The 130909-nt window shown below is 33.3% G+C and overlaps 5 protein-coding genes and 2 long non-coding RNA genes across 19 annotated transcripts; 3 read left to right on the top strand and 4 right to left on the bottom strand.

Moving 5' to 3' along the window:
* Positions 1 to 9798: 9798 nt before the first annotated feature.
* LOC18427534 ((DL)-glycerol-3-phosphatase 2) lies at positions 9799 to 36699 on the bottom strand. Of its 10 annotated transcripts, none has more exons than XM_020663230.2 (10): positions 36303 to 36699; positions 36053 to 36105; positions 35226 to 35307; positions 18620 to 18730; positions 16686 to 16910; positions 12871 to 12969; positions 12674 to 12734; positions 11035 to 11182; positions 10818 to 10897; positions 9799 to 10176 (listed from the first exon to the last, which is right to left on the bottom strand). In XM_020663230.2, the coding sequence occupies exons 3-10, from the start codon at positions 35281 to 35283 to the stop codon at positions 10035 to 10037; spliced, it is 924 nt and encodes a 307-aa protein (XP_020518889.1). In that variant the 5' UTR covers positions 35284 to 35307; positions 36053 to 36105; positions 36303 to 36699; the 3' UTR covers positions 9799 to 10034. The 10 variants fall into 10 exon arrangements, with proteins under 10 accessions (XP_020518889.1, XP_020518890.1, XP_088706070.1 ...); XM_020663231.2 differs by having other exon boundaries at positions 36244 to 36327; XM_088849944.1 differs by lacking the exon at positions 18620 to 18730 and having other exon boundaries at positions 36303 to 36696.
* Positions 36700 to 39574: 2875 nt separating this feature from the next.
* On the top strand, positions 39575 to 45010 carry LOC110006709 (uncharacterized). 3 transcript variants are annotated; one of them, XR_016042980.1, is made up of 3 exons: positions 39575 to 41675; positions 41834 to 44463; positions 44565 to 45010. It is a non-coding gene; the product is annotated as an uncharacterized LOC110006709 (long non-coding RNA). The 3 variants fall into 3 exon arrangements; XR_016042981.1 differs by having other exon boundaries at positions 39575 to 44463; positions 44565 to 44643; positions 44747 to 45010; XR_002279877.2 differs by having other exon boundaries at positions 39575 to 44463.
* Positions 45011 to 46456: 1446 nt separating this feature from the next.
* Positions 46457 to 47446, bottom strand: LOC18427536 (uncharacterized). The gene is made up of 2 exons (XM_011622639.3): positions 46729 to 47446; positions 46457 to 46635 (listed from the first exon to the last, which is right to left on the bottom strand). Exons 1-2 carry the CDS (start codon positions 47444 to 47446, stop codon positions 46457 to 46459), a joined length of 897 nt encoding a protein of 298 aa, XP_011620941.3.
* Positions 47447 to 47663: 217 nt separating this feature from the next.
* Positions 47664 to 50582, bottom strand: LOC148780209 (uncharacterized). Its single transcript, XR_016042978.1, has 2 exons — positions 48011 to 50582; positions 47664 to 47903 (listed from the first exon to the last, which is right to left on the bottom strand). It is a non-coding gene; the product is annotated as an uncharacterized LOC148780209 (long non-coding RNA).
* Positions 49743 to 60829, top strand: LOC105420134 (protein DMR6-LIKE OXYGENASE 1-like). Of its 2 annotated transcripts, none has more exons than XM_011622591.3 (4): positions 49743 to 51185; positions 51287 to 51534; positions 58702 to 59023; positions 60420 to 60829. In XM_011622591.3, exons 1-4 carry the CDS (start codon positions 50988 to 50990, stop codon positions 60666 to 60668), a joined length of 1017 nt encoding a protein of 338 aa, XP_011620893.1. In that variant the 5' UTR covers positions 49743 to 50987; the 3' UTR covers positions 60669 to 60829. The 2 variants fall into 2 exon arrangements, with proteins under 2 accessions (XP_011620893.1, XP_020518912.1); XM_020663253.2 differs by having other exon boundaries at positions 60375 to 60829.
* A 29006-nt stretch (positions 60830 to 89835) lies between these two features.
* LOC18427539 (RING/U-box superfamily protein) lies at positions 89836 to 92214 on the bottom strand. The gene has a single exon (XM_006836588.4). It carries the CDS (start codon positions 91181 to 91183, stop codon positions 90002 to 90004), a length of 1182 nt encoding a protein of 393 aa, XP_006836651.1. The 5' UTR covers positions 91184 to 92214; the 3' UTR covers positions 89836 to 90001.
* A 20060-nt stretch (positions 92215 to 112274) lies between these two features.
* On the top strand, positions 112275 to 114872 carry LOC18427540 (putative inactive receptor kinase At2g26730). The gene is made up of 2 exons (XM_088850193.1): positions 112275 to 113686; positions 114158 to 114872. The coding sequence occupies exons 1-2, from the start codon at positions 112371 to 112373 to the stop codon at positions 114744 to 114746; spliced, it is 1905 nt and encodes a 634-aa protein (XP_088706319.1). The 5' UTR covers positions 112275 to 112370; the 3' UTR covers positions 114747 to 114872.
* Positions 114873 to 130909: the final 16037 nt, after the last annotated feature.

Genomic DNA, 130909 nt, shown 5'->3' with positions numbered 1-130909 from the left:
ACTTTTTAGGACTTTTCTCTTGAATAACCACTTTATATGTATGAGCTTTTCCTTTCATTATTCCCAAGAGTTGGGCCAAATTTTTACTAATTTATTTATCTTTTACTAAGCAACACATGTTTTGGGTGGCGTATAAATTACCCAGTTTGCTAACTTACCAATGGATTATGTATAACATTATTTGCTGTATAACTTTTTTCAGTGATTTTCTTCTATTATTAGTCATATATTTTTTTTAGATAATTTAGTGGGGTTGATGACTTTTTTTTAAGTCCTTAGTAATTTTTTAATGCGTTAGGTGAGAATGGAAGCCTAGACCTTAGTTGACTATAAATTTATCTAAAAAAATAATTTTATGATGGATACTACTAAATAACAAAAATATTTTATTTTCAGTATTAACTTAAGGAAAAAGTTTATATAAGGATGCAACCTTATAATGTAGAACTACGGATGCCCCCTCAAAAATCCATCAGAAAAATGTAGTTTTAATGTTAAAGAACCCTTTGATTGATCATCTCGACATCGAGATGTATGACCATGAAAAATAAAAAGATTTGAGGTCTCAGCAATAGTGCATTTTACAATATATTATCTACACCATCCATTTTCAAGATTTTTATATATTTATAGATCTACTTGATTTTAACCATCTTTGAAATTTAAAATTTTATAATTAAATATAAAAATAGATTTTGAGATAATCCTAAAAACATTTTACATCAAAATTATATACCATGATAAAATTTGAAGGTGCACTTTACCTCGGCAGCTACGGATGCATCCGTATGCCAACTGCACCTTTAATTTAACTGAAATACTAAAATATTAGTGATAGCTAGTATATGCAAACAGCCCCTTACGTTTCCCATTAATTTTGCATTGGGCGGGTTGGGAATTATGGAGGTTAGATTTATTCCTACATTGGTAGGTCCCTACTCTCGCGACTATTTAGGGTAATTTCAGGTAGGTCCCTAGTTTTTAGGACTATTTGACCTCGTCACCACGATTAATGAAACGGGGAAGCAGTGCGAGATGATACACCTCATACATTATGGGTTGGCTTTCTTATAAATTAAAACCATATTCCTATTTTGAGGCTCCACATAAAGTGGCTTTTGTTGTTTTACTATAATTTGATGGTGGAAAGAGGCTGGGTCGTGGTGGTCGCACCCGCATATCTAGTTACTGCCTATTCACACCACCCACTGATACCCTTCAAAAAAAAAAAAAAAAAAAAACGAAAAGAGGATAAATGAGGAGGATAACTCCCTATTTTATATGATAAAACGGGTAGGTGCGTGTCTTTCCTACTGAATTGCACCAAAAAAAAAAAAAGTCTAGTAAAACACAAATTTTTAAGTAATCTAGGTTTTTTTTTAAAATATGTTAAAATTTTCAAGTTTCTTTTCTAAAAAAAAAAAAAGAAAAAAACGAAGCATCTTACTTATGGACATGGTTTCTATGACTCCATATAGAAATAAGTCACCTCTTAAAAATCTATTTTTGAGATGAATTTTTAGACCTAATTTTTAAGGACATGTAATCTCTAGCATGGAGATCATAAATATAAAACAATAAATACATTTTGAAAATTAAATACAATAAATTAAATACAATAAATACAATAAATACAATAAATACAATAAATACAATAAATACATTTTGAAAATTAAATACAATAAGTACAATAAATACAATAAATACATTTTGAAAATTAAATACAATAAATACAATAAATTAAATACAATAAATACAATAAATACATTTGGACCATTAGTTTCGATTGTTTTTAAATGGACCACCTATTTGCATCCATCTTTAAAATGGATGTTTTATACCTTCAGGACTGCAAATGAAGAGATGTGGTCCCACCGCATGAAACAATTTTCCCTCCCTATAGAAGTCAAAAAAATGCATAGTTCTTTTTCAAAAAAGACTTCTCAAAAAAGCTTCTCCCTTGCTTAATTTTCACATTTTTTAAGTTTTCTTGAAACTTCCCTTCTCTTTCAATTTGAAAGCTTCCCCCTTGCTTTAATTTTCACATTTTTTAAGTTTTCTTGAAACTTCCCTTCTCTTTCAATTTGAAATCTTTTATCTACTACAACTGGAATTAATTTAAGAATATTGATTTAACCAAAAATTCCATAGAATTGATAAAATGACTAAAGTACATCTGCAAGGGAGTTTCAGTCACTTTATTTTTATAATAATTTTCTATTTTTCAAATGCACGAGGGTGAGTATCAAAAACGTCCAAACTTCAAGTTTATCCAATCTGAAAAATAAAAATTACACGCACACGTCACCATGCGGATGCAATATAATGAAGCCACACTTTAAGAAAACTATGTCAGTGGCATGTGTGACCCAAAACTTGCACACACCCTCTTTTCATCATAGTAATCAATCACCAAAATAATAAAATTAAATTTACACCTTGGATATGGTCAAAATAAATCTCTCTCCAACAATGAATTTAGACCATCCATTTGGTAAATTTCAAAATCTAGGAACTAAAATTTTTTTCTTCTCCAACATTGTTCAATTAAGGATAATAGAGTCATCTAAAATAATATGGAAAGGAAAAAAATCCTTCTAATATCTAGATCTAAGTATCTTACCAAAATAGATAGCCTATATTAATTGGGTTAAAAAAACTTTTTGCTTTCATGTGATTGTTCAATTGAATGAAAAATATGTATTCAACAATTGTGGCCAAACCAGCGTTTAAAAAAACGCCGAGTCGAACCGGACTCGCCCGGGTCGACTCGAGAATTTGCACTGGACGTGCCAGTTCCGGCAAATTACACGGAATCGCCCGGTTCCAAAGAGAACCGTGCGATTCTGTACAATGACTCGCCGATTCACTGTACGGAATCGGCAAGTCCCGTGAAGAACACAGGCTGCATAATGTTCTTCACGGGATTCTTAAAAAATTGTCATTTTTTTATCATTTTTCTTGTTTTTTTTGCCATGTGATTGAATATTCAAGCTTTATGCAGCTTTTTTCATCCTTTTCATGGATTAAATGGTGGAGAAATTTCGTGTTTTTGGATTATGAAAGTTGCGGTTTTAGAGTTTCCGCCTTTCCTTTTGTTTCATGCCAAATAGAACATGAATCTGTGAAAAATTTTAGGCATTTTGATCGTAAATGTGTTCATCAAAAAATTCTATTACGAAAAACAGAGTAATTTGGAGATTGAAGCCACGGGTTCACGAAACCAAGTAAGAACTCTGTGTTTTTATTTTTTTTCCGCCATTTGATCAATTTCAATCCATATTTTGAAAATAATGAGTTACATTTGTATGGTTTTAAATCTTTATCGTGTCTTTTATTATTTACCATATTCAATTTTATTTAATTTACTCAATTACAACCTGATTTTTTAGATGAACACAGTGAGTAATGTCTGTGAAAAAAAAATTCTGCTGTTTTTTTTTTTTTTTCCGCCATTTTATTTTTTGTTCACGATATATTACAAATAATATGTTAGATTTCTAGGGTTTTTAATCGTTATAGTCTTGTTTATAATCAGATGTATTCAATTTGATATGCTTTATTCAATTTGAGCTTTATATTTTAGATTCAATGACTATTGTTTGTGAAGAACTGCGTCTTTTTTTTTTTTGCTCAATGTAATCGATTTGATTTGATTTATTGATGATAATGTGTTCATAATTTAGGGTTTTGATTCCTTATATTGTTGTTTATCAAAAAATGTACTCAATTGGATGTAATTTAATCGCTTGGAGGTGGATTTTTGAGTTAAAATGGCTGATGTAAGGTGGCTCTGTAAAGAATAGAATTTTTTTTTTTTTTTTTTGTAATGCATGATCGAATTTTTTTTGTAATCCATGATCGAATTTTTTGTAATCCATGATCAAATTGTTTTTTTTTGTAATCCATGATAGAATTTTTTGTTTTTTGTTTTTTTTTTTGTAATCCATGATTGAATTTTTTGAAAACTTGTTTTTTTTTTTTTTGTAACCCATGATCAAATTTTTTTGTTTTGTTTTTTTTTTTTTTGGTAATCCATGATCGAATTTTTTGAATTTTTTTTTTTTTGTAATCCATGATCGAATTATTTGTAATCCTTGATCGAATTATTTGTAATCCATGATCGAATTTTTTGTAATCCATAATCAAATTTTTTGTAATCCATAATCCATGAACGAATATTTTGTAATTCATGATCGAATATTTTGTAATCCATGATCGAATTTTTTGTAATCCATGATCGAATTTTTCAAAAATTTGTGATTTTTTTTTGTAATCCATGATCGAATTTTTTGAAAATTTGCTGTACTTTTGTTTTTTTATTTTATCCATGATTGAATTTTTTGAAAAATGATGATTTTTCGAAAAGATGTGAAAATCGTGACAAGGTTTTGATTATCATGCGGTATTAAACCATATTTTTAATTTTTATTGTTTGAGTTTGCTGTACTTTTATTTTATTTTTATCCATGATCGAATTTTTTGAAAAATGATAATTTTCCTAAAAGATGTGAAAATTGTGACCAAGTTTTGATTATCATGAGGTATTAAACCATATTTTTAATTTTTATTGTTAAAGTTTTTGTTGAAAAAATTGTATGTTGATAGATTATTTATGTAAAAAATGCATGTTATTATATTTTTAATACAAAACTGTATTGTTAAAATTTGTTGTTAATGCATTTTTGAGTTGGAATGACTGATGTTAGGTGGCTTTGTGAAGAGTTGTTTTTATTTGTTTTTTTTTTTTAGTACATGATCGATTTTTTTAAAAAATCGTGATTTTCCGAAAAGATGTGAAAATAGTGACCAAGTTTTAATTATCATGCGGTATTAAACCATATTTTTAATTTTTACTATTAAAGTTTTTGTTGAAAAAATTGCATGTTGATAGAATATTTATGCAAAAAACATACATGTTATTATATTTCTAATGCAAAACTCTATTATATTTTTAATGTAGTTTTGCATTAAAAATGTATTTTCAATTTTTAAAATTTTGAACGCAAAAAATACATGTTGTTAAATTGTATTATCGTGAGGAATTAAAGTGAATATCATTGTAAAAAATTCGTGGCATATATGACAATTATATTATCCTGCATTTTTTCAATTTTATTATTAATTTTTTAATGCAAAAAATGTATGTTCTTGATAATTGAGTTGTAGCCATCTTTGGAGCTTTCATTTTATATTATATTATCCTGTATGTTTGTAATTGATATGTACGAAAATATTATTGTCAATAGAAGTATTTTGCAATAACAAATAACAACAAATATAACTACATGAACTACACCAACATATTATCACTACACATGGTGATTATTTTTCTTGTTGAACTGTCCGGTTAATTTTTAACTTTTTATATATTAAAACAGTTGAATCATGTCAAGATCTGCAGAAGCCTGCATGGCAACATGGGGTCAAACTTGATCCCAACAAAAAAGGTAAAATTATTTGTAATTACTACCAAAGAGTGATAAGTAGTGGGGTACATAGGTTCAAGCAACACTTGGTAGGGATTAATAAAGATGTTTCTGCATGCAGTAGTGTCCCTAGTAATGTAAAAAAACAGATGGCGGCATTTCTTAATGCTAACAAAGGTAAAAAAATTGCCAAACATAGGATGAATGAGGAGATAGCTAGTTTATATACGCCATCAAGTAAGAATGATACAGAAGAGCAATATAATAATGATCTAGAAGAGCAATATAATAATAACCTGGACATGGCCACAAGAATGAGTTTACATGAACAATATCAGAAGGAACGTGGGTTTAGAATGCCCGATGGGTCTAGCTCAGACATGCATGGTGGGTCTAGCTCAGACATGTATGGCGGGCCCAGCTTAGACATGCATGGTAAGCCCAGGTCGAGCATGTATGGCGGGCCCAGCTCAAATATGTATGGAGGGGTTGGTGGCAGTATGTGTCAACAAGAATCAAACGTTGAAGAAATAATTCCTAGCTTATCTAAGAGTGCCAGTATTGCAGGTCATGGTCGTATATACCCATTTCTCTCAAAGCCTAAGTTACAACAGATGACCCTAAAAGGCATCGTTAAAGGTAGAAGAAACATGTTGGGGAGATATATTGGTAAATGGTTCTACGATAAAGGGATTCCCTTTGATGCAGACAATAGCCCATATTTTCCACCTATGGTCAGTGCAATTCAGAGATCCGCGCCCGGGGTAAAACCCTCGACGGCATATGAGCTCAGTGGGCCAATATTAGATAAAGAGGTGGAGGAAGTTACAAAGTGGATTGAAAAATATAAACAGAGTTGGCCAAGGACAGGCATTACTCTCATGAGTGATGGTTGGTTGAATAAAGTTAGCAAAAAGAGTTTTTAAACTTCTTGGCCTATTCCCCAAAAGGTACAGCTTTTTTGTCTAGCAAAGACGTATCAGGAACGAAGAAGGATGCAAATTTCTACGTACAACTATATGATCAGATAGTGGAGGAGGTATGAGATAAGCATGTAGTCCAGTTTATTACGGACAAAACATGTGCATGTATTTCTGTGGGCAGCAAGTTGATGGATAAGAGGAAGCATCTAGTATGGACCCCGTGTGCTGCACATAGCATCGATCTTATGTTAAAGGAGATCGGTGAGATCAAAATTGTGAATGAGACTCTAGAGGAAGCAAGGTTGGTGTCGAGATTTATATACAACCACTCTAAAATATTATTTATGTTTAGATAACACTCTAAGAATAAAGAGATAATCAGGATTGCCATAACCCTCTTTGCGACCGATTACTTAGCTGTGGACTCCATTCGGGAATCTGAAGGTGCATTAAAGAGATTGTTTACCTGTAAAGAGTGGTTAAATGACCGCCTCTCAAAGTCCAGTACTGGTATAAAAGTGGACGGCATAGTCTCAAATAGGAGGTTCTGGTCTTGATGTTCCGATGTCGTAGAAGCCACTGCCCCTTTGGTCACGGTCTTAAGAATGGTGGATGCTGACAAGGAAGCTACCATGGGCATTCTTTATGAAGGTATTGAAAGAGCGAAATCAGCTATTGGAGAGAAGTGTAGTTTTGCAAACAACGTGATCGAGATTATAGAACGGAGGTGGAACACCAAATTTGGACGTCCAATTCATTAGAATGTTTCATTTTAAATCATTTTTTTATGAAATTGTAGATGACATTTTTCTATCTATATATTTTATAGGTTATTACTTCAACCCAAAATTTTTCTATTTGACAACTGAACATCCCTACAAGATTATGGAAGGGGTTAAATACATTATTACAAGGTTGGAGAGAAGCCAACAAAACCAAGTAACAACAATACAAGAGGTATTATTTAATGTTTGAGTAAGAACTTTATTGAGTTGTTATATTTGTGAGGAATAATACACTAAAACAAAATATATTTGTTTTAGCTTGCTATGTATAGGGATGCAATAGGATCCTTCGGAACGAGACTTACCATGAATTCTCGAACTAAAATGGATCTAGGTTATCCCCTAGCTAATATTTTGTTCATTCATATATTTAATCTTATGAATTGTTCTTACCCTTACAATGCTTTTTGCATTTTAATACAGCTGAATGGTGGGAGATATATGGTACTGATGCACCTCACCTAAAGAGGATAGCAATCAAGATGCTCTCTCAGACATGTTCTGTTACTGGCTGTAAACGCAACTAGAATACGTTCCAATGGTTGCGCACTACTAAGAGAAATCGACTCGCTTCAGAGAAGATTCATAAACTAGTCTACGTTCATTACAATTTAAACCTCCGAGAGCGACAAATAAAAAGAAAGCTTGAAGATTATGTGCCAATAAACTTAAACACAATATTTGTCACAGACACAGCAGACCAATGGGTAGTAGAAGAGGAGGAGCCAGTGTTGCACAAGAGAGCGTTCCTTGAGGCTATCAGTGAGGATGATCTTAAAGAAGGTGATGAGCAGCACGATAGAAGAAGCAGTCAACCAATGTATCCACAATTGTCGAAAATGTCGGTGATATTGCACCTGATGAGGAAGAATGGAAATGGGGTCTAAAGGAAAATGAGAGAGATGATGATTCCGAGGCCACCCTATCCCAGCCATGTTATTCACATATCGAGTCTCAACAGCAACAGGATAGAGACGAACACGACAATGTACGTGAGCATGAAGGATGTACAAGCTTCGGGGATTTTGGATTGAGAACACAACAGAACACTAACACTCAGGGATTTGGATATAATCAGACGCTTGCTAATATCAATGATTCGTTTTTAGATCGAATCAATGAATTGTCAAACGAATTCAATCAATGGCACCAACGTGACCAAAAAGAAAAACGACATTGTCTGTCATTTTACTTTTAGATCATATGTTACTAATTGTATGCTTTATTGTAGTTTATGTATGTTGATATACTTATTCTATGATAATGTTTATCCTTTTGTGTGACATAAATTAAATGGTAAATAATAGTTCACGCAGAAAAAGAACATATCAATATTCGCATACTCATACAAAGAAATGAAAATTCTTAATGGAGTACCCTCATTTTTTATTGAATTCTTAAAAAACAAATTTATAATGAATTTTAATAATTTTTTTGGATTTTTTTGAAGCTTTAATCTGACCGATTCACCCGATTCCCGATCCAAATCGTCGATTGGCTGATCCGGATCGATTTTTGAGGTGCCCGATCCAAGTCACCGATCCGCTTTTTAAACCATTGGGGCAAACAAATGCTAACATAATATTGTTTCATTATATTACCATGTACCAACAAAAAAGAAAGTTTATATATATAAGAGAAGTTAAAAGGTCCACATGTACAATTATGCCATGAGATCATCTCTTTAAATGCACATATATTTTCATCCTTTATTTATTTTATTTTTTTTTCTTTGTTTTGTTTTTAACAAAGTGCTTCTGAAAGCGTATACTATACACTCCTTCAACTAAAATATATTTAATTTTATCGATAATTTTAAAATCCAATTTCTAAAAGATGAATGTTTTTATAAGACCTAAGCTTTGAATTTTAAAACTCAAAAAATGATACAAATCTTATATCGGATATGTTAATACTTATTTTTAGGTGGAAATGGACAGTCTAGATATTTTTTCTTTTTAAAATTTTTTATTGAGTGCATGGTTAGCCCAATTTAATGTGAATAAAGTTAATAAAAATATAAAAAATAAAATATCAAATCAAATCATAATCATTCGGCCTAAATTCAATCTGAATAGTTGAAAGTGCTATAGACTGTCCAAGGTAACTAGAATACTTCCATGTAAAATCTCTCTTTCTCTCTCTCCACACCATTGCCTTTGCAATCCAAAAGCGCAACCAGTCAAATCATAAATTTATTTTAAAATTTTTATAGTAAATAAATTCAAACATTCAAATTATTTCTATAAAGTAAATAATCTCATAAATAAAAAACAAATAAATGTATCATTTTCCTTAAAAATAATGGACAGTAGAAAATTGTGGTTGTCGGCGGATAATGACTGTTTGGAAGTGGGCTATACTCATGAAATAAATGACTAATCTGGTGAGACCACTTTCCAACCATCAACGTCTAAATCGTTTATTTAACACCTTAGACCATACTATTTCCGAGGACCACGTCATTCTTGTAGTAAGCACTGTGCCAGTACTCGTAATCACTCATCCACCAACCAATGATATTCATCAATGGACAATGGGGATGAGCCACCTCATTCCACCCATGGGCAAGTTTGGACTTAAAAAGTGAGAATAGCTCACATCACCATCCATTGATGAGCTTGGATGGTGCATGGGCACTCTGAGTGACCCACACCATGCTTGTAGAAACACAATCCACATGTATTGGAAAAAAATATAGAAGATGCCAAACATTCTCAGTGGTGAAAGTTACCCAATGGTGTTAATCAAATTGTTTCATCAGGGCTTTCGGTAATTGGCTCCAAAAGGTTCTTGGACCAAAATCAATGCATGGAGATGCTAAAGAGTACCGTGTAATCAAGTAACTGTACCTTGACTACCACCAGTAAAGTCTCCTGTGCTCACTACACAGACTTCTAATATTTTGAGATTAAACTATCCCTGAATGGTGGCAGCCCCCAGTCGCTTGGCTTGAACTCTAACAGGGAAGTAAGAACCTGGTCTGCACCTTTGTACAAGGAAGTGTCTAAATTGGGGTCCGGAACCATCACTACCCACCTGCAAATCCCCACATTACCACAAGTCCACCCAAGCAATAAAAAGGTAAGCCCCCTAAGTGCGTAGTATCAATCCCAACCAATGATATGAATTAAGAAAATTCTCTAAATTAGTCAATTACAAAATTTCAAGTACCCTTGAAATTTTTCATAAGGGGTATTCAGCTATTCCCAAAACAACAGAACTGCGCCACTCTTCAAGAAGCAAGTTTTCTTCAAGGTGCTCTCTCTCTCTCTCTCAAAAACATATGCATCCATATCATATTTTTGCTCATATGATAATCATAACAACATGATCATGAGGTTATGATCATCCTATCAGTGGATTGGACAGTGATCGAGGGAGTGGGTCCCACAGAAGGTGTCGTAAAGATATTGTGTACATCCCCACTGTCCATATCCAACCCAATTGATTGGATGGTGCTAATGGACATGGTCATATTGTAATAATGAAGATATGGATCACACAATATTTTTCTGACATATATTTCTCTTTTTTTTTATGTTGCAAATATTTCTCATTGCCACATCACTATAACTAGGAGATTTGGAAGTAACATGTCCCACAAAAATGTGAACTTCAGTTGTGGATTGGAAAACAAACCAAAGCAAAACTAGCTTAGTTCAACAATATGCACTTACATTCCAGCATTCTTAGCAGCAGCCACTCCAGAAGGTGCATCTTCAAATACCAAAATTCTATCCTGATCAATAGGAGCACCCTGAACCAACCACAAATTATTGCTTATATACTTATGATTAAGTAACACCAGACGCTAATGTCATCAATGAACAAACAATCCCAAAACATAGCACTCAAAAGTGAACAAACATTATTATAGAAGTACAGTTCCAATACCTTAAATTTTTGAGCTGCCAGGAGAAATATATCTGGAGATGGCTTTCCTTGTTTAATTCCCGGATCATCACCACAAACCACATGATGCATCATGGAGATCTTTTCCTTATGCTTTGTTGTCTTCAACTCAAAATGTCGTCTGTGAGAACTGTCAAAACATATCTTTATATATGAGGAAAACACTAAAGGGATTCATTCTCCTGAATACTTTTTCCTTTTTTATGGGGTCCGATAGTTAATATTCTGATTGACTTATGGATCAATAACATAAAAAATGACATGAGGAGAATTCTACAAATTTAGATCACAAGATATTGACCTTTCAAGGCACTCTAATCTGGCCATTCACTGAATAATAGGGTCTTGCAGGTAGGTTTGTTGATTCGATATCAAATGAATGATGGATAATAAAACTAGATCAATAATAATATACAAAGGGCATTAAGCTTTAATCATGTAGGCGATGGAAACAGTGGTAAATATGGTAGTGGAACCCCTAGAACAGGATATAACCCAGTGGTGGGTCGCACTCTTCATCATTGCCTGCTGTTCAATGGACAATGGTGACCCCAATGCGATCTATTGGAGTAGACATTTTTTTAAGAAACAACAGACCCACTTTTCATGTAGTTAGACATCTAAAACACCATAGTGGTTAGTGGCTTAAATGCACATGCATGCAGGCATGCAAGCACACACACACGCACATGCAGGCAAGTACTTGGGATGGACACAGCAATTCATGGAGCCGCTATAGAATGCCCCTAAAAACAACTTGTTATGGGGATATTTGAGGCTAGTAATTTGGTAGACTTGTCGTAATCCACCTAGTGATCATTTAATATTGAATGTATACACACACGCACACACACATTAAGCTCCTAAACATCTAGATCCTTTTGTCTTGGGCGACTGTTTTAGAAATAGCTCCACATCCATATTGATGACTTTTTGGTGCCCCATTGGGATACAGAATTCTTCACCAAGAAGCCATAGTAATTATTCGGCCTTCCTGGTCTAAAACTTTTTGACAACAGCTTGGTCCCTCCTCCTTCTGGAAGGAGACTCTCAACTGTCATCACTTGGGCTTGAAGAGCATCCATTGTTCCCTGGCTATTAGAACGAATCTTCGACCAAATTTTTGAAATCGCCAGCTCACAACATGTTTTCTTTGAAGCATTCATGAGGAGTGGCAAATGCAGAGGCAGGTCCTAGTAAAACAAGGCACTGTAGAAAACAATTTTTTCATATAAAAGCCACAAGTTTAGGGCTTAAGACTTAAAAATAATGCATCTTGCAACACGTTATTTGGACCATCCACTTTAAAAATTTCATGTGTTTGTAGATCTACGTGATTCAAACTACTTTTTGAAGTTCAAAATTTTATAATTAAAGATGAAAATAGATTCTCAAACCATCCAACTAAATGTTTACATTAAAATTATATATTATGATAAAATTTGGAGGTGCGCCTTACTTTGATTATTTAAGACTTGCAACATTATGTAATATATATATATATATATATATATATATATATGTATATAGATGAATGAGAGAGAGAGGGATCATTAGTAGTAGGTGTCAGTAGCATTGTATTGACATAAATGTACAAAAACCCAAATTATATAACAGTTACCTTGTTGCCACACACATAGGTACGCCATGAGTATGAAGATGACTGATCAAACGGCTCACTCCTATCATCAATTCATAATCATTGACACGATTAGTCATGTGTCTCAACTGTCAACTTCTTAATGCTAGAATTAGTGACTAACGTAGCAGCATATCTGTCAATTGCTTAAGTCAGCTCACTATAAAATAGCACATAACTCTGGTTTACTGTAAAAAGTTGTAGTAGCATGCACTTGGCAGAAGCAACAATGATTTCTGTCCCATGGCAGGAGAGTGCTCTGTGGCACTTGGCTGGCCCTGCCTTAGCAGCAAATAAAAGGGGCTCACATTATACATGTGAAAACTTTTTAGATTTCCATCTTTATGCAAGGAATTACGATTTTTTTAAGGTAATTTCAATAGTTGAGCAGAATGGTACAAATGGGTCACTTCCCCCCTTTAGTTGACTAAAAAACAATTTAGTTTTCACCTCCCCATCATCATCACCATCATAGTATTAACCCAACTATTTGAGGTCGGCTATATGAATCATTTTCTGTTATATTGGATCAAGATTAATGATAGAGATGTAGCAAAAGTTTTACGCTGACTACCAACCTAACACAAAACCCTCCTTTCTAATCCGGGCTTAGGACCCGCAATTTCCTTTTTTCTCAACCCAGCTAACAAGGAAAATTTCAGAACTCGTGACTTGCACAAGTTCTGATAAAAGAACTTGTGAACAAAGAGTCATGTATAACTGTAATCTGGAACGGACCAATTTGAGCAGCTACCAGCTTCGTTGCAAGGAATACCAATGGTAAGTAAAACATTCACAATACACAAATTTAGAACTTTGAGTAGACACATTGGCACGCTTCTAAAGATTATATTATACTATCAATATCCACTTTCAAAAATTATCAATCTTTAAGGGCAAGTTTGGTTCACGTGACATTGTTTTCTTAGAAATCATTTTCTAGAAAAATAACTAATTTCTCACATTTGGTTCGTAACAAGAGTAAGAAATCTTTTTACCTTTGAAATTAATTTCCATGAAAAGTGTTCAAAATCTAAGAAATTGGATTTATACCTATGTAGGTATGATTCAAGTTTCTTGCAAAATAATTGGTGGTGGGGGTGTAAGTAGGGCTGCCATCCGGGCGGGCTGGCCCGAGGCCGGCAACGCCTGAAAATACTCTGGCCTGACCCTGTAAAGCTCATCCTAAAAACAGTACCCAAAAAACCTGCCCTGCCCCGAATAACGTACTATTAAAGCCCGGACCGACCCGAAAAGAATCCATGGGGCCTGAGCCCAGCCCATTAAGAAGCATCATTTTTCTTTTTTTTTTCCTCCATTTCACATTTAAACTTTTCTTTAGTAAAAAAGAAAAAAAAACACATATGCTAAAACATTTTTTAGAAAATTTAAAAAATATTGGGTTTCTAGAGAGAGAAATAGGCATTGGGTTTTTTTGAGAGAAAAAGATAGTTTGGGCATTTAGAGAGAGAAAGAGATTGGATTTCTAGAGAAAGAAGAGAGATTGAAATTTTAGAGAGAGAATGAGTTTTTAGAGAGAGAGGGATTGATTGCTAGAGAGAGAAAGAGAGCTTGGGTTTCTAGAGAGAGAGATTTGATTTTAGTGAGTGAAAAAGAGATTGATTTTCTACAGAGATTGAGTTTTTAGAGAGAAAGAGTGACACTAGGTTTCTAAAGAGAATGGGCTTTTAGAGAGAAAGTGAGAATGGGTTTTAGAGAGGCATGAGTGAATGGATTTTATAGAGGCAATAGAGATTGAGTTTCTTGATAGAGAAAATGGTTTTTAAAGAGAGAATAGATTTTTAAAGAAAAAGAGATTGGATTTCTAGAGTGTGAGAATGGGCTTTTTAGAGAGAAAAAGAGAGATTGGATTTTTAGAGAGAGTTTTTTGAGAGAAAAATAGATATTGGGTTTCTAGAGATAATGGGTTTTTAGAGAGAGAATGACAGTTTGGATTTTTATAAAATATTTTTTAGAGAGAGAAAAATGTGTTTTTAGAAAGAAAGAGAGAATGGTTTACAAGAGAGAGATAATGAGTTTTAGAGAGAAATAGGGATTGGGTTTAGAGAGGCTGGGTTTTTAGAGAGAACAGATTTTTAGAGAGAGAAAGAGATACTGGATTTCTCGAGAGAATGAATTTTTGAGAGATTGGATTTTTAGAGAGAAAATGGGTTTTTTGAGAGAGAAAGAGATTGGGGTTTTAGAGAAAGAATGGGTTTTTCCTACAGAGATAATCGATTTTTAGAGAGAGAAAGAGAGAATGGGTTTTAAGAGAATCAATTTTTAGAGAGAAAAGATTGGGTTTGGGTTTCAAAGAGCGATTGGTTTTTAGAGAGAGAATGGGTTTTTAGAGATAGAAAGAGAGATAGGGTTTTTAGAGAGAGAATGGGTTTTTAGATATAGAAAGAGAATGGGTTTTCAGAAAGAGATATAGAGATTGGGTTTCTAGAGAGAACAAATTTTTAGAGAGAAAGAGAAAAGAGTTTTAGAAAGAGAGAGAGATTGAGTTTCTAGAGGGAGAATAGTTTTTTTATAGAAAAAGAAAGATTGGGTTTCTAGAGAGAGAGATTAGATTTTGAGAGAGAGATATTGGGTTTCTAGAGAAAAAGAAAATGAATTTTTAGAGAGATCTTTTATACACTATCTATCTAGTCCCTCGGGTCAAACTTACACTAAGAATATCGTTTATATATCCCAAATTTTGGGGATGTGATCTCGACAATCTTGCAACCAAACTCAAAGGTAAAAAAAGAAAATTAACTGTCTCTATGTGCCTAAAACGAATGGCAACCCAAGATTGCATTGGTGCCATCCAATTTTTGGAGGGAATGATATTAGATATTCAAGAGCTCAAAATCCAAGTTTTTTCTTTGATAATAATCATCAAAATAGAGCTGAAATTTCATATAAATAAAAACCTCCAAGTGTTCTACCCGAGTAAATACATGGTATGCTCCATCGGAATTATAAGGCACTCTTCACCCTCTGTGTCCTCTCATGCTTTACGATACAAACTTGATTCAACATTGTACTAAAATCTAATGAACTTGGTGAGGTTAATATCAAGCTTATGTGGGAGGGAGAGAGACTATTTTAAGATGAGACTAAAAATTCACATAATAGTGATATCAATATCTAATTAACATTTCATGCCCTCAGAGGGAGGGAAAGATAGAATAACAAATTAAAATATGTTTGGATCTAATGGTTAACTAATATTTGGTCATCTAATTTGTCAGTCATCTTATAGATGGTTAACTTTCAAGATATCATATTTATTAGATAATTAGCAGTGCCCTCTCAACAATATCTGTAATAACAATTAAAAGTTAAAACTAGCTTATATTCCAGATTCCAGGATGATAGATTCCCAAAAAGTTTACGGAAAGAAAACAATTGAAAATCTAAACATTACTATCAAACATGAGAAAAAAAAGTACGTGAATCTAAATCTAAGAAATCAATTTCCTAGGAAATTAATTTACTACAAGAAAACTATTTCACGCGAACCAATTGTGCCCTAAGGAAGCTTTGATTTCCAGAGCTAGGACACTAACAAAATCACAGATTATGATGTTTCTTATAGAAATAGATTTCACAAAAGAGACTTCATAACTGTTATCAGATGCCTTTTTCTGTAAATATAAGAACTCTTAGACAAATTTATGATAGCTTCAGCTAAAATAACTCATAGAATAGGTGGTGCAGATATTCTCTGACTTTAGCTTCAACTGAACACTTATTTGGTGCGCGTGTTCACAAAACATAAGTAAATCTATGAAAAATATCAACATGAAATAAATTGACCAAAATACCACCGAAACGTTTTATGGGTATTTTGGTTAATTTTGCTTTCTCGAATTATTTTTTTATATATTTTTATTAGGTGCGACTCACTAAGATGTACGCACGCTCCAAATTTCATATCATTCTGATTTGTAGAAAAAAAATGAACAATAAAACACTACCAGACAATCGTGACCGTGCGATGTACCTGGCATCAGCTCACAGTTCAAAAATAAGCTTTGAAGCATTTCCTCTCTTTCTTTAAGAAACTCCTCAGGAGAGAGAATGCCATCTAGTCCTGTTTCTTGGACAAAAATTTGAGCAGCTTCTGTTGCCTTCAATCCCATCAATTTTGACTTCAATGACATCTCAAAACGTTTTCCATATCTTGACAGGATTCTTTCTTGGACAATGGTGTAAGACCTCTCTGTGTCTGTAACCATCACATCATACAAATGGTAGAGACATCGAAGCATATTATAAATTTATAAAGTAACCACAAGAACAGAGCATGGCTCAGAGTCAAACAACTCAAAGAAACCATATAGAGGAGATCCAAACAAATACCTTTTCTGGAGGCAAACAAAAAAGCTTCAACTACATCATACTTCTCTTTTGTAGGCACAACATATCTTTACTTAGGTAACAAATGAGTAGCTTCTGTTGCTCACGTACTTTTTTTTCTCAGAAATATGAAAATGGATCGGAAATAGGATATGCAAAAGCAAAACTAATCTCCCATTTCCCAAAGCTTGGAGAACTCATTTTACAAAAGAATGCAAGATAGAGAAAGATATTTATGATCAGATTTAGATTGAAAAAGAGAGGATCATAAATTCATAATGCCTTTATTTGTGTGTATAAATCCTATTTATTGGCAGTGTGGATCGGATATATGGATAATAAATTTAATGAAGATTGAATCCTTCTTCTGGGATTGAATCCCTCTTATGGGAATTTGGTTTATAGAAATGAATGGGTACCTATTTAATCGAGATACTGGATGGTTGTGTTGGGCTAGAGGTAAGCAAATCAACCATTGTGATTGCCTTCGATGACACACTTGCACTCACTCAAGACAATTAGAAGTTAGTACAGATTTAGAAGGAGCAAGAGAGACAAAATTGGATGAATCTAATTCTATAAGAGTAAGGAGGATTTTCAGGGAGATTAGAATTGAAAGAGATTAGCAATGCATTTTGAGGGAGAGCTAAAAGAAATAGGATAGAGATCGACTCCCTCGATCTCAAGAATTTGCTTTGATTTGGGATTCTAAACACTAATGCGGTAATCATATTATTTCAAGGACACATGGCTGCAAGGTAGGCCTTGTGTGAGACAAGGACAAACATACTCACCAAAACTTATAATATTGTATAGATGGAATTCGAAATACCTTTTTTTTTTTTGGGTAAGTAGAATTCGAAATAGCTACCAAGCAAAATAAGCACAACTCTTATTGAAAGGACAAAAGGAGGAAAATCTGAACATCTATGAGTGAGAATCAGGTTTGTAAAGACCGTTGTAAGTTCTAACTATTCTTGCACATACACTTCTTTTGCAAAATGATTGCCAGTCCAAGCAGGGATACACATGAATGTTCAACCAATAGGAATACATTTTTTTTTAAGAAATGCAAACTCAACTATAAAAAAAAAAGGAAAAAAAAAAGAATGCAATGTCATATCTCTATTCACGTTGGCAGGTGTGCCAGCAAAATCTAATAGAGAAATGATAGCAAGCCATCCCCTAAGCAAAACACCTCCTAATAAATGAATGTTAAGTCCTAATCGATCCAAAATTGCTTGGATATGAAGTTATAGTAATTCTAGATCCCGATAGGTTCATGTGAGCAACAATTAAAATTCAGCTGCATTTTCAGTTACTGTTTGCTAAAAGCCTAGAAGTATTGGAGCAAAAGGAAACTGTATCATGGGAAGCGTATTATTCACAACAACTAATCAATTTTTTTTAAGTTCAGAACAATGGTCATATGACCAAGCAGACCACATTAAATACAATACACATTAGAAATGTTTAAAAAACATTAATTTTCTGCTAGAATACTTGGACTAAACCCAAAAAGAAACAACAAACAGTGTTAACAAACACAAGAGACAGAAAATAAGAAACAGCAGTTACCCAATAAGAGCCCGTCCATGTCAAACATAATATGGGTGATGGCTTTCTCAGAGAAAGAAACAGTCCCCTTCTGTGCTTCTTCCTTTTTGTTGCAGTTCAAGGATTGATGTGCTGTGACAGAGAATCAAGGAGATAGTACTCTTCTTATGTTGACTTAGCCAATAGAAAATACAAAAGGACCTTCAAAAGCCGGAAAGTAAATAGAAAGGCACTTATATTTCTAGGTTGAGAAAGCACAGGAAAGGACCCAGTTGCCTACAAGAGTTTCACACCAAAACACGCCCCTACACATTTGAACTTTATAGCTTGTCTTAAACAGAGTGAATACAAAATATAAGGAAATTCACACTAATTTATTACCTGCTCTCAGGAAAAGTTTGGAAGATATTTTCTGGAGTAAAGACTGGCTCCTAAATTGACGATCATCAAAACCTATATCAGGAAACTGTACTTTTGCAGAGCAAAATCACCACATACTCATATGGTCAGTTGGTAGGTTTTCTAAGAGCACTTCATTTGGATAATGATCTCCAATTCCAAGGTTTTTTCTTGAGCTTCAAGAGTACCTTCTTCCTTAAAATTAGACAACAAAATTTTCTGACAACCCAATTATTTGCAGAAAGAAAACAAGTTGGTAAGAGTGCCTTCACATTTTCTTTTCTATTTTTTGATTTTTTTTTCTCAATGAGGCATTTTGGAGTCCATTGTCTAACTTATGTCATTTTACATCTGTCATTTCGGTCTTTAAAATATAAGGGGGGTTGCTTTTGAATTACGCACAGGAAATGAGAAAAATGTTTTCTCATAGTTATCGGAATCTTCTAAGGAGAGGCCGCTCCCGCTCCAAAAGCTCGATTCCACGCTTTGAGACACGAGATCTTAATTCCAAGCATTTCCTTGATTTAGGGATCTCGATCTAGGAAATTGAGGAACTAGATACCGCATTAATGGGATCCAGATTTCTATACTCAAAATCATGGTTCCAAGAGTAACTGGAACCGTGCTTCCACCAACTTGGAATCGAGTATCTTCTACTTCGGTAGCAAATTTCACTAGCACATTTTCAGGTTCATACACAATAGAGTGAGGATCTCCAATTTTTTATAATCTATAAACTTTCTAAAGGCCCTGATTTGCTACATATTTCATAATATATAACTTTGCACACCTTGTGAATCATGACTTGTGACTAGTTTCAAAGAAAGGCAATTAGATATGATAGGGAGTGAGAACGAAGAAGATGGAAGGAGATAGAAAAGATAGTTCAGTTGCTGTTCTAATCGAGGAATAAGGTCGTGATCAATAAGCTTAATGTCCACCTCTCAAAGGACTTCTATCGCTTGAGAGTTGTCACCCAAATTGAGCCACTCATGGGGTTGCCTTATGCTTGATGTAATAACATATATGATTGGAAATATGACGTATCTCTTGTCTATATGTCCTTAAGCCCTTAGTAATCTTTATGGAGGAGAGCTAGTTAGAACTATATATGACAATTTCTTTCCCTTTTTTTTTTTGTCTTTCTAAAGGAAAGCTTATTTATCACACAGCATTTCTTCTTCTGAATACAATCTATCGCAGCATTCTCAAATATAATCATCAATTGAGAGTCAAGGGGAATTTCCAATCCAAGACATAGTTTAAAAACTCGGCCTCCAAGCCACCTAGGCGGCCGAAAAAGCCAAAATGCCGAGGCTAGCCTTAGGCGGGCTTCCTAGGCACCGCGCGTCTAGGTAGCACCTCGACGTAGGCTGACCGAGGGAAGAAAAAGGCCCTTGGCTAAGGGTATTTTCGATTTCTTATGAAATCAAAAGATATACTTCCTAAAACATTTTGGAGCTTGGAGCGTTTGTATAAGAGGACTTTTGGAGACCAAAGATCACTAAATTGGGCTGATATCGGTTTAGGCGGGTGCCTGGCCGCCTAGCCACATAGGCGGGTGCATCTGACTTTTTGAAATTGATCCAAGAATTGGTGCCAAAAATGAGGTCGTGTGCGTACGTGTGCAATTTTTGTAATGGACCCGCATAAGTAATTTTATGGAGTGAAACTTGCTTAATTAAATGTTCAATAGAATTTGCTTCCAAGCTAGAGTACTGTGGATAAGTGATCATTGGGAGCCTCAATCCTAAGCTCAACAAACAGCGATCCCATTTAGTTAGCATTTGCTACTCGGCAGTTATGTAACGCGCTTCCTTAATGTTAGGGATCTCGATTCTGTTACCTCATGATGTATGGAACTCGTTCCCTCAACTATGGATCTTTGAACCTTTCTCACTCCCACATTCCTGCTTCCAATCCTAGAGTTCCCCTCGCTTCCATGGTAAATATGAGTTTTCTTTCTATTTCTCTATCCAACATAAGTCCTTCCAATTATTGGTCTCCAACTTAAAATCTCTCTAAACTAATTTATTGCAAATATCACCATTCACCCTCTTCTATCAAAACTCAGTGCCAATGACTTTTGTGTAACAAAATATCATTACGTCTTTGACTTCTTCGAGTGGGAGCCACATCATTGATGGTGAACTTACCATGGTTGGATCCTATTAAGTGCACCACACCCAAAGTAGGCCACATACGCAAAGCCCTACAAACTAAAAGATCAAGACATCTCCTGTATGGTCATATTGAGTCTCTCCCACAACAAGGTAGACCTGAGCCACCCCACATCTCCATGTTAGGGGCAAAAAATGATACAAATATGCAAGGTATTGTCATTGCTATAGCTATGTCATGCTTGGTTGGATTCGTACCCCATGACCATCCGAGCCTTACAATGAGTTAAATAAAACACGAAAAAAAAAAAGAAATCACCATTGAGTCTTGTTCTTAGACGCTTCCTATTAAGGCATCAGTGGCCATGCCCCATGTATATCTCTCCATAGATCCTCCTTGTTTTTTGGCACTTCCTTATAAGACGCTTCCTATTCTGCATTAGTGGCCATGTATATCTTTCCATAGATCCTCCTTGTTTTTTGGCACTTCCTTATAGGACATACGATATTTGCTCCTCAATATGCATTTTATTATACCGTGTTCCAATGAGTAGGACTGTGCCAAGGGATGAACTTGCAAACATATGTGGACAATGTAATACTATTCTCATTCAAAGCGACCTTACGTTAAGATAGCTTAATAGAGCCTTGACTTCTATAGTGTTGATCCATTCATGGAATCTTTTTCCATTAATAAGATGAATTATTCATCAAACAAAAGAGGAAAAGCTCTTTTGGAGCACCTTGTCTATTGTTTGATTAAGTCGATGTCGAGAATAGTTCCCTAATAACAAGTTTCCCGAGTAAGAACCCAATAAAATCAAAACTAGCATTAGGAGGTTGTGCCTAAGCCACTAAATGACATTATCCTTTGGCCAGTAAATACTCCTCAAGAGAATTTTAAGGTGAGTCACATAAACTAAGGCAGGACAAACTTAAAATTCTTAATTCTCAAGGCCTAGCCCCAGCCTATGGCACATTGTAGAAAAATAGAGCCCAGGCCTCAGTAACAAAAAGAAGCCGTAAAATCAAAAGGTCATGGTGAGATACAGTTCAGCCCCAAGTGAAAGACTACATACAAGCACACCCATCAAATTTGGCTGAAATAGGTTGCATTTAATGTTTTATTTCAAATTAACTTCTATTGATTAATAAAACTGAATCTAAAAAGTTTATTCACCTAATACTAGAATAGTACTTAAGATAGATTTGCGAGGGCTCAAATTTGGCTTCAATCCGAATAAACTTATTCACTTTATAGTACTTATGATCATATTACTATTACTATCTACTCTCCATGGCTACTGAGAATTTTATATTACTGGAAAATAAGTAATTTAAAATAAATGTCTTAGGTCCCAATGGAAGTACAAGATTAGGCTACCGCAGTTATCATAGCTACTGAGAATTTTATATTACTGGAAAATATGTAATTTAAAAGAAATATCTTCGGTCCCAATGGAAGTAAAAGATTAGCCTAGCGCAGTTGTAGTAATAAATGCATACATACATACATGCATACATACATGTATGCATGCATGTATATGCATTCTCGAGTTAAAAAATCAGGAAGATGGTTAGCAGAACCTTTGAGATGCTCAATAGTAAAATCAAAAAAAGATAAAATAGCTTGCCAACGAGCAAATATTTGTTTAGAGACTAAATTTTGCACATCTTTGAGGAGTATATCTTTGGAAGCTTTACAATCTGTGCGAATAAGAAATGGAGTATTTAAAACATCATTTTGGAATTTTGTGACACAATGAACTATGGCTAAGATTTCTTTTTTAACAGTGGAATAATTTATCAGCAAATTGTATAGATCGATCTATTGGTATGATTGTTCCTTGATATATATTATGTCCTAAAAAACTAATTCTAGTCTGAAATAAGCTCATCGTTTTTGCAGAGACTACCAATTTTGCATGTTTATAGCATTTATAAAAACATTAATATGTTTAATATGTTGTGGTATGTTTTCGGAAAAGATTAATACATCATCAATGTATACTAGCATAAAGTTAAAATAAGGATTGAAAACATCATTAATTATTCTTTGGAATTCTGATGGAGCATTTTTTAGTCCGAATGGCATAACACTCCATTCATATTGTCCAAATGGTACATTGAATGTTGTCTTATATCTATCTTCTTCTTTTATCTGGATTTGCCAGTATCCAGATTTTTGATCAAATTTAGAAAAGATGTAAGCATTTATTAACCTATCTAATAAATCTTTTTTATTCGGTATAGGATACCTTATCCATTGAAGTGCTTTATTTAATGGTTTATAATTTATAACTAGTCTTGGAACCCCTCTTTCTTTTTCTGCATTTTTATTTACATAGAATGCAGCACAACTCCAGGGAGAAGCACTTTTTCTTATTAAACCTTTTTTCAGTAATTCATCTATTTCTTTTTTGCAAAATTCTAATAATTTGGTTTTCATTTGTATGGGTCTAGCTTTTGTAGGAATTTTAGTTTCTATAAAATTAGGTTCATATGGTAGGCTAACCATATGTTTTTTCCTTTCCCAAAAGGCATTAGGTAATTCACTACATATTTCATTTTCTATTTGTCTTGTAATATTTTTAATTTTCTCTATAATTTCAGTAGATTCTAATTCTTCTTCTATGATTTTATTTCTTATTCCTTCCTTTAGAGAACAAAGAAACCGCTCTTTATGTTTTATACTATCTTTTACTCTATTTATTTCTTTTATTCTTGGTTTATCTAAGAATTCAAATTTTATTGCATTACTTTCTATGGTTGTTTCTATTCCTGTATTATTTATAGTTATGGGATAGAGTAAAGTAAGAAATGGTACTCCAAGTATTACTGCTTGGCTTAAATCTTTTACCATGATAAATGGAGTATCAAAACAATGTCCATTATTACAAACAACAGCATCTGATAATTTATAATTAATGAATAATCTACTTCCATCAGCAATATTTAATATTTATGTTGTTTTATCAAAATATTTTGTAGGTACCAAACCTTCATTAATACAATTTAAATCTGCTCCTGAATCTATTAGAGCCAAGGATTGAAAATTATATTCTTCTTTTACTATAATTCTTACTAACACAAACCATTTTTTTGTAATAATTTTATTTATCAAATTTACAGATTTATTACTGTCTATTTCTTCTGTTTTGGTTTCTGATGATTCAGGTTCTTCTATTAGGGATTTATTATGAGTATCTATTAATTCATTAAATTCTATTTCATCAGTTTCTGTTATCTCTCCTGAAACCTCATTTTGTAATTCTAATATCTTAATTCTATTTTTCAGTTGTTGTACTTCTAATTTGACTTCATTTACTTCCTTTTTTAATTCTGCAATGGTTGGTTCCTTTTGAAGTGCCTCCTTTCTATTAATTCTTTTTATTATTTTGGCAAAATTATATTCATCAGGGGGTTTTATTAAAGGATTAGGCTTATTTTTTGCTTTGGTGATAATAATAAATTGAGTTATAGTTTCTCGTTTTTCATCTAGATCTGTAATTTTCTCTATTAAATCTAATATTAAATTATCTTCGTTAGATAACATATTACAAGAACATTCTTGCATTTCATTATCAGATTCTCCTATTGAACTAGTCCATATAAGATCTTCATCTTCAATATTTCCTAATACTAGAACTTTCTGTGGAACTATTTTCATCATTATAAATTTGTATGATATCATATATTTTATTTCTAATATTTTCATCCAAGATTATTGTATCTATTTTCTTTTTTACCTTGCAGTTGCTTTTGTAATAACCTACCTTGTCACATTAATAACATACAGGTAATTATTTCTTTCCTTCCTTATATATGTATTTTGGTGAAGGCCTTTTTATGAATTTTTCTCTTTTATTTTTTCTATATATTTTTCTTTCTTTTTTCCTTGGTCTATATGTTTTCTTTTTATGAGGCTTGTCTTTGGATTTTTCAATATTATATCCAAATTACTCACAGAAATCTCCAAGTTCTTTTTTACCAGTCATTCGTTGCTTATCTAATTGTTTCTTTAATTTCATATATGTGCATAGAGCTAACCCTTCTGCACATATTTCAGCAAATAATTCTCCTAGAGTATAAGCAGAATATGGTATTATTCCTCCATGCTTACTTTTAAGTCTATTTTTTACTTTTTCAGCAAATAAATAAGGTAATCCTGTTATATATTTTTCTTTCCAATGATCTAATTGGCTATCTTCTCTAGTTAATAGTCTTGAGAAAAATACATCTTTATACCACTTATAATGTGAGAGTGTAGAGCATCTTAAATTAGATAATAAATCTTCAGATCTGGCTTCTAAGAGGGCTGTACTCCCCACAAAGTGGAGAGTGATGGTACAAATTAGAGTATTAACAGCATCACTTTCGGAATATAGAACATCTTGATTTTGTTCATTTTTTACTGTCCATTGTCTAGTTGTATTTAAGATTTGATTTTTGATATTTTTAGGTAGATGAAAATCCCACCAATGACGTAGCCATCCAGTAAATCCACATATAATGGCTTTTGCTACTTCATGGTCATGGTTTCCTACCATTTTACATGCAGAGGCATACATGGTCATATGTTTCATGGTATCAAGAATTTGGTGTTCAGACATTCCATCAATATTCCAATTTACTATTGTTCTTCCTTAATAGGAAGTTGTATGGAATATTAAATCTTCTTCGAATTGGATATCTACAGGAATAGGTCTATGGTGATATGGTCTAGCTGTAGATGGCTTCCAGTTTCTACTATAGGATATTCTTTGAATATTTTGATCAGAATTATTTTCTGTAAACGCTATTTCCATATTTTCTATTGTATCTTGAATGACTGGTTCTTCCTCTTGAAGAGTTAATGTATTTGATTCTTGAATTATTTTCCCTTTTCCTTTTACATCTTTATCTTTGATTTCTAGTTGGGCTAGTTTTGATATTAATTGATCCATAAGTGTTTTATTATTTTCTCCCATATGGAATCTTTCTTTGTTTATTTCAAGGGGTGGTTTAAATAATAAAGATTTCTGAGATTCTTGTATAGGAGCTGGTCTTAGCATATTTTCAATTCTTAATGTTTGTCTACCTATGGATTGCATATATAGATCAGTATAATTGTTCTGCTCTATTATATGGGGGATTAATTCTAATCTATGAACTATTTCTCCAGTAGTCATCTTGTAGGGGGTAGCTTTTGTTTCTGAGATTAATGTATTGTCTGAATCTTTATCTTTATTAGCTCATCTTATTATAATACTTCTTTCTAGAGGATGGGCACTAGTGATCTTAGTTCCTTCTATTGTGTTATAAGTAGTATATTGGTTTTATAAAGTATTGATTTCAAATTTAGGGATGGAGACTCCTTTTTCCCTTAGAATTTCTGTTAACCAAATAAAAATTCTTTATTTTGTTTCTCAGTCTTAAGAAATTTATTATATTTTTTATGAAATAATTCTATTAGTCTTGGTTTGAATGTATTAAGATACCATGTTCTAATTTCTTTATTTTTTTTAGACAGATAATCTTTTTCAATATATTTCTTATCAATTTTTTGTTCTTCTTGCAGGGTTAATATTTGGAAATCCATTTCAGTATCAGAAAAGTTTGGATCACTTTTAGATTCACTTTGTATCGTTTTATATTGAGGTATTACTATATTTTTTTTGGTTCTTAATAAGCCTTGTATTTTTCGGTTAATAGATGAAGTAGAACTTCTAGATGGTTATAAGATTCTTTTACTTGGTCTTATTTCAGAATCATCTTTACTCATTTTATCTTTCTTTTGATTAGTAAATTGTATTTCTATGTTTCCATCCATATGTTCCATTATTCTATCTGGAATGTTTTTAGAAGGTACTTGAGATTGTTGATTTTCATTTTGTATAGACCAAGATTCTGGTAAAACTATTTCTGACCATTCTATTGACTTAGGTATAATAGTATTAGACTTTTCTATATTAGTTTGGAAGAATGTAGTTTTTCCCCTAGTATCTATTTGCATTACTTTTGGACATAAAGTATTCACAACCTTATAATATATTCTATATATTATAGCACTATTTTGAGATCCTAGGGTCATGTCAAAACCTTGAGTTTTTAAATTTAATGTTAATACCTTAAGGATATTAGGATCATTTATTGAGACTGAATAATTACGAAAACAATTAAAATATATTGGTCCACTGCATAAACTAGATTCTACCATTCCCAATAAGGAATCAGAAAATTTATTATGTTTGCTATCTCTTAAACATATTAATATATAATTATTGAGTCCTAACCTAGTTAAAGGTTTAATTTACTACTTGTATTAATCCTATATGTAAATAATTATAATTTTTATCCTTATGTTTTTGAATTATCTTGTTTGATAAAATTTTCTTGATTACTTGTCACTGATAAAGTCTGTTCTACTGTTTTAATTTCGTAACCTACTTTCAGATTAAAGGTGCCTTGTTCATATATATCTGATATAGGTACTTTAGGTATATTCCAATTCTGTATTTGTTTTTCTATATTCTCAATTAAAATTTCTTCGTTTTTTTTTATCCTAAGAGTATTACTAGACTGGGGTAATGTTTTACTGGACAGATTCCTAATGAAATTTTCCATTATTAGGTTGCGGATGAGTGCTTTCAGACTCTCCTCTTATGTCTTTCTTGACCTCAGCAGCTCTCGTGGCCTTAACGGTCTTCTAGACTGGGTATTACTAGCCTCAACTCTCGGACCAACTTTCTCTAATGGAGAATTTAATTAGGTTTCTAGCCAGTAGAATATTATTTCAGTATAATAATATTCTTATTGAATAAACTTTTTACAGGTCAGGCTCTGATACCATTCTTCGCCAAGATCTACCTTTTTCTAAATAAAATTCTAAATAAATATAAATATTCACCTTTTTCTAAATAAAATTCTAAATAAATATAAATATTCAGACTCAGACTATTATTCTAATATAACCTAAATATAGTAATATTAGAATTATAATAAATAAAGAGAAAGGAGCTATGTCTATTAATAACCAAGTAGAATAGGAAGTTTGATATATCTTTATGCTAAATACTACTCTAAATTGCATTCTGAACTATAATCATTTATTTATATCAAACATGTACAGACTTCTCATTCAGATAGCAAACATAATTACAGACAGCATAATTACAGACTCAGCATAATTACAGACTCAGCATAATTACAGACAGCATAATTACAGACTCAGCATAATTACAGACAGCATAATTACAGACTCAACATAATTACAGACAGCATAATTACAGACTCAGTATAATTATAGACTAATGACTTATAAAGAAAAGTAAGAAGGCTTACAATTTGCAAATGCAATAGCTACAGAATGTCTTCCACTAAGGTGGGCAGTAACTGGGTAGGCTACTGAAGGTACAGTCACACATACACTCAAAATACCTCACAAAAGAAAATAAGGAAGAAAGAGAAGAGGAACTGAGAGTAGCTCTGATTTCAGACGATGCCTGCTTCTGAGGAGTGGCCTATTTATAAGCCTGGACTTGAAATCTTCTTATAAAATCTTTAATTTCCTTTTTGCTATACTTTCCAGGTAGACGGCTGTGATTTCTCCTTAAAAAGTTGTCGACAGACAGGTGGATAAGAGGCTCTACTTTTAGAAAAGAAAAGGAGAGGGAATCTCCTTTTTCTTTTACTTTTAGAAAAGAAAAGGAGAGAGAATCTGCTTTTTCTTTTAGAAAGGAAAAGGAGAGGGAATCTGTTTTTTCTTTTATAAAGGAAAAGGAGAGGGAATCTGCTTTTTCTTTTAGAAAGGAAAAGGAGAGGGAATCTGCTTTTTCTGTCTTATCATATCAGTAGACCTCCAGGTGGCAAAGATGTTGTAGACAGCTGGCGACATCAATCTTGTACAGGTAGCTGTCTTGTCTTGGAACAGTCTTCGAGAAGCTCTTTTTGGATTATTGGGTTATCAGGCCGGGCCGGGCCTAATATAATGTTTGCTTTTGGGAACATCCATGGGCAGACTGATCTTCTTGTTCTTCGGCTTCTTTTTCTTCTTCATTATGAATCTGTGTTGTTTCTGCTTCTTCAGTGAATATTTGTAGTAACTGTTTTTCAAGTTCTGCTTTTGTGGCTTGAGGGTTTTGTTTTCTCATAAGAGATATATATTCTGCTAAGCTATTTGGGTTGATATAAGAATATGATTTATAGGCTACGGGAATTTGTTTCATTTGAATATTTTCTGGTTCTAGATTATGGTAGACAAAGACGTCCCACCATTTTATTGAAATTTTTTTTCCAATACATGGAATATATTCATAATTTTGAGTATTATTTTCTGATATTGCATATGTCCATTTGAGAATCCAAGGAATCTGATATATGGCAATAAAATATAAATGATAATCTATATTGGGATCTTTCCCATTATATTCAATGAATCTGGCTTGGGATAATTGCAGAGGTTCAGGTATTATTTGGGATCCTAATCCCTATATTGCAAACCAATTACGAAACCAGTTTGGGAAAGGGTCAGTGACTGGCATTTTGAATTGGAGGAACCATGTGTGGGAATTATAAATATTTTGGATGGTCAAAACCTTATGCCATGCATCAATATATTCTGAATAACGGTAGTATTTATTTGAGAATTCTGGGGATACTAATTTCTTAGATCTGGAAGAATCAGATCCCCAATCACTGAATTGTAACACTTTCTTTATTTGTAATTTTGAATATGAAACTATTTTCGAATTTTTCTGAAAGTAATGAGCTATGGTAATTGAACCAGTTTCAAGCAAGATCATTTCATACCATTCTCTGATTTTTATTCCATTGGAAGGACTCAGGTTGTTGCATAGATAATATTTTGCAACAGTATTTGGGTCATCAGTTGCATGAATATCCTCTATTATAGAGTCAACAATAAAAGCGGTATCTTCATACTGGGACCTTCCAGCAGTAGTGGTTTTCTTAGGAATTGGAGAATGTAAAAATACTGGGGTCTGAGGATATATATATATATATATATATATATATATATATATATATATATATATATATATATTTGTGAGCCTGCTAGCCTATTGAATAGTATAGAGCACACAACTCATATGCAATCTAGACATATGCAAAAGCCAGTGCCAATGGGGCACCTTTGCATTTTTAATTTCTTCTATAAATACTTTTAAGCTAAAATTTTGTGGAGTGGTTCGCGAAAAACCTAGTTGCACAAGAAAAATAATAAAAAAGCATATGCAAAATAAAAAATGATGAAAACCCCATGCTTGGTGAACATGGCCATCAGACCCATATTGTAGCATAGGCACAAAATCAAGTTCCATATATATATATATATATATATATAATCCTCCAATTGATTAATCTTGACCTTGACATGTACGGATATGCAAGAAAAAAAAAAGGAATTTCATGTCTTAAGATAATGCATCTTGTAACATATTATTTGGATCGTCGATCTTCAATTTTCTGAAGGGTTCATAGACCTGCTCAATTTGCAAAAAATTTGTAGCCTCAAAATTCATAATTGGGGTGAAAATAGTTTTTTATACCATCATAAGGGTTTTCGACATCCAAACTATATTTTTTGGCAGGATTTAGAGGTATGCCTTACTTTGATTGTCTAAGGTTGATGCCTCAGAGATGTGTGCGTGTGTGACTATGTGCCCAGGGGGTTGTTTAACCAATTTTATAGATGACCACATTCATCTCAAGAAACAAACTTATGACAATAAATCTGGAAAAAAAAAAAAAAAGATTTTTATTGAGAGAAAAACTGCAATGCATATAGGTTGAATGCTTCAAGGAAGAAAAGAAAAAATCTTATCAAATCAAGGACCTAGGGGGGTTTTGTTTGACTCCAAATTTTGTAGATCTCTTCATCACCACCAAATGAAAAAAATTTAAAATTAGAAAAAATTATTTTGAGTTCTAAATGGATCATATTTAAAATGGATGCTTAGACCAAATTTTATCACTCTTACATAAATCCTATTTCAAGTATGTTTTCCTTTTCTCTTCAAGAAATCCTTCTTTTTATGATTATGTTACAACTATTCTCTAACCATCTTGTGGCATCAGAACATGTGTATGACTTTCATGTACGAGATTTCCTTGAGCTCCATGTGCGTAATTGCTCGTAATTTCTTATGAGCTTTATGCACCCTCTTGATGGAATTAGAAGTCTCCTAATCATCTATAAGATCAATAAAGAAGAAAACAGTGCATACAGTGTTTCAAAAAGCGGACCGCCTAGCGCCTGGGCGGCCACCTAGGAGGTTTTGAGGGCCTAGGCGCCTTAAAAAAGCAGTATACCCTAGGCGCCCAGGAAACCAGCTAGGTGGCCACCCAAGGCCTGCGCCCCGCCCAGAGGCGGAAAAAACACTCGATGCGAGGCATTTTTTGTTTTTTTTTAATATTAAGGGCTCAAAAATGTGGGTTTTAGGTTCATTTGAACCTAAAACTCATTAGAGCCCATTTTAGAAAGAGAAAGCCCTCAAAAAACTAGTTTTTGGTGATTTCTTTAGGCTCAAAGGGTTTCTCAAAGTTATGAGAAATTGATCAAAACATAGCCCATTGATATTAGATTTAATTTTTGATATTTAATAAATCTATTGGGTTTTTTTTTAGAAGATTTTGAGTCCTTAGAAGCATCTTTGGAAGTTTGGACATTGAGCAATCAAAGTAAGTGACTTTTTTTATTGCTTGTATAAGTTGTATTATTTTGAGATGTCTTCTACGAGATCTAATAGGAGTGGTGATCCCGGTTGGAAATATGGCCCAGATCCTAATGATAAAAATTGCATAAAATGCAAGTTTTGTGAGAAGGATACAAAAGGGGGTATAAACTGGTTCAAGAAACATCTTGCCGGTATCAGGGGGGATGTTGCCCCATGTAAAAAGGCTCCTAATGCTGTTAAATAGGAAATAACCAATTTTTTTAGTATGGTAAAAATGAAAAAAGATGAGAGATTTGCCTCTATAGCAAAAATTAGGTATGGGGTTCAGGTCAATTATGATGATGATGATAGTGATGAGGATCAGACTGGAGAGGGATGTCAAGAGGTAGAACAATACATTATTAGGGGGAAGGGAAAGGGAGTTGTAATTTCTTCAAGTTCTGGGAGTAAGAAGCCTCAGGTTAGAGCCCCTATGGATAGTTTTTTGCCTCAGCCTGACCCTAAGGCTGCAGGAGAGAAAACAAAGAAACAAACCACCATTGAAAATAGAATGAAAAAGGAAGAGAGAAAGAGCTACTTATTATATTGCTACATGGTTTTATGAGGCGAGCATTCTTTTTAATACCGCTCGCCTAAGCAGCTTCTATGCCGCGGTAGAAGCAATTGGCCAATTTGGGCCTGAGATGAAACTCCCAACCCCATATGAGCTTTCAGAGTCTCTTTTGAAAAAAGCGGTGAGTGTCAGAAAGGAAACTGTAGAAGTTAAGAATGATTCATGGGCTCAGTATGGGGTTTCTATTATGACTAATGCTTGGAGTGATAGGAAGAGAAGAAGTCAGATGAATTTGCTTTTGAATTGTCCTTTAAGAACTGTTTTTTTTAGGTCCATTGATGCCTCTGATCATATCCATGACGCCCATTACATATTCCAAGTTATAGAGAAGGGAATCAAGGAGGTTGGGAAGCATCTTGCTATACAGGTTGTCACAAACCATGCTGCTCCTAATGTTGATGCAGCTAATTTGTTGCACATAGCTTATTCTAGAATATTTTGGACACCATGTGTAGCACATTGTATATACCTCATGCTTGAGGCTCTTGACGGTTTAACCGAGATATCAGGTGCAATAAAGAAGGCAAAGTCAGTTATAAATTTCATTTATAGCTACCATCTCACCCTCAGCATGATGAGTAGATTTATAAAGAAGAAAGAGATTGTGAAGCCTGAGGTCACGAGATTTGCGATCTGGTACTTATGCCTAGATAATATACATTCAAGGAGAGTGCAATTGAGGCAGATGTTTACCTCGGATGATTGGAGAGTATACAAGTAGTCCAAGGATCAGGTTGGGAAAAAGGCGAGAGATATTATCCTTTCTAAGGCTTTTTGACGAGGGGTGAAAAGCGCTCTTAAGGTATTTTTTCATCTTTTCAAAGTCCTTCGCATGGTTGATAGTGACAAGGCTTCTGTGGGCTACATATATGAGGCTATGGAGAAATGCAAAAGAGAGATAGTCCAAAATTTTAATGATGATGAGAACCGCTACAAGTCTGTTTGGGATTATTGATGAGAAGTGGGATAGGTAGCTACGTCGGCCAGTGAATGCAGCTGGTTGTTATTTGAATCCCATTTTTTTATGTTGACAAGGATATACACACAAATGACACAATTATGACTGAATTTAATAAGTGTGTAGATGTGTAAGTCTCGGTTCCTGATATCCAGGATATTATATGTGCTACTGAGCTGATAAATTACAAGTACTCATTAAAGCTTTTTGGGAGTCCAATGATGATGAGGCAAAAGACCAAAATTGATCCAGGTAGTAATAATATTCTTAAGTTCATCAAGTTCAACTGTTCAAGTAATCAAGTTTCATTTTTACAATTCTATTATTTATTTATGATTTTATTCTATATATTTGTAGCCGATTGGTGGAGCCAACAAGGGTGTAGTTCACCAAATTTACAAAAGTTGACCATTCGGATCTTAAACCTAACCACTTCCTCATCCGGTTGTGAGCGCAATTGGAGTACTTTTGAAGGGGTAAAGCTATAAGGGTAATTTGTATAATTGTATTAATAATATATGAACGATAGATTTTAATTAGTTTCATTTGATTTTGTTAAATTCATACAAAGAGAAGGAACATGTTTGCATCAAAGAGGCACAATAACCTAGTCTATGTCGAGTATAATCGATTCTTGAAGGACAAGTTTGCTAAAAGAGATAAGAGAGATCCCATCATATCAAACAATATGGGCAATGCTATGGAGTGGTTAGTTGATGATGATGAGGTCGAGGGGCATGAAGGATTGACATGGAACATGGTCATGGATGCTTCAGGGACATCAGCTGACCCTCCTAGGGGCATTAGATCTTCTGCACAAAGGACGAGGGTCGAGGAAGAGGAGGAAGAAGAGGCAGATTTAGAAGAGACGGAGGAGGAGGACCAATATGTTGAGGAGGGTGATGACTCCGATGAATATGATGCCAATGCAGCTGACCCTAATTTTTCTGATGATGAATGATGAATGTTGAATAATTATTAAACTTTGAACTTTGATTGAACTATTGAAGATTCTTTTGAGTCTTCAAGTATTACTTTTATTTTTGTTTTCTTCCTCTTGGTTGTGTATTGCGATGGATTTGTAGTTCTACTGGTTTGGTACTATTTGGCAACTTTGGTTTGCTAATTTGGTTGGTAAATTTTAAGTTTTAATTGGATAAAGACCGACTTATGGTTATGCTTATGGAGTGCGTGTAGTATACTTTGAATTCTGATGTACCCTAAATACTTAATTCTTATATTTTGTACAACATAAAACTGTAGAATCCTTTTTGGATTCAACTGGGCCACCCAGGTTCTGGGCGCCCTCCTAGTCGCAGGCAGCCTAGATCCCCCAGGCAGCCTAAGACCCGCCTAGCGCTTTTTGAAACTATGAGTGCATAAAAGCATACCTTCAACATAAAATTAACACACTTTGGTTAAATAAAGCAAAACATTGGTATTGCTAAATAAAACTAACATATAAGACGCAACACAACGAGTTTTACAGTCAAAGCAATGTAGCCATATAAGACATAACAATAGAAATTACACTTCTATAATAGTCACCACAAGTCTCTGCTGACATTAATGATAGCCAAAAATTGAGAACCTTTGAAACCAATGGTAGAAAGTCGAAAACTAAGCCTCATATTGAAGAGTGAAGACACACTAGCATTTTTCAGAGACCTTTCTTTAGGAGAAGTGCTAAAAAAATGACAATAAGGGCAGTTAAAACATAGACACTGAAGACAAAAGATATAAGAGCTTCAAACACACAAAAAAGCTCAAAGACTGTTGTAGCACTAATGGAATTCAATACGATGAAGTAAACTTCAGTATTTACGTAAGAAAACTATGAGAATAATAGCATGGGGATTACCATGAGAAGTTATAGCGGATTTTTGTCCAGATGCAATTGATGCTACTACAGTCCCCATTCTTTCAGTTTTATCCAAGCTCCCCTACAAAATATTTACCACAGATATAAAATTACCTCCAAGTAAAAATTCAAGCTCCTCCTAAGAGTACACCATGATAATGGATCCTTGACCTAGCCGCAAAATAAGGCAAACTCGAGGAGTATTTGGCTTTTTTTGTGGTTATTTCTAAGCTTCAGTAGGGGGAGAAATTACTCTTTATTTATTAACTTTATTTAATTAATAGAGAGCTATGATTAAAAGGGAATGGACAGTAAGGATTTCACAAGAACTTTCAGGGTTTTCTGGTTCTTTAAATATTTCTTACTACATGATTTCAGCAAATGATTCTAAACTTTATTTCGAGTACTTAGAGATAGTGAATCCTTGTTGTGGATTCCTAGTTTCACTTAAAGTTACTGGATTTTGAAATGGCATTTTTGGAACTTAATATCCATTGTTTTAACAGAAAAACAGAAGCGGATCCCCAAATTCGCATCCAAAAGATCCTTGTAAGTGGCTCTTTTTGGCCCAGGGAGTAAGTGTATGGAGTTCTATAGCAGGAGTATGCAATAAGGCCCTTTAGAGAACGATTATAAACTTTGTCTTGAGAACTCTGTAATTAGTGGATTTTTTAGGTAAATGTAGGATATTTTTTTTTCCCTTCTTTAATTGATCTCCAATTTTGCTTGCTAACATCTTGAGAGTTTAGCGAGTCATGGCGAATTGTGAAGAATCATTATTCTAATTTGAAAAACAAAATATTCAAGAGATAGAAAATAGCACTCACATTTGCTTGAATCAAATGCCTCTGGATGTTTTCTGGTCTTCCCAAGCCTAGAGCTGCCATGTTCGAGAGAGTGAGATGAAAATCGCAGAGTAAAAATATGGAAAAGAGGTAAACATTCACCAAATAAAAAGAGAGATCGATCGAAATCAGAAAAAATGAAATGGAATTCGGCTAAGAGAGACGGAGAGTACATTGCCAGTAAAGGAAAAAGATGGTACGATCGTAAGGGGGAAGGTTAATTGCTTATTACCAGTTAAGGAAAACCATGGTATACTGGACGTAAAGAGGCCTTGCAACCATGCTTCTTGGGTGTGGCTTTCTCCGTCAGAATGAACTAGGGTTAGTTGGAGCGTCCACTCCCTCCACTCTTTTCAAATCCGTACACAGAGCGTCTCCTTCCCTTCCTCAAAGTCCGTCGATACCCCAGCCACGTGAGTTGGGTCGTTAAAAGAGAAGTAGAACCCCAAAACCGTTTTCCGTTTCTTGAAAAAACACAGAGGAGCAGAACATTGGTTGCGCGTCTTAAAAACTATCATTTTAGACCATTTTGTGTGATTGTGGTTCTTCAGAGATCATTAACCTTTTATTCTCCATTTCATTTCCAATTGGCTCGTTTTATTTGGCATCCGCTCTACTCATTTATGTATGGAAAATGGTTTAATAGGCCCGCCCTATTAAAATAAGTAAAATTTCACCTCATACCTCATCAAAAATTACCATTCAAGTCTTTAAAAACCTTTTAACGGAGGCTGCAAAAAAAATTAGGATTTTAAATTTTAAAAATAGTATATATTACAACAAATCATCTAGACCATCCATTTCGCTCTAGAAATAAGTGTTCATCGATCTTTAAGATCAGTACTGTTTTTTGAGTTTCAAAATTTATTATCGGAGTTGAAAATTAATTTTAAAGCTATCATAAAGATTTCTAATGCCGAAAGAGCTTTTTGGATGAGGACGTAGGTGAGGCTTTATTTTGTTCTCATAAAGCCTAGGCCCTATAGAAACTTCATCCTTTATGTAAGGGTGTTGTTTGTATAGAGCCGAGTCTAAACAATGAGTGAAGTGCACCTTCAAATAATGTCGAGAAATGTTGTTTCAATAATAGAAATTTTTATAATAGCCTTAAAATATATTTTCATCTTCAATTATAAAATTTAAAACTTCAAAAATAGTATAGATCCAGCATATCTATGAAATTTTGAAAATCTTGAAAATTGACGGTCCAAAAATGCTTTGCTAGATACAATATTTCCAAAACTTGAAATCTTTTTTTTTCTCATGTTCATGCATCTTGTTGTCGAGATAATCAATTTGAGGATACTTGGGCATTAAAACAATCTTTTCTAATGAAAAATTTGAGGTGGGCTCTAATTTGATTGTTTAGAGGCTCAGCTCTATATAAATTTTTTCCTTCATTTATGTAAGGGTGTGTGGTTTGTATAAGATTGCAACCTTGCAATAGAAAAAAGGTGCACCTACAAACTTTGTGATGAGATATAATTTTGGTGTCAAAATGTCTTCGAATGGTAATAAAAATTTAAATTCCACAAATAGTTCCAATCAAGTATACTCATAAACGCATGAACATCTTGATAATAGACGGTCAAAATAATGTGTTGCAAGATGCGTTATTTTTTAGACTTCTAGTCTCTTTTTTTCTCCAAATCTATACATCATGTTGCCGAGATGATCTATTAGATGCTTTCCAATATCAAAACAACCTTTTTTGAAGGATTTTAGAGGTACACCTTAATTCTACATTTTAAAGTATCAACCTTATGTAAACTTTTTCTTTTATTTAAAGGAAAAAACTTATATAAAGGCGAAGCCCAAAACAACCAAATTAAGGGGTCCGTCAAAAATTCGTTGTTTTGATACTCAAAAATTCCTCAAATCAATTATCTTGCCCTCAAGATATATGGGCATGAGAGAAAATATATTTCCAAGTCTTGGAATGTGTTGACATGGAGCATTAAATATCATTATTGTGCTTCATGTGGGTGACATCAAATCTCATGTAGATGCTGTCATACCCTTCTTAACGACGAAAAATACTCTTGTTAAAAAAATATTATATTACAAACAAGAGTATATAAGTGTCCAAAATTTATTGAGTACAAGTATAAAATGCTCTATAGTGTGAGCACCTTAACATAACCTTTTAAAATTACCTTATGTCTTGTAAATTTGAAGTTAAAATATGGGTCAGTCAGTTGTTAGAAACATCATCTAACCCTTTTTTTATTTTAAAATGCGGTCCAATGTTAGAGACAAGTAACAAATATACTAGATAAAGATACCCTTAAGTATGTGCGTATCATATTTCCAATAATGATATGCTCCATGGTCGGATGTTTTGGTACATAGCATTAGAAATCGCGAACAAAAGACATTGTAGTCCAATGTTTGCAAGATGAGAGAGAGAGAGCAGAACTACAATAATAAAAAAAATATGAAAGTATAGGACTTCAAGTAAAATACATGAAAATATGGACCAAAAACTTAATTCCACAAAAGAATCACGGTTTGCTAGAGTCCAATTATTTTTGTAGATGAAGATCGTTTTAAAAAATCTTTTGGACAAAAAAGTACTATGTGGTTTGCCAAAAAGATTGGCTTGTGCTTTGTCAAAAAAAAAAAAAAAAAAAAAAAAATTTGCGTACAATGCCACTATTTATCTTTGATACAAAAAGGTCACAATTATTATATTTATTTGATGTGAAATATGATACTTTAACTGTATCACAAAGTTTGAGTAAATTTCTTTTGAAGTTTAAACTTGGTCAATAGAATAAATGTAGTCATGTAATTTCTCATCAGTCAAACTTAATTGTGATTCTTGTATAAAAAATAAATGATCTCATTTTATAATGTTTTAAAAAACAATTACTTCTCCAAAACATTTAGAAAAAATTACGACGGAGCATGATGGGGGGTCAATTATAAAATGAGACATGTTGTTTTCAAATTATTGAGGGCACCTTCCTTTAGGGTTTTTTCTTTTTTTTTTTGTTTTTAAAGGTTACCCTGTCTTGTGAACCTAACACCAAAACCGGGGTTTTTTTTTGTGCTTTTAAACGAAAGGTGGCTTGCGTACAGCTTATTTTTGCCTTACAAAATAAAAAATCCCTGTCTGGTGTTCCATATGCTGGGAAGGGTTTTGGCTCCTTTTTAACCCAAAAAGCCCCATTTGGCTTCTGTCCAACCAAACTGTTCTATTCTTCTCTCGTTCTCTCTTTGCCAAACTGAAGCCGAAGCGGAAGCCTTCACTTTTCTCGCTTGATCTTTTGCACCTATCATTTTCTAACTTCTTGTAGAAGCGTAATGTCTCCCTCATGTCAACGTAGAGGAGTAGTTCATACTACTTACCCAAAGTAGTAGTGCAGTTAATAGATTTATTTATTTATTTTTAATATATGAATTTGTTTGTATCAACTGTAGTTCTACTGTGATTCTGCCAATTGTTCGAGTTCGGTTCTGAGTGCAAGGCACAAACCTTTCATTTATTGATCATATTCTGTGCCACTCGAAGTCCAATTGTGCAAACTAGTCGGTAGAACCGTTTAATAGCCTGAGGACAATGTTCCTTCGTATTTAGGAAAATGTATCATGTTGGTTGTATCTTGTTTGGAAGGAAATTACTTCTAATACGATTAACATCCTTGGAACATGTAAGACAGTGTCTTGTAAATAATTTGTTGATCTGTATGTCATTTGCATGTTATTCTATTTTGAAAGATGACTGTGAAATAATGTGCTGATCTATAATAGATTTTTTGCATTGGTTATTAAATTTCTCTATCTTCTTAATGGCATCATTTTGATTTTTTGAATTGATTTTTTTTTGAAGTGGTTGAAGTGATGGTTGCTAAATTGTGATGCTTTCTTGTGATTGTTTTATGTAAGTATTGTGTGTGTGAGCTCTTGTATATCAGAAGTAATGAAAGTTGACATTTTTCAAAAAAAAAAAAGCCTTTAGATGACTGAATTTTGGATATTAAGCAGTTGGTGTTTTAATAAAGTGACACATGCTGAATTTAGATAAACATCCAATAAAATGGGCATGTTTCAGCCATCTATCCTTAGTACACCTTGTCTATTAGTGCATCCATGATCCTTACTAATATTTTGATTTGGATGTCTACAAAATACGCCATAACAATGTGTCTATCTGTAATATGAAAGATGTTTGTTAAATAATGTGCTGATTTGTAATGGATTTTTTTCATTGGTTATTATATTTTTCTCTCTTCTTAATGGCATCTTTTGATTTTTTTGAATTGATTTTTTTTTAAACTGGTTGAAGTGATTAATGGTCTGTGACAAAGTATTTTGTATAATGGTTTACCATGGAATTTATATTGATATTAACAAATGAAGCAAATCTTACCTCATGCTTTAACCCAACTTCTCATTCTTTTTATCTCTATAAATTTCCATATTTGTTGGGTTGTATTCTATATGTTTTCATTAGGCATTCTTTTTATATATTGTGATGATTTTGAGTTTAAAGTGAAATTGGTGCACATAAGTGTGTATGTCATTTATTTTAGTATGCATGTTACCAACACATCATGACATGCATTTCAGAGCCATTTGTTGTTGTACACAGAATTCTTTTCTTTCTCCTTAAAGCCTTCAAGATGTTGCCAGTATTTCTTCATCTTGATTTCCATGCAGAAAGGTATTTTCATATCTAATTGTTCTAAATCAAAGTTATGTAAAGCATTTGTAGTAATAACAAACCAAATATATATTGTGATGTGTATGTCATTTATTTTAGTATGCATGTTACCAACACATCATGACATGCATTTCAGAGCCTATGGCACAAGAAGATGACTTGTTGTACATGAAAGATGATTATGTTTGGCTAGTAGCCGCTGCTGGGTTGGAGAGGAATAAAATTTATATTGATGAGACTTTTAGCATCATCGAACATTGGCCCCTTACAGATGAGCAGGTGGATTTGGTTAGACAGATGGGGCTATGACCTCTTGTTCAGTACGCTAACATGGAGGGGGCACCACGACATATTGACCACGATCTTATGGAGGCAGTGACAGAGAAATGACGGCAAAGATGAATTCACTGCACTGTCCACGAAAAGTTGGTGAAATGATGCCAACCTTATATGATGTGTGGCATATTTTCCAGCTTAGAGTCACAAGTGAGCCGGTATTGACAAGGATATACCCATATGGGCAATACTTGTTATGATGGTTAGGACGCGTCTCGGGAAATGATTTACTATTTTATTTTATTTTTGAAATGATTTACGATTTTAAAATTCACCATTCATTGAACTTCACTTGGTTGAGAGAGACTTTTGGGAATCTACCAGAAAATCCTACACGGCAACAAATAGAACGACACACTAGGGCATTTTTGCTATATTTAGTAGGCAGCACCATTTTCCGCAGTCGAAAAATAATGAAGTCCCTATTAGATATTTGACCTTGTTCGAGGATTTTGATGTTGTGGGCAGGTACACATGGGGGGGCGCGACCCTAGCATATCTTTTTAGGGGCCTCAAGAAGTTCGTTACTGTTAAAATTAAGAGGGGGAGGCAAAATGTATTGAATAATGTTCAGGCGGCACCCGGTCCTCACCTCACTAGGTGTGCAACATTATTTCAAGTAAACGCATTTTGCTGTGCTACTTATTCTTTATTTGTATGTCTTAAAGGGTTATGTTTTGTGAATTTCATACATTTTTTTCAGCTATATTTATACATTTCATACATGTTACCATAATTATTGTATGTATGTTGGTCAGTCAAGCATTTTAAAACATTGCGGCTAGAGGGAGGCAGTCGACGAGTTGAAGCTGGTAGACTAAGGGCTGCAAGATGGGTACACCCATGCACATGGGATAACCCAGTTGGGAATGTCGCATGCTACCGACACGAATTAGATCTCCTTGAACTTGATAGGTTATAATTGCAATGCTTATTAGTTTATATACATACTCTTGCACTTGAAAGTTATTCATATTTATTGATGTAAATTGGTTTATATATATGTTATCCATTCCTACAAGTATTATGGAAACCATTGTTGTATGTCATTTTTGACGTACCTACTTCCTTCACAAATAAGGAGAGAGCCAGTGACAACTTTGTTTTGTTGGCACTCAAGATACTGTCAGACGAAAGTTGTACTGAGAAATAAGCCTTAGTTTGGACAACCTGGGAGGCGTGCTGTCATGTCAAGAAAGGACCTTAAAACTATAGCCCTGTGCTAGCGGCTCCGGAGTAGTACCAGACCGCCGTAATCACATTCAGAAAGTCAGAAAACCCCCGAGGATCAAATTCGGGCTCAATCAAACCACCCAAGAGGGTCCTACGCCCGAATTGCCTCAAAAGGGGTAGGCCTTACGCTATCGCGGTGCGGCTTGACTGAACCAGTCCCCAATCATGGAGGCTGCGACTTCACGTTTTGGGATGTCTTCAAAGATTCACAGGGCCTTCGTCCAGAATCAGCAAAAGCTCAAATTTGGACATATTCTAAACCGCAGCAAGCCCGTCATTTTGACATAAGGCTTGCGCCATGGCGCGACCTAAAGTCAAACTTTTGCCAAAAAGAAGATGAGCACGTAACCAGAAAAACTAGGGTTTCAAGTAGAGACATCTCGAACCTCGCAGAACACAACTCGTTATCCGTGCATCTGATCAACGCAAGACCGAGTTCAATGCAACCGCCTCGCGAGGAGCTGCAAACTAATATAACTGTTGTGCTTAATCCAAGGTCAGATGAGCACAAATCCCAAGGTTACAGAAAAGCAAGACCGCTCAGATGTCGGAAACCCTCTTTTTTCGGTGACTTCCCAAATTAGGAAATGCTGCAAATGAAGGCCAGAACGGACCATACTTGGTGCAAAACGACTGTGACGGGCTCTTCTTTCACTTACAAACGAACCGAAGACTCAGAGCATTACAAGTCGAACGACATTGGTGATTGAAGTTCATGAATTTAGCCTGATTCCCACCCAGCAGAATAGGTTGCCTCAGCACGATTACAGGGCATCAAAATGCTCACAATCTAACAAACATTGAAGATATAGTGGCAAATCGTTTGATCCATCACTGCAAGTTGCTGAAAAGCTTCCAAGACCTGGCAATGGTGGAGGCCCCTCAGAGAGCGATGATTTAGCACAAAAGGTTTTAGGGGTGTTTTGGTCATTGGGCCTAATTTTGGGATTTTACTTCAATTTATTTTATTCACAATTAAGTTTAGTTTTTGAGCATCCACTTCTGTTTGGTGAGTTCTCTATATAAACAAGCTTAGGTCAATTGTAAAAAGGCGGATTATTCTTCATTTAAATAGAGGCATAACGCTTGTTTTCGCTTGTCTTTTTGCTTCTTACCTTTAATCCTGCTGAGAAGAGAGAGAAAACTTTTCCAAGGGAGAGAAAATACCCCCCAAGTGCGCAGACCCTTTTCCTCTTTTTTTTTGACAAGTCAGGCCACACCTCGAGCCTCCTCTCTCTCAATGCGAGCGTACTCGAGAGCCCCAACTCTCCTGTCGCCAGGCCAAACACCCGGACGTCGGACATCTGTGCAGACGGAAGGTCTCCACCGCCCTTCTTTCGCACTCCTGCCTTGTCGTCAGTCAGCCTCCTCGGGGGAATTGCAGTGAAGAGGGATGATCGAGCCCCATTACAATCGCACGCACGAGAGCGAGAGAATAGACCAGTCGAAATCCCAGAGAGAGTTCGTGTCCAAACGGCGCTGGCAGATAGCCGGACGGCTATGTAGCTGTTCTAAGAGGGCAATCCGCCCGGAAGTGTCCCACGAACCCCAAACGGCGAGGTAAGCACCCGAACACACTCCTGCCATAAAATCTCTCTCGTTGTTGGTTCTTGTCCACGTCCAAGGGAGCCTGTGGACATGCACCGGCACACGTGCAACACTCGCGGACTCGTCCGAGGTTGTTTGAGAGAGGGTTTTCTCCCCCGCACGCACGACCTGCATCCATGAGAGGGCCCCTGAGGGAAAACAAGGCCTCGACCACCCATATGTAGATCAAAAAGACATTCGTGCTGAGGAGGTCCATCAAAGGGTTATAGATCGGGAGGCATTGGAGACCGCTCTTTGCAAGACCCATTTGATATTGGACAACATCGTAGAGCGGTACCTCCCAGACTGCGTACTGAGACAATTTGGACTGAGACAGCCCATCCTAGCAAATCCCAATAGATGGGAAAGATTTGAGAGGTGGGATAAAAATGAAGAAAACTGGGAGCAAAAACCCACCTCTCAGATCAGAGACTGGCACGACCCGAGTCATGGTCTACCTTCGAAGGAGTATGAAGCGTGGTACGTGCAGGTTTCAATCCCCATAATTCATAACCCACAAAACCTTCGGACAGATGCATATGCACCTCGAGGCTATGGTGACCGCATGGTAAGTTTGTATTTACATTGAATTTATATTTTATAAATTCATTTTTTTTTTTGTGATATTATCTTTGATTGGAATTGTGTTGTTTCAATTGTCCAAAGTAGACCATTTGATTGAAATTGTTGACAATGGGTTGGCGGCTCAAGACCCCAGGAGGAATGATCGATATTTTAAGGAGCTAAGGTGAGAGCTAATATTGTGTAAAGGCAAGTTGGTTGACGAAGAACAAGAGTCCAATGATGACTCTGAACAGGAGCCTGTATTAACTGATGAGCCACAACTGCAGATGCACCGTGGAAGAGCTCCAAGAGGAAGATTAGCACAGACTCAGGAGCCCCGGACTGCTGAGAGAGCGGGTCCCCGTTCAACAGCCTCTAGGAAAAGGCTAAAAGTACTTGCCCCCAAAAGAGAAAGAGGACATTGCTTTTATATTGTATAATTTTGGTGTAAATTGTGATACTTTTGATAAAATCAATGTAAATTAGAAAACTCTTTTGGGTTACAATTTTAATGTAAACTCTTTTGGATTACAATTTAGATGTAAATTTGATAAGGCATTTGTCAGGCCTTTGAAATTTCGTCTCTATTTTGATGCACTTTTCGATGTAAATCTGATAAGGCAAATTTCTATTTTGATGTACATTTGATAAGGCAAAATTTCAATAAAACACTGTTCGATATTTGACATACCGGACAACAACATGCAACAGAAAGTTGTTTGGTATTTGACATACCAGACGGTTACAAGCAAAACTTGCAACATAAAGCAATCCGGTATTTGACATAATGGACAATAACAAGGCAAAGGCTGGCTGCCCAGTATGTCAAATATCAGACAATATTCCCATTTTTTTTTTTTTTTTTTGAGAAGCAGTCATTTTCATTTCAAACCCCATATACTATTACAAAACTATCATCTCTGCTGCATAAAGCCCATATGCTATTACAAAACCATCAGCCCATGTTACATTCCCTAAACACATGAACAAATACATTCAATTTGTTCAAGTTTACCGTCAAACCTCAATTATAACTGGATCTTTATACATTACAAGTTTTTCAAGTTTAAGATTTTTTGAAACCCCTGCTCTAACTGATCACTCAAAGATTATTCTCTCAATATAACCCTTGTTCTAACCTACAAACAATTACATCAATCCCATTCACTCACAACAACATTGACATCCCAATATACTGCAAACAGAATTAACATCCAAATAACCTGCTTCCCCAAGTTCAAAATTAACATTCGATTAACTTGCAAATAGTTACATTTAAATTTACATTGAAATACAAACACCATCAACATTTACATCCAAATACAAAAGTTTACAACCATAAAACACCATCAAAATTTACATCCAAATACAAAAGTTTACAACCATAAAAACACCATCAAAATTTACATCCAAATACAAAAGTTTACAACCATAAAAAACACCATCAAAATTTACATCCAAATACAAACACTATCGATAATTACATCCAAATACAAATGTTTTTAAAGTAGTCAAAAAATTGAGAACTAGCGCCCACTAGGACAATGAAGGTTGAAAAGATGATCCTGAGGCACTTGCTCTGCCCGATGTCGGAGACAGTTGAGTATTGATTGGTTCTCTGTAGCTCCTCATATTGTGGCCTACTTAACCACAACGTTTACAGACATAACCCCTGGTGGATTTCTCTTCTGTTTGCCTGCGCCGCTTCATTGGCCTTCCTGGGCATCGCTTGGCATTTGGGGGATATACAGTTCTATTAAAAGCTCCAGTTAGAGGCATCGAGTTTGGTACAGGATAGAATTCAATTGCATGGGTGGTCTTGTATGCTTGATCTCTGAAATACATCTCGCAAAATTGGATTGGATGGAGGTGACAGTGATACATAGCTGCAATTGCATGGGTACACGGCAACCCGTTGTTCTCCCATACTACAAGTACAGGTTCGACATCAAGATCTACAGCATGGGCCATCTCCTTATGGATCTCATATTTTCTGTCTACAACCCATATAACATTATGCCCGACCTTGACTTCGTAATCCGTTCATGAAGAGCTTGTGCTTTAGGCACAAGAACATCATCCCACTGCTCACCTTCCTGCTGACGTTCAGCCCATCTCTTCACTAACTTTATTCTTAAGTTTTTGCACAAAGGGATGAGAGGCATCTCATGTTCCTCTAAAATCCAATTATCAAATGACTCAGATATGTTGGATATAAGATGATCATACCTATTGCCCTCGAAGTAAGCCTTCGCTCAGTATTCTTTACCTTTAGTCTTCATCCGAATATAAGCCACTTTATCTATCTCTTTAATTTTCAACATATCTTCCTCCAACCCTTCAGTAGATAATGCATGTGCGACTTTCCACCACTTCTTTAGGAGTACTTTGCTCCTCCATTTCCTCTTGAAAGTGTTTACAAGATGGCGCATGCAATGACCTGGATACCATCCTGGGAATACAATTTTAATTGCAGTTTGCAAACCCTTATGGCGGTCATAGAAAATTGTTAGACGTGGTAAATTTCTTACTTCCTGAAGAAACGCCCAATTCAATCTATCTAAGAACCTTATCCAACTTTTAGTGTGCGCATTCTCTACCACTGCAATCACAATAGGAAACGTGCCACCATTAACATCTGTGGCTATTGCAGCCAATAAGATCCCCAGATATGTTCCCTTCAAGAACATCCCATCTAACCCTAACAGTGGCCTACAACCATACAGAAATCCATTGAGGCATGGACGAAAGCTAAGAAATAGACACTCAAATCTCCTATCTACATCGGTTTGTATGACTGATATAGTTCCAGGGTTAGTGACATCCAATTTCTCAAGATAGAGAAGTAGCTCAGTATATGATCGCACTTCTGAACCTAAGATCATTGCCCTTGCAACTTCTTTGTCACGCCAACCTTGCATGTATGATAATTGGACCCCATGATCTTGCTGATCATCATTTACAATATCTATAGGTCTGAGCGTCATCTGGTCTTTTAGTTGAGGTTTAATCCTTTTTGCAACCCGTTGGCTTCTTGCCAATGGCTAATGTGCCTTGCCCATTGGTCATTTGCATGTGTGCCCATTTATAAATTCTCTCACCCTAAAGAATTTTGATTGTTTGACTTTAGAGCACCATACGCACCAAGTGCAATCCGGTGCTCCTTTACTGTATGCATTCACTTTTTCATGATCATTTCTATGATACTTCATCACAAAATTATGATATATTGCGTAATCAACTAAGAGATTACATAAATCCACAATTGTCTCGAAATCCTGTCTCACAACTAGGTCAACCCGTGGACGTGTTGATATGAATGGGAGCTCTAAGGGCATTGTGTCGTCTACATCACGTTCCATCACAAGCTGGCCCTCGGGTTTAGACCCTTGCATTGCATCTGTATTACTCGATGTAGGGACGTTCACTTGTACAGAAGGGTAGCTGGGCGAAAAAATTTCAGGCAATTAGTAGGTATCGATCCACATGTAATTCAAATATAATTCGAATTTATCAAAATATAAATATTGAAGGTCTTTCGTCACACATACCTATCTCTTGTTGATGGAGCAGATGCATGAACGAAGGGCTGATGCTCCGCTGGATTTGGTTGTGATGGTTGGTTTGCAACACATAGGATTATATTGGAGGCCACCATCAACATACACGATACATCCCCATCATCTATTAAATCAACTAAGTGTTCATTTTCTTCATATATAATTTTCAAATTGTTTGGATCAGAGCTCAATATAGACCCGATATGAACTTTGAATTGCTGTAGTGAGTCGCCTCCCTTATATACTGCGGCTTTTAAGTTACCACATTTATAAATTGTCTGTCTGTCATACTCGTTACGCTCAAAATAACCACCATGGCAAACCAATAATCTAACTCCACTACTGGCCATGAATAAATCTGGTTAGCATAATTAATATTATAAGGTCCACATAATTGGTATAGTTTTCTTACTTCATAAGCTCTAGCAACACCAGAAAACGGCAAAAATAAAATAGATTTAGCATAATCATAAATCGTATGCTATAAATCTAGATTTGGGGTTTTTTCCTACAAGATTGCATAACCTTAAATCTTCTAGATGGGTGTAGAAAAACCCTTTACTATTGGGTATTTTCCATGACCAACACTACACTCATGTATGAGCATAAAAGATTTTTTTATTAACAAAGTAAAATAATATGCAATGATTGAAGCCATCCTACTACATTCAATCAATAAAAATCCATTAAACCCTAAGATTGAGTTCATTATTTGATAATATTGTGTATTTGCAAAAACGGCACCCAACTTAATATTCAAGGCATTCCCGATCATTCTTTATTTTTATCTATCAATAAACATTCATTATCGATTCAATTGAATATTCAACAAGACCTAACAATACATATTTTCAATCACAAACAAATAGAAAAATGAACATTAATAAGTGAACCAAAAATCCTAATCCGCCATTTACAAACTTTGGGGTTATTTTATCCCCAATACCCTAAACACCCAAATCCCATTTTCAAATCTAATCAAATAATAATACAAATATCCAAAAACTCTAATAAGATTTTTCACCCATTTTGGGGTTATTTTATCCCCGAAACCCTAATTCCCAAATCTTATTTTCCTTAAAAAACAAAAAATTTCTAAAACATACCTGATTCGATTGAGGTTTGAGAATATTGTGCATCGAATTGACTAGAGATTGAGCGTAAATAGTGTTGGATTGGGCTTCGGCTTGGCAAAGAAAACGAGAGAGAAGAAGAAAAAGGCAGCAATGTCTGGTAGAGCAGAGCAAAATGAGGCTTTTTCGGCTAAAAAGGAGTCAAAACCCTCTCCAGTATATAGAATATCGGACAATGTAAGGCCAAAAAAAGTTTTTCGATAATTCGAATACCGGACAACTGCCTTTCATTTAAAGGTACAAATAACGCAACTGTGTGCTAGCTTCGCCTTTAATTTGGGAACAATGTGTTCCCATTTTGTAATTGAACCCAACATGATCCGTACGTAATTTTATTAAGATTCAAAGACAAATTTCATTGGCCACTACACTCAAAATTGGAACACATGTTCCAAGTTAGAGGTGGCAACCCCCTCTCTGGACTTTTTTTATCAAGTTATCCCAATCCGATAAACCGAACACCGAATTATCGAATTAATATCTTTTGATAAGTTTAAACAACGAAAAAATGCCGTCGAACGTTCGAATTACGAGACAACTGTTTTAAGTTTCGTAAGTTTAAAGAGAGTGAGGGGGCTCATGTGACTACAATCCAGTAAAGGATAGAGGGTTTTTGGAGGACTCCATCAGATGCAGGCTTTCTCATGGCTTAGTGCTTGGCAAAGCCCTCGCAATCAACCACTTGTGCAAAAGTGATATAATCGGTGCCAAGGTATCTTGCAAACAGGGGGAGAGAGAGAACAATAGTTTTGGGTTTTGAGCGATGTGAGATTCTAGAGGAAGAGAGAGCAGGGGATCGGCTGGTTTACAGATCTACATAGAAATATAAAAAAGTATATGGGTTTTGAGGGGTTTAGGATTGTAGAGGAAGTGAGAGAAGAGATTGGCTGGGCTAGAAGATGGGGAAGGAAGAAATCTGCAGAATAAACTTACCCTACCCTAAATTAGGGGATCTGTTTCTCTCTCTACAGTATCTGGTTTGGTTAATCGCTGCTATATGTCTACGATTTGCCTGGTTTTTCTTCTGGCTATGCTCTCTGCTATGAGAAATGCAGGTTGATGGTTGATGCCTTACACAGAGAGTGGAGAGATTGTCTCTCGCCCATGGTGGGGTAAATTGGATGACGGGAAATCGGAGCGTGTAAACTGGGTGCCGTATGTACGGAGATGGGAGGTGGAATGGGTTTTGTAGAAGTCCTTGGTTCGATAGATAGATCGGTCTTTGCTTTTCTAGAGAGAGAAAGATCAGAGACCGAAAACACTCTGCGTCGTCCTCTTAATCTCAATCTCTACATCTCTCTGTCTTGTTTTTAAGAGAGAAAAAGAAGACTGCACTCTTTCACTCTCATCTCCTCCTCTCTCTTTTTGAACTCTCCTCCATTGGAGTGACCGGCTTTGGCTTGGGCTTGGGCTTTGGTTTCATAGCTTTAAAGAAGTTAAAAAGCCGTTCGGTAATTTAAAGACCAGAGAGCTTCTTTTCGTTTAAACATAAATTCAATTTGGTTTACGTCACCCCTAATTCGGAATAGAAGTGTTCTTAATTTGAAATTAACCCATATTACCCGTACATAAATTTGTCAAATATTTACTGGTTAGAATGGAGAAGGGGACCCATGTTAAAACTTGTTAACATTTACCAGCTTACACAAGATATGAACTTTTTGTGCAGCATTCGAAAACTCATCACGTCCACTCTTTCCCCTCTTCTACTCTTTCTTTCTTTCTCTTCTCTCCCCCTCTCCTAATTATATATCTCAAAATTGAAGTCTCTTCTCGTCCAAGATTATTTACACCGAGTACAGAGTCAAGTTACAGGTCCTCTCTCCTGGGAGATCATGGCGACGATAGGAGGCATGGACAAGCTCTTGAGCAACGGCATCAGTACCCTGTCTCTTGACCCATTCATCCTCCCACCCGATCAACGACCCGATTTCTCAGATATCTCCTCCGATGAAATCCCGGTCATTGATCTCAGTCATACCAAAATTCTCCAGCAGATATCTAATGCCTGCAAAGAGTACGGGTTCTTTCAGGTCCTCTCTCTCTCTCTCTCTCTCTCTCTCTCTTTTATTCTCAGTTTCTATAAGAAGGAACTAATTTCGTTCTTCTTGTCTCTCACTAATTCTTTGAGCAGATAGTGAACCATGGTGTACCAAACGATGTTATAGAGAGCATGTTTGATGTGGCCAAAGAATTCTTCGAGATGCCAGTCGAAGAGAGAGCTAAGCTCTATTCAGAGGACCCGAAAAAGGAAGTGAGGGTTTCGACGAGTTTCAACATCAGAGAAGAAGAGGTACTGCACTGGAGGGATTTTCTCAGGCATCCTTGCCATCCTTTGGAGGATTTCATCAACTCCTGGCCTGAAAAGCCCCAAAAATACAGGCAAGTTTAAATTAAAGAAAAGTATATAATAAAATACAGGCAAGCTTAAATTAAAGAAAAGTATATAATAAGATGGTTTATATTTAGTACATGGAGGTCACAATTAAACCAACCCAAATGATTGGAAAAAATATATGATGATGAGATTGAGGTCACAATTAATCAGAAATATTGGATGTAAAATTAGGAGGTTGCGTCCGTTTTATTGACCAAGCTTAAAATTTAAAAGTAGTTTTTTTGAATGTCATGAAAAGTTGTCAGCCTTCACATTTTGCCTCTTTATACCAAAGACAAATGGTCTTATATATTATATAATCTTATAAATAAAATGGTTGTTTTGCTCAAGTAATTGCAGGCAATGGAACCTAACCATTATGATATCCAAGGGTAATTGTAAATTGTAGTTGTAGATTGTCGCAGTGTTTTAAAATTAAAGATTTTTGGTTCGGATCACCAATTTGGATGGCAATCGGTCAGAACTGAACTAGTTATGGGATCGTATGTGTCCTAACCTAGTTTCCTCCTAACACCCACATCCTGCTACTTATATTTTTCTCAACCCCTACAGCCCTATTTTAATTTTATTTTTTTATTTAATTTTTTGAATCATCAGTTCATATTGATCTATACCCAATCTGAATCAACAATCCAATGATCTAATACAAATATGTGGGTAAATGATCCACCCCAATGATCCGGGTTTTTAAACACAAAATTGAGCAGAAAAAAAGCATCATTTTTTTAATATAGATGACTGTTTGTGGATATGCGCTCGAGCCCCCAAAAGAAACGGTAAGGGGATTATTGATGTGAAAATTTTCACGCAGATAGTATTTATCTATAAAATCAAGAAAAAAAGTTTATATAAATTGCAACCTTATATTATAGAAGTAAGATACACTTTAAAAATCCAATAAAAATATATTTTCAAGTGGTTATAAATATGCTCGATTTTAAGAGCTCTAAAGTAATTTTGATTTATCAAAATAAAACTACCTTATCAACCGTTTAATATTTTACCCATTTTGCGCTTTTTGAAATTAAATAAAAATGGGTACTGTTAAATAATTCATCTCTTAATCACATGTTGATAAATCCCCCCTCCCCCCTTCCGGCCCATTTTTTTTTTTTTTTTTTCTAATTGTTCGTAGGTATGGGAATCCAATATAATCAGAAAAATCAGAGGCTGAAAGGGATATATCATATAGAGAGAAGGGGTTGAGGGTAACGAGTCTTTCTTTGCTTATTTGTTTCTACCATCATTTTTAGGAACATGTGCTGGCTGATGCAATCGAGTCATGTATAATCTTCAGAAACCACATGGGAATTATTGACGTATTACTGTAAAGGATGCCTATTGAAAATTTGAATCCAATTCCTGGTAAATTTGGAGGTTCTCCTAGCGGTCGACCATAGTCGATAGTGAGGATAACCTTCTTGACGGTAAAATGTTTGTTCAAATGTGGAAATCAATAGGACAATCATTCAAAGGTGGTGGTTTTGGCCACGAGATCAAATGTACAATTTGGTCCTATGGGACCAAATGTTTTTCTTATTATGGTAGTAATTAAAGGGGTTCTTATTAAAAGAGGGGAAAGGTTTTGTACTTCGCCTACTATATAACGTATATATTTCCCTCCTTTCCAGCCATCCAATATACATCAAGTGAATTGCTAATCATTTAGTTATGATGTCTCATCGTATTTTATTTTTAATTTTTTTACAAATAATATGAATATTAAATTTAGTATGTGCCATCATCGCAATGGGGTGCACCTAAAAATAATATTTTTGATAAAATACAATGAACAAAATGTTTCTTAAACTTTTAGAGGCATTTTGGTTATTTAATTCTATTGAGAATATTTTGTTTATATTTTATTGGAAATCAATAGGACAATTATTTAAAGGGGGTGGTTGGGCCACGGGATCAAATGTTCAATTTGGTCTTATGGGACCACTAATTTTGTTTCTTATGGTAATAATTAAAGTCGTTCCTGATTGAAAGAGGGGAAAGGTTTTTATAATATATTTTCTTCTATCAAGCTGTCCAATTTAGATACTTAATGGTTGGTCTCAATGGTTTAAAAAATGGATCGGTGACCCGGATCGGGCTTCCAAAAAATCGATTCGGATCGGTGAATCGGCCATCCGGATCGGAAATCGGGTGAATCGGTCAGAATAAAGCTTAAAAAAATCCAAAAAAATTATTAAAATTCATTATAAATATTGTTTTTAGGAATTCAATAAGAAATGAGGGTAATCCATTAAGAATTTTCATGTTTTTGAATGAATATGCGAATATTGATATGTTTTTTCCCTGCATGAACCGCCATTCAGCATTTAATTTACATCACACAAAAGGATAAAGATATAATTATCATGGAATAAGTATATCAACATACATGGACTACAATAAAGCATAAAATTAGTAACATATGATCTAAATATAAAATGATAGACGACTTTATTGTTCTTCTTGGTCACGTTGGTGCCATTGATTGAATTCGTTTAACAATTCATTGATTCGATCTAAAAACGAATCATCGATATTAGCAGGTGTCTGACTATTCCCAAATACCTGAGTGTTAGTGTTTTGTTGTGTTCCCAATCTAAAATCCCCGAAGATTGTCCATCTTTTATACTCACCTGCACTGTTGTGCTCATCCCTACACTGTTGTTGTTGGGACTCGATATGTGAATAATATGGCTGGGATAGGGTGGCCTTTGAATCATCATCTCTCTCATTTTCTCTTTGAATAATATGGATTAAAAAAAAAAATAGCGAATTTTCAAAAAAATCGATCATGGATTAAAAAAAAAAAATCACAAATTTTCAAAAAATTCTATCATGGATTACAAAAAAAAATTCGATCATGGATTAAAAAAAAAAAATCATAAATTTTCAAAAAATTCTATCATGGATTATAAAAAAAAATTCGATCATGGATTAAAAAAAAAAAATCACAAATTTACGAAAAAGTCGATCATGGATTACAGAAAATTCTATCATGGATTACAAAAAATTCGATCATGGATTACATAAAGTTCGATCATGGATTATAAAAAAAAACAAACAAAAAAAAATAAAAAATTCAATCGTGGATTACAAAAAAAGAAAAAACAATTCGATCATGAATTACAAAAAATTCAATCATGGATTACAAAAAATCTCTATCATGGGTTACAAAAAAAGCAAAAAACAAAAAATTCGATCATGGATTACAAAAAAAAAAACAAACATTTCGATCATGGATTACAAAAAAACAAACAAACATTTCGATCATGGATTACAAAACATTCGATCATGGATTACAAAAAATTCTATCATGGGTTACAAAAATAAAAAATAAAATTCGATCATGGATTACAAGAAAAAAAGACAAACATTTCGATCATGGATTACAAAAAATTCGATCATGGATTACAAAAAATTCTACCATGGGTTACAAAATAAATAAATAAATAAATAAATAAAAATAAGAAAAAATTATGTTCTTCACAGAGCCGTTTTACATAAGCGATTTTAACTCAAAAATCCACCTCTAAGTGAATAAATTACATCCAATTGAGTATATTTTCTGATAAACAACAATATAAGGAATCAAAACCCTAAATTTTTAACACATTATTTCTAATATATCATGAAAACAAAATAAAAAGGAGGAAAAAAAAAAAAAAACAGCGGAATTTTGGTTCCGCAGACATCTCAGTGTTCATCTCAAATTTCATGCTGTAATTGACCAGATTACGTAAAATTGGAAATTTTAAATCATACTAGACACAATAAAGATTAAAAACCCTAATTATTGAACTCATTATGTTCAAAATATGCCGTGAAATAAATCAAATGGCGGAAAAAAAAAAAAACCCAAACTTCTTACCTGATTTTGTGAATCGAAGCCTTCAATCTCCAAAAAACTCTGTTTTTCTCAACGATTATCACAAATTAGTAACAAAAGGTTTTGATTCACAGCTTTAAGATCAAAATGCCTACAAATTTTGAAAGATTCATGCCTTATTTGGCATGAAACTTTTAGAAAAGGCGGAAACCCTAAACACCAAATTTTCGTGATCCAAAAACACCAAATTTTTCAACCATTTAATCCTTGAAAAAGCTGAATAAAGCTGTTTACAGCTTGCAAATTAGATCACATGCCAAAACAAACAAGAAAAATGATCAAAAAATGACAAATTTCAAAGAATCCCGTGAAGAACACTGTGCAACCCGTGTTCTTCACGGACTCGCCGACTTCGCACAGTGACTCGGTGAGTCAATGTGCAGAATCGTCCGGTTCTCTCTAGAACCGGACGATTTTCGATTTCTTAGCCGATCCGATCCCCTTTTCGCGATTTGCGAGTCGAACCGGGCGAGTCCGGCTCGACTCGACGTTTTTTAAAACACTGGTTGATCTAGATTTGATGCTTCAAAGTATTTTATTTTTAATCTTTTTTCTACAAGTTATATGAATATTGCATTTGATATGTGCCATTGTATTGAGGAAAAAGTTTTTATAAGGATGCTATATTATAATGTAGAACTACGGATGCCCCTAAAAAATCCATCGGAAAAGGTAGTTTTAATATTGAAAAACCCTTTGATTGATCATCTCGACATCGAGATGTATGACTATGAAAAATAAAAAGATTTGAAGTCTGCGAAATAGTGCATTTTACAACATATTATCTACACTGTCCATTTTCAAGATTTCATAAGTTTATAGATCTACTTGATTTTAACCATTTTTTAAATTTAAAATTTTATAATTAGATATAAAAATAGATTTTGAGATAATCCTAATAACATTTTACATCAAAATTATATACCATGATAAAATTTGAAGGGGATCGTATCTCTACACCTTGTCTGTATGGAAACTGCCCAATGTATCAATGGGGAGCACCTAAAAACAATATTAAAAAATATTTTTGATAAAATACAATAACCAAAATATCCCTAAAACTTTGGGGACATTTTGGTTATTTAATCTTATTTGCAAGTTTAAGAGAGGAGTGGACGACGAAAATTTGGTTTCCAAATATTTTCTAAAAAAAATATTAAAACTAAAATAGTATGAGGTCTGACATTGTGATTGAGGTCATCTATTTAGAATGGATGGTTGGATAGGGGGAGTATATAAGTTTTATATAGGCGAAGTATAAAAAACCTTCCCTACTAACTATTTTCATACACTAGAACAACCCACTTTATCAAATACAATTAATTCCAGCAAAATATCCTTACAAATTAGAGAGAAACTATCTTTAAGATTTAGAGAGAGAAAATATCTTAAAATTTTAGAGAGAGAAATTATATCAAATTTATAGAGAAACTATCTCACATTCCAAGAAATAGAGAGAGAAATCATCTTAAAATTTTAGAGAGAGAAGCTATATCAAATTTTAGAGAGAGAAACTACCCAAAGTTTTTTAGAGACAAATTATTTCAAAATTTTTGAGAGAAATTATATTAAATTTTAAGTTTTGGAGAGAGAATATCTTAAAATTTTAGATAGAGAAATTAAATGAAATTTTTTAAAGAGAAACTATCTCAAATTTTAAGTTTTAGAGTGATAAAATATCTTAAATTTTCAAGAGAGACTACAGTCAATGTTAGAGAGAGAAACTACCTAAAAATTATTAGAGAGAGAAATTATATCAAAAATTTTAGATAGAGAAACTATTCCAAATTTTAAGTTTTAGAGAGAGAAAGTATGTTAAAATTTAGAGAGAGAAACCATATCAAATTTTAGAAAGAGAAAGTATCTAAATTTTTTTATAGAGGAACTATATCAAATTTTAAGTTTGAGAGAGAGAGAGAGTACGTAAAAATTTTAGAGAGAGAAACTACTTGAAAATTTTTAGAGAGATAAATACCTTAAAATTTTTAGAGAAACTGTATTGAATTTCAAGTTTTAGAGAGAGAAAGTATCTTAGAGATAGAAATTGTTTCACATTTTAAGTTTTGGATAAAGAAAGTATCTTAAAATTTTAGAGAGAAAAACTACTTGAAATTTTTTAAAGAGATAACTATCTCAAAATTTTTGGAGAGAGAAATTGTCTAACAATTTTAGAGAGGGATACTATCTCAAGTTTCAAAGTTTTAGATAGAAAATTGTCTCCAAATTTTAGAGAAAGAAACTATATCAAATTTTAAATTTTAGAGAAAAAAATATTTCAAAATTTTTATAGAGAAACTATCTCAAAATTTCAAGTTTGATGCGTTCTCTCTCTCTCTTTGTGCCTTGTTCTTTCTTAAAGTAATTTTTTCTCATAATTTTTTTGCATATGTAAATATTTATTTTTTTGTCGAACTTTGAGTTATACAAAAAGATGATCCAAACATGAGATTTGTATAACTTAGTTACCATTCAAAGCCATGCTGATTTTAACATGATGAATGTTTGGCATAATAAGGTTTTGGTACAAAACATGAGTCGATAATCAATGCTAGCCATTTCTTCTTATGGAGATTTAGCTTATGTCTTTATGCTTACCTCGGGACTCCGACTGCAAAAGTTCTAGCTTATCCTGGTATATGGGGTGGTTCGATATTCCAAACCTCGGACCTATCTATATATTTTTATTTTTCTTAATACCTTTGACCCGTCTATATATATATATATATATATATATAATTTCTTCTAAACTTAGTGCGATTTGATGCTGTCTTTATTGAACCACCAAAGAAATATTCCTGTTCGATATCGTAATTCATTTAACTATCCCACAAATGCCCAAAACAAATTACAAATTTAAAAAATGGCAATAAAAAGCTGAAAAATAAAAAATATTAAAAGGGGGATGTCATCGTAAAATATCCAAAACTATGGACTAAAAGGTAATTCCAAAAAATTTCCCTAGTCTGTATATAAATTCCCTTAGAAAAAAATGTTTTATGGTTGGAGACATTTTGACAATATTAAAAAAGTCCATATTACAAGAAAAAATCTTAAATCATTTTAAAAAAAGCACAACTCACATATATAATTTTTATACATCGATTCCACATTTTTATTACTTTTTTATATTTTAAATTTTTTAAGTAGCCTGAGCTGCACCCTGATACCCAGCTTAGCAAGGAACCAAATGCAAGAGTCCTCGATCATTGATTTAGCTACTTGCAACAATCAACTGAGAAATAACTTCTTAACTGGTTTTCTGTAGGGAAGTAGCCAGCAGATACGTCGTCGAAATAAGATCCCTGATATTGAACCTGATGGCTCTTTTATCCGAGGCACTCGGACTCGATCCCGGATACTTGAATGAGAAATTTGGGAAGCATAAGCACATAATGTTGATCAATTACTACCCTCCATGCCCTGATCCAAATCTGACCCTCGGAGTGCCATGCCACTCCGATTTTGATGGATTTACAATTCTTCTACAGGATGAAACAGGCGGCTTGCAGGTATTGAAAGATGGAAAGTGGATCGCCGTCAAGCCTATGAGAAATGCTTTGGTATTTAATGTGGCAGATCAATTACAGGTAGATGAAAAATCAAGCAATTCATTTGAATATTGTTATGCAGTATGATGAACACTTAAAATTTTCTAAAACCCTAGTGAGTTTCCTAATTGACATTGAGTTTCTTATTAAAGTTAGTCTGTGTTTCCAATTTCGCCTCATAGTTGGGAGCTATGATTTGTGCGGTCTATAAAGATTTTGGATTTAGTAAAAATGAGCAAATTATATCCGGTCTCGTTTCCATTTTTGCAGTTATTCTAGATAGTATTTTGAAATATCGAATTTTCCATCATTCAAATCATATTTCTCCTTCACTTGTAGTTATTATCATTCAATGAAAATAAGCAGAAAAAGAAAAAGGAAATGAGTTGTTTATCTCTTATTTCTAAAGTGCTTTTGAATGGCATATAACATAAACTATGCAGGCTGTTTCATAAAGGACGTTTAGAGAACCAAAATTTAATTTCTAAAATCTTGGATTGGAGGAAAATTTTCTGGACCAGTGATATAAAACTCTAGTGAGTTCACTCATACTCGCCCGAGTTACTCGGATTGCCGCGTTCGAGCAAAAACCTGCCAAACTTCGATTGATTCTATATTTTAGGATCACAACTTGTCTAGACTCGGTCGACTATGTAGGGATGACTCGGATTTTGGACCCAGCTACATTCAAGTCTGAGACTTGTTTTGGGATATTGGTATGAACTTTGAAGATTTTTAAGTGACAACCTTCAAAACCTTGCTTATCAACTAGAAGGAAACAAAAATTACAAATTCACATGATGGCTTGGGGTGGCATGCCCCGTCAGCCTACTCCCTAAAAAAATCTCGGGTCACAAAATAGGGCCGGAGGACTAGGCAAACATGGCTCAAGGGCAGGGCCTATTTGGGCCTTGGCCAAGACCACGTTAGGACCGGCCCCGTTCCACCCAGCCAGGGCCTCTTTTTCTTTACTTTCTCTTTTGACTTTTTGTTTTTTATTTGAGTGATCTACGTACGGATCCTAAAATTTTAGGTAAAATACAAAACAAAAAAGGTCAGTGAACCCCATTTTTTTATTTTTTTTCAATATTGGCCCTTGGTCAATTGGAATTTTGATTTTTTGTTTTAGTTTTTTTAGTAGGGTAGTGCCTCAAGCTTTAATGCACTGCCCTACTAACGTATAAAAATAAAAAAACAAAAAAAAAATGTCAAAATTCAGGTTATCCGAAAGGTAATTTTAAAAAAAATAAAAAAAAGAGAGGTTGACCGACTTTTTTTTTTGTAATTTATACCTACAAAGAGCATTTCGTGTTTTACTTAAAATTTTATGGCCCGTACGTAAATTACTCTTTTGATTTTATTTGGCCCAATTTTGCCGGGTCTGTGCCAGGTCCTGTGGCCTGCTCTAATGACAGCTCATGTCAAAATGGGTTAGGTTATTAGCAATGGGAGGTTCAAAAGCGTGAAGCACCGCGTAGTCACAAACTCGACAGCTGCTCGGATTTCAATACCAACATTTTACGGCCCCTCTTCGGATACCTTAATTGGGCCTGCAGATGCATTGGTGAATAAGGAGAATCCTGCAATTTACAAAAGTTACATATTTGCTGAGTTCTTTGATGCATTTTGGAGCAAGGATGCCAAAAAGAAGAGCGCCCTAGATGACTTCATACTTCGTCCTTGACTTGATTACAGTATTAAACCATTTTCAGCTTAGCCTAAAATAACTTAATATGGTTGCAGAAGACAATCAAGTTTTCTTTTCATTATTATGTTTGTGATATTATGTGACAGGCAAGCTTTCTTTACTTTCCCTATTGCATAAAACTTATATATTTACCCGTATCCAACTATCCATTCTGAATGGACGGTGAGATGACCCCAATCACAATGTCACCCTTTTACACTAATTGTTTTTTACAAACTATTTTGATACCAAAATTTGGGTGTCCACTCCTCTCTTAAATTCATACCGTTAAAAAATATTCTCAATAAAATAAAATAACCAAAATACCTCAAATATTGTTTTTAACGTTTTTTTAGGTATGCCCCGTTGAGATGATTGCAAGAACCAATTCATATTCACATAATTTATAGAAAAAAATAAAAATAAAATATTGTAAGGCGTCATATCTAGATCTAACTGTTAGTGATTCACTTGATCTAAATTGGATGCCTGAATGGGGGAGGGGGAAGCATATCTATCTATCTAATTGTCTATTATATATTAAGCAAGAGCAACACCCTTTTTATTATCGCGCCACGCGTGTCTTTTTTCATTTAATTCTTATCCATCTCTCCCTCCAAGATTTTTACACACTCTTATTCTCTCTTTTTATTTCACTTAAATTACTTACTTTCCATCTCTCCTATATTTTTCTATTTTCTTTTTATTTTTCTTAATTTACTTACTTTCCATCCCTCCTATATTTTTCTATTATCTCTTTCTCCATGTTGTGTGTTGACAACTCATCTTCTCTCCATCTCTCGACGTTTCTATGTTAGGTTTCTCTCTCTCCATTTTACATGCATGCCACAACTCTCTCTCTCATGCATGCCACAACTCTCTCTTTCTCTCAACTTTTAACCAGTGCTTTACACACGATAAATGTGGCTATGCTAATTCTCTCCAAGGCCATCATATTTTTTTTTTCTACTCGGGTGTCTTGATTTCGATTTTCTTTTGATATTGTATATTCTTTGGATTTTTGTTTCTTTTTTTTTTTTAGGTTTTTATTTTCAGAAACCCATCTATGAATCATATCTAGAAGAAGCACGAAAGATGTATATAGCAGCTTTGGCTTCTTTGAGAGAGAACTTAGATGAGTCTTCATTTCGCTGCTCATTGGATATTAGAGTTCATCAGTATTACTTTTGCTTAGAAGTGTGTATCGTGTTCAATGTAATAACTAAATAATGTTAATTGTTCATCAATTGTACTTCTATATGTGCAATGCAGTTATGAAAGGTGCTTACATAGATGATAAAACATACCCTAATAAAATGTATTAGTTGTGCAAATATTCATGAAGATGAATGAATGTTACATCATCATCTTTGCATTAAGCAAACTTTCATTTTTTTATGTGATACTCATTGTTTAATTACAGCAATTTAACTTTTTGATATATGAATCATACAAGTATAATGTATTTTTAAGAAAATAATAATCTCATGGTAATAAATATATTTAATATTATAATTTGTAACTATTTAGTAATAAATACTAATAGTAACAAAATAAATTAGTTTTATTATAAATTCAATTAATACTTATTGAATTATTATAAAATATATTTTAATATAATACTACAATTGTCCCACGTTTTGCTCTCTATTCTCTCTTCACCAATATTCTCAGGTACTTACTCTCTCTCCTAATAAATCAACTTTCTTAAAAAATTTCTCACATTTCCTCTACATAATAAATTACCCTCATCCCCCAACACCCCCCCCCCCCCCTTATCAGTATTCCCACATACCTCCTCTCTCTCTCTCTCTCTCTTTTCTAATAAATTAACTTTTCTAAAATTTCTCTGCATCTCTCCCCCACATTTCAAAACTTCTCTATTTCATAACTTCCATTTACACATATTATACTTTATTTTCTTTTATATTTCAATAAAAACATTTTTCTATTTAGTGAGTAGTTAAATGTATGATATAAAATCTAGCTTTCTATCTTATATAAATTTCTTTCATATATTTGAAATCGTTAATGTTATTTGTTTTCAATTTTAAAGAAATTTTTATATTTTCTATAAAAATTATTTAATTTAGAGAGAATTGCACGAAACCCCCAAAAATAGACTTTCTAAGCAATTTACCCCCAACCTAACTTTTCCTTGCAATTTTTTCCCCAAAACCATGTTTTCTAGCAAATACCCCCCAACTAAAAAAAACAGAGATTAAAATACCCATCATTTGGAAAAACAAAAAAAAGAAAAAAAAAGATACTAAAATACGGTCTGGCACTTCACCGTGGTGGTCTGGCGTTCGGGCACTTAAGTCACTGATTTGGAACGCGATGGCGGTCCAGCACTTCACCATGGCGATCCAGCGTTTGGAAGAGGTGGTCCGACATTTGGAAGAGGTCGTTTTGACATTTTGCAAGTGCGGTCCGGGATTTGTTTGTCTGGAATAGGTGACCCGGCAGTGTACAATTCTGGTCCGGTAGAATGGATGGGTCCGGCAATATACAACCGCGGTCCGAAGTTTCCTTTTATTTGGATCCTAAAATGATTTGGCATGTACGGGAAGGGTATTTTTCTTAAAAGAAATGAACTTTTTGTATTGGGGGGTATTTGCTATAAAACTTGATTTTTGGGAAAAATAAGCTAAGAAAAATTAGGGTGGGGTAAAGTGCCTAGAAAGTCTATGTAATTTTCCCTTTAATTTATATTAATGAATATATAATTGTAAATGCAAAAAAAGGAAAAAAACCATAATTATAATCAACCATAAATACAAATTATAGAGGTACTAACATAATTGAAATTATCTTGTATAAATAAGTACCTCAAAATGCATGTCACCTCAGTAAATTTAAAACTATAGTAATACTATAATTAGTAATTAAAAAAAAACTCCTCCAATTTTCTTTATTCATTTATGTTTTTATTTGCATTTTTTTCCCCAAAACTATGTTTTCTAGCAAATACCCCCCAACTAAAAAAAAAAGAGATTAAAATACCCACCATTTGGAAAAAAGAAAAAAAGAAAAAAAAAGATACTAAAATATGGTCCGGCACTTCACCGTGGCGGTCTGGCATTTGGGCACTTAAGTCACTGATTTGGAACGATCCGACACTTCACGATGGCAGTCCAGCAATTCACCATGGCGGTCCAGTGAGGTGGTCCGACATTTGGAAGAGGTCGTTTTGACATTTTGCAAGTGCGGTCTGGGATTTGTTTGTCTGGAATAGGTGACCCGGCAGTGTACAATTCTGGTCCGGCAGAATGGATGGGTCCGGCAATATACAACCGCGGTCCAACGTTTCCTTTTATTTGGATCCTAAAATGATTTGTCATGTACGGGAAGGGTATTTTCGTTAAAAAAAATGAACTTTTTGCATTGGGGAGTATTTGCTATAAAACTTGATTTTTGGGAAAAATAAGCTAAAAAAAATTAGGGTGGGGTAAAGTGCCTAGAAAGTCTATGTAATTTTCCCTTTAATTTATATTAATGAATATATAATTGTAAATGCAAAAAAAAGAAAAAAACCATAATTATAATCATCCATAAATACAAATTATAGAGGTACTAACATAATTGAAATTATCTTGTATAAATAAGTACCTCAAAATGCATGTCACCTCAGTAAATTTAAAACTATAGTATTACTATAATTAGTAATTAAAAAAAAACTCCTCCAATTTTCTTTATTCATTTATGTTTTTATTCATTTATTTCTTTCATTTTCTATAGGTACTTCGTCTTTTTCTTTTCTTTTTTTAATAATTTTAAAATTCAATATAAAATTTTTAAAAAAAGAAGAAAATTTTTACAATTATAAAAAGAGAAAAAATAAATAATACCAACACTATGATTAGTTTTGATTGCGATAGTTACATGTTTATTATAATTTTATTATACGTATCATGTGATATATTTTGTATTTTTCATATTCTCTTAATAATTTTTACTTATAAATGAATAATATATGTACTTTTGTAATTAAAAATAAAATTAACTATATTAAAAATAATAAAACAGAAAATATAAAAAACCAAATGATAATTAATAACAATACAATCTATATAAGTTCATAATATAGTAAAATTTTATTGCTAAATGAAAAAAGGAAAAAGATAATTTCTTTATTGTTTTTCTTTTTTGCATCTTTAGTTTTGTTAATTTTCAAATAATTCTAACTTATAAATAAATAATATATATTAATATAAGTAAAACTAATTTAACTATATTGTTTCTCAATTATTTTTATCAAATAAGACCGGCAAAGTGCGTCTATCTTCTCTCTCTATAATTATATGAAGATGGATCTATTAGAATATCTCTCTCTCTCCAATCCAAAGTCCTTTTTTAATATTATTTCAAAATAAAATTTTATTTTTATAATTAATAATGAATATCACGTGCATATTGCTAATTATATATTAAGCGAAAGCAAACATCTCTTATTATCATGCCATGTTTCTTTTTTCATTCAATTCTTATCCCTCTCTCTCCACATTTCTACATTCTCTCTTTTTATTTTCCTTAATTTACTCTTACTTTTCATCTCTCATAGGTTTCCATTAACTCTCTCTGTCTATCCTACATGCATACAAATGCATAAAAATAGGTAACTCATTTGGTTGTGTGATGACATCTCATCTTCTTTCCATCTTTCCCACGTTTCTATATTAGCTTTCTCTCTCTCCGTCATATATGCATGAAAATACACACAAATAGGTAACTCCTTTAGTTGTGTGATGACATCTCATCTTCTCTCTCCCAATTAAAACGAACTTAAATTAATCTTTTTTTTTGTCTCTCACATTTTTATATTTGCATTCTCATTTTCTCTCTCCTTATAAGGCCTAAAATAGGTAACTCATTTTTTAGTATGATGACACCTCATCATCTAAGTTACTCTTTTTTTTAATGTGATGACGCTTATCTTCATCTTTCTCTAATTTAAGTACCTTCATTTCTCTCCCAAATTTAAATAAATTCATCTATTTTCGTGATTTACTCTCACTCCCTCCCACATTTCTTTTCCTTTCCTACATTTATTTATCCCACATACCTCTCTCCCATCTTTCTCCTTCCTATTTTTTTTCTCCCCCACCCACAATTCTCTTACCCACATTATTTTATCTCACACATGTGCATGCCACAACTCTCTCTCAACTTTTAATCTATGCTTCATACACAACAAATGTGACAATGCTAATTCTCTTCATGGCAATCATATATTTTTTCTCTACATAGGTATGTTGATTTCCATTTTTTTTGATATTGTATATTGTCTGGATTTTTGTTTTTTCTTCTTCATCTTTTTTGGCTTTTCTTTTCCAGGAACTCATAGATGGAGCCCATCTACACGCCATGGAAGAAGCAATAAAGATGTATATAGCAGCCTTGAATACTTTGAGATAGGACCTAGATGAGTTTTCATTTGGCTGCTCATTGGATATTAGAGTTCTTCGGTATTACTTTTGTTTAGAAGTGTATATAGTGTTTAATATAATAACTAAATACTTTTCATTGTTTATTGGTTATACTTCTATATGTTCAATGAAATTATCTTTTGTAACTCTCATATTCATGGTCTATAGGAGTTGAGATCCAAGTATAACTCTTGCCATAATTCTCTTAAGTGTAGCAAATTAGGATTAAGTCACCAAACTGTTAATCCTATATAATGAGCTAAACCTGTCATTAGTGCATTAATGATTCATATAATAAGATGTCATTAAAGCATTCTTACAACTTGATCAAAGATATTTAGAAATTAAATAATTTTGTACATCTATAATAAAAAAATAATTCTTACAAACAATCTAAACACATCACTGGGTTTTCCCTCCAGTGACACTGAGTTTTCCCTCCAATGCAACATCCTATAAAAGCTCCAAAATGGATTGGCATTGCCTCATGTCAACTACATGGGATTTCACATATACTATACATTATGGCTTTCGTATTATTATTGAAAAATAAATTCTCGGGATAAAAGGGCCTGATAGGCCATATTTCCAACATCTCCCACTTGGATTGAAAGCTCTTTAACTTCTTGTACATGGCATTACCTCATGCTTTCTACATGGGATTTCCATATACCTAGCCTGAAGGCTCATTGAAATCTTGCATATGACATTGCCTCATGTTTTTCACATGATGTTTCCATATACCTACCAATATGATTTTATGAATCATTATTGGATTTCTATTTGGACTTATCTCAGTCCCATAGCTACTATATGTTTCTCAAAAATTTCCCCGGCTCAGAGCCTTAGTCAATAGATATTCAATCATCTCATTTGAAAGTATATAATCAACTGTTATATCTCTATATTCCATTACATCTCGAATATGGTGGTACCTTATGCGAATGTGCTTGGATTTAGAGTTTATTTTTGAATCATTGAGAACGACCATGACTGCTTGATTATCACATAACATGGTTATATGCCAATTTTTAATGCATTTCAATTTTAAATCCATAAGGAAATTAGGAAATTTCTTAACCAAACTGCCTCTTGTGATCCTAAATTGCAAGCCACATATTCTGCTTTCATGGTTGATAAAGCAATACAATCTTGTTTTTTACTGCACCATGATACAACACCTCTATCAAGTGTAAAAATGAAACCCAAAGTAGATTTACTATCATCATAATCACCACTCCAATCAGCATCAGAGTAACCCTGAGGCCTAAGGGAAGAATATTGATAGTGTAACTTGTATTTCTTTGTTCCTTGGATATATCTTAATATCTTTTTTACTGCTTGCTAGTGTATCATTCTGGGGTTTCTTTGATACTTGCTAACAAGTCCAACAGAAAAACATAGATCTGGCCTAGTGCATGACACACCATAATTAATGCACCAAATTGCTTGAGCATATGGGATATTTCTCATATCATCATTTATCATTAGTAGGACATAAATCAATGGATAATTTAACTGCTTTATCAACAGGGGTAGAGACCGGCTTACATAAATCCATTTTAAACTTCATAAGAATAAATTCTAAATAATGCTCTTGAGATAAGCTGAACATCCTTTTTTATCCATCTCTTGTAATTTCAATTCCTAAAACATATGATGCAACCCCCATATCTTTTACTTCAAAATTATATTTCAATCATGATTTTGTTTCAATCATATCTATGTCATTTCTAACAATCAAAATATCATCCATATCATAAAGACAATATCACTATCTTACTCCCATTAATCTTGATATAAATACAATGATCACTTTCATTAGAAACAAAACCAAGTTTCATAATTGCATCATGAAATTTTAAATACCATTGTCTAGATGATTCCTTTAATCCATATTGTGATTTAATTAGTCTTTCAATTTATTTTTTTCCCCTTTCTGAGATACTGTGTATTCTCCTCTCGTGCGCATATATCTGATTTTTTTACTGTTGGTTATTATCATAAGATCATCTATTTCTTTATTATATTTTTTCTCTATTTCTTCTTTCCCAAATCTAGAGAGAAAATTCTTTAATTGAACCCCATATGTTGCTGTTTGTTTGCAATTTGGGTATTTTTTTCTGATGAGATCCGAGTTTGGAAGAATTATTGATAGTCCATACTATCACTTGGTGAGATCCATATTTCCACCAATTTATGTTTGTTTTTTTTTGTTTTTTTTTTTCCAAGAACCCATAGATGGAAAACCAGCTACATGCCATGGAAGAAGCAAAAAAGATGTATCTAGCTGCCTTGGTTACTTTTACAGAGAAACTAGATTACCCTTCATTGGGCTGCTCATTGGATATTAGAGTTGTTCGTGGGCTTCTCATTGGATATTAAAGTTGTTTGGTATTACTTTTGTTTAGAAGTGTGTGTTGTGTTTAATAGCTAAATAATTTTAATTGTTTATCGGTTGCAGTTCTATATGTGCAATGAAGCTATGCTGATAGATGATAAAATACACTCTAATAAAATGTATTAGTTGTCATACTTGGACCCATTTAAAATTTCATGAAGATGAGTAAATGTTACATCACATTCTTTGCATTAAGCGAATTTTCATTTTTTTTATGTGATACTCATTGTTTAATTGCAGCAATTTATTTCTTTGATATATGAATCATACAAGTATAGTGTATTTTTAATAAAATAATAATCTCATGGTAATAAATATATTTAATACTACAATTGTAACTATTTAGTTGTAAGTACTAATAGTAACAAAAATAAATTAGTTTTTATTATAATTTTCAATAATAATTATTGAATTATTATAAAGTATATACTAATTTAATACTATAATTGTCCCATTCACCAATATTCTTATGTACATTCTATATCTCTCTCTCCTAATAAATCAACATTTCCAAAATCGGAATTTCTCTCACATCTCTCCTAATAAATCTCCTCCCCTTCAAGTTTCTCTCTCTTCTCCTCTCTCTTTCTCGTTCCTAATAAATCCACTTCCCAAAAATTTCTCTACCTCTCCCCTACCTTTTAAAACTTCTCTATTTCATAACTTCCATTTACACATATTATACTTTATTTTCTTTCATATTTCAATAAAGAAAATTTCTATTTAGTGAGACGTTGACTGTATTATATAAAGGGAAATGTAATTTTCTCTATATAAAATGTAGTTTTCTATCTGTAAATTTATTTCTTATATTTAAAATCATTAATGTTATGTGTTTTCAATTTTAAAAAACTTTTTTATATTTTGTGTAAAAATAATTTTATTTATATTAATGAACGATATAAGTGTAAATGCAAAAAATAGGAAAAATAATAATTATAAATAACCATAAATACAAATTATAGAGGTATTAACATAATTAAAATTATTTTGTAGAAATAACTACTTCAAAATCAAGTCATATCAGTAAATAAAGATATAAAAATTTTGGTATCACTATAATTAGTAATTTCAAAAAAAAGAAGAAAAAAAACTCTTCCAAGTTGCTTTATTTATTTATGTTTTTCTTCTTCTATATCTTTCATTGTCGATTTGTACTTTTTTTTATATAGTTTTTAAAATTTAAAATCGAATTTAAAAAAAGAAGAAGATATTTTTTCCTGTTATAAAATGAGGAAAAATAAATAATACCAACACCACGATTAGTTTTGATTGCAATAGATACCTATTTATTAGGGAAAATATCTCCATAGATTTTCAACTTTCATTTCTTCATTGACCTTAGGTTGCAACTTGTATCTTACTATATAGAAGTTCACACTATTATATCTCCTAACCCCCGGATTATATTTTATTCAGTTTTTATTAATTTTTTTGTCCCAAACAAACCTAAAAAAAGACCTGGTTTATGAACCCCTCTCTCTCTTAACGTGATCCCTTTCTCTCTCCCCCATCAACCTCCCAAACCCCTATTTGTCTATCTCCCCCCTCACCTGCTCGTCGGAAATCATTTTTTGCCGGCCACCATTTTGGCCGGAATCTTGACCGGGATTTGCAGGGAGAACCCACAAGTTTCAATCTTTTTGGCCGGCCACCATTTTGGCCAGAATCTTGACCGAGATTTGCAGGGAGAACCCACAAATTTCAATCTTTTTGGCCGGCCACCATTTTGGCCGGAATCTTGACCGAAATTTACAGGGAGAACTCACAAATTTTCGGTTTAGGGTTTTACAGACTGAATCTTTTTGGCCGACCACCATTTTGGCATCTTGATCGGGATTTGCAGGGAGAACCCACAAATTTTCGGTTTAAGGTTTCACAGACTGAATCTTTTTGGCCGGCCACCATTTTGGCTGGAATCTTGAACGGATTTACAAGGAGAATCCCACGCCCTTGGCGATCTCGACGACCTCGTCCTGCCTCCTCAGCCCTAACAAAGTGTTCCCCCTCTCGATCCCCTAAAATATCTCTAAGCGAGAGTCGGAGTCTTTGAGTATTCGCCTCCAAAGGGTCAATGTAAAGGTGTAGCAACTCATAGCATCGTCATAGCGAAAGAGGGCAAAGTGCATGTCACCCAAGCAGATAAGGCCCGAAAATGAGGCATGGGCTAGCTTTGGGTCAATTCCTAAATCAATTAGAGGATTGGGGGAGGAAGAGAGGAAGTGGTTCACAACTTGAATTGCTTCTTCATAATTCCCATGCCCCATCAATTGTTGTTGTTGTAATGTTAGGAGGAGGAGAGCGGCTGCAGGATGGTGATGATTGAATGCTTGAGATTCATTTTACAACGTTCATTGATAAAAAAAAGCGGCCAAAATGCAAGGTTTTCGGTGAGCTCCTGGACAATCTAGACAGAGAAACACATGAAGAAAGAGTTTGAAACACGTGAGGAGAGAGAGAGTTAAAAAAAAGATGTATTTTTCAATTTGTTTGAGTTAAAAGTTGGGATAAAGTTATTTGGGGGGTTAGCAAATAGGTTTGAATTTTTGGGTTCAAGAAGAAATGCAAGTTGAAAATGGAGTTCATGGAGATATTTTCCCTATTTATTACAATTTTATTATATGTATGATGTGACATATTTTTGTATTTTTATATTCTCTAATTTTTTTAATAATTTTTACTTATAAGTGAATAATATATGTACTTTTGTAATTAAAAATAAATTTAATTATATTAAAAATAATATAACAAAAAATACAAAAAACAAAAAACAAAAAATAACAATACAAATTATATAAGTTAATAATATAGTAAAACTTATATTGCTAAATGAAAAAAGAAAAAGATAAAAAGATAATTTTTTTATTGGTTTTCTTTTTTGCATCTTTAGTTTTATTAATTTATCAAAATAATACTAACTTATATATTAATATAAGTAAAACTAGTTTAGTGAATGATATAATTAAAAATAAAAAACATAATAAATAAGTTTTTGGGCTTTGGTTTGACCCATAAATACGTAGAATGCATTAAATTACAATAAGAGTAAAATATTTATATTTTTGTATCACTATATTGTTTCTCAATTATCTATACTACATTATTAAACAAGAGTTAAGGAGTGGACCCATGTCGCAAGAATAAGAAAGGACCCAATATTATAGAGATTATAGAATAGTTGTCCATCTTTAGTCACATTCCCCATCTTTATGGGAGGAGAGAGAAAGAGAGAGATTTTGAGAGAGAGAGGGGCTAGTACGTAGGTTCTTTTATGGATTTGGATTGTCTTGCCATTTTTTAAGCAAAGCAAATCACATAATAGGATAGAGAATTGATACATTTTTATGAGAAAGATGACAGGAAGACTCACATATGGAATAATATGAGAGACTTGCAAAAGTATCTAATATTATTTTAGAGAAAATTAGTGGGATTTGACAGTTGATAGAGATTGAGAATTTTTAATCTGATTTCTCTCACTTATCTCTCTCCACAAATTGCTCTCTCCCACTCCCCCGGCATCCTCTCTCTTTATATCTTTTTTCCCTCTCGTTTTTTCTCATTTATGATTGTTTGGTTGATGAGTGATGTTTAACTTATTGTAGATATTTGAACATAGGGGGAAAATTGAGCAACCAGCAACAAGTTATATTCGTAACTACCAAAAAAAAAAGAGAAAGAAACAAGGTATATTCCAACTCTACGCGCATGTTTTATGTTATTGTTTGTCAGTTTTTTTTTTTTTTTAGTTTTCAATTTTGGGGTTCTAGCAATATTAATAATAATTAGTACTTATAAGTATGATTATATGATTATTATCATAATATTTTGTTCTTTGTAAGGGTATCAAGGATTCTTTAGAGATGGTGGGGCAGAATTAAAAGACAATGGTGCTTAATGCACAATTAAATTTTTTTTTTGTTAGGGAATCGTAGTGATTAAGTTACGTTTTTGTAAGGTCTTGAAGATTTTCATAATTACGTGATTCAATAATGTTGGAAATCAAAATATTGGGTGACTGATTATGAGAGGAATAAACAATGATTATATATGGCCCGGTAATTTATTTTATATATAATTACTTATTTATATTTAAAAAATACAAAATAATAAAAATATAATATTTATAATTTTATTACAAAAATTGTAATAATATTATATATATTATTACAATATTGTATCTATATATATTATCACAATATTGTATTAATAATATATATGTCCCTTTGTTTTATTTTATATAATACTTATTGTGTTTAATGAATAAAGAATAATATATAATAAATATTTATAATATTATTAAAATTTTATAGTATAATTAATTATATTATATTATAATACTCATAATAATAATAATATACTACACAATTAACATAACTATAATATTTATTATATTATATGGTTATTGTTATTAATATTATATTTTTAATATTATTATATTATAATATATATTATATATAATATATTGATATATATTATTATGGTTATAAATTATTTTAATATTATAATATATCATAATACTAATATATTACAATATTATTTTATGGGTGTGGTTTCTACAAAATTGCAACCTTAAACAATCCAATTAAATCGCACCTCCAAATTTTATCATAACATGTAATTTTGGTGAAAAAATTATTAGGATTATTTAATCTATTTTAATATCTAATTATAAAAATTTAAACTAAAAAATTGATTAAAATCAAGTAGATCTATAAACATATAAAATCTTGAAAAAGGCAGTTTAGATATTGTGTTGCAAGACGCTATATTTCTAAGACTCAATATATATATATATATATATATAATATGAAAAAGTCTTTTCAATGCCTATAGGTGAAAATGGATAGTGATTTCACCTACCTTCATCACCGTCCAAATTTCATCATGCGGTCACGATTGTCCGGTAGTGTTTTATTTATTTATTTATTTTTTTCAAAAACTAGAAATGACTTGAAATTTGGATGGTATATACATCTTACTAAGGCGCATCTAATAAAAATATATAAAAAAAACTATTCCCAAAAACTAAATTGACCAAAATACCCTTGAAGCTTTTTAGGGGTATTTTTGTCAATTTTTTCATGTAAAATACGTTTTTTTATAATTTTCGAATATTCCTCTATTTTTGATGAATACACTCTCCAAATTTGAAGATATTTGGGCATCAAAACAACCACTTCTAGTGAAATTTTTGAGGTAAGCTCAAATTTGATTGTTTAGAGCCTCGGCTCTATATAAACTTTTTCCTATATATATATATATATATATATATATATATATATATAGTTTGTCTAGAGTTAACAATCCCTCAAAATACAAAGGTTCAAGTTAGAAGGGGTGGTAATGGGTGTATTTATCAAAATAATTATTACTTTTTTAGTAAAAAATTATTTAAATAGGTAACTTTACTATTAAGCTAGAGAAAATTTGTAATTTTCACAAAAGTACAATAGAATTTTTGAAGTTAGTATCCTATAACTTTGTTTGTAGAGTGCCCTTGTCATTTAGTTAAAATTTTAATTTTACTATTTATGGAGATGACAAAAATACCCTTTATCTTGTAGTAATATTTATAAAATTGCCCCACAAAAGTAACTTTTTAAAAAAAATAGACTACAAAATTAATTAATCCACCCTTCACAACTTTCTCTATCTTGAACCTTTGTAATATATTTTTGGGTGTGTAAATATATTTTCTAACCTTTGTAAAAATATATTTCATGTAAGCCTCACAACCCTTCAAATTATAAAGGTTCAAGATAGAGAGAGTTGTGAAAGGTGTTTTTATTAATTTTGTAGTCTATTTTTAAGGTGTGTGTTCTTCTCATCAAGTTGCACCTAATAAAAATATAAAAATAATAATTCGTGAAAAATAAATTGACCAAAATACCCCCAAAACTTTTCAGGGGTATTTTGATCAATTTATTTCATGTAAAATATATTTTTTTGATATTTTTCGAACATTTACCTATTTTTTTATATACATACACTTCAAATTTCAAGTGATTTGGATTTGTAGAAAAAAAATAAAATTCAAACACTATCGAACATCTATGATCGTTAGATCAGCCCAGATTCAATCTGGGTCGTTGTGCTCATTTTTCCTCACTCAAGCTTTTTCCACACACACATACACACACACACACACACACACATATATATATATATATATGTGTGTGTGTGTTTGTGTGTGTCCTATTCTGAAAGGACAATAGTAAATTGAAACATCAACGAAATGTCCGAACATCAAATTTTAGATACCATGTGCCATATGACTATGTATGCCACGGCCTGTAAAGTTCTGGCAGTCATGATCAAGATATTGCCAAGGCTATCATTTGTGGTTTTACTGGTTGGTTTCAGGGGTGGTGGGACTTCCATTTGAGTGAAGCCACCAAAAATCAAATTTTAAATGCTACCCGACAATGGATCGTAAAAAATGAATAAAACCAAGATATTTCTCATAGCGAAAGCGATGCTGTAAATATTTTAATTTACACAATAACTATTCACTTTGTAGGAAGTACAGCTCTATTAGAAGCAAGATCAGAAGACTTATTGTCCAATTTAAGATGTCCAACTTTTTCCCATTATAAATGGTACAAAGATGTTTTCTTCTCAAGACTTTTGTTAAGAGAAGATAGCAGTGTAGACCACTGGAAGGAGAAATTTATAGCTGGTCTACCACACCTTTTTGCAGAAAAGGTGAAAAATAGATTAAAAAATAAACATGGAGGAATTATACCTTATTTTTTATACAGTCTAGGTGAACTGTCCGCAGAAATATGTGATGAAGGCCTTGCCCTATGCACTGACATGAAATTAAAAAGACAATTAGACAAACAGAAAATGACAGGAAAAAGAGAATTAGGAGATTTCTGTGAACAATTCGGATACAGTATAAATAATTCTCCAAATATGTTATATAAAAAGAAAAGGAAAGATAAAGCAGAAAGAAAACCACCTTCGAAATATAGAAAAAAATAATAAAGAAAAATTTATTAAAAATTTTTCCCCAGGAACCTCTTTCAAGAAAGGAAGAAAGAGAAAATTACTAGTATGTTATAAATGTGGAAAAGTTGGTCACTATAAAAGTAACTGCAGGATAAAAAAGAAAATTGATACCCTTATAGTAGAAGAAGATCTTAGAAACCAGATATATGATATTATTCAAATAAATAAATAATCTAGTTCAGAATCAACCTCTGATGAGGATACACTTGTAGGTTTAATGAGTGATGAAGAATTATTTTTATCTAGTTCAGATAGTAGCGGTGAAGTTCTGAATCAGATAAACAGATGAAAATTGTTTTTGTAATATGCTTACAAGTGAAGAAAATTTGATTTTAGATCTTATAGATAAGATTTCTGATCCAGATGAAAAAAGAGAAATAATAGGACAATATATAAAAATTGCTAAAGCCAAAAATAAACCATCTCCATTAATAAAACCTCTAGAAGAATACAGCTTCTCTGAAATAATGAAACGAATCAATAAAAGAGAAACTATTGAAAGAGAACCTACAATATCAGACCTAAAACGAGAAATTAATAAAGTTAAGATAGAAGTTCAAAAACTTAAAAATAGAATTCGAATACTTGAATTAAATACAAAATTTTTAGAAAATCTTTCTGAAGATGATGAACTAGAATTCAACAATTTATTAATAAATCATAAACCAAAGGATGCCCCTGAATCCTCAGGAACCATCAAAGAAGAAATATTAGAAAATAATCATTTAAATGTAATTGATAGAATTATGAATCATAAATGGTTTACTCTTATAAAAATTATAGTAAAAAATGAATACAGTTTCAATCTTTAGCCTTGATAGACTCAGGAGTTGACTTAAACTGTATCAATGAAAGACTACTTCCTACTAAATATTTTGATAAAACCACACAAATACTAAATACTGTTGATGGAAGTAGATTAGTTATTAAATATAAATTATCTAATGCAACCGTTTGTAACTATGGAAATTGTTTTGAATTACCCTTTATAATGGTTAAAGGACTAAATCAAGCAGTTATTCTAGGAACACCATTTTTAAGCATACTTTATCCTTTAACAATTGATAGTAATGGGATATAATCTAATATAGATGGCAATGAAATAAGGTTTGATTTTATAGACAAACCAAAGATAAAAGAAATAAATAATATAAAACAAAAAGTTGAAAATAAGAAAAATTTCCTATATCAATTAAAAGAAGAAATAAAATATAAAGCTGTTGAAGAAAGCTTAATGCTTCTTGAAATAAAAGAAAAATTTTTAAAAATAAAATCACAAATAGAAAACGAAGTCTATAGTGAATTACCAAATGCTTTTTGGAATAGAAAGAAACATATAGTAAACCTACCCTATGAATATGAATTTAAAGAAAATAAAATACCTACAAAAGCACGACCAATACAAATGAACTCTAAACTTTTAGAAATTTGTAAAAAAGAAATAGATGAACTCCTTAAGAAAAATTTAATAAGAAAAAGTTCTTTACCCTGGAGTTGTGCAGCCTTCTATGTAGAAAATAATGCCGAAAAAGAAAGAGGAGTTCCAAGATTAGTAATAAATTATAAACCTCTTAATAAAGCATTAAAACGGATAAGATATCCTATACCTAATAAAAAAGATTTATTAGATAGATTATTAAATCCTTGTATATTTTCAAAATTTGATTTCAAATCAGGATATTGGCAAATACAAATTAATGAAAATGATAGATATAAAACTGCATTTCTAATAGATATTGTTATTGATGATGAACATGCTACTGCTGACCCGAATAAACTAGCAAACCTTTAGCTATTAAAACATCTTAACCCTTATAATGGAAATAAAACAAGAGAGTGGTGCGAAGCTATTTTGTTAGAAACATGTTCAATTTCTCTAGTCCATTTCTATCATAAAAAAACTAATATGGTGGCATATTCAAAATTACAAATAAGACAAATATTATCGTATGATGATTGGGGACATGATCCTGCTAGAACAAAGAAACTCCAGGCACAAGAGTTTCAAAATAATATTATAGATATTCGGAATATATAGATGCATGGCAGAAAATATTTGCCCTACAAAATATGAATAATTCCCATACTTGATATATTCAATTCAAAATAACTGTTATACAGCCATTTCCAACTTGGTTTAGAAGTTGGTTCCTGATTTGGGGATCAGGATCCTAGATCTTACTAGAAAAATTACAAATATCACAAGCCAAGTTTGTAGAATATAATGGAAGGGACCCAAATATTGATCATCATCTGTACTTTATGGCAATATACCATATTCCATGGATATTGAAATGGGAATATGGGATTTCAAAAAATATGGTCAATAATTATATTCCACAATTAGGAAAGAAAATTTTTATAAAGTGGCGGGATGTCTTTGATAAGAAGAATTTAGAACCAGAAAAAATAAAGATGAAGAGAATACCTCCAAATTCTCAGCCAAGCATATTTCAAACCGATGACCCAAATAATTTCTCGAAGTATATAAGAAAAGTGAGGAAACAACATCCCAAAGCAACAAAAGAAGAACTGGAAAAATAATTATTACAAATATTTGAAGAAGAAGTTGAAGCAGAAAATATGTCTTCACAGAGCACGAATGAAACAGAAAGTGAAAAATTGCAGACTACTCATCGATTTTCACAGAAGCCAACTCTCTATTAAGCCCAAATGAAAACCTGGCCGAACTTCTAGAAGAATATTGGCCGACACAAAAATACAAAATTGCTACAGTGAAGAATCTCCGTACTTGCTACCTGTCCTGATAGCCACAGTGAAGACTATCCACCTGTCCCTCTACGCTGACTCTCCAGTCCAAAGAAGCCCTCTCAACCGACACTCTAGTCCAAACCTGTCCTTCTCCACCGACGAATCTTTCCAAAGGGCACTTACCAGCTGTCAAACAAGGCGTCCACCTGTAAACACAAATACAAAACAATTGATAAGCATCTCGCGTCCATGAGCTATAAAAGGTGAAGAAGTTCATCATTCAAGACAGTTGAAGACTATTGTCTGGAAATCGTCTGAAAAATCATCAGTCCTTCTTTCTTCTCATTCTCTTTCTCTTCTTGTAAATCCTTTTGAAGCCTGCTTGTATAGATCTCTACTGTAAATCAGAATACTCTGTTGTTTGTATCTCGGGTAACTATCTTCTGATACAGATAGTTAACGGTATTGTTTTCCGTTCCCTACTTCTTTTTCTTATTAATGCTTGTTTATACTATGTAAAAACAGATGGTATGATAAACCATCTTTTGTGAATAATGTGTGATTGTAATATCGGTTCCTTACCAAGCTACTATCCTGATGAATGGAAGATTTTCGCTAGCTTTTGCATTTGTAACCAGTGAGTTTTACTGTCTCTGTATTTACTCTCTGACTCTGTGCTTATTCTGAATCTGTCTCTGTATTTACCCTCTGTATTTATTCTGAATCTGTTATGTTCCTATGCAATTGAAATTTATTTTTAGCATAAAAATATTTGCAACTACCTATACTAGTTGGATTTTGTTAGATATTGCTCCCTTCTCTTTAATTATAATACTACTTGCTCTAGTATACTTTAGGTTCCTTAGAATATTTTATTAGTTATCCTTATATTATTTAAATTGATTAAAATATTTTAGAGATAGCTGTATGAAATAGATAAAAATACTGAAATTATAGATTCTGGGTCTCTATTGGTATCAGAGCCAAACAATATTTTTATCTTTAGATTGCTATAAGTTGATTATAATATCTTAGAAGGTAGGAATCTAAAAAAATTATTCCATTAGGAAGTTAGTCTGAGAGTTGAACTCCTTGACGCCCAGTCAGTGTCCCGTTTAGGCCAAGAGGAGCCGCTGAGGGAGTAAAAGACGTATAAGGTTGTCTAGAGAATCATCCGTAACTTCAATGGAAAATTTTCTCAGAAACCTATCCAATAAGACAATATCTTCTGCAAGTAACACTCGAAGGATAAAAAATAAGGAAGAAATTGTAATAGAAAAAATAGAACAACAAATTCAGAACTGGAATATTCCTAAGGTACCAATTACTGATGTTTATAAAAAGGGAGCCTTTGAACTGAAAACAGGCTATGCTATAAAAAAGTTGAACAGAGTCTATCGGTTCACAGTGAACAAGAAAATTTCCAACTATTATCTAACAAAGTAATACAGTCTCATAAAGAAAAAGGATATCAATATCTTCACATTGGACTTATTCAAGTCGCTATTAATTAGGCTTGAATTATTCTATCTTATTATGTTTAAGAGATAATAGACACAATAAGTTTTCAGACTCTTTATTAGGGACAGTAGAATCTAGTCTCTGCTCAGGTCCTGTCTATTTTAATTGTTTCCCAAATTACTCGGTGTCTTTTAGTGATCCAAATATACTAAAAGTTTTAACTCTCAATTTGAAAACTCAAGGATTTGATATGAACCCAGGGTCTCAAAATATAGCCTTAGTATATAGAATCTACTATAAAATAATGAATACATTATGTCCAAATGTAATACAAGTAGATACGAAAGGACATACTGTATTCTTCCAAACAAATATTGAGAAATCGAATACTATTGTACCTAAAACAATAAATTGGTCGCAAATAATACTCCCGAAAGATTGGTCCATTCAGAATGAAAATCAACAATATAAAACTCATATAAATAAGACTCCCAACCAGATAATAGAACATCCAGATAGAGAAGTAGAAATTCAATTTAATAATAATAGAAAAACTAAAATAAATATTAAGGATGGTAATTCAATAAAAACCCCAAAATATTAATAGGACCCTCTAGACATTCAACTTCTTCTTTACAAGAAGAACCAGAATTATAAGGATTAATAAGAACTAGAAATAATATACATATACTAGAATATAAACAAACAAACAATAATCCATCAAGTAGCAATAATAGTAATTTATCCTATTCAGATTTAGATTTTCAGGTTATGACTTTGCAAAGAAAGGAAAAAATAGATTTAGAACTATTAAAAAAAGACTATTTATCAGAAGAAAATTCAAAAATAAGAAATTGGTACTTGAATGAATTCTCCTAAGAAATAATAGATGCTATCCATAAAAAATATAATAAATTTCTAAAAAGAAATAAGCAAACTATAGGGTTCTTTGAATGGTTAAAAGTAACCCTAAATGAAAAAGGGATATCTATTCCAAAATTTGATGAAATATATACCTTAGAAAACCAATATAGAGTCTTTCATACTAAGGATGGAGACATAACCAGAATATATCCTCCTGAAAAAAATATTCAAATAAAAGGAGAAAATTTAGAAACCAGAGCTACTCCTTATAAAATAATCCTAGGAGAACATATACACAAAATAGAATTACTACCTCATCTTATAGAAATAATTATACAAATCTTTATTTACAAACTAAAGGAAAGCAAGTTACTAGGATAGAGAATATTATTAGACAGCCTTAGATAAAATCAGAAGAAACTAAAAAAAGAGTACTGTTTAAACCACCTCCGTAAATAAATATGGAAAGATTTACTTTCAAAGATAAGGAGGAAAATAACGAATTAATAGATCAGTTAATCGCAAAATTATCTCATCTAGAAATTAAAGATAAGGAAAAAGGAAAAGGAAAAATAATAATAGAACAATCACTAGCTATGATGCTTCAAGAACAATCTGAACATGAAGACATGATTACCTAAATCGAAAATAATTTTAAAGAAGAAGAAATTTCGAAAATTAATAAAATAGACTATGGAAAAAAATGGAGACCGACTTCTATACAAAGAATGTATCATACTAAACCCACACCAGTCGATATACAATTCGAAGAATATCATATATATATATATATATATATATATATATATATATATAAGTTTGTATAGAGTTAAAATACAAAGGTAAGTTAGAAGGGGTTGCAATGGGTGTATATATCAAAAAGATGATTACTTTTGTTTAAAAAATTATTTTAAACGGTAACTTAACTATAGAAAAATGTTGAGATTAGCCCACTAGCTCAGATGAACTTATTAGCCCAGAGACCCAAATTCAATCTGGGCTGATCTAACGGTCACGACCTCATTATATATTTTAATTTTAATTTTTTTTTACAAATCCAAATAACTTGAAATTTCATATGTGTGTTCTTCAAAAATAGGAGAATCTAATAAAAATATCAAAAAAATGATTTGCAAGAAATAAAATAACTAACATATGCCTGAAATGTTTTGGGGGTATTTTTGTCAATTTAATTTTTACGAATTATTTTTTAAATATTTTTATTAGGTGTACCTTGATGAGAATAATGAACATCTAAAATTTTAAGTTATTTGAATTCGTAAAAAAAATATTCAAATTCAAATACGAAATGAAGTCGTAACTGTTAGATCGGCCCAAATTCAATATCAACTATTGGGCTCATCTATTTATATGAGCTAGTGGGATCTCAGTATTTTTTTTCATATATATATACCCGGCAAGATCATATTAGTCTTCTTTTCACTTAAACTCTTAAGGCATCTTACAGTTTAACAACGATGATTGTATGGTATTTTCTTATTGTGGCATCCTGTTGGCATATGGGGGTAATCCAAATCCCTACTTCATGTAGTGAGTTCCCCACGATAACAAATTCAACACCAAAATAAAATTCGAATGACAATAATGTGATAGAATAGGGGAAAATATATATATATAAAAAACTAATAAAATGAAAAATCACCGAATCATAACACAATAAAAAATAGAAGGAACATACCATTTTATATAGGGTTCATCTAAAATTGACTACATCCATAGGTAAGGAGCAAAAATTCATTCACTATCCATAAAAAAAAATTTCATACTACAATACTACCATCAATTGACTTTTTTCTTTATCTCCATTGACCAACTTTGTCGCATCAAAGAAATTTCGATGATATTGAGTACAATACATTTATCTCCCAAAACTTCTCTATATGTTTTTTATATTTTCTCTCTCTACCATACGCTCCTTAAAAGGCTATTTCATATAACAAAAATACCCCTCAATAAAAGTGGGAATGCCAGATAGAGGTTTGGTTTCAAAACACGTCCAAACAACCGCAAATTTGAACTTTTCTTACAAAATTGGCATGATAAATATTTGAATTGGATGATGCATGTTTTCTCCCAAATTCGTTTATTTAAAAAATAATGAAGCTTTATAAAAAGAGATAAAATGTAGGCAAAATCAATATTTTACAAATCGCCTTAGTAACCTAGTTTGATAAAGATGCTTCTCTTTTTTACCACAACCCTATAGTCTAAACCCCAATGAGAGATGAGAGATCATGAGAGAGATACCATCAGAGAGCTGACAACTCTCAATAGCTTAAACCTTTAGGTTCTTTCATAATGTGAGAGTGAGAGATATCAAAGATGAGAGAGTAGGGTGTGCCTACTTTGAGCTTTCATGAGAGAGAGAAACTTTCGTAAGATAGAGATATTCTAAGTGGGGCATGCCCCTTTGATTGGTTAAGAGAGAGAGATAGAAAGATAAGGTGTAGAGATTTTGGGTAGAGACAATCCATTTTTTATAGTGCTTGATCAAGATTAAGGTTTCTTAAGGTTTTTTTTGGCTTACCATTCATGTGAGATTGAATATGCATCATTGATCTTGGGTAACTTGTGGAGGAGAGATATGAGCCGTCTATTTCATAGATGAGCCATCAACAACATATAGAAGGTGTTAGAACTATTATCACCCACTTCCTAAACCACTTTTTCATCAATTAATTCAAATAAAAAATTAATATATGATAATTATTTTATGCTAAACCTTTTCACACATATTAAAAATATGATTCAAAATCTCTACAAGGCTCAAGCTTACCAAATACATCTTTTTTGTTCGACAAGAAAAGAGCACCTGCTTTTTAGAAACGAGTTACCTAGGTGGGGCATGCCACCCTTTGTGGCACATAATGGGCCCCACCTAATTTGCTATGGTGGGCACTAAGGTCGTAATGGGCCTCCCATGCAATTATAGTATTTTTATATTTTTAAAAAATATAAAATAATTATTTGAATATTTAAATCAATATCTCTATTTTTGTAAATTCAAATTTGATAAATAAAATATTCAGAGATTTAGAATAATTCAAATAACAATTATAAAAATCATATATTTTAATAACAAAATTAAATACTTTGAAAGGAAAATGATTCATATGGTCTAAGAATATATCAATGCACATGAGCACTTCACCTTCAAATGTGGACCACGATCAACACTAGCTTTCTCATACTTACCCAGCAGTTCCCATGACCCACAGTCAAATGCAGGTGCCCATGATTGGACCGCCAAAGTCAATCAATTGGCTAGGGGATGTAATTCCAGTATGTGGATTTCAGGTTCTCCTCTAGAGACAAATCATGATCTGCTAGACCATGATACAACCATGACTCTATGGTGCATATGGTTAATCTCTCACACATGTACACACTTCATCTTCAATGATGAATTATTATCTCAGTACAACTATCGATGTGCATGTCGTGTGATGATACAACGATGAAGTTTCAATCATATCTCTATAGATTATTCATCACACACAAGGGTCGCACAGTACATCGGCTCTCATCTGGGCATACTTCGAACCTCATCAATGGCGAACCCACTAACCCTCCTCGGTTTTATCTCTATGCCCAAATACCTTATTTTCTAACTCGACTGGCCTAGCACGTCAAGCCAAGTCTGAGTATCGATAAATTAAATTTTTTTAATATGATCCACAAGAGGACCACACTCCCACTGAGTTTATATTTCACTATATATAATGTTCATACAAGCTCTCATAAGGCTTTTAGAGGTCACATAAACCCAACAAACAAAACCACATTTTTCAAAAGCATTCGTATCATGTCGTGCTTGCATATTAGAACAACATAGAGTCTCTCTCTCAAAACTAACCTTTGGTATGCATGAAAATACCCTTATAAAAGTATTTCTATATAAAATAACTCCTATGTGATTTGATGTTGAAGTTTTTTCTCAATACATTAGGACCAATCAGTATGAAAAAACTTATGCGCCTAATCACATAAAATAGAACTTTTATATTAAGATATTTTCAAAGGAGCATTTTCACCAATACTAGATGTGCCCAAAAACTAGGTCTCTATCTTTTTGTAAGTCTCTCTGTCACCCTAAAAAGTAAAAACAAATGGAAATAGAGGAAGGGCTGTATCTCTCTTTCTCTCACTAATCATTAGTCTAGAGAACATCACTTTGCTTTGTGAGAGAAATGGATGTTGGTTTTTCTTTTGAACTGCTAAGGACGACTAGTGGTTGATAGGTTTTCCTTTTTGAACATAGGCATGGAAGTGGCTCTCTCAAACGACTTCTGTCACATCTTAAACCGGGGTCGTTATGGATTTCTTTCCACAATTACTCCGAGTTTGAAACCTATCCGAAAATTGGGAAACGTGGCCACAACGAAAAAAAGCAAATGTCATAATAGAGAAGGTTAGAGTTCACAGGAAAAGGTTAGCTCAAGAAGATCGAAGTCAGGGGGAATAGTTATTTATTTATTTTATTTTATCTTGATTTAGAGGACAATGAATATGAAAAATAAAATAAAATTTCAAACTCTAAACGCTGAAAATAATACATATTATAGCATATTATCTCTTTTTATTCTTTTTTCTTTTATTTTTTTTCTTTTTCTTTTTCTTTTTCTTAATATTGGTAACATTCTATCTGAGTTGTTTATTTTCAAGTAGCTACCAGATTTGTATCACTAATGGATCTTTTGATTAGTGAAATATATTTATATGTCAAAAGATATTCTATGCCAAAAGATATTCTACTCCATCAGGAATATATTGTCTATTTACTTCTAAGGTAAAACACCACTTAGGATTTGTTTTAAGATCCCAAATTTTGGGGATGTAACCTCTTTAATACATATTCTAACCTGAATTAAATTTTTTTCCCTAATTGTACCCTTTAAGCACAGAAAAAATAACTCTTAAGATTAAATAGAAACCGTCCAATTTTAGAGGGTGCGATCTAAGCGTTAGAAAAGTCAAATTTCAATTTTTTTTTTTTTGAATAATCATCGAGTGATTCTAAGGTGGTTACCAATATTTCAAATTCACAAAATCCTCCAAAGTTGGTCATGTGACGAATGGAGTAGAAGTAAACTATGTTCCCGAGGGAGGATAGTATACATGCTCTTTATATATTTTTGGATCAGTATAAGAAATTCCAGTGCCTCAATAAAGGAAAAAGTTTATATAAGGATGCACCCTTATAATGTAGAACTGCTGATGTCCCTCAAAAATCCATTGGAAAAGATAGTTTTAGTGTTGAAAAACCCTTTGATTGATCATCTCGACATCGAGACGTATGACCATGAAAAATAAAAAGATTTTAAGTCTCAGAAATAGTGCATTTTACAATATATTATCTACACCATCCATTTTCAAGATTTTCATATGTTTATAGATCTACTTGATTTTAACTATTTTTGAAGTTTAAAATTTTATAATTAGATAGAAAAATAGATTTTGAGATAATCTTAAAAACATTTTACATCAAAATTATATACCATGATAACAGTTGAAGGTGCACCTTACCTCTACAGCTACAGATGCATCTGTATGCCAACTGCACCCCTCAATAACATTGTCCTTTTTATGCATGACTTAATTGTTTCTAGTAAGATTGTATCATTATGCTAAGATCTCTTTTTTAATATGCAAATGTAAATTATCAAACTTATTTACTTTTAGTGGAAAGAAGTCACAATCATTATTGACCGTTAAATATAATATTAAGTTGCTGGGGATAAGTTGTTGATTAAGCATAAAGTATAAATCAAAATTTGTTGAACAATATAAAATATTTTTAATTATTAAACAATCAGATTTCACATCTGATTACTAAAAGTAATATTGACTCCCTCATAGTATACAATAATTCACTCTATGGTTTCCAAAACATTGCATTAAGGGTAGTTTGACTTCAATGGCTTATCAAATATTTATTTTCAAAATACGGCTCTAAATCACTGCAGGATAAGCCATATTCAAGTTTGACGTTGCTTGGTGACTATTATCTATAGCCATCCACTTCGATGACAGACAGTTAATCATCGACAGTTAAGACGATTCATGTCTTGTACCTAATTAAGTTGAATAAAATCATTGAACACCGATATAAGAACTGGAATCAGCTCCTTAATCTCCAAAGGTCCGATTTCCATTCGATTAATCTGACTCGATGAAATTCCGAACTAAAAAGATTTGAACAAAACACGACGAATTCAGAGAATTTAGGGTTCCTCAAACAGGAATTTGTTATCTCCAGATGGCAACTTGGACAGGTAGTTTTTTAAAATGAGCGGTGGAAACCATGATGGTGTATATTTTGAGGGGAACTAGAAATGGAAACCATGATGGGGTATATTTTGGAGGGAACTAGAAAGTAATGATAATGGTTTTCCCTTTCGTGGATTTTCTTCTTTGGGAACATGATTTACACGATTGTGGTGGAATATATGCTTTTTCAAAGAATGGAAATGCAAATCCATTTCTCTTTGACGCATGGCGCTCTTTTGTTCCGTCCACCCAAAACACTAGCTTTAAGACTGAAAAAGAAGGAAGAAACAAAACTTTTGGACATAACAAGCCACTTTTAGCTTAAGGGCCAACTTTTATTAAAAGCCCAAAGTTTGTAATACACACAGGCCTCTCTCTTAACCAATTTTGAAAGAAGTCCACTTTTGTCCCACTTTGTATAAAGGAAAAAAGCTTATATAAGGTTGGAATCTAATATTGTAGAAAAGGGTGTTATGAAGTTTGAAAAACCTTCTAATTGATCACCTTGATTTCCTTCTAATTGATTATCTTGATTTCGAGGTGTATAGTATGAAAAAAGAAAAAAAAAATTTCAAATCTTAAATATAATTAATCTTGTAATAAGTTATTTGTACTATTTATTTACAAGATTTTGAAATGTTTATAGATCTGCTCAATTTGCATCAATTCAGTTTTAAAATTTTAAATTTTATAATTAGGTTGATCATAAATTATGAAGCTATCATAATATTTTCGATACCAAAACTACCTCTTTCGACAAAAATTAAAGGTGCCTCTTGTGAAAACAAAAATATATATTGTCTACCCAGTTAATATGGAAGGTCTACATTATAATTAGTATATATAAGAAGGATAGGTATAATATTTTGTATTTTATGGTAAATTTGGGAGAAGTATCTACGCAACGCCTATGGGCGAAATGCTACAGTGATTTCGCCTATAGGCCAATCGCCGTCTGAAAAAATTGGACGGCGTGCGTTTTTCGACCGTTACGGACATAGCATGTCCATGACGATTCTGGTCGGATTTGATGCTATCCAAAATTAGCCACATAAAGAAATCCTATATTATGTGGGATTGAGATATTCTTATATTACGTAGGATTGAGGTTGAGATTGATATTGATAAGTTTTTTAAAGGAAATATAAATCCTATAGAATTAGAACTTTTGAATATATCACTTAGTTTTTTGAGATATGTATAACATCAATAGAAAGTTTTTTATTTAGTATGGATTCCTAATCTTATATATATATATATATATATATATATATATATATATATGTGAGATGAAAGTGTAGAGAATTTGTGTGTCTTATTTGGGTTACCATATGAGAAAGGTAGTTCTTCTAGAAAGAGAAGGGGGCAAGGCCTCGTATACATAAAATGCAAAGTTTTCTCTTAGAGAGAATAGAGCTTCCTAAGGAAGGTTTCTTCTTAGAGAGAGAGGGTTTCCTCTTAGAGAGAAGAGAGCTTCCTATTGATAAAAATATTGCGATGATGTCTCTTGTAGACTCATTGAAATTGAGAGGCTTGTTTCTGGAGATTGAGATGCTTGTTTCTTGTAGAGAAACAGGTAGAGATTTTGGGTTGTTTCCCCCTTTCAGTTAGAGAGAAAGTCAGCTTATCGTTGGATTTGCTCGACTTGGGTTTTTATCGAGATTTAAAGAGGTAACTCTTTATTTCAAAATCTTTGTTGTAATTTTTATTGGTATAGTGAATTTCAATTTGCCATGCTCGTGGATATAGCCATTCTGGGGCGAACCACGGAAATATTTGTGTTCTTGTGTATGTGTTTCATGCTCTATTTCTCGTACTTTATTTACCAAAAAATTAACACGTCGGGTTTATAGCTTCCGTACACAATAGTACCGTCATAAACATACTAGGTCTGTGGCAGTAAAAAATTCATGCAGAACCGCAACGGATGGCACACACTGTTCGTTACATGCCCGTTCAATAAACTGCCATAAACATAGTAAGTCTGTGGCGGTGGTGAAACACTATAGCATTTCACCTATAGGCACTTTTTAGATTTTTTCAAATTTGGGTATATTATAGGTATGTGATTTGTTTTTATTAATGTCATTTGTATTTGTCAATATTAAAAAAATTTGTTTGTATATTCCTATTAATCAATGAACACATGAGTCTCTTTAAAGAAACGGAAGACTTTTTCGCACGGCTCACTCGTGGACATTCATACAAACTATATTTGACAGTCCGAAAAGTCTGGTAATCTGAGCGCCAGATTTTGAAGTTGGGTGATGGGAGCACTAGATTTTAACTTTTGAGCATCTCGTGGTATATTTTACAAGTGCATCTGCAACATGATTAGCTTATGGTTAATTGTCTAAATACAATCACAAGCTTCCAATGACGATTGCAGATATAATCTCATTTTACGATCTGGTGAATGAATCTAAGTTGAATCGATCAAGAAAGCTCCATCTCTTTCCTCCAATTTGATAGATTATAGAGAAGTGACACATTTCTATCTACCAATTTGGTCAGATGTCTATTTTAAGTGATTCACTCCCTCCCTCTCTCTCTCTATTTTTCTCTCTCTCTCTTTCTCTCTCTCTCTCTCTCTAGGCAATAAGAGTCCATAATCTTGGAACATTTGACCTTTTCCAAACTTTTTAAGCACCGGCGGGGTTGGTATTCATTATGTAACCCCCCCACCAGCTCCCATTGATTATGCAAAGCCTTGATTAAGACATCCACAATCAATTAACACAATTCTCTCTCTCTCTCTCTCTTCTTTCTCTCTCCTCTCTTACTTCCATTAACAAGTGACCTAACAGCTACTCAACAGCTTTTTTATATTGGTACCCATGTGGATCACAAATCAAAACAAAACTCATCAATATTTAGTTTCTCTCTCATATGAGTTTTTCTCACTCCTGTGTTTTCTCTCTCTTAAATTAGCACTCGAACTGCAAAGAGAAATCAGGGAAACCATGAAAAACAGATGAAGGAAGAAGAAGACTACAAATCTCTGATTTTACATTAAGACAGTCCGCAAAAATAATAAAGCTAAAAATGGGAGAAAAGAAAACACATACCAGATAAAGGTATGCTGCATAAAATTTGATCTATAGACACATTTATCTAATATCTAAATCTGAAACAATCCATCACTGTAATTTCACTTACAGTTTAAATAATCCTCCTATCCTTTCTTCTGAACTCGAACATTTATCTTTCTTCGACCATTGCCAAATCTTCGACACTGAGAAGCTCTCGAACTTTCCGGCATTGCTGAGCTTCTTCGCTTCTAGGTCGCAATTTCGACTCTCTAGATTGGCTGGAATTCTCATCTTTTTTGCAGGAGTGACTGCAACTCTAAGATCATTTGTCCCCAAAACATACTGGAAAGACCCCATTGAATAACATCGCCTCGCATCCATGCTGCAGCTACCACTACTCCCACTTTCTCTCTCTAGAACCCCACTGCTGCTCCCACTTTCTCTCTCTAGAACCCCACTGCTATTCCCACTTTCTCTCTCTAACGCCCCATTGTTGTTCAAGCTCCTGAACTTTCCTAGCTTTACCGGAAAAACTCTTTGCTCTGGAACATCAACAATCTCTTCTCTTTCTACCCTTTGCTCACTCTCTCTCTCTACCCCAATTTCCACTTGCTTTTGAAATCCCTGATCACCTCCACTGTCACCACCTGCAACCACTTCCTCTAAACCGTTCTCTCTTTCTCTAGAAACCCCAATTTCGTCCCCGAAAGAAGGAATGAAAACTCCATGGAAATCAGAGGAGATGCTCCCCCTACAAAGTGGGCATGTAGAGTGAGAGAGTAACCATGTATCGATGCAGTCCAGATGGAAAGCATGGCTACAATTTGGGAGCAATCGAAGCTTATCTTCGCTCCCGAACTCGCATAAGCACACTGCACAATCGAATGGGGGCTCTGTTTCTGAACCCATTATTGCTTTATAAATGAAAACTGGTAATGCATCAATGAAAGCTTGATCAACACCTGAATCATGGAGATTAAAGAGTTGTTGCAATTGACCTTGAAAAGTATTTGCAGAGTCTGAGAGCTCTGGTTCTCTTGGGGATGGAGATTGGGGCCTAAGAAGAAATCGAACGAGGAGGTGGAGCAAGCCAGAGATGAAGAAAACCACTGCTAAAATTACTATAATGAAGAGAACAGCAGGGCTTATTTTGCTGGTTGATTGTTCTTTTTGGAAGTTATAAGGAGATGGGTTCAACTGGTTTTGGTGGAGGAAGCCATGAAAGACCTCTGGTTGAGGAGGTGGGCTAGGAGGGATGAAGCTTGAGATTAAGCTTCGCTTGCTTTCTGAGAAAACCCAACTCATTTCTCTGCAAACTTTTCACCACTGTTTCAGATATTTCTTGGATAATCAGCCATTAATGCAGCACCCCAAGTTGTTATATAAAACACGTCAGTTTTTCTCCGCAAAAATTCGATTTTTTTCGCTCCTATGATCAGAGATTTCACTGCAAATCCGCCAGTAGTAAAGCTCCAAGCTGTTCTTACAATACCCAATTCATTCTCTGCAAAAAAGGTCACACTGGTCGTTCCCGTTCAAAGCGTCCCGTGCAAATCCGCCATTAATGAAGCCCCGAGTTGCTCTTACGAAACTCAACTGATTTCTCTGCAAACAAGTAAGATTGGTCCCCTCTGTTCACAGATTCCTCTGCAAATACGCCACTAACGGAGCTCAGGTTCTCCACAATGCAGTCCTCGCCTATGTTTCAGTGATTCCTATGCAAATCTGCCATTAAAGAAGCTCGGAGTAGCTGTCAGAGAACAAGCTCGCAATGAAGAAGGCCCCCTTCAATGAAGCTCAGGGCTGCACTTCACAGGTAGTTTCTTTTGCAAATTCCACCATTAATGGAGATTCACTGTTATTGCAGGAAAAAGAGCGGAGATATCAAGGCTAATGAGTGTAAGTTTGAAGAAACCCTAAAAGTCAAGCCTTGGGGTTTTATGTTTAAATGCTTGCCATGTGACACATTTACAATCTAAATTGCATAGTGTTTACCGTGGAATCACAGGTATAAAGATAAAGGAAAGCTCGGTAAAAAGATGTATGGAAAAGGAAAAAGCGAAAAAAAATTATTCTTTTAGAATTATTCTTTTGAATTTTAAAATCAACTTTTTAAAATGTTAGATGATGAACAAATCAACAAATCAACAAATCTTTAGATGGAAAAATCCTCAAAACTTGAATCCAACAACAATTTTTTATAAAATAAAATGCATTTTCTCTCTCATCCATAAATTCATTTTTTAGTTTATTTTTCAATTTTTTGTTATTTCACAATCTTCTTTACCATCAAATTCGTATTATTAAATTACACGCCACGGGGTAGAAATGGAAAAAAAAAATGTAAATATGGGAAAACAAAATAGAAATGTTAGAATCTATTAGGCATGGCCGTGGCACGTGCTTGTGCACGTGCGACACCTGAATTGGAGGGGATGGCAGGTCCATTTGCTGGAGGAAATTACATGATTATCCCCCAGGTGGATTGTTTAAGAGTATTTTGTGGCTGTAAAATTTTGGAATCCACATGAGAATTACTGTTACAAGTATTTAAAAGGAATAGATTTGGATTTCTAAACACTTAGATATGATTGTCTAAAAGTTTAGACAGTTTATATTAATATTAGGATATTTTTTCTTTGAAGAAAAATATCATTTAAGAGGTTGAAACCCCTTACAATATAGGTTAAATTATCCCCTATTAACATTGGGAAAGCTTTACCATAACATATAAAGTACACGCGACCCCTACTCTCAGGCATCAAATTTGAGTCGATGCTTGGGATGATTTGAGTCACAATATTATAAATAGGCTCTTGAACATTAAAATAATTAAAAATCAAATATATTTTTACGTGACATTGTGATACAAGCAATCATAACCATCCATTCAGATCGAGCGGTTGAATGTGTGCTTTTAAATTTCTATGCCAATCAAGTACTTCTCTAAAAGCATCATCATCACTATTTGAATCTTATCCCAACTATTTGGAGTCGACTACACGAACAAGTCATGCCATTCTACTCTTTATTCTCTTGGACTAACTTCTTTATCTGTGTTCGTCCACAATCACTTGATAATCATTACCTAATTATCACCACAATCGGGAGTCATTGCAGTGCGTCGCTTCTAGCGGAGCCAAAATTTCCAATCAAGCATCGTCCAAAATTTCCAAACTGCTCTTGTTCTATTATGGACAACCAAAGAGATTAGGGGTACTTTGGTAAATTTTCTCCCCAAGTGGTACTACTGTTATTCGATTTAGGCCTCTATGAGTGTAATGTTACCGAAGTACGTTTAATTTTTAAGGCTTCCCAACAACTAACATGGGCAATTGGAAAAAATAATGTCAACGTTTTTTGAGGAAGTATTATATACAAATTTAAAAGCAATACCCTGTAATTTGTAATCTTTGACCTTTTAGTGATATTGTGAGGTGTGTCAATCCTTCCTTTTGATATTTTTTCAAAAATTAAATTTTTTGTAATTGCCCTTATTCTATATTGGGATGAGAAACAATCAACTTAATTTCAGGAATTTGACTCCCAAGGATAAAAGGCCTACTCAAGAGTCTTCTTTTTATTTAAAATTTTGGAACCAACTTTAGTATGATCAGATGAGTATTTTAAAAAAAATAAAATTTTTTACTTTTAAATACTTTGATCCAATCGTCCAAAAAGTGGATGATCGTTGCTCAATCTAAGGATCCTATGAATTTTTCTCTTTGTTGAGGTTGTCTTTAAATTGAGGGGCTTATATCCCCGAAATATGGGGGACCCAATTATATACTATTAGAATACATTTGGCAATGGGGATAACCCCATGTACAAAAAGTGGGGATCTTGCAAAACCAGGATGGAAGGTGAAACTCCCAACTTCCATCGTGATTTTCTCGAGAAAACTAATGAATGTTTTAGCTCATGGTTCTAAAATGGTGTCATAATAGCTATTTGGACTTTGGATTGAAAAATTATGCCGGGTTATTTTTGGACAAGTTTGCCTTAATTTAATTGTCGGGGGCAAAAGTATCAAGTTCGGCTCCCATTTTAGTTAGAATGTCCAATTACATTAGAGTTAGGATTAAGAGATGTAAATAAAGTCTTCAAATAGAGGCCAAGTTAGGGTTTTGGTTCAAAGTTGAATCATTATTTCAGAAATTATGTTTCCTTGAACTCTATTGAAGTCTATATTGCCGTTGAAACTACACTTGTTTGCTTTCTTTATAATTTCCATTAATTCATTTTTTTTTTTTTTTAAACAAATTTTACAGCATCAACAATATATCCAACCACCACTATGCCTTCCACCAAACAACCGCCCCTCTATTGCAAGACCACCTCCTCCATAAAGTGACTGTCCGCGATCCTCTTCCATAAAGTGATTGGCCTCCCGGACAGGTTATCAAGCATAATTGTATATTATAAGGCTATTTATTTTTTGTACAAAGAGGTCACAAATGAGTTTTAGTTATTAAATGTGAAATTCAATAGATGAAAGTGTGCGTCAACATTCAAAAATTTTTGTTTTGGATATTGTGCTCAAACAATACACCCTCAACCACCCAATTTCAAAACTAATGGTCAATGACAATTGTGACCTCTTTATATAAAAATTAAACGGTCTCATTGTATACATTTCTTTATCAAACAAAGCATTTTTCAGCTCCAGGTCTCTAGATTTCTTAGTATTGAATACCCTAGGATCATTACTCAAATCAATTTCTTAGTATTGAATACCCTAGGATCATTACTCAAATCAATGGTCGGAGAGTTGCGACCAATTTATAGGAAAACCAAACGCCGGCATTGTTTATTTTTTTATAAGTTATGGTGTTTTATCATATATTATTTCTTACATCTTCTTTATGTTTACTACTTGGTTGTATGTTTTATGAGGGGGAAATTGTTTCCTTCGTTTTGTTTCTTTGGAATGGCTTGGATTCTTTGCCCCGCCCTACGATGGGAGATTGAGTGTGAGAAAGAGCGACTCGGGCAGGGTGTTCGGCCCAGGCTCAAGCCTAGTGCTTGGCCCGATTTTGAGTAATTCAGCCCGAGTTGGGTCGAGTATTGTAGCAAAAAAAACCCAAAAAATATGGAAATATGTTTAAAGTAAAATTAAACAAAATACATCTAAATGAGGTTAAAAAAGTCGTGAAAAATGAATTTTGAAATAAATCAATTTGTGACTAGGGGTATTTTGAAAATAATCTACAAAAGGAAAATGTTCATGGCCAAAACACTTTTCAATCTTTGCCAAAATGATATAAAACATAAAAAAATATATTACAAATAAATTTATTATTTTGTGGTTTTTATAAATTTTTTAGAATTTTTTTTTAAGATCCTTGTATTGGACATCCAACTCAGGGATACTCAGACTCTCCAGGGTGATGAGTGGGAGTTACTTGGACGTGCCCGAGCATTTGAGGAGATTAGGGCTCCAAACCTCATAAAGAATGAAAAAGGAAGAGGGAAAATATTTGATGGAAAAAGTTTATATAAGGTTGGAACCGTAAAATGTAGGCGTAAAGATACATCTCAAAAATCCATTGGAAAATGTTGTTTTAATGTTGAAAAACCCTTTAATTGATCTTTTTGACATCAACATGTATGAATATGGAAAAGAAAAAAAAAAGCCATTTTGAATCTTGGAAATAGTGCATCTTGCAACATATTATCTAGATCATCTATTTTTAGAATTTTTATATGTTCATAGATCTACTTGATTTTTAACCATTTTTGGAGTTTAAAAGTTTATAATTAGTGATGAAAATAGATTTTCAAATATTTACACCAAAATTACATATCATGCATATCATGATAAGTTTGGAGGTGCGCTTTAATTGGATTGTTTAAGGTTGCAACCTTATACAAACCACACCCATATTAGATCATGCATTTGAGAGCTTTGCTTTTGCAAATGATACATGCAATATAAAAAGATTTTGTCCTACTCTACTCCCTAGGGGTGCATACTGTAGCATTTTCCTTGCAGAGCATCTATGGTTTAGCTGATTCTGTGAGGTGGATATTCGCCTTAAGAGGTGGAGGTGGAGTTTCGAACAAATTAAGTACGGGTGAGGTTTGTATAGGGTCGAAGCTCTAGACAATCAAATTAGAGCTTACTTTCAAATAATGTCGAGAAATGTGGTTTTAATATTGAAAATCTTTGTGATATACTTAAAATATATTTTTATTTTTAATTATAAAATTTAAAGCTTAAAAAATAGCGTAGATCGAGCAGATCTATGAAAACTTGAAAATCTTGAAAATTGACAGTTCAAAAATGTGTTATAAGATGTACTATTTACAAAACTTGAAATCCATTTTTTTCTCATGTCCATCCATATTGAAGCCGAAATGATCAATTTGATGATATTTGAGCATCAAAACAACCTATTATAATGAAAATTTTGAGGTGCGTTCCAATTTGATTGTTTAGAGCCTCGGCTCTACATAAACTTTTCCCAATAAGAAAAGGATGCTCATTGGGGAGCATACTGTGGCACCTGCCCCTTTTGCTGCATCCTCCATTTATGGGCTTCGAGGAGATAAAGATAAGAGCGAAAATAAGATAATGGGGGTTGGGAATTCTAAAATCTTGGTAAAAAGTGAGATACAAATTCGGAGGAGAAAGAATATTGAGGTATAAATTCCAATTTTACTGTTACAAGGTCCATTGGTGATGGAAAACTAAAGACAAAAGCTTCAATATTTTTTTACAAGGTCCTATCAAAGCTTATTTAATAGGCCGGTGAAGGCAGAATAATGTACATATAAAACAACAATCTAATAAAACGTATGCTCAAATGTTTGTATGAACATTGGAAGAGAGAGAGAGAGAGAAGGAGATGAATGGTGAAGATCAATTAACAGCAGCACCAGTTCTAACATAGAGAGATGAATGGTGAAGATCCATTTACAAGAGCACCGGCTCTACCTTCGAAATTCACAATAGTAACTAATTTCACCATTTCCTACACAAGGCCTAGATTTCACACAAAAAGTAAAGTGGGCCTCGACATGACAATTATAGATATTTAAAAAATAACTTCCAACTTATATTATGTATTTTTGTAACATAATATTTGGATGGTTTATTTTCAAGTGTTAATGGTTTCAGATCTACATTAGTTTTAGAGCGTTAAATTTAAAAATAAGGGGCAAAAGTAGATTTTTAGGTCATCATAGACGTTTCTTGTTGATTGGCGTTTTGAGTTGTGGCTTAACTTTTTAAGGTTTTGTTAGGGTACTTTTGTATATGAAGTTTTTCTTTATTGCACTCGATAGTTTTGGATACTTAATATCTCTTACTCCACAACACAACATTTTTATTTAGGGGTATATTAGGAAATTAATAAAAAATAAAATACAATTTTTTAGATAGAAAAAAAATATTTATAAATTATAGTAGAAAATAACATTACCTAAATGAGGTATGACATCACCTATAGAGTATTAATTATTTTTTAATCACTATAGAATGTTATTAATTTTTTATAAAAATAACTATTCTACCCTTCCTAATGATAACAAATTTTTTTATTTGAAATGTTTTATATTAGAAAGCTTTTTATATTATAAAACAAATATAATGGGTGAGTACATTTAGGAAACATTCTATGCATAATAGTACCCAAACAAAACCAGAGGCTTGTTTGGATGGACGACTATACCGGATTTGTACTGTTGTTTTCGTCTACTTGCCTAGGGACATTACTGCAAATTATTTGTGCCCATCGATGTTAGAACCCACGTGTGGAGAAAACACTGCCAAATAGCCACCACAAATGCAGACACAGGTCTAAAGGTGGATTCAATTAAATAAGGGTGTGGTTTGTATAAGACCAGGACCATAAACAATCAAAATAGGGCGCATCTTTAAATAGTGCTAAAATATGTTATTTTGTAATTAGAAATTTTTATGATGGCTTGAAAAATTGTTTTCATATTTAATTATAACATTTAAAGTTAAAAAAAGAAGTAAATCTAGCAGATTTATGAACACTTGAAAATCTTGAAAATTGATGGTCTAGATAATACATTATATGATGTACTATTTCCATGACTTGAAATCTATTTTTTCTCATGTCCATACATCTTGAGGTGGAGATGATCGAATTGAGCATTTTTAATATTGAAACAACATTTTCTAATGAATTTTTGTGGTGTGTTTTAATTTGATTGTTTAGGGCTTCAACCTTACATAAACTTTCTTTTATTAAATAAATAAGATTGCCATGGCATAATACCACTTCCCCTACGAGATTGACACTTGGGGATCAGGAAGCGGTTTCTTTTTTAGAAAATTGTTTCATGTGGGCTGGATTGCATCTATATATGCGGTCCAAAAAGTGTCAAGCATCCATCTTGAACATGGATGCAGGTGTTTCATCTAAAAACATTGAAAACTAACTGCCTAAATGTTTTTTTACTAGTATTATTATTTTTAGTTTTTAAAATTTATTTATTTTTTTATATTCATATTCTCTATGTTAGAGATTACATATCTGTAAAAATTAAGTTTAAAAATCTATTTAAAAAATATATTTATTAATAGGCCCACAATTTTACATATGTGGGCTTGCCCGCATAGAAATTGGGGCCTTCTTATTTTTGTTTCTTATTTTTGATGTAATTGGCAATTGGCAATTGGCAATTGTACATATAATTTAAGTAAGGAAAATGTTTATATAAAGGCGAGACCCTAAACAATCAAATCAAGATGCACATTAAAAATTTACTAGAAGAGGTTGTTTCGATGCCCAAAAATCCTCAAATCGATAATCTCAACCTCAAGTTGTATGGACAAAAGAAAAAGGATTTCCAGTCTTGGAAAAAGTACATTTTGTAAAGCATTCTCTCGACTGTCAATTTTCAAGCATTCATAAATATGCTCATTCTACACTAATTTTGAAGCTTTAAATTTTATAATTAGATATAAAAGTAAATTTTGAGGATGCCGGTACTAAAAAGCTTCTTTCGACCCCATTTAAAGGTGCGCCTTACTTTGATTGTTTAGGGCCTTAGCCTTATACAATCCGTGTTACTTCTTGTCCCAAAAAACAAAAAAACAAAAAAGGAAATCTTTATGATAGCCCTTAAAATATATTTTCATATCTAATTATAAAATTTAAAACTTCAAAAATAATATAGATCGAGCAGATCTATGAAAACTTGAAAATCTTGAAAATTGATGATCCAAAACTGTATTACAAAATGCACTATTTCCAAAACTTGAAATCTTTTTTTTTTTTCATGTCCATACATGTTGACGTCGGGATGATTAATTTGAGGATTTTTTAGCATCAAAACAACCTCTTCTAGTAAAATTTTTGAGGTACGCCTTAATTTGATTGTTTAGAGCCTCACACTTATATAAACTTTGTCAAGGGTGAGGTTTTGCCGAATCCGCCCTGTCGATGCATATATTTAGGTATGTCCTCCCTCTAAGATCCATCATAGAGATTGATTTTGGATCCAATAATTTCGGGGTCGAGAATCTGAACTATGGTTGACATGAATATGAAAAAATAAAATAAATTTAAAAACTAAGAAATGGTTTGATATATTTTTATCACCATTTAATTGGTTTATGGTGGGGCCCTATGATTTAATCCCTTTCCTCTTACTATGGGTGTGATAAGTTGGGGGGACGCAGCTATGGAAATCTATCCCCTATTGTAGGAAATACTTTTCCCTGCTTTTTTTCACAGTTTTTCTAGATATTGGGCTTATCCAAGAAAAAGCTTTCCTTTAATAACCGCAGCACAAGACTTAACCAAAAAAACCACTTCATCTTAGTCGTTAGATGTCATCTTTGGTGGTTGGGGGACGCAGCTATGGAAATCTATCCCCTATTGTAGGAAATACTTTTCCCTGCTTTTTTTCACAGTTTTACTAGATATCGGGCTTATCCAAGAAAAAGCTTTCCTTTAATAACCGCAGCACAAGACTTTAACCAAAAAAAACCACTTCATCTTAGTCGTTAGATGTCATCTTTGGTGGTTGGGGGTTAAGTGCTTCAACATGACGTCCTATGCTCCGTTCTCATTATTTAACATTTAAACAAAAATGAAAAATCACACCACTTATTCTATGAAAGGTGAGGTTTCTATAACCTTATAAAAGGTGAGGTTTCTATAAAGTTGCAACTTTAAACAATCTAATTAAGGCGTACCTCCAAATTCTATCATAACATATACTTTTGTTGTAAAAAATTCTTAAGATTATCTTAAAATTTATTTTCATATCTAATTAGAAAATTTTAAATTCCTGAAATGCTTAAAATCAAGTAGATATATAAATATATGAAAATCTTGAAAATTGATGGTCTAAATAATGTGTTGCAAGATACACTATTTATAGGATTCAAAAACTTATTTTTGTCATATTCAAACATCTCGATGTCGAGATGATCAATTAGAAGGTTTTTCAAAATTAAAACAACATTTCTGATAGATTTTTGTGGTGCATCTGTGAGTCTATAAGTCTATATTTTAAGGTTGCAACCTTATATAAACTTTCCCCTTGTATAAATCCCTTTCTAATATTGTAAAGCTTCCCTACTTCTCACTATCACAACAGTTAATATATAAATCCCTTTCTAATATTGTAAAGGGTTGGTACTACATCCACAACATGTGGACGCTGCACCTTTTAATGGTCCAGATTGAACCATGCTCATCCAAGGGCCAATAATGAATGTTATTTTTTTTTATTTTTTATTTTTGTTTGAAAATAATATTAATCTAAAATTTTGGTTTTAGGTTTATCTTTATAAGTAAGATTGAATAAAAATATAAAATTAATAAAAATATTGACCAAAATAAATTTAGAGCTATTTTAATTTTATATATATATATATATATATATATATATATACTCCATAATTCTGATAAGTATCTTATTTTAAAATAAAATAAAATATAAAAGTAATTTTCGGCCGTTGGATATAACCATGAAATCTCAACCATTGGAACATGATGTGGAGGGATACTTTTCCTATTGTAAAACTTTCCAATTTCTCACTTCATTCGAAAAGAAGTCGACGTAATCTTCATGTGAAATCTCGAGAAACTCCCTCACATTGAGATAGAAACACAAAACTCTGAACATTTAGCTGTCGTGCGTCAACTGTTTTAAACTATTATTTTTAGATATAATTAATTTTTTGCCCAAAGTAACATGATTATACTTCCCGTTGACTATTCTACCCCCGTGTGTCAAGAATTTTGCAATAGTGCACGTGATTAGTGAGCAGGACTGGGCAGGAAAATTCTATTTTTTGGTGGGCAGGGAATCATATAAATCTCTATTTAATTCATTTACTTAAATCAATTCAACCACTGTTTGTTAAAAAAATTCGATATTTTATAATGTATTCAACACTTTTTGATCGAAAAGAGAGGCAGTGCATTGCTCTGCCCGAGAAAAAATCATTCAAGCTGTATCTCCATTTATTTCATATAATACTTTCATGGTGGAGAACATGTAGGAAAATGGTTTTATGCATCGAAGTACTTAAATAAAAGAAAAAATTACATAAAAATCCCTAATATTTTGTGTTATTATCGATATATCAAATAGTTTATGTTATTACATATATTTCCCTTTTTTACTTTTTATAATACAATTTTAAAAAAAAGACCACTTTCCCCTTTTTCGAATGTTGAACATCTAAATTGATGGGATTTTCAGATGTTCATCATCCGAAAATAGGCCTAAAGTTAAACGTTAAATTTCCTATTTTCGGATGCTGAACATACGAAATTAAAGAATTTTCGGATGTTCAATATCCGAAAATACCCCGATAGTTTAACGTTAAGTATAATATTTTTGGATGTTGAACATCCAAATTTAAGAGATTTTCGGATGTTCAACATCAAAAAACAGAGAAGACGAATGTTTATTTAACTATCAGGGTATTTTCGGATGTTGAACACCAGAAAATCTCTTAAATTCGGATGTTCAACATCCAAAAATGTTATACTTAACATTAAACTATTAGGATATTTTCGGATGTTGAACAACCGAAAATCCCTTAATTTTGGATGTTCAACATCCAAAAATAGGAAATTTAACGTTGAACTTTAGGCCTATTTTCAGATGTTGAACATCCGAAAAAGGGTAAAATGATCTTTTTTAAAAATTACGTTATAAAAGGTAAAAAACGGATATACATGTAATAACGGAAACTATTTGGTATATCAGTAATAATGCACAGTACAACAGATTTTTAAGTAATTTTTCCTAAATAAAATCTATATAAAGTTGTGAACCAAAGGCGCATATACTATGCTCTCGCGGAAGCATATACTGTGCATCTGCGCCCTTGGTCAAAACACCTAGTTAGGTTGATTTTTATAGTCTAGAAATTTGGGAATTATATAAAAATGATTAAATAATTATTGTAAAATAAAAATTTGAATTTTGAGTACTGTGACACTTAGATTTAGCCCTTCAAAAATTGCACGGTCTCCATTCAACACTATCTTTTATTATTTTGATGTTTCAAACTGAAACAAGATTAATAACTTTTTTGGAGATCTGTGTCAAATTTAATAGTGATCTTTTGAAATCCTACACACATGAATGTGAGAGGATCTCACATGATCATTACTCATAAAAAAAATATATTTCAAGTTATAAATCCAAAACAAGAAAGGGCATTTAAGTTAATTGGATCGAGGACTTAAGCTGGTGACTCACCAAATTTCCCTTGATTGTTGAGGTTTCCAAACCTGGAAATGGGGCAATTTGGGCAGATTCCGACAAAATGATGAGGAGAACTTTTGTGATATTTTTAGAAAGTAATTATTTTATTGGTAAATTCTTTGATCTAAACATTTTATTAGTTTTTTTTGGTGTGGTTTAACAATTTTACTGATTTCTCCCCATAATTTTATTAAAAACACGCAGTTAGCCATGATATGGGCCTAAATCACTTTCAAGCCGTTATCTTTTTTGGTAGTTTCATGATGCTACGAGAAATTGAAAGACCCTCCAAAGTACAGGAGGCATCATGCCATAATACAATGAATTATCTTATAGTTTTTTGTTTTAATTTTCCCTGCTTCACTAATAGTTTTAGCCATGTTCCTAAATTCGGGCTTCATTTGAAAGGCTTACTCTTTTGGGGCGCCTTCACTATGTTTTTGGTGGCAAAGGAGCAACACTGAAGCTAAGAGATATGAAATGCAACAAAATTGTGGCTTTCTCAATCAGCTTTTTCACTTATTCCAGAACAAAAAAAGTAAAAGACACTACAAGTACATCAAAATTTTGTCTGCACAATTGAGCAATAGCAGTAAAAATTGCAATTATGAACTAAGAAATGCAGAATGTTCGTAAGTTGTCCTAACTAGACCACGACAAGTGACATGATATTGTGAAACATCGACCTCACCTATAATTTGAACTTTTAACTATCGTTAATCCTCGGGAATTGTGCTCCTTGGTCTTTTGAAGTTCTGAGTTGCTCTTTACCTACCTCAGAATCTAAGATTCATCTTAGCCGCGCTCAAAATTTAATTTCTCATCTATGGTCATAACGACAACATGTAAAAGAAAGAAGTTCTAAATAAGTAGAAAGTTACATAGTGCCAACGTTAGTCATACACCCGTGTTGAACTCCCTTGAGCCTGAGCTTTCCTCTTTGAGCAAACTGACAAAGAGTGTTTACGAGCACAAGCTTTTCGAAGATTATTTTGATTACAATTCAACTGGAGTTCAAGGCACAAGATGCTCTTGGTATCTTCAAGGTAGTCTAGATAGTCTACCTTGAAGATACAATTGTGCCACGTGAACTACTCGTTAAATTTTTTATAGAGTTGTACTAAAAACCTTTTGAGGAAGTAATGGAGAAATCAACTTGCCCTTTCCCCTGAAAGGTGACATGAACTCATTATGAACCCGAAAGAAAATAGAGTTTTCAAATAACTATCGTCATGAATTTACAAATAGAAAAAATCATGAATTTTCAAATAACTTTCGAAATAGTGAAAGGAGGTGAGAGTAGTTGAAAAGTGGGCAGATGTCGACTCCAGATTAAGTAAAACAGAGGTATAGGAGTCACTAAGAGTAGTTGATCTTAACTACCGCCAAAACTCAGGGCTGCATTGTATACAAACGTTCAAAAACAGTGTACAAGGTTTTTTTGATTTTTAAGCACTATCAAAATTTTGGGCTGAAAAATAATTTTAAAAACATGTCCAAATTGCATCACTAACACATGGAAATCTCCAATTAATCTTGTGTTAACGACACACGCACACAAACACACATACACACACACAAAGATCTTTGGTTTCTCACATTCAATTGCGGCTAAAACTTGGGGCTGCCCTGTTTATTGCAGTTAAAAGCTATAAATAGGGTTTTTGAATTTTACCTGTTGTCAATGAGTTTTGGTGGGAAAACTAGTTTTAAAAAAAATCCAAACCATGTCACTAACACTTCGTAAGCATTTGCTAAACTTGTGTACTAAATAGACATAACTGTGGCCAAAACTTGGGGTGGTCTTGTTTACCTAGGTTAGTAGTTCTAAACTTGGTTTTTTACTTTAACCACTCTCAATGTGTTTATTAGAAGAATAGTTTTGCAGCAAACCAAACTCAGTCAGTAGCACAAGTCTAGTTGAGCATGTCTGCTCATTAGATTCATGAAAAACAGAAAAACAGAGATTTTCGTGATTAGTTCTCAAAAATCCCTTAAACTGTTTAAGTTGGTCTGAAATATAAGTAAAACTAACCATCCAATCAAATATGCGGAGTACATGTATTTTCTCAGAGATCATGAAAAAGATGTGGTAGATCACCATAAAAAGGAAGGGAAATGGTCAATTTATGCTGTTTGATTTTTTTAGGAACCTTAAAACCCCATTTCCCTGAACTTCCACCGTGGTTAAGCTTCCGCGATCAATTTATCTCAATTTAAATGGTAAATATCCTTGAAATTGGTCCATGTTGTTCGTGAGCTTGTATTCTAGAACTTGATTGATTTATTTTTATGGAAAACCTCTTTAATCTCATAAAAGAAAGTTCAAACTTCAGTGAATTGAGTTTGGAACTCGATTTTGATTGATTTCTCCGACATCCAAGCATAGATTAGGTAGTCTTCAGCTAAATCACTGTCTTATTTGAATTAAAATCCTTTATTCAGGTATTTTCTCAAATTTTATATTTTTCCCTTTCTAATTAAGGTTTATCACTAATAGGCCCTAATTTATAAGGAAAAAAGACGGCCACAATCGTCACGACCATAAAATAACACCACATAATCCCCACCATCTTGGGGGTGATAGAAAAATCGCTATACCGATATTTTTTTCTAAAGATTAAGGGTATTATGGTAAAAAAAAGATATTTTTTTGAGAAGCAAGAAAATGATATCTATATAAGAGAGACAAAGAAGATATAATAGCCTTCTTTTTTATGGTCACAGGGGGTTATGGGAATTGATCTCCAGGAAAGAGATGGGTCTCTAAGAGAGAGACATGGCATCTGAGATAGAGGTAGTATTCTCATGGGTTTTGGGTTGGTAAGGCATCTATTTCTAGAAATAGAAAATCTCTCGACTGTTATCGAGGATATCTTTCCGGTAGCGGTTTTGCGGTAGTAAAGAAGATAGAAATCGAGGATATCTTTTCGGTAGCAGTTTTGTGGTGGGAAAGAAGATAGAGATCGATGTTATTGCTATGTCAGGAGAGCAGGTTTAGAAGGGAAGATTGATGATGGTTTTTTACTGATGTTTAAAAATATTATCTCTTGCAACCCAAAATTATATTCTTCATTGTGATAGTGGATTTCGATTTGCTGAGGCCGTGAATGTAACCTTATGGGGGGAACCACATAAATTGTGTGTTGTTGTGGTGTGATTTTATGTTTGCTTAATTTCTTGCACTAAATTTATAGTTGTATTCATATACTTCGCATTTAGCCAATTATATATACGATCTTGGGTTCGATCCCAGTATTTGAGATTTTTGGTTCTGCATGATAGGGGTTCATAAGAACCCTACACATAAGATATGTAGGTTTTATGGCATAGCTTCTTCATGAAAAGGCGGCAGTCTGAGAAGATCCATGTAGCAAGGAGTAATTGGACAGATACAATAAGCTTTTTAGAGAAGTGAAACTTGAGTGGATGGCCGTAGATCATGCTCTCAATAAGTATAGCCATATGCCCAACGACTTTGGAAAGACACACAATGGAAGGATCAAGTTTTCAGGCGATCGGCCGATAGAAAAACATGGTACCAATAAGGATGGGAACTAAAACAAAAAAGCCAGAAAACCAAGCAACTGAAAAAGCAATTTCAATTTCTTTTTAATGCACTAATCAGATTGGACACTGGTTTATAATTTTATTTATTTATTTATTTTTTGTGGGGTTCTTGGGCAATGGACCGAGGAAAGGGAGAAATAAGACACGGCTTCTAAAGAGAAAAAAACAGTCGAGACAACTGAAAGAACAAAAAAGGGCTCGAAAGAGCCTCCATAATTGGTTTCTAATGGTACAAATCTAAAAATTGATTCAATTGATAAAAAAACTGCTCATAGACAAGAACGTATAGGGTCGAACAACAACAAGCAACTCGATCATATAGGAATAGGATAGGGTGAAGATGATATCAGGCTTTGATTCCATACTGTAGCTCTCAGGTTTTCTGTAGAGAGCTCTATATTTATTGATTTATCTTTGGAATATATAACCTCATGTATGTACATCCAATTAATGGTAAGAATGGTAAAAAAAATCATGAACACCTATACTATACTAACATTTACCATATAAAATACAGGATACTACACCTATACTATACTAACACTTATAGATAGTATACTCTTTCCCTAACTTAAACAATGATTATTGATATGTTTTAAAATTACCAGTCCATTTCTTCTTTAATCATCTGTGAGCATTAACAGTATTTAATCATCTGTGATTCAAATATGGAGTTTTGGGGTTTTTTTGGAGAATAGATGCAACCAATTGTTCTTTGATTCTCATTGGAGAAAATGATGGAGATCAAGCAAAGGGATCGATGAACGAGATAATATATGATAAACAGAGAACAAAATAGAGGAAAATCTTCTGAGGATAAAAATGGCAGTTGGTTGAAGCTTCTAACTCTCTAAAATTGGAGGAGAGAGAGTGAAGAGAAAAGCTTTGTTATATGGAAGAGAGAGATAAGAGAACAGGCAGTCCATGGCCAATGCAAATGCAAACCCACATTTTGCTAAATTCAATTTCTTTTTTGATCTAACGTATCAGTTTTTGGGATACCAATACCTTAAAAATATCAAAAAATGATCTTTCGCAGATATGCAAAATATGGGATTGTATATCTTAGGTCGTAAGACAGTAATTTGAAATATAATGGAAAAGGTTCCTTCTTATTTAGGAATTATGTCTCGTATTTTCCTTAATGCCCTCTATTACATGGGCTCAACGTTTTTGCCCTCAAAACACTTGCACAGGTCCCTATTCCTGTCTCTCTCCCCAAAAACTACAAAAACTATTTAAGTTGAAAGGATCCAAATCACCTTGTCAGAATTCGTCATGACTTGTTAAACAACTTAAATATTTGCCATCCTAGAAATTTTCAAGGGAACCCATTTTGAAGGACTTTCATCCTGAATACACCCTCGGGTCCACAGAAAATCTACTGACCTCTTGAACTTTTAATAATACGACATTAAACCATCTTCCTCGTATTTTCACAATTAAATTACCGTTTTAATTGTATTTTTTAAAGAAGTTATCGCTAATATACCTTAATTTTAAAAAAATCGAAAAAAAAAACCCATATTCTAATATACCTTAATTTTAAAAAAATCGAAAAAAAAAAACCCAATCTTCCCAAAACCTGGTCCACTCCTTTTTTTTCAATTTTTGGGATTTTTTGGATGAAAATACCTTTTTACAGTAGAAAGAGTACTGTAATATATTTTGAGAGGATTACGATATAAAACTATCGTGATAGTGTGAAAATACATTACGGTAATTAAAGTACCGTAATGTTATTACGGTACTTTAATTATGGTAATACATAAATATCTAGTTCACGGGTATTCTTATTACGGTAGTACTTTGAAAAACTTCAAACCGAAGCTACTATTATATCAGGGCTCCTATGATGCTTTGAAAAGCCTCAATGGGCATTTTTTTTTTCATTCCTTGCTATTTGTTCACATGATTCTCACTGCTTATTTTCTTGCATTCTAGTTTCAATCTCTCTAGATTTCATGGGTTATTTTCTTTCCATTCATTTTTTTCATTCTCAGATTTTTCCGGATTATTTTGTTAAATTAGGTACTATTTTTCTTCTCTCATTGGGTCAAAGATTTTGTTGCAGAGTAAATGGTACTTGAGCTTGTTCTTGTGCGATTCAAGAAAGTTATTTCTTTCTCTGAAGTGTTCTCTGTGGTATTCTTTCACTGTGGTCTTTTTTGTGTTCAACTCTACAATATTTTCATGAATATATTTCATACAGTTACTGTGATTTTCTCTTTTTCTTCATGTTCTACCGTGTTATCCCCTAAGTGTTTTTTTTGTCTTCATGTTCTATTGTTCTTTCAAAAAGCGCAGAGTTCGAAGGCAGATTCATGCTCCTGCTCCCCTGTGTCTGGATGGATTGAGCGAAGAGCTCTCTTGTGCGGTACGAGACTGGGGGGATCAAACCCACGTCTATTTTCTCTCTCTCTATCTCTCTCATTTGAGAGAGGATTATTTGCAGGTTTGCTTGGATATTTGATTTGAGCCGAGTACCCCTCGTTGTGGTCACAGATATGAAATTGTTATCTGTGATATTACTAACTGTTTATTATGGCCTTTTTTCCCCTTGTTTCGTGAGTTTTTTGGCCTAATCGATTACTGTTGAAGCCAATAGGGTACTACGAGTAACGTAATTTTGTGCTAACATTATACGGTACTTAATTTGCCCTAAAAACTGTCTTTGATCTTACCGTATATATTACCATATATAATTTCCTAAACATTTAGTACAGTTATTATAATAGTTTTAATACCGAAATATGTCGCAATGCCATTTTGGTAGTCAATACCGTTATTATTTTAATACCGTAATATGTCGCAATGCCGTTATGGTAGTCAATACCGTTATTATTGTAGTTTTAATACCGTATATGTCGCAATGCCATTATGGTAGAAAGATTACCTTAAAAAGTATTTTTGTCCAAAACATACCGAAAATTAGAAAAAAAAAGTGTGGGCTTGAAAAGTTTTGAGTTTTTTTTCAACTTTGTTAAAATTAAAATATATTAACGATAATTTTCTAATTCCTTATTCTCTTTCCTCCTTTAATTTATATAAAAAAAATCCAGAACCCCATAATGTTAGAAACTCGCCTCTTTCTCTCTCTCTTGATATAAAAAGGAGAGAGCTTTATGAATGGGGCATCAAGAGAAATGACGAAGGGGTAGACAATGCCCGGACGATGGGAAATAGGTAAAAGAGGGGGCCATGGGAGATTTGAATGGGAAATAGGGAAAAGAGGGGGCCATGGGAGATTTGAAAAGAGAGAAGGAGAGAGAGACAAGAAAAGTCTTTCAAATGGTTATAGGTAAAAATGAACAGTGATTTCGTCTATGTTCGTCATTGTCTAAAGTTCATCGTACGGTCATAATTTTTCAGTAGTGTTTCAATTTTTGTTTTTTTGTTTTATAAATCAAAATGGTCTGAAATTTAGAGCATGTGTATTAAAAAATAGGGTGCAGAATTTAAAAATATATAAAAATATTTTTTAAATATAAAATGATCGAAATACCCCTAAAAATGACGGTGGTAATTGGGTCATTTAAAATAACTGAAAATAATTATTTAAATATTTTTATATGTTGCACAATAGTGTTAGGTATATACACCCAAAATTTTATCTTAATCAGAATCTAGAAAAATGTTAAAATTCATATAATGATTTGTATTTTGAACCGCTCGATGAAAATCTGATGGCTGAGATTCCACCTATAATACTATTCATTATAGTTGCGTAGCTATTGTTAGCTTTTTCTTACATGTATGAGTTAGGGGTAGAAAGAGAGGGCTTTCAATAGGTTACCAGTTTGTGAATGTCGTTTTGGATATAGATAAAAGGGTGCGGTTTGTATAGAGCCTAGGTTCTAAACAATTAAATTAAAGCCTACCTTCAAATAGTGTCAAAAAATGTAGTTTCAATATTGGAGATTTTTGTGATAGCCTTAAAATATATTTTCATCTTTATTTATAAATTTTAAAGCTTTAAAAATAGTGTATATCCGCATATCTATGAAATCTTGAAAATCTTGAAAATTGAGGATCAAAAAATATGTTAAAAAATTCACTATTTCCAAAACTTAAAATCCATTTTTTTTTCTCATGTCCATGTATCTTGATGTCGAGATGATGAGCATCAAAATAACCTCTTCTAGTGAATTTTTTGAGGTAGGCTCAAATTTGATTGTTTATAGCCTTGGCTTTATATAAACTTTTCCCATAGATAAAATGTGGTAATAAAACAAAAAAATTAGGGTTAAAATATTAATTTAGATAATGAAAATGTGAGGAAAGGGTTTCGTAGTTCTATTATTAAAAGTTTGAAGAGATCCATGGGTTTTCTATGGACTACAAGTTGTACAAATGGGATGAAAGTATGCAAAGGGGGTGAGCATCCTTTTCCCTATTTTTAATGCTTTACAGAAATCAACTACCGCATCTATGACACTATAAAATATCGATTAACCCTAACTTTTTCAAAATTCACTAATCCTTGAATTTTATTATTAGGTATGCCATCAAGACCACTTTGCTGCGCACTAGACCCTCACCACAACCGAAGAAGACAGCCAAATTTTTGTGTTATTGTAGTTGTTAATAATTTCATTCTACATTGATCGCAATAAGCTATTTATATTCGCATCTTAAGTTATTTATTCTTAATGAACCAATAAATCGATGCAATTGGTGGTGTTCCGGCTGTTGAACAATCTTTTGTGGCATTACAGCCATAATATAACTAACGTCAAAGGTTGCAGTCCAACACCCCCAACTAAAGGGAACCGTTAAATGGTTATACTATTTTACAAAATAATTAGAATGGTCAAATTATTTCATTTCATTGGGGAGCCTCCTCTCTCCATAAAATTAAGGCTGACAAGGGGACGGGCCTGGCCTTGAGCCTTAGCCCTAGCCCTATTCCCTGAAGGCCAGCCTAAGCCTGGCCTGGTGGCCCCGCTAGGCTAGATTGGGCCAAAGAGGCTTTGGCATAGGACTGACCTGGCCCTGGCTCTATCAGGACTAGGTTGCCCAAACTAAAAAAAATTAAAAGAAAAACAAAACAAAACAAAAAGATAAAGAAATAAGGTTTGGGCTAATCTTAAAAAGTCAAAGTTAGTCGCACCTCTATATCTTGCACGAAGTTCCAGTTTTGGTGCCGGATGGACTAAAAATATATGTTAACACTCTTAATTATGATATATCATAATTTAAAGCTTCAAAAATAATATATATTGAGCATATATATAAAATACTTCAAAATTTTAAAAATAGATGGTCTAAATAATGTGTTGCAAGATGCACTATTTCTAAGACTTGAATTTTTTTTTTCCATATGTATATATCTCAACATAGAGATGATAAATTGTAGGGCTTTTGGAAATTGAAATAAAACTTTTCAGGTGGATTTTTGAGGTACACCATACTTCTACATTATAATGTTCACACCTTATATAATTTTTTTCCAACCTTAAATGACAACACTCTCAATGTCAAATATGATGACTTGATAGCTTAATTTTGTAAGATGGTTTAACTATTTAATGAATATATTCCAAACAAAAAGTGAAAAGGAATTATTTGGTGGTCTATAGAAAGGTATATAGGCATATTCATTTTGTTAAAGCATCAAATTTAAGTTTTTTTTTCTTTCATTGCTAAGTCTCTTTGTTTCCTTGAGGACCCCCACGGACGGCAACGTCCTTTTCAATCGAACAAGTTAGAAAGCTACAAAATTCTCATTTAAAAAACTAGAAACCTTCTTGGATAAAACCGAGCCAATTGGCACCAATACACACATAAAAACCATCCCAAAATTTGTACTCTTCCTTTTGTTTCCAAATTTTTTCAACATAGCCTTACTTACACAAAAAAAATTCACATAGCCTTGATCATGGTGTAAAATCATATCAGTGAGTAATAAATGGAAGGTTGGGATTATCCTAAGGCATTTACTAAGGCATCCAAACGGTCCATTACAAGAAAAGGCACATCATGTGGACCATATAACAAACCAAATGGTTCATAAGGAATGGGTGTGGTCCGGCTTCCCACGTATGATTTGACACGACTGGCAACAACCACCCATTCATAATACCTTGCCCCACAACCAAAAACCAACAGTTTTTTGAGTTGCAGTCACCAAAAGGCATAGGTTTCAAATACTAAGTGGATTTAGAGCCCCATAACTGTGTTTTGGTGATCTTCAGATCAAGCCATGAAAGCTAGAAGAAGCTCCACCTTTTGGTGGTCCATACTGATCATCATTATGCTCCTCATTCAGAGGAGCACACAAGAAGAGGAAGATGTGAAGGTTGCACTCATAACCTTTCTCACCAACCTATCAGGACCCAACTCCACCCCACCCCTCAACTGGTCTGCCTCCTCCGACCCCTGCGCCGGCGGTTGGCAAGGCATCACTTGCTACCCTGGTACACTTACTATCAAGAGTGTTCTCCTCGAAGGCATGAATTTATCTGGAAAACTTGATGCCGCTTCACTCTGTAAGGCACAGTCCCTCAAAGTCCTAAGTGTACAAAATAATAGCATTAGTAGTGCAATTCCTGCAGAAATCTCTAATTGCACCAAGATGACACACTTATACCTTAACCAGAATTTATTTTCTGGGGCCCTTCCGGCCTCCCTAGCCGAAATGAATAACATGAAGAAGCTGTATTTATCTAACAATGACCTCACTGGAAACCTACCGGATTTTTCTAAGATTTCAGGATTAGCTTCATTCCTGGCAGAAAACAACCAGCTAACTGGAGAGTTGCCCGAATTCCATTTCTCAAATTTTGGGGAATTTAATGTTTCAAACAATAATTTTACCGGAGCGATACCGGAAAGTGCTGATGTCTTAGATGCGAGTAGTTTTGCTGGAAACCCTAATTTGTGTGGGAAGCCACTCCCGAAAGCCTGTGACAGCCCTTCTCCGAAAAAAAAGACAAATAGCAAATCCTCTTCTGAGGCCGAGAAGCTGGTGATGTTCTCTGGCTACCTCATTCTAGGAATTTTTATTGCCTTCTTTATTGTTTTCTGGATATTGCGAGGCAGGAAGAAGACTGCCAATGGTGAGATTGAAGATATAGAAGGGAAGAAAGGGGCAATAACGAGTGAAAGTAAATCGAAAACCAGCAGTAAAACTCCTGCGAATCGATCTGAATACTCGATCTCCTCCCTGTCGAACGAGAATGTGGCTACTCTTTCTTCTTCATTGTTTGTGCTCGAGGCCCAAAAGTTGCAGACCTTGCGCTTTGAGGATTTGCTCAGGGCTCCAGCTGAATTGCTTGGCAAGGGTAGACATGGGAGCCTTTATAAGGTGACGATGGGGGATGGTTCCTATTTGGCAGTGAAGAGGATCAAGGATTCTGCTCTCTCTTGTGAGGAGTTTAAGAGGAGGATGGCAAGGATAGATAAAGTGAAGCATCCCAATGTTTTGAATGCCTCAGCCTTTTATTGCTCTAAGCAAGAGAAGCTTGTGGTTTATGAGTTTCTACAGAATGGTAGCCTCTTTGACATCCTCCATGGTAGGTGCAATTTCAGTTTTTCTTCCTCATTTTTCATTTTTTTTACTTTGAATTTCATGGAACATGAAATTAGGATTTGGGCTCAATTTTTGTATGTCCAAATTGGATTTTTGGTTATCAATGGTTCAAAATTCACGTTGATTTCACTAGGGTCGCCGAATTCCAGCTGAATTCTTCTATATTTCTCTTGAACTACTGAAAGGAATATGTCTTAAGGCTTGCACAAATTGAATGAAATCAAAATAGTTAGAAATCCATGGTCTTACCATGCTGATTTTGATGGTTTTCTTACCATGCTGATTTTGAATTTCAAATGAACAAAACCGATATAATATAATACAAAACTCATGATTTGCTTGTAGCCCTTTTATTATTTTTGAAATTCAGACTTTAGTTCCTTCATATTTCTTTGTAAATTTCGTTAAACTTGCAGAGAGGAGATTTCATATACCCTATTTCCTCAAATTCCAGGTAGACAGCAAGGAAGAATTTTTGGATGGACCCCTCGCCTCACCGTCGCGGCTAGCATTGCTCAGGGTCTGGCATACATGCACGACAAGCTCTCCGAAGAGAGAGTTGCCCATGGAAATCTCAAATCCTCCAACATATTATTCAACCAGAACATGGATCCATGCATAACTGAATATGGTGTCAATTTCATAGATACTGACAATCAAGAAACAAGTGGACACAGTTCCGGCTATATTGCGCCAGAATCTGGAAAAGGCCTCTCTAAATTCACTCTCGAGGCAGATGTGTACAGTTTTGGGGTCCTTCTTCTAGAGGTTCTTACGGGGAAGCTTGTGCAAAACAATGGTTTTGATTTGGCCAAGTGGGTTCACTCAGTGGTTAGTGAAGAATGGACGGCAGAGGTTTTCGACAAGGCCTTAATGGATGAGGGTGCGAGTGAACAAAGAATGGTGGCATTGCTACAAGTTGCTGTGCAATGTGTTAGTATTTCACCGGACTGCAGGCCCCAAATGGCTCAAGTTTCAGCCATGATCAACAACATTAAGGAGGATGAGGATAAATCTACAACATCAGAAGGTGATAGCCTGGAATAGGCATATCTTCTATTACAACTTTTCTTTTTCTATCTCAGTATAAAATATAACTTTCCTTGTTTGCTTATTTTCAGCAACAATCACATGTTTATCCTGAAATATAGCCACCACCCACTTACATTTTTCCATTTGATCTATTTCAATTGAAATTTTTATTATATTTTTTTTTTTGAAACATTTTATCTGATATTAGTTGTTATTTGTTTTGATCTAATGAAATTACATTAATTCTTTGCAATTTTTCCTTCCAATCCCCTTACTACAACAACCTACTCAGGACTCGAGAGATGACCTAGAATAATATAATTACTTCATCTAACATATTAAAGAAGTATACTCTCCCTTATTTCCACCTATACTCTCTTTCATGCATATGTTTCAGGTTTTTTTTGGCAAAATTAAGTACAGCCGGATTTCTCCCTCAATATTGAAGTTTGATCTATATTTTGCCCAAATTTACACAGAGACCAGCCACCGCTAGCCCTTTTTTAAACCAGTTTTGCCCCTATGTCCCATTTCCAACATAAGACGGGAAACTCACCCCCTGTTGGACATTTCCAACATAGGACATATTGGAAATTCACAATTTTTTTATTTTCTTTGAATTTAACAAATTTTATTTATTATTTATTATTTATTTTTATTTTTAAATAATCTATTTATTTTTGAAAATTTTGAAAACAATGATGCAATTTTTTTTTTTTAACTTTTAAAATAATTTCAAAAATTAATTCTCTATTAATTTTTACATTTTTCATATTTTATTTAAAAAATAAAAAATGAATGAAGAATTTATTCTAAAAATAATGATGCCAAAATATTTAATTTATTTTTAAAAATAATGATCCCAAAATATTAAAAAATAAATTGAAACTTTATATCTAATTGTTAAAGTCAATGTGAAATAAATTATTTATTTATTCATTTTTTAATATTTTGGCATCATTATTTTTAAAAATTTAAAAATTAATAAAGATTTTTTTAAAAAATAGAATTTATTTTATAAATAAAAATAGAATTTATTTCGAAAAATAATGATGCCAAAAAAAAATTCAAAAATAAGTTTCGAATTTATTTTTAAAAATTCAAAATAAATTCTCTATTTATCTTTGAATATTTTAATATCATTATTTTCAAAAATACAAAAATAAATAGATATTTTTAAAAAGAAATTAGAATTAAATAGAAAATATAACTTTTTAAACTCGATAGAAAATAAAGAAAGGTTAAAATTCCATTTGTCCTATGTTGAAAATATCATAGGAGAGCAAATTTTGTATCTGTCGTGCCACTTTATTAAAGGGAAAATATATAATGAGACCATTTACCTTTGGTACAAGGTGGTCACAATAAATCTTGACTATTGGATGTGAAATTGGGTGGCTGCATTCATTTATTGACCAAACTCAAGGTTCAAAAATTTTTTGCTCGAACTTTATGTTACACCCAATCTATCAGATTTCACATCGGATAGTTATAAGTAATTGTGACCTCCCTATTCCAAAAATAGATAGGATAATTATATACAATCCCTTATATAAAATGTTACCCTTTAAAGGATCGCATTGAGTGATGCATATGTGTACAGTAACGTGACCATTATGCGGCCAGTTCAAAAAAAAACCATGACATATGAGGTTAACAACGTCTTATTGATAATTAAAGAAACTGGTGGTGCAGGTGCGGGTCTTAACAAAATATATTAATAAGAATAAGTACAAAAAGAGACCATTCACTTTTAATACTCACAATCACTTTAGTCTGTCATATTTCAAATCAGGTGGTTGTAAGTGTGTCATTAACTATACTTAAAGTTCAAAATTTTTTTGTCAAACTTTGTAGCAAACTGTAAGCCGTTCAATTTGACATCTAATGACTAATCGCAATTGTGACATTCTCGTAACAAAGATAAATGATATGATAGGGTACAATCCTTACTATTAATGCATCTATGCCCCCAACTCATTAATATTGGATGGTGATAGCCCATCATGTTCATCATATTATGCTTCTTCATCATAATCGTAATGTGAACTATCTAAGTCCACTGATAATGTACCAATTATACTAGTGGTGCATGGATTATGGTGCAAGGAGAACATAACAAGCGCTAGTGGTGGATGAAATATCACACCCATAAATTTTTTTGACGAAGTCAATAATTTTATTATAAAAAATCAAAGAACAACAGTAAGAAGATGACAATCAACTTAACAAAGACAACGAGGTCCCATGTTTGGCAAGACGGTCAGCCATCTCATTTGCCTCACCGTACACATAAGTAAAGGAAACATTCAAAACAACACAAATGTCTAAAATCTTCAACCAGGTAGATTGAAGTGCCCAAGGTACCTTGTGCTCCCTAAGATCACCACTTGATAGCACTATGGGAGTCTTATTCCACCAAAATTGCACCAACAATTCCTTTATTCTAAATGATCAACAAACTGTGCAAAAGAGAGCAAAGTTCAAGCAGATTTGTTGTTGTAATCCAAGAACCAACATAAGAAAAGATGATATTCCGTTTAGAATCTCTCAAAAATTCTCCCACACTAATTAGTTCTCGGTTCTTGAATGAACATCCATCAAAATTCAATTTAAAAGAACTTATCATATAAATGTTTTCAAATACCATGAGGCCGTACTTTCAGCAGGAAGCTATCAACAAGATTCTTCATATTTAAGAAGACATCAATACGTGAGACTCCTTTACCTTCTCTAGTGATTGAGTACCAACTCCAAAGAGACTGTAGTATATATTATCTTTGTTTCTATCTGTACTAGTCTTTGCAAAGACGAACTGAAGCGGTTAACCGGACATGGGGAAGCGGTTTAACTGGCCTAACCGGTAAATCAGCCGATTGAACCGTTCTAATCGAGCAAATCCCGAACGGTAAAGAAAGTGTTAAAAAAATAAAAAAAGATTTAAAAAAATATATGCTAAAATATGAAAAGCATATAAAGAATAATTAAAATAACACATTCAAATGACGTTGAAAATTAATGAAAAAAATAGATTTTAACGAATCGATTTTTTAATTGAAGTGAGTATTAATGAATTTTTATTTTTTTTAATCTTTACTATAATATAAAGTATATTAAAAATACATTACAAACCAAATTTCTTATTTTGGAGAATTCTTAATATAATGTATGCCACTTCCATACATTATTCAACACCTCACAGCTCCACCAAGTGCGATCGTCGAACTATGGTTGGTAGGCAGATTTTATAGTAAGCATCCCATCACTTTCTCTTCTCCACATATTACGATATATCCTACCACATCAGCCGATAAAGATATGGCCGATGAAGACTATTACGATATATCCTACCATATCAGGTGATGAAGACTCAACCTCCTAACCGTGTATATCTACTGTAGGGAACTCCATACTCTTTATTGATTAATCAAAAATATACAAAACTCCGTATAATATACAGCCAGTAATAGTTAAAGATAAATATTGGATAGGCGCTTCCTAATTTTATAAAGAGATATGTATCCATACATATACACATCCATACAGATTTGTATAAGTATGATACATATCCTAATCTTATCAAGAGATATACGGCATACAGCCAGTAACAGTTAAAGATAAATACTGAATAGACACTTCCTAATTTTATAAAGAGATATATATCCATACATATACACATCCATACGGATTTGTATAAGTATGATACATATCCTAATCTTATCAAGAGATATACTGCACCAATAATAATATATTAATCAATACTAACACGAGATATCCATATCTTAACACCACATAATCTCATCGATGCCATTTGAAAAAAAAAATACAAATTCCATATTCGTTAAAAGACATCACAATTTAGTAATTACAGTATTTTTTAGCCTATTGTAATTGCAAGAAATTCTCCACACCTTTCTAAACGTGACTGACTAACCAAATAAGAAATCTTAGCGGCAGGCGAGAAGACCCTAGTAAATAACTCATAGTTGAAAACCATAAAAGTTCTATCATCTACCCATTAATTAAACTAAAAGAAGTTATCATCTCCATTAACAACCAGTCATCAAGTTTTACCAACAACCACGATCTGCAGTTGTAGATTACTTTCCATATGTGAGATATATGCACACCTCCTTTACCTCTCTTATTCATATTAGAGATCTCATTAAGGCTATATTTTCCATAGCTGACTAGGTCTTTGGATAATTTTCCACTACTATCTGGAAAGGAGAGCTATGGTCTCATACCCAATCTGCCATCCTTCTTTTTTGGAATGCAAATTTTGTCCCAACTAACCTGGTGATGTTTTATTTGATCATCAAAGAAAACCATATAAGTTTCTCATAAAGTGCTATGAAATTTCTGAGCTCAATAAGCTTTATCAACGAGCTAGGCATCTACAACAATGACATTAAGTAGATAGATGAATTGGCCAATGATGATTTTACAAGTGTCATTCGACCTCCTAAATACATAAATTTCGATTTCCACAAATCATATTTGATCTGAAAATCTTTTAATCACCGGATCCCAACCTGTGTAACTTAGTCTTGCATATAAGATTGAGAGCTCGAGATCTTCAAAGAGAATTGTTTTATCTTGCAGCCTAAAATATGGGCCAATATTTCCAGAAGATCCCCATCACAGGCAACCCCTACCATCTGTTTTTTGAAAATTAACTTTAAAACCAAGAGCCATCTCACATCATATAAGAAATATACTGAAGTTCTTTACTTGTCTTTGATTTTTTTCACAAAAAATCAATGTCATCAGCATATACTGTATGTGACATATAATAGCGTGATGGAAGGAGACCTAAAAATCCAAAAATCTCCCTTTCCATTCCACTTTCCTAAGCATCATAGTGAATCCTTCTGGTACCAAGGTGAATAGAAAAGGAGATAGTGGATCCCTGTAGTATCTTTCAAAAAACCTTTGGGGCTACCATTGAAGAAATAGAAAAATGCTAAGAGGAGAGAGATCCTGTCTAATTCTCCTAGTAGCCTTCAAGAAACTTTTGAGGCTACCATTGAGCAAAACAGAAAGCTGTTTAGATGAGAGACATCCCATAATCCAATGTCTCCGTTTATCTCTGAAACCCACATCCTCATAATCTCTTGAAGAACTTGCCAATCTATCCTACCAAACGCCTTCTCCATATCGATCTTAGGTATTTCAGGGATCACTTTAGATAGGATTTTGTAAGGCTCATAAAAAGACTAATGAGTATAATATCTCATAAATAAATAATCATATCCTTTTTTGGAGTTAAAGATATGAAGGTAGAATTAATGTTTTTAAATACCAACCTGTTATTCATGAATTCCTTCTCCATATGAAGAAGATCTAGCTTTAACATCCCCCAAACCTTTGAGCAAAAGATCAAGAGAAACCCATCTGGTCCAAGGGCCTTGTAACTTGGCAAAGCAAAGGTTGCTCTCATTAATTTTTCCTCAGAAATATCCCTCCCCAGATTATCAGCCGTCTATCTAGGAAAAGTTCCAAAAGGAACTTCATCCAGCCTGAATCCAAACTGATGTTCACAAGTGAATGCCTTGGTGAAATATTCGATAATAGCTTCATCTCTTTTATCAACATCTCCTTCTTCCACACCTTCTATCTTCATAGCTGAGATGTCTTTCCACCTTCTCCTTGCCCTAGCTATAGCATGAAAAAACGAAAAGAAAAACAAAGTGTTGTGATGACATCTGACCTCTACTTGCAATATATCTTTTCTAGTCTCAAGTTTTTCATGCAATTCTTAAGGAGGCAGCTATTTTTCACCATTAAATCTTTTGTTAATTCAAGCTTGTCTTGTATTTGTTGCTCTAACCACTTAATGTCCATCAAGGTGGTCTCAATCTTTGCTTTAAGCTGGTATCCAGATCTCTTCTAGGTAAATAGCTTGTGCTTAACATCAATTAATTTTTTTTGTAGTTGAAGCCCAACCCAGCTAAGATTAGTTGCCTTGGCCCAAGCTTGTTTAATGAGTTCAACCACTTTGGGTTCATCTAACCAGCCAATCCCCAAACAGAAAGGTCTAGGACCCATATTATCCACATATGTGCTTAGACGGATAGGTCCATGATCAGATGATAATTTTCAAGAACATTAACTTTAGCCAAAGGGAAGCCTTTATCACAATCATCAGAAACCAAAAAACGATCCAACTTTGACATAATAAGATGATCAATGTTGTGATTAGACTAAGTGAACTGAGCACCCGTCATAGGATCCATAGGACTCTTCCTCATGACAAAATCATTAAAAGGATGCATTTGAGAGTTAAAACGAGTTTAAGAAGAAATCTCATCATACCATCAAATTAAGATACCAATACAAACAAGAAGGCCAAAGTTCACAATAATATTATTAATATCATTCAGCTCTCAGTGCTGGACTATTAAGACCATAGACATTAAGTACGGCTCAATGAAACCCCATAACTGGACCCTCAAAGACGATAGCCAACAATCTTTCTTTCTTAGCCCGTTGTGTAAAACAAGCCACTTAAACTCCCCAATGCATCAATTCCTTTAAAGGACACAGACCCCAGATCCCAAACCTCTCTAATATCCAAAATTGAGGGACTAGGACGCTTAGTCTTCTATATCACCATTACGAAAGGTCTGAATTCTTCCTTACAATCCACCCTTAAACTTCTAATATTCCAGCTAATGAGTTTCATTGTAACCAGAGATAGAGCCTACTCTGGTGAAGTCACCCCTTTTGGCAGAAGAAGAGCTAGAATCATCCCCAGGAGCCACGTCCCTATCATCACTCAAGATGGCAACTCCCTCGCTACGAGCACCACCGCCCTTGCACGAAACAACCCTAGCAGAAGAACGGGTAGGCTCAGAAAGAACCTGGGCCTTACCCTATCTACCTCAGTCTCTCTCTCTAGAGTTAGCATCCTCCAAGGCCTTCTCCATGTTTTTGTTTAAAGCATCTAGAACATGCACTGTTGGGGTATGGAAAGACACACCCATATCTTCAAACATCATTGCAAAATACATTGGCTCTACGATCAGTTGCTCATCCTCTAGGGTCTCCGATTGCAGAAAAGCAATGCCCTGCTCCAACTCTCAATTGTCAGCGGCTGTCTCTTCAACATCCTCTTCAGCAACATCTTCGACGATCATATTAAGGGGCCAAATGAACTCTCCTCGATAAGGACAACAATTTGAAGCTCCGGCTCATGAACATTCTGCTGATCTAGATCAGTTCCATCACCGTCACTCCCCTTATCTTCAGATTCATCAATGTTAACCACCATAACATGCTAACAGTTGGCATCATCAGAATCTACTTGTTCTTTACGACCTGGCCTACGTTTTTTGGCAGCTAAGCGTATGTTGCAGCCACGGTTCATTCAAAACAAGGGAAGAGTAGTTGTTCAGGTTGGCCTTTTAGTGGCGATGGTTCACCTCCATCATCCCTCAGATGGGAATGGACTAGTGAGGTCCAAAGGTTCACTATATACTAAAACCATTGGTGTTTGGCATTGCTATGTGGGTTTATTTCATGGAAAAGTATATCATGTGGGCACTTTAATGCTGCACAAGCAAGCTTTCAAATTTCAACGGTCCATATCAAAAAGTAATGCAAACATATAGTCACGATTACGTATATGTTTATGTTAGTTTTTAGTTTTTTTTACGAATTGAAATAATTTGAAAATTTTGGTACATGTACTTCTACATTAGGTACACCTAGAAAAATTACATAAATAATTTAAGAAAATAAATTGACCAAAGCGCCCTAAAAAAAAAGAAGAATATATTAGTTAATGTATTTATGATTTTTTATTGGGAAAATTTATAGATGCCCTCTTGATTCAACTTTCTAGGTATTGTTCCCCCTAATGCTTTCTAAACCATATCACAAACCCTAAAATTGTTTTTCTTTTTCATCCACCCTTAAGTAAAAAAGTGATATTTTTTATTCACAAATACCCCTTTCAAAATGCATGTTATGTTGTTTTTTCGTCGTGTGCTAGACCAACTTTACCATAATAATGTGGCTTGCTAGTCTGGCACCATGTGTGCCAAACTGACTTCCAGAGAGAGAGAGAGGTGCCAAACTGACTTCCAGAGAGAGAGAGAGAGAGAGAGAGAGAGAGAGAGCATTTACTTTTAATGAAAGGAGGCCACAATCACTTTTGTCCATAAGATTTCAATCAGATGGTTGTGAGTGTATCATTGACTAGACTCCAAATTCAAAAAACAATTTTCAAACTTTGTGACACACCGCAAACTATCCAATTTGACATCTAATAGCTAATACCAATTGTGTCCTCCTTGTACCAAAAATAAATGGTCTCATAATATACAATCCCAAAAAACATATAGTTTTAGGGTCACTAATGTCATAAAAAGTTTTGGCAAAAATTTAGGTTCCAGGGGCTTTTATGATTTTCCCTTTTCTACATTTTGTAGGTTACGCCTACGTACAAAACATACCTGCAAAAGACCCGGTTCCTATGTGGCCAAGCCCGCATAAGTAGAAATGCGGGCCTATTTAATAAATCTATTTTTGAGTTGGATTTTTGGACTTAATTTTTAAGGACATGTAATCTATAACTTGGAGATCATGAATATCAAAAAAATAAGTAAGTTTTTAAAATTAAAATAATAATTTTATTAATAAAACATGTGGACCGTTAGTTTCCATTATTTTTAGATGGAACACCTACTTGCATCCTTCTTTAAGATGGATGCTTCACACTGTTTGGACCACGTATGTAGTCATGCGCATTGTTCATAAAATCGCTCGATCTAACCGCCTGGTTAGCTCCAAACCAGCTAGTGGCCGGTTCCGATTTTAGGCGGTTCGGGTGATCAACCGGTATTTTAAAAAAAAATTCAAAAACGTATATATAAATTCTAAAAAGTAAGGAATTTGATTTGTAATGTATTTTAAATATTCTTTACATTATGGTAAAGATTAAAATTTGTTTTGGTCATTAATACTCACTTTTATATTTTCCCATAATTTTGATAAAATTTTAAAAATAGCCATTGGAAAATATAAAATGGGTTAAAATCCATTTTTTTCATTAGTTTTCAACTTCATTTGAATGTGTTTTGTTTTAATCAATCTTCATATGTTTTTCATATTTTAGTATATTTGTTTTTGCATTCTTTTTATTTTCTTTCAATACGTTTTTTACTACCCGAGGCTTGTCCAGTTAGAGTGGTTGAATCGGCTGGTTTACCGGTTAGGTCAGTTAAACCACTTCCAGGCCCATGTCCGCTTAATCATTTCAGTTCGATTTTGCCAACACTGCTCATGTGGTCCAGCCCACATGAAACAATTTTCCAAATTTAAATACAGATACTATCATAGCCATTATTTTTTTTAAAAAAAAAACACAAATACTATCATACCCGTCCATTTTTGTCCTTCAAATATGAACAATTTGAGGGGAGTGCTCGGGCAACTTTTCTAACGTCCACGTCTTGTATGTGCTATACAATCCTTTTTATTTTTTGAAAAAGGTTATAAAAGGTGGAGACTTTAAACAATCAAATTAAGACACACCTAAAAAATTCACTAAAAGAGGTTGTTTTGATGCTTAAAACTCTTCAAATCGATCATCTTGAACTCAAGTTCTATAGAAATGCGAAAAAATAGATTTCAAGAATTGGAAATAGTGCATTTTGTAAAGTATTGTCTAGACCGTCAATTTTCAAGATTTTCAAGTGCTTACAGGACTGCTCGATCTACATTATTTTTTAAACTTTAAATTTTATAATAAGATATGAAAATAAATTTTCAAGCAATCATAAAGATTTCCAGTACTCAAACACATCTTTTGATACTATTTGAAGATTCGCCGTACTCTGATTGTTTAAGGCCTCATCCTTATCAATCCAGGCCCTTATCAATCCATCATAAGATGAATTTTGAAATCCAACTTCGTTACAATTTTAAAAGCGGCCTTCATTCGTGCTCTTCTCATCAATAAAAGTTATCTTTTGTAGTCCAGCCGTGGGAGGTGAAGCATGAAGTTCGAAATTTTAGTTTTAGTGATTTTTTTTTAGGATGAGGTTTTTGTAAGGCGGGCTTTTATGAAAACAAAATAAAGTCTCACCTCAAATCCATATCCAGAAAGTATTTTTGGTGACCGAAATATCTATGATGGCTCTAAAATCAATTTTTAACACCAACAGTATAATTTAAAACTCAAAAGATGATATAGATCTTGCTGATATATGAGCACTTATTTTTAAACCAAAATAGGCGGTTTAGATAATTTGTTACAATAACACTATTTTTAGAACTTGAAATTCATTTTCTTTTCACAGCCATAATTTTCAAGTCGAGATGATCGATGGAAAGGTTTTTCAATGCTTGGCTTGCAATTTCTCTGAGTTATGAAGTGAAGATTACTTATTTTGATATCGCTGCTGCCGTATCAAACCATTGTCCTTCTTTTTATAGGTCGGCCGTCATGCGATGTCCAATTGGGTCTTAATTTACCATGACCAATTAAATAACTGCCTGATGCGATTCTTATTGTGTTCATGATATACAGTGACTCACGCCAGTCCACTTATATTGTGGGCGAGTAACCGAGTTTCCTTGAGTTGGGTGCACAACTTGGGGATAGAAATAGATTTCGAAAAAATTCTAATAAAGTTTCGAAACATGTCAAATCATTTTAAAATCTTTTTGTGTATAATTTGGATGTAATTGACAAATATTGGTGAGTGTTTTTTTTTGTTATAATCACTATTTTTATATTTTTATATTTTTTTTAATTTTTTTTAACGTCTCAAACTTTAAATCATTTTTTCTTTTTTTTTAATTCATTTTTCCTCTACATTCTTAACCTTGTTTTAATTTTTAAAGTTATTTTAGGTTTCAATTTGCTTTTACTACATGTTTTTTATTTTTAAATTTGTTTTTATTTTAGTTTTTTGTGCCAAAAGGCCTTGTGCTGGACCAGGCTAGACCCAGCACACTGTGTTCTTTAGCCTCAAACTTCTTTTGCTTTTTATTGGTCTAATTATTGATTGGTTGTTTGGATAGGAATTTAGGGTTGGGCGAAAACTCTAAACAACAGCGGTTTGTAAGAACCAGGGCGTGTTTGAGAAGTATAGGCTGGAATTTCTCTGAGAATTTTGGGAGTTTGGACTTTAGAAGATTTTATATCTGGAACTCGAAAATGCATGTTTGATAATTTGTCTGGAAGTTCTAGGAAGTATGGAAACATGCGTTTGATTGAACTTGGAATTTTATAAAATTTGAAATTAACCAGTTTCAACCGTTCACTAAAATTATCATCGATGAGAAGGCGACATCAGTTCAAATGAATAAGGTTTCATAGTTATAGCTCATCTAGATAGGCCTAACAAATTGGATGGTATAAATAACATAAAAGAGAAAAATATTGTGGCCGTAGCTCATCACAGTCTAGACGCTTGAGCGCATGAAATTAAGCTGAAATTTTAGGCATCTATGCATCTCACCTTGATGAACCTATATAAAATATAAAATATTTAGTTAAATATTAAAATGGCAGAAATACTCATTAAAATTTGAAAGGCACTTGGGTCATTTTATTTTATTAAAATTATTTAGTTATATTTTATAAATATACGCTTGAATGGAGCGCACATACACACAATCCAAATTACACCTTCATCTGTTTATTTTTATTTTTTAAAATGGATGAAGATAAATCCAACAGTTTCAAAATGACTTAATAGTTCATAATGTATTTCACTTGCAAGCTACCAAACTCAACTGTCGGATCTTGACGAACGGTAGAGAGCATGTCTTAGTATTTGATTCTTATATATATATATATATATGAGAATGAGTTAAAACTTTGGGTGTCTATTCTTCTAGCTCCTATGCTCCACTAAGAATATATTTAAAAATTAAGAATATTTTGGTTATTTTATTTTGATTGACTTATTTTGTAATATCTATTGTTGAGGAGCCCAAATGAGGAGCAAACCCCCTCCAAATTTTATTTAAATCAACTTTCACAAAAAAAAAAAAAAAAATGACAAAGCAACAATTGTGAAATGCCCCACAAATCCGAAGAGGGAGTGGTAAGGTACCGAAGTTCCCCTCTCTTGGGGGTGAAAGCTCGTACCTCTCATTTTTCGAAGAGTGTGAGCTTCCATATGATTTATGGAAACTACAGAATGCACTATGATACATATGACCACTGTTACATCATGGTCACAAGGATCATCACCATCCAATAAGTTAAAGGGAAAGTATAGAATGAGACCATTTACCTTTGGTACAAGGTGGTCACATTAATCTTGACTATTGAAATGTGAAATTGGATGGTTGCAATTATTCTATTGACCAAGCTCAAATTTCAAAAAAAAAATTTTTGAACTTTGTGGCACATTCAAGCTATCAAATTTTACATCCGATGGTTGTAAGTAATTGTAACTACCTTGTATCAAAGGCAAATGGTATCATTGTATACAACCCTAAATCAAATAGCTTGGAAAATGATGGAGGTAGAATGCAATTCAAGAAGAGTCAATTACATAAGTACTAAGACCCTGCTCCATCACTTTCAAACATATAGTTGGGACATGGAAATATCTTACTATGATCATATGGATCATAGTATACTTTTCCCATGAAAAATTGCTGTAGAGGGCACCGAAAACTTTCATACAAAGTGGATCATGAAATAAAAAAAAGTGGAAAAGTAATAATCCAATCATGGAATAGTTTGTAGTCCTTGATGCCACATTCAATAGCACCATGCCTATTACTAGAACAACAGAGGATGCACATGGGATGTCCCTACTTGATCCTATGTGAGACAATGCCAATAAACATACGAGGACTAGGATTCATGTCTTTTGCTGTACTGGAATTTCTTTGATATAATAATTGATTTTGGGTTGATTTTGAGTTTTAACCCCCAGACTTCAACATGTTTTCGGGATTGTCAATAAAGAGATCATTTATCTTTTGTACATAGAGGTCACAATTATTCTCACTCACTAGATGTCAAAATGGATAGCTTGGGTTGAATGAGAAAATCTGAGATTTTTTTTGGAACTTTGTGTTTATTCAATAATACTCTTACAACGACCCATTTTGAAATTTAAGAGACAATAATGATTGCAACCTCCATGTACAAAGGATAAATAGTCTCTTTATAGACAAACCCTTTCCAAAAAAGAGAAAGGGAATTTAGGGGAAATATTTTTAGGAAAAATATATATTAAGGCTATCTATAATTGGTATATGAAGGTCACAGTTAATCTCAACTGTTAGATGTAAAATTGAATGGTTACATTTGAGAGTAACTAAGCTCCTTGAAAAGAAATTTTTTCAAATTTTGAGATACTTCCAAGTGGTTATATTTCATATTAGATATTTACATATAGTTATAACATACTTATATCAAAGATAAATGGTCTCACATCATACAATTCCATATTTTTTAAGAGATTAAAAACCTCTTAGAAAATCATCAAAAGGACTAAAATTTTCCAATTGACACTAAAGTTTTTTTTTTTTTAGTTTTGATTCGGTTTAATTTCCCATTTTTCACATTATCAAGTAGGGGCATCCCATGTGCATCCTATGTTATTAGTAACGTATCTACATGGGCATGGTACGCTGGAATGTGGCCTCAACCACAGCAAACCATTTCATGATTGGATTATCACTTTTTCACTTTTTTTTCTCTCATGATCTACTTTGGAGCAAAAAGGAGAAAACCGATGCAAGTAAAATTTTTTTAAGCTCTTAAAAAAAGGAAAAAGTTCATATAAGTGTAAGCAATCAAATTATAACGCGCCTCAAAAATTTCACTAGACGAAGTTGTTTTGAAGCTAAAAAATCCTCAAATTGATCATCTCGAACTCAAGATAAATGGACGTGAGAAAAATTGGATTTCAAGTATTAGAAATAGTGCATCGTCTAATGCATTTCGGGCCGTCAATTTTCAAGAATTTCAAGTGTACATAGATCTACTCAATCTACACTATTTTTGAAGCTTTAAATTTTATAATTAGAGATGAGAATAAATTTTCAGGCCATCACAAAAATTTCAAGCATTGAAACAACGTCTTTAAACACTTCTTTTCAATAGACATTCAAGCATTTTTTTTTTTTGGGTACCTCAATATTTTTAAAAATGCCAAATTGTGTAGCGTAGGTTTCCAACCTTCAAATATTGAGCAAGCAAGGCATTTTAGTAATTTGACTCATGGGAACATTTAGGGATATTCCTATCATTTGGTTGGCCCTCATAAGTCGATCAAATTATTGAGATGCGCTTTTTTAGGGTCCCAAACCTTGAATAGGGGCAATTTGGATATTTTTGAAGATATTTTTGAAGGATAAATGAAAATTAAAATGTTTGTCCTCTAATACAGGTTTGGACCACTTACGTTATATTTTCTCTTTAAATAAAATAAAAAATTTAAAATAATCTAAAATATTGGAGTACTTCCTCCATTCTCTCCCTCAAATATAACTCAATCTAGAGTATTTTTAGGACTCAATTTTGGGAATGTAGCCTCTTTAATCTAGTATCCAACCTTCCTAAGAAAATAATGTCCCAATATTTTGGATGGTCTTATCAAAGTGTTCAAGAACTCAAAATCTCAGGTGGATCACAAAATTTCAAATCCAAGAAATCCTACTAAATCGATCTTCCCCCTAACAGAATAAGTGTATAGTATACACCCATGGGAGCATGTTATACGCCCTGACAAAAACATATACGAATATCCTTTGATAACGTAGATAACATACTCCCTCAGGACTATATATTGTCGAATTAACACTAGATGTTGGAGATTTGACCTAGTTAATACGTAGAACTTACTATCCTTTGGCAACTTGGATAACATACTCCCTAAGGAATATAAATTGTCATGTTAGCACTAGATATTAGAGATTGTGTTGGAAATATGGCCTATCAGGCTTTTTTATATCGAGAATTTATTTTTCAATAATGGTACAAAAGCTATATTGTATATAGTATATGTGAAATCCTATGTGACATGAGATAATGACATATACTAGGATCCATTTTGGAGCTTTTATAGGATGTTGCAAGGGAGGAAAAACTCAATGATGTGTTTGGACTCTTTGTAAGAAGTTTTTTTTTGTTATAGATGTACAAAATTATTTAATTTTAAAATATCTTTGATCAAATTGTAAAAATGTTTGGATGACATCCGATTATGTGAGTCATTAGTACACTAATGATAGATTTAGCTTATTGCATAGGATTAACAGTTTGGTGACAACTTGTTAATCCTAATTGGTTGCACTTAAGGGAATTAAGGCATGAGTTATATTTGGATCTCAACTCATATAGACAATGAATGTGAGAGTTATAAAATATGATTCTCTATAAAAAGAGGTTAACCCCTCAAGTAAAATATAGAGAGAAGAATAGATAAAAGGTGAATAGACTCTTAAGGTTGCCTATCACCGGATGGCTTGGTCTATAGGATTTGGTATAGAACCTTGGTCTCCCATATGATTTAATGGCAGATCTAAGTAAGTTGTTTATCGATTTTATTATTTATTTATTATTATTATTTTGATGGGACTAATAGATTGGACCGAGTGAATACGTAGAACTTGACGGTAGCCTTCTATTGGTTCACAAATTTAATGTCTATGGTCAATCTCATCCGTCCGTTTTAGTTGGATGGACCGTGATAATTAGGATGCATGTAGTAATATGCTCCCTAAAGAGCGTAATATACATTCCTTGGTCTACAGTTGCTTCTGGCCTCATTCTTTTTCCTCGACTCTTTTCTCCCTTTAGTAGGTTAACCCCTAAGATGGGGTATCCGTTATGTTGAGAGTTTGTAAGCTATTGTGGGGTATCTTGGGCCTTTGGGGTTGTCCTTGAGGCCTAGAACGCCCCGTGCATTAGGCTACTTAGGTTAACGATTAAGAAAGGGCACGGGCCTTTGTTGGGCCTTGGGTGTGTCCTCTCATGATTTTCAGATCTTTATTTGGGGGTTTGAACTCTAGTATGTAATCAAATACAGTTGTTTTTAGGAAGTTTGAGAGCTGATTTGTGCTTCAGGTGGGCGGTCTGTCATCGTTGGACTCCCTCTGCTTCCTCACCTCGCCTAATTATGTCCCCTTCTTTCTACTTTAGCATTTCCACCCCTACTTCCCTTTTAAGTTTCCTCTTCTCTTTGGAC

The sequence above is a fragment of the Amborella trichopoda genome, chromosome 10 (assembly GCF_054954075.1).
Source record: "Amborella trichopoda isolate Santa Cruz 75 chromosome 10, AtrichopodaSantaCruz75HAP2 v2.0, whole genome shotgun sequence".
NCBI classification, from domain to species: Eukaryota; Viridiplantae; Streptophyta; class Magnoliopsida; order Amborellales; family Amborellaceae; genus Amborella; species Amborella trichopoda.
The sequence above is the reverse complement of the archived record's forward strand: the minus strand, read 5'-3'. Positions and strand labels throughout refer to the sequence as shown.

What these genes read in the sequence shown, in the direction of transcription:
- LOC18427534 (XM_020663229.2), bottom strand. Translation starts at nt 36,112, where the DNA reads ATGGCAGCTCTAGGCTTGGGAAGACCAGAAAACATCCAGAGGCATTTG. An exon ending in GGCATTTGATTCAAGCAAAT is followed by an intron (nt 35,308 to 36,052) that starts GTGAGTGCTATT and finishes AATATTTTGTAG; the next exon opens with GGGAGCTTGGATAAAACTGA. An exon ending in ATCCGCTATAACTTCTCATG is followed by an intron (nt 18,731 to 35,225) that starts GTAATCCCCATG and finishes TCTCTGTCACAG; the next exon opens with CACATCAATCCTTGAACTGC.
- LOC18427540 (XM_088850193.1), top strand. Translation starts at nt 112,371, where the DNA reads ATGAAAGCTAGAAGAAGCTCCACCTTTTGGTGGTCCATACTGATCATC. An exon ending in TTTGACATCCTCCATGGTAG is followed by an intron (nt 113,687 to 114,157) that starts GTGCAATTTCAG and finishes AATTCCAGGTAG; the next exon opens with ACAGCAAGGAAGAATTTTTG.
- LOC18427539 (XM_006836588.4), bottom strand. Translation starts at nt 91,183, where the DNA reads ATGAGTTGGGTTTTCTCAGAAAGCAAGCGAAGCTTAATCTCAAGCTTC.
- LOC18427536 (XM_011622639.3), bottom strand. Translation starts at nt 47,446, where the DNA reads ATGACGCTCAGACCTATAGATATTGTAAATGATGATCAGCAAGATCAT. An exon ending in TATTCGGATGAAGACTAAAG is followed by an intron (nt 46,636 to 46,728) that starts GTAAAGAATACT and finishes ATTGGATTTTAG; the next exon opens with AGGAACATGAGATGCCTCTC.
- LOC105420134 (XM_011622591.3), top strand. Translation starts at nt 50,988, where the DNA reads ATGGCGACGATAGGAGGCATGGACAAGCTCTTGAGCAACGGCATCAGT. An exon ending in AAGAGTACGGGTTCTTTCAG is followed by an intron (nt 51,186 to 51,286) that starts GTCCTCTCTCTC and finishes TTCTTTGAGCAG; the next exon opens with ATAGTGAACCATGGTGTACC. An exon ending in ATGTGGCAGATCAATTACAG is followed by an intron (nt 59,024 to 60,419) that starts GTAGATGAAAAA and finishes AAAATGGGTTAG; the next exon opens with GTTATTAGCAATGGGAGGTT.